The sequence below is a fragment of the Thalassophryne amazonica genome, chromosome 14 (assembly GCF_902500255.1).
Source record: "Thalassophryne amazonica chromosome 14, fThaAma1.1, whole genome shotgun sequence".
NCBI lineage: Eukaryota > Metazoa > Chordata > Actinopteri > Batrachoidiformes > Batrachoididae > Thalassophryne > Thalassophryne amazonica.
Genome location: NC_047116.1, coordinates 43,057,720 through 43,201,898, shown reverse-complemented (window position 1 = coordinate 43,201,898; position 144,179 = coordinate 43,057,720). Strand labels below are relative to the sequence as shown.

General features: G+C 39.7%; 3 protein-coding genes and 1 long non-coding RNA gene across 8 annotated transcripts; 1 reads left to right on the top strand and 3 right to left on the bottom strand.

The window, feature by feature from the left end:
- Positions 1-22,559: 22,559 nt before the first annotated feature.
- Positions 22,560-30,145, bottom strand: LOC117525392. Its single transcript, XR_004565033.1, has 3 exons — positions 30,032-30,145; positions 27,047-27,051; positions 22,560-22,570 (listed from the first exon to the last, which is right to left on the bottom strand). It is a non-coding gene; the product is annotated as an uncharacterized LOC117525392 (long non-coding RNA).
- A 31,896-nt stretch (positions 30,146-62,041) lies between these two features.
- Positions 62,042-76,526, bottom strand: c14h3orf38 (chromosome 14 C3orf38 homolog). The gene is made up of 4 exons (XM_034187245.1): positions 76,357-76,526; positions 72,071-72,246; positions 66,342-66,520; positions 62,042-62,792 (listed from the first exon to the last, which is right to left on the bottom strand). Exons 1-4 carry the CDS (start codon positions 76,481-76,483, stop codon positions 62,429-62,431), a joined length of 846 nt encoding a protein of 281 aa, XP_034043136.1. The 5' UTR covers positions 76,484-76,526; the 3' UTR covers positions 62,042-62,428.
- A 3,600-nt stretch (positions 76,527-80,126) lies between these two features.
- Positions 80,127-124,792, top strand: zgc:152951 (uncharacterized protein LOC569013 homolog). Of its 4 annotated transcripts, none has more exons than XR_004565031.1 (13): positions 80,127-80,194; positions 82,969-83,214; positions 86,010-86,124; positions 90,471-90,623; positions 90,751-90,945; positions 95,799-95,872; positions 97,491-97,688; positions 99,317-99,454; positions 99,552-99,641; positions 101,089-101,232; positions 106,056-106,777; positions 111,458-111,462; positions 124,782-124,792. XR_004565031.1 is itself a non-coding variant. In XM_034187241.1 (11 exons), exons 2-11 carry the CDS (start codon positions 82,975-82,977, stop codon positions 106,182-106,184), a joined length of 1,476 nt encoding a protein of 491 aa, XP_034043132.1. In that variant the 5' UTR covers positions 80,309-80,441; positions 82,969-82,974; the 3' UTR covers positions 106,185-107,768. The 4 variants fall into 4 exon arrangements, 1 of the variants encoding a protein (XP_034043132.1); XR_004565029.1 differs by lacking the exon at positions 80,127-80,194 and adding an exon at positions 80,309-80,441; XR_004565032.1 differs by lacking the exons at positions 80,127-80,194; positions 90,471-90,623; positions 90,751-90,945 and adding an exon at positions 80,309-80,441.
- On the bottom strand, positions 101,704-142,724 carry LOC117525384. Of its 2 annotated transcripts, XM_034187240.1 has the most exons (14): positions 142,586-142,724; positions 139,331-139,476; positions 138,003-138,084; positions 136,987-137,122; positions 133,631-133,833; positions 133,384-133,520; positions 132,422-132,563; positions 126,126-126,410; positions 124,804-125,982; positions 122,969-124,056; positions 119,134-120,185; positions 118,276-118,294; positions 113,344-113,345; positions 101,704-101,715 (listed from the first exon to the last, which is right to left on the bottom strand). In XM_034187240.1, the coding sequence occupies exons 1-12, from the start codon at positions 142,709-142,711 to the stop codon at positions 118,287-118,289; spliced, it is 4,584 nt and encodes a 1,527-aa protein (XP_034043131.1). In that variant the 5' UTR covers positions 142,712-142,724; the 3' UTR covers positions 101,704-101,715; positions 113,344-113,345; positions 118,276-118,286. The 2 variants fall into 2 exon arrangements, with proteins under 2 accessions (XP_034043131.1, XP_034043130.1); XM_034187239.1 differs by lacking the exons at positions 101,704-101,715; positions 113,344-113,345 and having other exon boundaries at positions 117,936-118,294.
- Between the last annotated feature and the right edge of the window lie 1,455 nt (positions 142,725-144,179).

Sequence of the window (144,179 nt, the reverse complement as noted above, 5' to 3'; positions counted from 1 at the left end):
TCAATTAATGATCCACCAAGACAAAAAGTTAATTACACTGCTAACATGCCATTCATGAATGAGTGGCTGAGGTTAGACACGCAAGATTGTGACATTTCAGAAAAGTTCCATGTGTTCAGTGTCTTAGGGCTGACATGACCAAGCCCGACCCGAACCAGAGTATCATTCTGAAAGATTTGTCCAAACCCAACCCAACCCCTCAGGTCCTGTCACAGACCGAACGGTCCCCCTAAAAATTGGCCCCCCTGATGACACGGTTCACGGATTAACACCTCAAACTGCACGCCAGTCATCATCTGTCTCAGGGACAGATATCTGAAGCTTTAGTACAACAGTCATTTCCACATAAATTCATCATTATTTCATCATAAAAGGCGACGGAAGCGATCAGAGTGTCACGGCTATACGAGATGCTCGCTGATGTGTTCACTGCGCGTCGCACATTTTAAAGTGGCACGGAATTTCACCTCGTTTCTACTTAAAACTGATTTCAGAATGATTTATGAGGTTTTACCTTTATCATCTGATGCTTAATAATCCCATTAATCCATTTGATTGCTTTGGGTGAAGAGACTCCGTCTCAGACGTGCTGCTGTGGTCCAAAATGACGCATGCACAGATGCAAAAGGTGGACCGATTTTTAGGGGTAGACCGTTCGGTCTGCGACACCGGGTCGGATGTCCACGCACTGGTCAATTATCCACATTTTCAGCAGGCTAGTATAGGTCACCAAGGACCACATGCATTAAACGCTTTGTACATGTGGGTGGAAATACCTCTTCACTAGATTTATAAATATAAGAAATAAATGAACCTGTTTTGATCATCATGATATTGCGTGCAGACACACCCTCAACTAATCATTTTTGCATATAAATATGTGTTTGTCACAGGTTTTTCAACATGGCAATTAAAATTACAAAAAATACTTTGTTAGTTACTTTACACAGTTACATTTTACATTTACTTCATTAGCAGCTGCTGACAACTTGTTGGCAGCTGCTGAATGTAAGTAATAATCTAACTTGGTTATTTTTAAGATAGAGTACTCAGAAAAGTAACTTAGTTACTTTGCTGATTAGTTACTTTGGTTACTCATTCTTAAGAGTAACCAAGTTAGGTTGATGGTTACTTTATTAGTTACATTATTTATCAGTTACAAGTTGTTGGCAGCTGCTAATTAAGTAACTGCATAAAGCTGATAATGAAGTAACTGTATAAAGTAACTAATAAACAAGGTTGGGTAGGATTACTTTGAAATGTAATCCAACAGTAATCCAATTACAAGTAATCCAAATGTACGAGGTCTATTAGATAATAAACCGACCCTTTTATTTTTTTTTAACTATATGGATTTGAATGACGTGCGATTACACCAATCATGCTTGAACCCTCGTGCGCATGCATGAGTTTTTTCACGCGTGTGGGTGACGTCATTTCCCTGTGGGCAGGCCTTGAGTGAGATGTGGTCCCGCCCTCTCATCTGAATTCCTTTGTTTCACACGTTGCTCGAGACGGCGCGCGTTGCTTTATCAAAATTTTTTCTGGACCTGTGAGGAATATCCGAGTGGACACTATTCGAGAAATTTAGCTGGTTTTCGGTGAAAAGTTTAATGGCTGATGAGAGATTATGTTTCTGTCGGTGTAAGGACTTCCCATGCAGCGGGATGTCGTGCAGCGCTTCCAGGCGCCGTCGTCGGCCTGTTTCGACCTGAAAACATCCTAATTTAAGGCTTAATTCACCCAGGACATCGTGAGAGAACAGAGAAGATTCAGAAGAGGCCAGCATGAGGACTTTATGCGGACATTCCACTGTTTAAGGACATTTTGTAATGAAAGACATGCGCGCAAATTCGCCGAGTCGTTTCCGTGACGACTCGGCAAATCTGTGTGCGCCGCGACAGGAAAAACACCTCCGTGTTGAAAACCATTTGTAAAGTTCAGGCGGCTTTTGATGGCTTTCAACAAGTGAGTAACTGACAAATTGTTTAACAGCTTGGGCATGTTCCAACTTGCCCGTTAAGGTTTCCAACGGAGGTGTTTTGCCTGTCGCGACCCCCCGCGGTCGGGTCCGGCCCGACATGCGACTCTGCCCGCACGTTCTTTCATTACAAAATGTCCGTTAACAATGGAATGTCCAAATAAACTCCTCATGCCAACTTCTTCTGAAAGTTCTCTGTTCTCTGACGACTTCCTGGGTCAACAGAGCCTGAAATGTGGAAGTTTTCAACTTGAAATGGCGAGACGCTGCCACCTCGAAGCGCAGATCGCCGTCAGGCGCTGTGGGCCGTCTTTAAAGCGACACTACCAGACCAAAATCTCTCATCAGCCGTTAAAATTTTTACCGAAAACCAGCTGAATTTATCGAATGGTGTCCACTCAGTTGTGACTATCCAGGGTTGGGACCAGGAAGCAGAGTTGTAGTCTTACAAACCTCTCTGCAGCTTCTCTCCCCCTGCCATCCCCTCATTACCCCCATCCCTGTAGAGACGGTGCCTGCTCCCAGACCACCAATAACCAGTAAAAATCTATTTAAGCATAAAAATTCTAAAAGAAAAAATAATATAGCACCTTCAACTGCATCACAGACTAAAACACTTAAATGTGGTCTATTAAACATTAGATCTCTCTCTTCTAAGTCCCTGTTAGTAAATGATATAATAATTGATCAACATATTGATTTATTCTGCCTTACAGAAACCTGGTTACAGCAGGATGAATATGTTAGTTTAAATGAGTCAACATCCCCGAGTAACACTAACTGCCAGAACGCTCGTAGCATGGGCCGAGGCGGAGCATTAGCAGCAATCTTCCATTCCAGCTTATTAATTAATCAAAAACCCAGACAGAGCTTTAATTCATTTGAAAGCTTGACTCTTAGTCTTGTCCATCCAAATTGGAAGTCCCAAAAAACAGTTTTATTTGTTATTATCTATCGTTCACCTGGTCGTTACTGTGAGTTTCTCTGTAAATTTTCAGACCTTTTGTCTGACTTAGTGCTTAGGTCAGATAAAATAATTATAGTGGGCGATTTTAACATCCACACAGATGCTGAGAATGACAGCCTCAACACTGCATTTAATCTATTATTAGACTCAATTGGCTTTGCTCAAAATGTAAATGAGTCCACCCACAACTTTAATCATATCTTAGATCTTGTTCTGACTTATGGTATGGAAATTGAAGACTTAACAGTATTCCCTGAAAATTCCCTTCTGTCTGATCATTTCTTAATAACATTTACATTTACTCTGATGGACTACCCAGCAGTGGGGAATAAGTTTCATTACACTAGAAGTCTTTCAGAAAGCGCTGTAACTAGGTTTAAGGATATGATTCCTTCTTTATGTTCTCTAATGCCATATACCAACACAGGGCAGAGTAGCTACCTAAACTCTGTAAGTGAGATAGAGTATCTCATCAATAGTTTTACATCCTCATTGAAGACAACTTTGGATGCTGTAGCTCCTCTGAAAAAGAGAGCTTTAAATCAGAAGTGCCTGACTCCGTGGTATAACTCACAAACTCGCAGCTTAAAGCAGATAACCCGTAAGTTGGAGAGGAAATGGCATCTCACTAATTTAGAAGATCTTCACTTAGCCTGGAAAAAGAGTCTGTTGCTCTATAAAAAAAAGCCCTCCGTAAAGCTAGGACATCTTACTACTCATCACTAATTGAAGAAAATAAGAACAACCCCAGGTTTCTTTTCAGCACTGTAGCCAGGCTGACAAAGAGTCAGAGCTCTATTGAGCCGAGTATTCCTTTAACTTTAACTAGTAATGACTTCATGACTTTCTTTGCTAATAAAATTTTAACTATTAGAGAAAAAATTACTCATAACCATCCCAAAGACGTATCGTTATCTTTGGCTGCTTTCAGTGATGCCGGTATTTGGTTAGACTCTTTCTCTTCGATTGTTCTGTCTGAGTTATTTTCATTAGTTACTTCCTCCAAACCATCAACATGTCTATTAGACCCCATTCCTACCAGGCTGCTCAAGGAAGCCCTACCATTAATTAATGCTTCGATCTTAAATATGATCAATCTATCTATATTAGTTGGCTATGTACCACAGGCTTTTAAGGTGGCAGTAATTAAACCATTACTTAAAAAGCCATCACTTGACCCAGCTATCTTAGCTAATTATAGGCCAATCTCCAACCTTCCTTTTCTCTCAAAAATTCTTGAAAGGGTAGTTGTAAAACAGCTAACTGATCATCTGCAGAGGAATGGTCTATTTGAAGAGTTTCAGTCAGGTTTTAGAATTCATCATAGCACAGAAACAGCATTAGTGAAGGTTACAAATGATCTTCTTATGGCCTCAGACAGTGGACTCATTTCTGTGCTTGTTCTGTTAGACCTCAGTACTGCTTTTGATACTGTTGACCATAAACTTTTATTACAGAGATTAGAGCATGCCATAGGTATTAAAGGCACTGCGCTGCGGTGGTTTGAATCATATTTATCTAATAGATTACAATTTGTTCATGTAAATGGGGAATCTTCTTCACAGACTAAGGTTAATTATGGAGTTCCACAAGGTTCTGTGCTAGGACCAATTTTATTCACTTTATACATGTTTCCCTTAGGCAGTATTATTAGACGGCATTGCTCAAAATTTTCATTGTTACGCAGATGATACCCAGCTTTATCTATCCATGAAGCCAGAGGACACACACCAATTAGCTAAACTGCAGGATTGTCTTACAGACATAAAGACATGGATGACCTCTAATTTCCTGCTTTTAAACTCAGATAAAACTGAAGTTATTGTACTTGGCCCCACAAATCTTAGAAACATGGTGTCTAACCAGATCCTTACTCTGGATGGCATTACCCTGACCTCTAGTAATACTGTGAGAAATCTTGGAGTCATTTTGGATCAGGATATGTCATTCAATGCGCATATTAAACAAATATGTAGGACTGCTTTTTTGCATTTGCGTAATATCTCTAAAATTAGAAAGGTCTTGTCTCAGAGTGATGCTGAAAAACTAATTCATGCATTTATTTCCTCTAGGCTGGACTATTGTAATTCATTATTATCAGGTTGTCCTAAAAGTTCCCTGAAAAGCCTTCAGTTAATTCAAAATGCTGTAGCTGGAGTACTGACAGGGACTGGAAGGAGAGAGCATATCTCACCCATATTGGCCTCTCTTCATTGGCTTCCTGTTAATTCTAGAATAGAATTTAAAATTCTTCTTCTTACTTATAAGGTTTTGAATAATCAGGTCCCATCTTATCTTAGGGACCTCATAGTACTATATCACCCCAATAGAGCGCTTCTCAGAGTAGAATAGGAGGCAGAACCTTCAGCTTTCAGGCTCCTCTCCTGTGGAACCAGCTCCCAATTCAGATCAGGGAGACAGACACCCTCTCTACTTTTAAGATTAGGCTTAAAACTTTCCTTTTTGCTAAAGCTTATAGTTAGGGCTGGATCAGGTGACCCTGAACCATCCCTTAGTTATGCTGCTATAGACTTAGACTGCTCGGGGGTTCCCATAATGCACTGAGTGTTTCTTTCTCTTTTTGCTCTGTATGCACCACTCTGCATTTAATCATTAGTGATTGATCTCTGCTCCCCTCCACAGCATGTCTTTTTCCTGGTTCTCTCCCTCAGCCCCAACCAGTCCCAGCAGAAGACTGCCCTTCCCTGAGCCTGGTTCTGCTGGAGGTTTCTTCCTGTTAAAAGGGAGTTTTTCCTTCCCACTGTTGCCAAGTGCTTGCTCACAGGGGGTCGTTTTGACCGTTGGGGTTTTTCCGTAATTATTGTATGGCCTTGCCTTACAATATAAAGCGCCTTGGGGCAACTGTTTGTTGTGATTTGGCGCTATATAAATAAAATTGATTTGATTTTTGATTTGACTTACGGTTTTGAAAAAAATTTGATCAAACAAAGCAGCAGTCTCTGAGCCATTCCTAAACAATGAAAAAAATCGACGAGAGGGTGGGCGACTCCTCACTCAAAGACTGCCCACAGGCGAATGACGTAACCGACAGGCGTGAAAAAACTCTCGCATGCCCACGAGGGTTCAAGCATGTCTGATGTAATCACACGTGATTCAAATCCATATGGTTTTTGAAAAAAATAATAAGGTCGGATACTTTTCTAATAGACCTCGTATGTACATACATACATGTAATCCACATGTATTCTTTCAAAGTAATCCTACCCAACCTTGTTTATTAGCAAGGTTGTGTAGGATTACTTTGAAAGAATACATGTGGATTACATGTATGTATGTACATACATTTTGATTACTTGTAATCTGATTACTGTTGGATTACATTTCAAAGTAATCCTACCCAACCCTGCATAAAGTAACTTTTCTAAGTAACTGTGGCAACACTGATAACAACAAAATACAATAAGATGATAAATTACGTAAACATATTTACGATATACTTTGTGAATGGTAAAATTTAAAGTGTGTGTGTGAAAGAGACAGGGAGAGAGAATTTAATGACTATATGAAATCTAAGCTCTGTGACTCTGGCTGTTTTGGCTGTTGTACAATAAAGTCTGTCTCACTATATTTTTATTTCGACTTCACCATATAATGACAGACTTATTGTGAAAAGCGTTTGTACACGCATACGGTCTGAAGGATGCATGAGGTATGTGCACTCTCACTGCACATTGTTCCTTTATAAACACCCCTTCATGTGTAGGGGGAAAGGCAGAATCGTGGTTTTTGAATTGACCCATTGTCGATGCAGGTCTTGAAGGAATAAGCAGTCTATTTGTCCTTTTTGTTTGAAAAGAAAGGAACTGCTGCTTCCCACGCCCCCTTTCTCTCTCTCTCTCTCTCTCTCTCTCTCTCTCTCTATATATATATATACTGTTTTCCAGAGACCAGACCATGTGGCCCAGATTGATGGAGTCCAGATACAGATTTGTGTTATGTATGGCAGTGTGGGATCTGGGAGCATGCAGAGGTGTTGTGCATCACCATATGCACCACACTACAGAACCTGCTTGGGTCTTGGATGGCAACCACCCAGGCAGACAACCGCTCTATTTGCAACTCTCATAGCCGTCTCCTTATCACTTTCCAGCTGTTGGAGTCCTCAATTCTGATGCACTTGCACGCTGTATCACGCCTCAATTGCACCCTCCCTGCCCCAACAATCATCAAAGAAATGCACACGCCACATTGCCAAAATGGTATATCTTGCTTGATGCAAGTAACCATTCATTTCAAATGGTGTCCAACTTACATATGTCACAGAAATGTAAAACGAGCCATTTCAGGTGTTAATTCTGGTTTTAGCAGAAACCATACCTGACAGTAAAACGTAGATGCAGTGGTGGGCATAGCTCCTATAATCCAATAACAGATAATTATCGAAGATAATGTTTTCATTATGGGATTATCTTTTTAGACAACCTTAAAACCACTATCCGACTAATTATCTTAAGATAAATTTTTGTCCAATAACTTTTAGACAGATAACGTAGTAAACAAAGCTGAACAGCGAAAAACATTTTTAAAATCACTGAGCACCTACCTTTTAAGATTTTCCTAACAGATGTATAGTTCTACTCTCTGCAAACAGAAGAGAGCTGCTCCTATGTGAAACTGCTCTGTTCTCTGCAGAAAAAGGAGAAACACACACACACACACACACACACACACACACACACACACACACACACACACACACACACACACACACACACACACACACACACACAAAACCATTTCTTTGAACACCATACTGATATGGTGGCAATATCACCCAAGTCATCCAGAGGCATACATTTTTACCTTATGGTTCAAATTTTAACCAAACTAATTTTGGACAAGTTATTTAAAATTACTGTCACAGCTGAAGTTTTATAAACTGAAAATATCAGATATGTGTTTTAGTTTTAATGTAATGCGCTAATTTTTAAGGTTTTAGTGAGCACATGCTGTGCCCAGCAGTGCATTATGGGTAGGATAGGGTAATCTCATTACGTTCACGACAGGACAAATGCATTTCAGACACTCTGTTCAGGCTCCATGGACAACAGCATTAAACTCTAGTGCCTAAAACTCTTGTGAATATATTCTCTGGGTTTATAGACGTTGTTATTGTATTTGCGTTTGTTAAATTCCACGCATCTTAAATGTAGCAGACATGGATTATCTGGAATTTTGTTTTGGCAAGTTTTCACGGTCTCTACTGCCATCTACTGGCCAGTAGTGTTCATGGCAGTATTCGTCCTGAAGCTGAGCAGACACTGTATGATATTTTTAATCATTGTACTCAGTTTCAGTTCAAACTGTACCACAGAACCGCACAGTGTAAAAGTTCAGAGCACCCGATTTATGTTCTCACAGACATTGTACATTCAAAAATCACACGTCGACTTGTGTTTCCAGAAGCAAAACGTAAGCTTTTTTCAAACTTAATTTACAAAAACTCTCGATGGGAGACATCAAAGTTTTAAAACAAAACAAAAGAACAAAAAAAAAACATTACGACAGGTCTGCGGTGTTTGCACATGTATAGTGCGAGTGGTTGGATGCTTGTAGCTCTTCAGCAGCAGGATACACTCACGACAGCCGACCCGAATAATAAAAAAACAGGTTTGATTTTCATTCGACCATACGATCGGCGATCAGGAGGTGATCGTGAGATGTTAAACGCAGCTTGTTACTCCATGTACACTACATGATGCAGGACGCGTGATTAACCTGAAACTCGGTCCAAACAATTCTCGCATGAATGAAAAATCATCTGGAAAAGGGGCCAAAACTTGCACAGTGTAAAGCCAACATTTATGTGTCAAGACAATATTGAGTGCACGTTTTACAATATAATAAAACATGTGCACAATTATATAATAAAACGTGCGCACAACATCATAAAACGTGCGCACGGCACTAATAAACTGAGCGCACATTCTCTCCACATGCAAAACATTTTGCACTGACACTTCCAGGGCTCCGTAAAAATGCCTGTTTTTACAAATAAAAAAATGGAATATTTTACAAAAGCACATTTGTCTGTAAGCACCAACACACAACACACGTCACATTAACGTGTTGGTTTACATAATGAATGACTGAACCAATCAGTGTTTCGCAGAGGCACATTTTACCCAGAATCCTTTGCGATCTGTCTGTGTTTGTTACAAAACCTCAGAATTAGTGCATTATTCAACATTAAAAGATATATGTTTTAACTTTGTACAAATGACAGAATTGACATTAATGGTTATTCTATCGGTATTAATGTTATTTATAAATCAAAACCATAAGTCAGCACTGCTTTATTTTCCAAGACCTCTGCCTGACCGGAGCGTTGTGATCGGTAGAGCGCCGGGTTTTGGCTGTTTTCACCTTGCTCCTGTGCTGGAAGCTGTGTAGTAAACAAGACCTTCCAGCAGGGGGCAAGATGTTCAAAGACAGAAGTGCGGGCACATTGTTTGGGTCTGTTGTCGCTTCTTGTGGTGTTAAAACTCAGATTTAGTTTATTAGTAGTTGCAAATGTACTAGAGGCAATGCTGGAATTTATCGGTTATCTCTAACTTCCGATACATTTTTGGGTGTTTTATCATTTTATCTTTATCAAAGATAACTTTTCAGTTATCTAATTATCTGTTATCGTAGTTCGTTTTTTGGTTATTGTGCCCACCACTGGGTAGATGCAAAAATGGTTTTCAACAGTGTGACCCCTTTAACCCTAAAGCATAATTATATAAGGGGAGGTGATGGTCTAGTGGCTAAGCATTGGGCTTGATACCAGAGGGCTCAAGGTCCTTAATCTCGTAGTTGCTCCCGGTGTGTAGTGAGTGCCTTGCATGGCAGCACCCTCACATCGGGGTGAATGTGAGGCATCACTGTAAAGCACTTTGAGCATCTGATGCAGATGGAAAAGTGCTTTTATAAATGCAGTCCATTTACCATTTATATAAGGCAGCTGTTATCATCTGCCAATCCACAGATGTTGAAGCATAAAATCCCCAACAGGTCAGTAATCATACAACTGGTTAGAATTCAGTGTTAAAAAATGATGCAATCGCAACCAAATGAAAGTAATGCAATCTGGTATTTTACAAATACCACTATGCAGCACCGCAAGCTGAAGTAAAATGTAATTTTACTTTTCTCTGATCCATTTTGTTGACATTATGAAGAATCCAAAATGCTTATATTTTCATGAAGAGGCACTTGGGGGATTCACAGCCATCGATATTCATGCAGGATCATTCATCATTAACATAATTCAGCTGTGACACTAGGCAGGCTTATAGACGCAAAGTTTTAACTTAAAATTAGGCCTGCGCCAACGTAATACAAAATATGTGCGCACACACACACACACGTGTTGTGTCATCAGCGCTCAGCAGTAATTTAGCTGTGATGAGTTCTGGCAGGGCCAACATGACAGGATAATGACTGGGCTGACAACTGTGAGCGGGACAAGAAACAGAAACGAAAACAAGCATAAAACACACCAAAAAAGAGAATTCTGCTCCCTTCAGTGTGTGTTTGTGCATGTATGGAGTTTGACAGGGAAGGCTGTTAATTACTGTGATGGCAACAGCTAGGAAGGCTTGTCATGTTGGTCTCCAGGTGGTGCTGACAGCACAACATGATTAACATAACTAATATTATTGAAGAAAGTGTTTGAGGAGAATCAAGAAAAGATAGAGGGAGGGGGTATTTATCTCAATAACCAAAACCGGACCTGTTTGAATAAAATGATACACGTGATAAAGTAAAACTAAGCATACTAAATAAACCCTACGTACCGGCCCGGGCCCTGTGTTCTCAGGCTGCAGGACGACTTTGTAAGGCTAAGGGCCCTTAGTGATTTTCCGGTCAGGCTGGGGTTTGAACCGAGGATCCTCTGGTCTCAAGCCCAACACTTAACCACTAGAACATCACCTCCCCACTGGCACTTTGACTGCTGTTTGATCGTTTTTCCACTTCGACTGTGCCACAAATGTTTTGAACATGTGCGAAACATTCATCCTTATGAAAAACCTTTACAAATGGAATGATAAAACAATGAGACAAGATCAAGCAGGGTGATATAGAGACGTGATGATGCAGCACTGGAGTGTGCCGAGTCCTTTCAGATGCCAAATGACACAACAGAGTCCCTACGAAGCCATCAGATTATTATCAGCAAATTACGTCCTGCCCCTTTAATCGCTGCAGATGTGACAACTGAATTATCCATCTCCTCTGATCTTTCTGTCTGATAGGAAAAACTTAACTTCCTTTCTCTCCGGGGCACGATTTAACTCCGGTGAACTGCTACTATTTCCCAGTCTCCCATCTACACCCCTTCTCTGATCATATCTCCACAGTTCAGTAGGAGGGACAAAAGAGATCACACCGAGTCAATTGCCTGTCATGATACATTGGTTAGAAATCAGCCGTGAAGAGCGATGGCCAAAAAGCACATGCCTCATAAACAGAACACATCTGAATCTGGCCCAAATGACTGGGAACAGGCAGAGGAAGAACAAAACAGTAAACATTTTAAATCAGTTAATAGCCAATTACTTGAGATGTGGAGTACAAACTAAAGTGTGTGTACAGATGATATACCTGCACCTTTCTTTGCCCATGACCAAGGTAATGTCTCTACATCTGGAGCTGGGCATTGTCCTGTGGTTGTCCACTGCTCCCAGTGGTTGGTAGGTGTCTAACTCTAATAAAATGTATTAAATGTAGAGGACAAATGTTATATCTACAATGACAATAAAGGCACTTCATAAATAATCAGACATTTATGTTTTCTGAAAGTGAGCAAGATTGAGACGTCTAACCTGTTTTTGAAAGCTGAACTATATAACACAATGCTAAAATACTCTGGTCATATGAGCATTGTCTTCTTTATATTCCTATTCCTTGTATTCTGTGGATACTTGGCAAATGGTCTGTATGGGAACGTCAGACCTCTATGTTTTTCGCACAGACCTCGCTAATGTTTGGTCCGTACTGTCAACACCTTGGTTTGATATTTCCCTGTACAGACCTCTTTCTGGGTCAATCATCCTTTATTCTGATTCTGATTCCCACTACCTGCACTGGCCACACAGCCCCACAGCATGATGGAACCACCTCCAAATTTTACTGTAGGTAGCAAGTGTTATTCTTGGAATGCTGTGTTCTTTTTCCACCATGCATACCACCCGTTGTTACGTCCAAATAACTTCAATTTTAGGTTCATCAGTCCACAGCACCTTATTTCAAAATGAAGCTGGCTTGTCCAAATGTGCTTTAGCATACCTCAAGTGACTCTGTTTGTGGCATGTATGCAGCAAAGGCTTCCTCTGCATTGCTCTCCATATAGCATGTCCTTGTGCAAAGTGCGCTGAATAGTTGAACGATGCACAGAGACACTATCTGCAGCAAGATCATATTTCAGGCCTTTGGAGCAGGTCTTTGGGTTGACTATGACTGTTCTCACCATCCTTCGCTTCAGTTTGAGATTTTTCTTGGCCTGCCACTTCAGGCCTTTCCTCACTATGTTCCTCACAGTGGAAACTAACAGCTGAAATCTCTGAAATAGCTTTTTGTATCCTTCCCCTAAACCATGATGTTGAATGATCTTTGTTTTCAGGTCATTTGAGAGTTGTTTCAAAGCTCCCATGTTGCTACTCATTAAAATGAGGGGAAACAAAGAGGGGAAACATTTGCAAATGGCCACCTTAAATACCCTTTCTCATGATTTGATTGACCTGTGTAAGGCGGTCAAGGGTTAATGAGCGTACCAAACCAATTTTTTGTTCCAATAATTAGTGGTCAATGTATTCAAATCAATAAAATGACAAGGGTGCCCAAATTTATGCACCTGCCTAATTTTGTTTAAGTAATTATTGCACACTTTCTGTAAATACTTGAAACTTAATTTCACATCTCAAATATCAGTGTGTTCATCTGCTATATGATATATTTACAGTAACTGAAATTTCTGATCCAGACAACCAATGATTTATAAAGTAAAATCATGCAAATTATCAGGAGTGCCCAAAGTTTTGCATACAACTGTAGCTCTTGGAGTCATTGCAGGGCAGAGGTGTTTGACTATGCCAATGTTTGCAGGAGAACACATTTTCAGGTCTTTAGGGTCCAAGTGCTTTCTGACTTTCCATATGGTTTTGAGAGTTGGACACTAACCAGTGACCTCAGGTGACAACTGGATATTGTTGATACTCTGCTTCTTTAGAGGATCCTTGGGTACTGCTAGAATGACAAAACAAGTGGTTACTTAGGGGGACTCAGGTGTGGAGAATCACTTGCATTGCAAGGGAGTATCAGCTATAACCTTTTGTTCATATGGTGCTTTTCCCTGGGCATGATCCACCACACAGGTGCCTCAGTGGTGAGAACCATGATGGCTGGAGAGGGCCATGTGAATGCCAACACATTTCACCTTTCAGATACAGAAGATGGTTACTTTTGAGAGATTGGGATGGACTGGTTGCCTGCCTAGGTGGTTAGGATCCAGGCCCTAAGGCGGTTCCACGGTGTGATGGTTGCTGTAATGCATGTAATCAGCTCCCAGATTTGACTTGTCTCGGTACACCACAATAATTGAGTTGAAATGGAACAATATATCCTTGTGCAGATTGTTCCTTTAATTCAAGGGGTTTAACACAATAATCACATTAACAATTCAGGAATTATAGTCATTTGTATGCATCGCCCCTTCATTTTCAGACCCCATAAATTAGTGGATAAATTCCAATATAAGGATTATTTTCATACAGATCATCCATCACCTTTACAGACAGTTTTCTTGAGACTAGTCAGGGGATGATACATTTCCAAGTAACTGGATGTCTTGGACTTCATTTACACAACTCAAATACAAATGGTGTCACAAAATTTTTATATTAATTTTAATGATTAACTGAGCTCAGAAGAACAAATGAAAGAGATTTATACATCACAAACACCCCTTTGAAAGTGTGCAACTGCCTCCTGACTTTACATCTCTCTCCACACATCCTGACTCCTTTCTTTGATCAGGAACCTACAGTTAACAGAGGCTGGATTTACATCAGTGCCGGCAACCTGGTCTCATCACTTTACTGTGCCAAAGCTCCGATCTATTCAATTCTAGGCTCCCAACATGGAAGAGAATTACATCAGCTGTTGGGAGCAGCTTCTCTCTGAGTGTGTCTCTGAGCTGGTAAATAATCCCAAAGTACCCCTGGTCTGACCTCACATTGATCAGGTGGAATTCAGACTTATTGCAGTGTGAATGGAATGTGAAGGTGTCCCTTAATCAAAGTGTAAATAACTTAGTCTTGAAGTAATTTAGATAAGGTTAATGTTAATAGAAGAATGGACTCCAAGCAAATTGTATCATTTTTCATTTCAACAAATGACTGTTGACTGTATTAAGGTAATTATTATTATTTAAAACAGGCCTCAATTGTGAGTATGTTTGCTGAAGTTGGAGCCAGCGCATATAAAATCATTATTCAAAATAAAGAACAATGCTAATGTTTGTATTTTTATTTATCAAGTTATCTTCATTATTGTTTTTAAAAATGCAGAAAAATATGGATGTTACACCATCAACATAATGTTGTAGTTTATTTATTTATTTATTTATTTTAATAAACTATTGATGGTTCCACTGGAGCCCAAACATCCATTGGTGCATTTGTAGAATAAGGCCCTAAATATAGACAGTGCTTCATTAAAATAAATAAATAAATAAATCCTGGAAACATTCAGCCACAAATTAAGAAACTAGCACAAAAATAACATTACTAATTACTAAATTACAAATTAATTATTAGGCACTACAATTTGGGTAAAAATTGTAGCACTTGTTTGTTTTTTAATCAACATGTCACATTTTTTCTAGTTCATGGCATTAAAGAAACAATTAGAAAGTTACAAATCTCAAGTTTACAAGAAGAAGAAAACAAGAGGATTCTTTTGTAGATTCCAGAACATAACAACATGATCACTAATTGATAAAAATGATTATAAAACGTGACTACAGTAAAACTCACATATAATGGATTCAGGTGGACCAGTGAATTTTGTCAATTATAATCAAAATCTGCTATATGTATAAAACAGATAAAATCCATTCTGTAAAGGATTAGTTACAGAACGCACCAAACGATCTACGGGGAATCCCCAGCACCAATTAGCCTTACCTATTTATTTGATTAAATGCCTGACCTTGAATAAGGGCCTGTGTCAATTAATGGCTGGGTCAAAACTTCATCTGAAAAAAATAAATGCCTGCCTTAAATAAGCGCCAGGCATTATGTGCATTACAAAGATTAGATTCGAGAGTCGCTCTTTTTTTCGAAGTCTGCTGCGGAGTGGTACCTTAAAATCCTAAAGCCTCATTTATACCTCTACAACTCTGTAACTCAATTTGTCCTTCAATGAGTTCCTTCTTTATACAATCATCAACCTCCAAACCAGTGTTACAGTACGTGCAATTTTCCTCCATGAATTGCAGGCCATTTGAGCGTCTTTATACTTTTCCAACTGTGTTGCAAAGTTGGTCATATTCGCGGACTTGTGTGTAAACGTGTAGTAAAAGTAAAAGTGTAAACAGCGTATGCACTGCAAAAAACTTAAAATATGATGGGAGAAGAGGGACTGAAAGTGGAAAAGTGACCAATCACAGCTGTTGCAGTCTCGCTCATTTTGACTGGGCTATGGAGAGGGTTCGCAGCCATGCAGAGGGCTGTGATCTAAAGCGGTTGACTTTGGTTTGTCACACCCAGAGATATGTGTGAAACATAGCACCATATTACAGTGCAGGCTGAATTACAGCCTGCCTTGTTTAGGTGCGGGGCTCAGCACAATTTGAAAAAATAATGCCTGGGCTTTTAATCAAGGAAATATGGCACCCACTTTCCTTGAATTAGCGAGAGTCAGTGCTGAACTTCATTTCATACCTCTGTTGCGACTGGGCACCAAGCTTGGTGCACCTATCTTTGGGCAGTTTTGGCAATACCTCTTTGCAGCACTTCTCAAGCTCCATCAGGTTGGATGGGGAGCATTGGTGCATTAGCCATTTTCAGATCTCTACAGAGATGTTCAATCGGATTCAGGTCTTGGCTCTGGCTGGGTCACTCGAGCACATTCAGAGGTGTCCTGAAGCCACTCCTTTGATATCTTGGCTGTGTCATGAATGTCTCTGTACATTGCTGCATTCATCTTTCCCTCAATCCTCCTAACTAGTCTCCCAGTTCCTGCCGCTGAAAAACCACCACAGTATGATGCTGCCACCACCATGCTTCCCTGTAAGGATGGTGCCTGGTTTCCTCCAAACATGATCCCTGTCATTCATTCAATCTTTGTCTCATCGGACCAGAGAAGAGTCCTGGTGGATCGGAACATCATCCATTTATGGAAGATGGTGGCCACTGTGCTCAGTGGGACCTTCAAAGCAATAGAAATGTTTCTGTACCCTTCCCCAGATTTGTGCCTTGAGACAATCCTGTTTCAGAGGTCTACAGACAATTCCTTTAACTTCATGCTTGGGTTGTGCTCTGACATGCACTGTCCACTCTGGGGCCTTATATATAGGCAGCTGTGTGTCTTTCCAAATCATGTCCAATCAACTGAATTTACCCCAGATGGACTCCAATTTAGAGGATGACATTTTTTGGGAATTCCTGTGGGTCACGTGATTCCTGCGGGATTCCCGCGGGATGGGAGTCAAAATTTTATCAATCCCGTGACTGGGATGGGATGGGACGGGAATAAAAATGAACGGGAGCGGGCAGGAGCGGGAATGCCAAAAATAGATGATGATTTTCATCTATTTAAAACAACCAAAACGCGTTCACACCGGGCGCGATCAGACGCTACAAATTCGCGGGGGTCGCATGGCGACGGACGCGCCTCCTTTGCCCGGTGTGTCGCTCTGCTTTTGCTGTGAAAATTTTCCTCGGTGCGTCATCAAAAAGCAGGAGCTTCCATTCCGCTCGCCGGCACCGATTGTCAGTCAAGTTAACATGACGGACCTTGATCACACAGAGCAGTCACAGGCTGCTACCAGATACAGGACATGTTCACATCTTCAGTCAAACTCCAGACATCTCGACGTCACTACATATTCAGTCCCTGATTGATCATCACGGCGCGAGACATACGGGAGTGGGACTGATTTTGAGTGGGAGCGGGATGGGATTGGGAGTCATCTTTACAGGAGTGGGACGGGATGGGATTTATTTTTTTACTCCAGTCCAGGATTGGGACAGGATGGGATATTTTTTCTGGGAGCAGGATGGGACGGGAGTGAAAATCCACTCCCGTGTCATGCTCTACTCCAATTAAGCTGTAGAAACCTCTCAAGGATGATCAGTGGAAAGAGGATGCACCTAAGCTCAATTTTGAGCTTTGTGGCAAAGGCTGTGAATACTTCTGTACTTGTGATTTCTTAGCTTTCTTTTTTTTTTAATAAATTTGCAAAAATCTCCTTTGACATTGTCATTATGGGGTATTGTGTGTAGAATTTTGAGGAAAAAATTAATTTAATCCATTTTGGAATAAGGCTGTAACATAACAAAATGTGGAAAAAGAGAAGTGTTGTGAAAACTTTCTGGATGCACTGTATAATATGTATGAATACCGAGCCATGAAACTTTAACATATGTGCCCCATTCATTTGTATAACCAGAGATTTTTCACATAACGGGGGTGGCCTTATACAGAAACTGTACACGCTAACTACGTGAAGAACAATCGGAATGTGTTCTTAACTGAGCAGATGGTTGCAATTCTGCCAGATCTAACTAGTGCCAAGCAATTATGTGCAATGATAAGTTGTTTCTCAGTTGAAAGCCTATCATTAGGGCTTTAATTAAAGCAGTAGCCGGGCGAGTGACACTGTCTGCCTCAAATTCCTCATTCTCGGGAGGAGAGTCACACACTCATTTTCTCTCAGCCACAGCCTTGTGCTTCACACGTGTTCTGTATGAATCTTGTTTTTTTCCTCCTTCCATGTAAGTAGCTTGGTATACACAGATCTGACATCAGACATGCACATGGCATGACCAGAAGCAACCTTTGTCTCCTTGTGTGGTCGAGTGTCTAGACGGACTGCAGGCCGCTGGTGGCATTCAGAAAGCAGTGACTGAGATGAGGGCAGGAAAGTGTTGTATTAATTGAAGTCATTCACTGTCTTGTCACACTGAGAGACGTTAACAATGTACAACCCATTCTTTGCTGTCATTTAAAAAATAAAATAACTGCCCAGAGTGTTCAACGCAAGCCAAAAAATAAAAAGTTATTAAATCCATTCAAAAATCAAATATGTGACTGGCTTCATTATGGGGATTGCAAATGGATTAATAAAACCATAGCCGACATAAAGATGTGGTACCAACCTGATTAGAAAGCCTAAAGACAAACTCTCTTTTAACCCTCTGGGGCCGACGCCGTTGTATACGACGGCTAAGACCAAGCTTTACTAAATTTATAAATAACTTTTTAATGACATGAGATAGAAACTTACTTTTTTGTTGTTGAAAAGTTAACTCCGTGGACTTTCAAGCCAGCCATCAGCCATCTTTGTACTCCTCATAGAAGCTGTGTGATTACGTGCGCAGTATGAATGTACAATCGGAACTGGTTCACCGTCACATGATTTTCCTAAATCCAATCGTAGGGCAGATTCACCTCACGTGAAAAGCCAAAGATTGTTTTCAGGAGTGATATGTTACTAGTTGGCCCGTTTGAATACTCCCCTGGGTGCGCCAATGACTACACAATATTGGGCTCCAAATGCGCCCTGCGCCATTACGCACAGTGATCACTGAAAGCAGACGGAGAGCCTCTGATGACAATCTCACATGCTCAAACAAAGAGTGTGTAACTATCAGGATTGCTCCACTACTTTGCATGTGGATGTTACTGGATAACTCTGTTGCTTTTACCATGAAGACAAAAAAATGCATAGACCATTTTGTATATACTGTTCAAAATGTGCATTTGTGTTTATTGTTTGAACCTTTTTGTTGTATAGTCTTTCACACAAGACCTCAAATTACCTTTATAAAGTGTCAAAACAGTTGTTTATTATAGTTTGCTGTGTGTTTTGAATAAATGTGTGTGGAAAATTATTTTTCGCTTTACTTTTTCCTTCCGTATTTTTGATTGTAAACCTTTATTACACTTATAAAACACAACAAAAGCATATATATTATGAAAGCACAGGTTGTCCTGAAAAAAAAGACATAAAACTTGATTGTGGGATGCAGGGAGAGCTGTTAACAGCAATAATAAAACATTTATGCCAGGCAAGTGAACTGTCCAAAAAAATGCCCTCGGACTCCAGAGGGTTAAACAAGTATTCAGAGAATTCATAGTCTCGGCCCAAACCATCTCCAATATATGTGGTGCCAATATTACAAACATAATAGCAGTGATGGAAAGTTAGAAAATGAGTTGATCACAACCACAAGAAGTAAGTAAATACGCATTTTTGGTATGTCACGATCATACAGACAGGGGTTACTGGTAACTGAGAACCAGAAATGTACAAGTATCACAAACATGAATGTGGAATGATAAGAAAAATGAGGTGCAAGTTTGATTAAGAATAACTGGAATTTGCTGTTCCATACCAGCAAATTACATCATGTGACATTCAGTGATCTTGGAGTCCACCAAGTTGATGTGCTCTGTAAAGGCCTCCACTTCCTGTTCCACCCCCCTGGTAGAGTTTTAACTTGCACTTGTAGATGTAGCGACGAACTGTGTTAACTGACAGTGGTTTTCTGAAGTGTTCGTGAGCCCATGTGGTAAGATCATTTACACAATGATGTCTGTTTTTAATGCAGTGCTGTCTGGTATGGTGGTGTGTTAGTGCCCATGGCATGGGCAAGTTACACATCTGTGATAGCACCATCAATGCTGAAAGGTACATCTAGGTTTTGACGCAACATATGCTGCCATCCAAGCAATGTCTTTTTTCAGGGATGTCCCTGCTTATTTCAGCAAGACAATGCCAAGCCACATTCTGCACATGTTACAACAGCGTGGCTTCATAGTAATAGAGTGCGGGTATTAGACTGGCCTGCCTGCAGTCCAGACCTGTCGCCCATTGAAAATATGTGGCACATTATTAAGCACAAAATATGGCAACGGAGACCCCGGACTGTTGAACAACTGAAGTCGTACATCAAGCAAGAATGGGAAAGAATTCCACCTACAAAGTTTCAATAATTAGTGTCTTCAGTTCCCAAACGCTTATTGAGTGTTGTTAGAAGGAAAGGTGATGTAACACAGTGGTAAACATACCACTGTCCCAGCTTTTTTGAAACATGTTGCAGGCATCCATTTCAAAATGACCAAATATTTACACAAAAACAAAAAGGTTTATCAGTTTGAACCTTAAATATCTTGTCTTTGTGGTGTATTCAATTGAATATAGGTTGAAAAGATTTGTAAATCATTGTATTCTGTTTTAATTTACATTTACACAACGTCCCAACTTCATTGGAACTGGAGTAGTTGTTGTTGTTGTTGTGTTGTGTGTTTTAAGTGTCGTATAATATCAACATTCTGTTTTCGTGTCTCCAGATTTATCGAGGCAGGACAAAGAAGACATACAAATTATCAGCTTGTCTCATTACGTGTAAATGTCGCCAGTCTGTCAGGGACACTGATCAGTATTTCATATGGTGACAGCGGTTTAGTATCATTCAAGTTAACATGAGAATATTTTAATGGGATCAGTGCCAAATGACTGGTTCTTTAAGAGTCATTTAAGTGACACTGGCTACATGTACATGGAACCTAATAATCCATTAATAATGACACTGATTGAAATTCTGAACACAAATGTCAAACTGCTCTTCAGTGGAAATTGCAAGACTAAAAATTATTTAATTTGCTCATACTTTGCAATAAGAGTACCTTAAATAACATTACATTCATGTAGTAATACAGATTAACGAATATTTAATTAAGAATTATATAGAGTTTTGGAGCTCCCTGAGGGTAAGGCAAGTGGAGGAGTTTAAGTATCTCTGGGTCTTTTTCACAAGTGGGGGTAAGGTGGAGTGTGAGATTGATAAATCTTCATCTGATGTTACAGGGATGGACCATCCTGTTGAAGAAAGAGCTGAGCCAGAAGACATTATCATTTATCAGTTGATTTATGCTCCTATTCTCACCTATGGCCATGAGCTTTGGGTAATGACTCAAAGAATAAGGTCGCGGATACAAGAGGCAGAAATGAGATTCTTCTGTCGGGAATCTGTGTTTTCCATGCTGAGACAGGGTGAGAAGCTGTAACATCTGGAAGGGAGTTGAGCCACTGCTTCTTTACATCAAAAGGAACCAGTTGAGGCAGTTCGGGCATCTGGTGAGGATGCCCCTTGGTCATCTTGGAAGGTCTTCTATGCAGTTCCTACTGGGAAGAGACTCCGAGGAAGACCCAGGACAAGCTGAAAGGATTATATTTCCCAGCTGGCTTGGGAATGTCCTGTTCCAAACAGGCCCTTCAGAGCAGTGCCAACATAGCGGTACACTCGAGCAGTGTTGGACTCACCATGTGGACAGCATGACCCCAGAACACGTTTAATGTATTGGAGGTCTGAGTGCATGCTTGGAAGCAGCGCCCTGCTGCAGACAAACCACGGCAGTGGAGACCGGTGGGAGCTGGTCATTCTGATCTTTGTCAATGTGAAAGTCCAGAAGACTTATTTCCACATTATTTAGTTTTTTGATAAATGGTCACAGCCTCAGTCAGAGGTGTGTGTGTTCATGTGTCTCCTGTGTGTCCGAATTAATCTCATTGTTTTTTTCTCTCTCTCTCTCTCTCTCTCTCTCATAACAGAACACACATACTAAGAAAAAAAATAAAATAAACTGGCAATATAAATGACTTACTGTGTTTCATATTCATATTTCACAAGAACACACTGAGCTTTCCATGAAGCGATCCTCAGAAATACATGAAAGCTCCAAATGTAAATCTAGTTTCTTGCGCTCCTACATTCAGTGCAGCGCTCACATTCTGCCTGTCGTCTCGCTCATTTGAACACACCTATGAAACATTTTTCAACACGGAACAACATCTTTTCTTATCAGTCTCAGGGGTCCAGTGTCCATGATTTAAAGCTGAGCGCAGCGAAGACTTCCTGAAGTGACATCACATGTGCATCTTGACTTTCTTCCAAATAATGCCCATCTCATTAATAATATTATAAATACAGGCCTATAATTCCTGCACATTTTTCTGAACTGTGTGAAATGACTAGTAAAAATACAAGTAGGTGATACAAAATGATGATGTGTTCACCCAGGTGAATTGGTTTAGTCTTAGTTTAGTGAGTGGGGGGGATCTGTTGATTGTCGGGTGCCAAATAAACAGAGATGGACAGAAAATGGTCAAAGTCATCAGGTGCCCAATTTAGGATAAAAGAAGACAAATCAGCAAAAGATAAAGGTATGCAACTGCGATCTCTCTGTATGATTATGGTATCCATGTCATGAATGAAGGGCTAATGTTAATTGGTGGTTGTACATTCGTTAGCCTTCTTGCTATGATGTTTGCTAAGTTGGTATGCTTATACAGCAATAATACAGTCTTAAATCAACAAACACGAGATCTAATTTCACAATTAAATTGTACTCAAAATGATCAGAGAAATTGTCAGGGTTTTTTAAAAAAACATTATTTTAGACACTGATAAATGTCATAAACTGGACTTTGTCAGAGAGATGCAGTAGTAGTAATAATAATAGTAATAATTGTAAATTATTTATGAGACATTGTGAGGTAAATTGGCTGAAGCTGAGTTCCAGGTAAATAAATTCTTTAACTAGTACAAACATAAATTTCTATTATTTTGGGGTGGATATTTTAGGGGAGAAATCTTAAATATTAAAGTAGTAATGTGTGTAAAATTAACACATGGTTCAACAGAAGAATGACTCATCCTTGCAACAAAACCTTTATAAGTTCAGTTATTATTTGTATCCATCATTTGGGTTAACTTTAGGCCCTGTAATTAGCCGACGGAATTTTCATATGTGTAGGTAGTTTCAAAGCTGAACATTTGCTGCAACTCTATTTTGTGACAAAGCATAGTTTAACCAGTCATAACTGAAAAGACTACATTTTTTTTTAATCTTGCAGACATTCATTCAAATACTGTCTCTACATTTTAAGAATGTGATCCATGTAAGCGCTACTGAGTGATAATACTAAGTTGGGTGATTCTTAGACTACGGGCACTTATTATGTCCTTTGATCATATTGTATGAAAAACAGAAAAAAGGGGAAATTTCACACTTTTATAGTTATCTTTACAATGAAAGTGTGTTAAGAAATTTGTTCTAGTAGTCTATGATGACTTTTTCACCTTTTTTCGGCATCATTATATGCAAATATTGCCATTTTGTGCTTGTCCCACACCCAGACTTTTGATCTTCAATGATGAAAATGAATGGTAAAGAAACATTTTTTCTAATGTTTTAAAATATCTCTGAATAAAATATCAGTAAAATAATCAAAACATAATTGGGGTATTCAATGTCATACAACTGTTGTGATTTTTTTAAACGAAATGTAGTTGTCCCACACTATTGCCGTAATTTCCACCACAACACTGTAATGTCCCTTTAAACAGTTTGTATGAAAGATTGTTTGGGTAGTTTCTATGAAGATAAACAGTGACATCAGAGCACATGTATATAGCGCCAAATCACAACAAACAGTTGCCCCAAGGCGCTTTATATTGTAAGGCAATGGTGTGGTGGAAATTACATTTACAAGGCCAATAGTGCCCGTAGTTAAAGAATCACCCAGTTACTGGTTTCCTTATTGAAACAGTCTGTGCCTGATGGGTGTCACTGCAGACAGCTTGGGTGTATTTAGTCCAATAGTGTGAGCTAACAAAACACCTGGAGCTGTTTGGATTAAGGCGGTACAGCACAGTAAGCGCTCGGGGAAAATCACGATGGATACTCTGGCTTTGAAAAACATTTGATGGTCAAAGGTCTCACATCACCACCCGTGTGCAGCCTTCGACTCTCAATTCTTGTCTCAACTCATAATCCAATGCAGAAATCCTACCATTAACCTGAGAACATTAAGTAATATACAATTTTTTCTTCCAAAATAAGTTATTGTAACATCTCCCAGAAAGTCAAGCAAATGTCTATTTTAAATCTAGTGCGTAATACAGTCCTGCTGATAAAGTCTGTCTGAACCCTCTGCAGTTCCTGAAATGAAATCCCAAAGTTACCTATTAGCAGAGTATTACGTGAAGGTGAGGCAACATGTGCCGAGTTGCTCTGCAAGGCCAAACGTAGAATTAATTTGTGGTTAAAGCTGCAAAGTTGTAATTTCCTGGAATTTACTATAGAGGGACTTTCTACTTGGAACCCCTCCTCCCGTTTTTCTTTAGTTGCCCCTTTTTTCCATTCTCACGCTATGATCTCCTTTGTGCAGAAAAACAATATATAGTCTTAAACCTACTGGTGTGACACTCAGAACTGTCCACATTTACCGTATAATGAAAAACAGCTGACATTATTTTAAGGTGAAAAAAAATTAAAAATATACAGTGAGGGAAATAAGTATTTGAACACCCTGTGGTTTTGCAAGTTCTCCCACTTAGAAATCATGGAGGGGTCTGAAATTTTCATCTTACGGTGAGAGACATAATCTAAAAAAAAAGAAAATCTGGTAATCACAATGTATGATTTTTTTAATAATTTATTTGTATGTTACTGCTGCAAATAAGTATTTGATCCCCTACCAACCAGCAAGAATTCTGGCTCACATAGACCTGTTAATTTTTCTTTAAGAAGCCCTCTTAATCTGCACTCTTTGGTAAGTCCCTTCGGCTGCTCCCTTGTTTGCACTTGGGGTCGCCACAGCAAATCCAAGGTGGATCTGCATGTTGAATTGGCACAAGTTTTACGCCGGATGCCCTTCCTGACGCAACTCCACATTACATGGAGAAATGTGGCAGGGGTGGGATTTGAACCCGGAACCTTCTGAACTGAAACCAAGCGCATTAACCACTTGGCCACCACCCCTCCTTTATTCTGCACTCTTTACATGTATTAATTCCTCTCTCTCTCTCTCTCTCTCTCTCTCTCTCTCTCTCTCTCTATATATATATATATATACATTATGATTATTATCTGTCGCACCATTTCCCCTTGTAGCATGACACTAATACACTAATACCCCCATCACACATACACCAAATGAGGCCGAATGGCATCAGAATGACACATCCGGCCACAGTCGGGAAGTATTGGGTGGTTCTACTGGTGGTTGGCTCTCACTGCGGTATTGTATCACTTCCTGTTCCGGAGCACAGCGGTGTTTTGCTGTATCTGTTAGCTGTTTAATCTGCGCAGTTAGATTGATCTAGTTATCTAGATTACGATTTGTTTCCCAGTGTAATCTTTACGTGCCTTAACTAAAGCACTCCTTCTGCTGAATCACCTCTAAATTATTTACACATTATTCACTTTGCATGTTTTTAGGAATCCGCTAGCTTAGCGCAGCTACTAGCTCTTAGCCGGTTTAGCATGGCGGCTTCTCCTGTCTCTCCCGCACTTTTCTGCTCTGGGTGTGAAATGTTTAGTTATTCCTCGGCCTCCTTTAGCAGTAATGGTACTTGTAATAAGTGTAGCTTATTCGTAGCTTTGGAGGCCAGGCTGGGCGAATTGGAGACTCGGCTCCGCACCGTGGAAAATTCTACAGCTAGCCAGGCCCCTGTAGTCGGTGCGGACCAAGGTAGCTTAGCTTAGCCGCCGTTAGTTCCCCCCTGGCAGATCCCGAGCAGCCGGGAAAGCAGGCCGACTGGGTGACTGTGAGGAGGAAGCGTAGTTCTAAACAGAAGCCCCGTGTACACCGCCAACCCGTTCACATTTCTAACCATTTTTCCCCACTCGGCGACACACCCGCCGAGGATCAAACTCTGGTTATTGGCGACTCTGTTTTGAGAAATGTGAAGTTAGCGACACCAGCAACCATAGTCAATTGTCTTCCGGGGGCCAGAGCAGGCGACATTGAAGGAAATTTGAAACTGCTGGCTAAGGCTAAGCGTAAATTTGGTAAGATTGTAATTCACGTCGGCAGTAATGACACCCGGTTACGCCAATCGGAGGTCACTAAAATTAACATTAAATCGGTGTGTAACTTTGCAAAAACAATGTCGGACTCTGTAGTTTTCTCTGGGCCCCTCCCCAACCGGACCGGGAGTGACATGTTTAACCGCATGTTCTCCCTGAATTGCTGTCTGTCTGAGTGGTGTCCAAAAAATGAGGTGGGCTTCATAGATAATTGGCAAAGCTTCTGGGGAAAACCTGGTCTTGTTAGGAGAGACGGCACCCATCCCACTTTGGATGGAGCAGCTCTCATTTCTAGAAATCTGGCCAATTTTCTTAAATCCTCCAAACCGTGACTATCCAGGGTTGGGACCAGGAAGCAGAGTTGTAGTCTTACACTCCTCTCTGCAGCTTCTCTCCCCCTGCCATCCCCTCACTACCCCATCCCCGTAGAGACGGTGTCTGCTCCCAGACCACCAATAACCAGCAAAAATCTATTTAAGCATAAAAATTCAAAAAGAAAAAATAATATAGCACCTTCAACTGCACCACAGACTAAAACAGTTAAATGTGGTCTATTAAACATTAGGTCTCTCTCTTCTAAGTCCCTGTTGGTAAATGATAATAATTGATCAACATATTGATTTATTCTGCCTTACAGAAACCTGGTTACAGCAGGATGAATATGTTAGTTTAAATGAGTCAACACCCCCGAGTCACACTAACTGTCAGAACGCTCGTAGCACGGGCCGGGGCGGAGGATTAGCAGCAATCTTCCATTCCAGCTTATTAATTAATCAAAAACCCAGACAGAGCTTTAATTCATTTGAAAGCTTGTCTCTTAGTCTTGTCCATCCAAATTGGAAGTCCCAAAAACCAGTTTTATTTGTTATTATCTATCGTCCACCTGGTCGTTACTGTGAGTTTCTCTGTGAATTTTCAGACCTTTTGTCTGACTTAGTGCTTAGCTCAGATAAGATAATTATAGTGGGCGATTTTAACATCCACACAGATGCTGAGAATGACAGCCTCAACACTGCATTTAATCTATTATTAGACTCTATTGGCTTTGCTCAAAAAGTAAATGAGTCCACCCACCACTTTAATCATATCTTAGATCTTGTTCTGACTTATGGTATGGAAATAGAAGACTTAACAGTATTCCCTGAAAACTCCCTGCTGTCTGATCATTTCTTAATAACATTTACATTTACTCTGATGGACTACCCAGCAGTGGGGAATAAGTTTCATTACACTAGAAGTCTTTCAGAAAGCGCTGTAACTAGGTTTAAGGATATGATTCCTTCTTTATGTTCTCTAATGCCATATACCAACACAGTGCAGAGTAGCTACCTAAACTCTGTAAGTGAGATAGAGTATCTCGTCAATAGTTTTACATCCTCATTGAAGACAACTTTGGATGCTGTAGCTCCTCTGAAAAAGAGAGCTTTAAATCAGAAGTGCCTGACTCCGTGGTATAACTCACAAACTCGTAGCTTAAAGCAGATAACCCGTAAGTTGGAGAGGAAATGGCATCTCACTAATTTAGAAGATCTTCACTTAGCCTGGAAAAAGAGTCTGTTGCTCTATAAAAAAGCCCTCCGTAAAGCTAGGACATCTTTCTACTCATCACTAATTGAAGAAAATAAGAACAACCCCAGGTTTCTTTTCAGCACTGTAGCCAGGCTGACAAAGAGTCAGAGCTCTATTGAGCTGAGTATTCCATTAACTTTAACTAGTAATGACTTCATGACTTTCTTTGCTAACAAAATTTTAACTATTAGAGAAAAAATTACTCATAACCATCCCAAAGACGTATCGTTATCTTTGGCTGCTTTCAGTGATGCCGGTATTTGGTTAGACTCATTCTCTCCGATTGTTCTGTCTGAGTTATTTTCATTAGTTACTTCATCCAAACCATCAACATGTTTATTAGACCCCATTCCTACCAGGCTGCTCAAGGAAGCCCTACCATTATTTAATGCTTCGATCTTAAATATGATCAATCTATCTTTGTTAGTTGGCTATGTACCACAGGCTTTTAAGGTGGCAGTAATTAAACCATTACTTAAAAAGCCATCACTTGACCCAGCTATCTTAGCTAATTATAGGCCAATCTCCAACCTTCCTTTTCTCTCAAAAATTCTTGAAAGGGTAGTTGTAAAACAGCTAACTGATCATCTGCAGAGGAATGGTCTATTTGAAGAGTTTCAGTCAGGTTTTAGAATTCATCATAGTACAGAAACAGCATTAGTGAAGGTTACAAATGATCTTCTTATGGCCTCGGACAGTGGACTCATCTGTGCTTGTTCTGTTAGACCTCATTGCTGCTTTTGATACTGTTGACCATAAAATTTTATTACAGAGATTAGAGCATGCCATCGGTATTAAAGGCACTGCGCTGCGGTGGTTTGAATCATATTTGTCTAATAGATTACAATTTGTTCATGTACATGGGGAATCTTCTTCACAGACTAGGGTTAATTATGGAGTTCCACAAGGTTCTGTGCTAGCACCAATTTTATTCACTTTATACATGCTTCCCTTAGGTAGTATTATTAGACGGTATTGCTTAAATTTTCATTGTTACGCAGATGATACCCAGCTTTATCTATCCATGAAGCCAGAGGACACACACCAATTAGCTAAACTGCAGGATTGTCTTACAGACATAAAGACATGGATGACCTCTAATTTCCTGCTTTTAAACTCAGATAAAACTGAAGTTATTGTACTTGGCCCCACAAATCTTAGAAACATGGTGTCTAACCAGATCCTTACTCTGGATGGCATTGCCCTGGCCTCTAGTAATACTGTGAGAAATCTTGGAGTCATTTTTGATCAGGATATGTCATTCAAAGCGCATATTAAACAAATATGTAGGACTGCTTTTTTGCATTTACGCAATATCTCTAAAATCAGAAAGGTCTTGTCTCAGAGTGATGCTGAAAAACTAATTCATGCATTTATTTCCTCTAGGCTGGACTATTGTAATTCATTATTATCAGGTTGTCCTAAAAGTTCCCTAAAAAGCCTTCAGTTAATTCAAAATGCTGCAGCTAGAGTACTGACGGGGACTAGAAGGAGAGAGCATATCTCACCCATATTGGCCTCTCTTCATTGGCTTCCTGTTAATTCTAGAATAGAATTTAAAATTCTTCTTCTTACTTATAAGGTTTTGAATAATCAGGTCCCATCTTATCTTAGGGACCTCGTAGTACCATATCACCCCAATAGAGCGCTTCGCTCTCAGACTGCAGGCTTACTTGTAGTTCCTAGGGTTTGTAAGAGTAGAATGGGAGGCAGAGCCTTCAGCTTTCAGGCTCCTCTCCTGTGGAACCAGCTCCCAATTCAGATCAGGGAGACAGACACCCTCTCTACTTTTAAGATTAGGCTTAAAACTTTCCTTTTTGCTAAAGCTTATAGTTAGGGCTGGATCGGGTGACCCTGAACCATCCCTTAGTTATGCTGCTATAGACGTAGACTGCTGGGGGGTTCCCATGATGCACTGTTTCTTTCTCTTTTTGCTCTGTATGCACCACTCTGCATTTAATCATTAGTGATCGATCTCTGCTCCCCTCCACAGCATGTCTTTTTCCTGGTTCTCTCCCTCAGCCCCAACCAGTCCCAGCAGAAGACTGCCCCTCCCTGAGCCTGGTTCTGCTGGAGGTTTCTTCCTGTTAAAAGGGAGTTTTTCCTTCCCACTGTAGCCAAGTGCTTGCTCACAGGGGGTCGTTTTGACCGTTGGGGTTTTACATAATTATTGTATGGCCTTGCCTTACAATATAAAGCGCCTTGGGGCAACTGTTTGTTGTGATTTGGCGCTATATAAAAAAAAAAGTGATTGAAAATTGATTGAAATTGATTATTGAGTTGCGGTCTGAATACCGACAGACGGCAGTCTCTGAGCAGTTTACATATTTGGTCCCATTCACTTGGCTCTCCAGAGTTTGTTGCACATGTTCAAAACACTCTTGGCGCTGTTGAGATGGGACGCACATCTGATGGCAGTCGATGTGCAGTTTGTGCACCATCTGATCGCAATCTACATACTCTGACGGCATCATAACAGCATTTGAAATGATCTGATCGCAGATGATTGAGCTCTGAGATGGATCGGTCACAGCAAAACCTCCTGACATGTTGTGCCACGGATGCTCACCTCCACTGGACTCTGGCCAGAGAGGGCAAAGAAAAATGTTGATATGTAATAACATGTATGTGGCACACATTCATCATGTGCAGTGGGTGTGAACAGTGTGCAATCAAAGTACCATGTGCTGCAGTGCCTCTCCGTGGTCTCATGCACAATAATGTGTCATAGTGCATGTCAGGATCTGAATGGATCTCACCGCTGTAATATACATATTATTACTTGATTACCATCGAAAGTCTGTAGGAGGTTTGATGTGGAACTGTATCGCCAGGCCATAACATTATTAAACATAAAACTCCCTCCAGCACGGAACCAGAAACATTTCACAGCACAAGGCAGACAGGATCCAGGAACCACAGCCTGTGGTGAAAAGCCTCTTATCCGGCTGCCGTGTGCTACAAAGAACCACGGCAAAAATAAATCCCATGTGATAATCCAACCGACATCATGGTGTCCAGAGTTGGGTTGTGCTGCTGAAGTGAGTAAAAAAAAAAAAGAAATTAAAGTTCACTGGAAAGGCTGCATCTGATGCATGGTGTGACTGCTTGGCCCACTGCCAGCAAACTTTCAGCAAAGGTGTCCAGTGGCTGACAGCGACACGCATATGCGTGCCGTGTGCACGCTTAGTGGCTCATTCAACCATTATGAACACACACACACAGCTGAGTGGTCATTCTACGCACGCCCATACACGTGAGGTCAGTAGTGCTGGGAAGGGGAAGACGAGCGCAGAAGTGATTGCATGAGTGAGTGAGTGCTCACACCAATACCAGCTTCGACACATATCGCGTGAGTCCAGTCCATAAGTTGGTTGTACTCTGATGTCCAGTACCGTGAGGTCCTGTGCAAAGGAAGGATGCAGCGCTGCCTGCCACTCTGTCGCATGTTTGCCATCCAGACGTTTGGACATTGTGCAGGCTTCAGCGCCTTTTATGGCCATATGACAGCAGTCTGTGTCACCTAAACTCTTGTCTAAATACACTTTGGATGTAGTCGGGTTCTTGGTCACCTCCCTGACTAAGGCGTTTCTCATCTGATTACTCACTTTAGATGGGCGTCCAGATCTCAGAAGATTCCTGGTGGATCTGAATTTCTTTCATTTATGGATTATGGAGGCCACTTGCTCATTGGAACCTTAAAGCAGCAGAAATGTTTCTGTAACCTTACCCAGATTTGTGCCTTGAGACAATCCTGTCTTGGAGGTTTACAGACACTTCCTTTGACTCCATGTTTGGTTTGTGCTCTGACATGTACAACCCCAATTTCCAATGAAGCTGGGACATTGTGTGAAATGTAAATAAAAACAGAATACAGTGATTTGCAAATCCCCTTCAACCTATATTGAATTGAATACACTGCAAAGACAAGATATTTAGTGTTCAAACTGATAGACTTTTTTGTTTTTGTACAAATATTTGCTCATTTTGAAATGGATGAGTGCAACACATTTCAAAAAAGCTAGAACAGGGGCAACAAAAAAACTGGGAAAGTTGATGAATGCTCAAAGAACACCTGTTTGGAACATTCCACAGGTGAACATGTTAATTGGAAATGGGTGAGTGCCATGATTGGGTATAAAAGGAGCATCCCCAAAAGGCTCAGTTGTTCACAAGCAAAGATGGGGCGAGGATCACCACTTTGTGAACAACTGCGTGAAAAATATAATCCAACAGTTTTTGAACAATGTTTCTCAATGTTCAACTGCAAGGAATTTAGGGATTCCATCATCTACAGTCCATAATATATTCAGACGTTTCAGCGAATCTTGAGAACTTTCTACATGTAAGCAGCAAGGCTGAAAACCAACATTGAATGCCCATGACCTTCAATCCCTCAGGCGGCACTACATTAAAAACTGACATTATGTAAAAGAGCTTACCACGTGGGCTCAGGAAACTTCAGAAAACCATTGTCAGTTAGCACAGTTCATTGCCACATCTACAAGTGCAAGTTAAAACTCTACCAGGGGGGTGGAACAGGAAGTGGAGACCTTCACAGAGCACATCAACTCGGTGGACTCCAATATCAAGTTCACATGTGAGGATGACAGAAACAACAATTTAGCCTTCTTGGACTGTAATGTTATGACTGGAGAGAACAGGCAGCTCCAGACAGGGGTTTACAGAAAACCCACTCACACAGACCAATATCTGCTCTTTGGCTCAAACCACCCCCTTGAACACAAGCTTGGGGTAATCAGGACTCTTCAACACAGAGCCCTACAAGTGCCCACAACTACAGAGTGAAGGACTAAAGAACAACAACATGTCCGGAAAGCCCTCACAGTATGTGGGTACCCACGATGGTCCCTGGAAAAAGTGCAGAAGTCCCAAAGAACAAAGAGATCAGACAGACAGGAGACAGAGCCAAGAAAAAGATGAGTGTCTCTCCCTTATTTAGCAGCAGTAGGGGAAAAACTACAGAGGATCTTCAGACAGCACAAAATCCCAGTTTACTTTAAACCTGTTAACACCTTGAGACAGAAATTAGTTCACTCTAAGGACAGGATCTCTAGTTACAAACAGAGCAATGTAGTGTATTCTATCAGATGTCAGGAAAACTGTAACACTACATAGGTGAGACTAAGCAGCCGTTGTACAAAAGGCTATACCAGCACTACAGAGAGGGCACCAGCGGACCTCAGTCTGCAGTTCATCTCCACCTTAAAGACACTAACTACATGTTTGAGGACAAGGAAGTTAAAATCTTAGCCAGAGAAAAGAAATGGTTTTAGAGGGGAGTGAAGGAGGCATTGTATGTGAAACAGTTGAAACCCAGCCTTAACCGGGGAGGGGGTCTGAGACACGCTTTGAAACTACTTTGACCTGAGTACCCCATTGTAAACAGGGGACAGTCTTTTGTTCATGGTAATGAGTCATTCACATCATCAGGAGAGTCGTCAGTCCCATCGTTAGGAGGGACAGCTGCCCTGTCATTAGGAGGGTGCTAACTAGAGCACAATAGGTGCTAATTAGAGCAATTGTTTAGTCACTAGCCAATAGCAGTCTGCCTCTCGGTAGGAGGCGTCTGGTTAGGCTTAAAACTCCAGCTTTTGTGGCTTCTGTTATTCTTCTCTACAAGAGTCAAGACAGAAGTCAGACTACCAGAGCAAGAATTTTAGCTGAGGAAGCTTCTGCGATTAAAAGCGAAACATCCTGGCATCAAGCAACCCAGTCCAGTTGAAGATTCAAGCTTCTCTACTACACTAGTAGAGTTCCACCTTAGACTTGGAATGTATAATAGAAGATATACCTTACTGAATTTTCATACAAAGCGAAAGCCATACATCAATAACATCCAAAAATGCTGCTGCATTCTCTGGGCCTGAGCTCAAGAAGCAAAGTGGAAAAGTGTGCTGTGGTCTGAGTCCACATTTCAAATAGTTTTTGAAAATCATGGGCATCGTGTCCTCTGGACAAAAGAGTAAAAAGACCACCCAGATTGTTATCAGCGCAAAGTTCAAAAGCCAGCATCTGTGATGGTATGGGGTGTGTTAGTGCCAATAGCATGGGCAACTTATATATCTGTGGTGGCACGATTAATGCTGAAAGGTACATCCAGGTTTTGGAGCAACACATGCTGCCATCCAAGCAACGTCTTTTTCAGGGACGTCCCTTCTTATTTCAGCAAGACGATGCCAAGCCACATTCTGCATGTGTTACAACAGCATGGCTTCATAGTAAACGAGTGCAAGACTGGCCTGCTTGCAGTCCAGACCTGTCACCCATTGAAAAAGTGTGGCGCATTATGAAGCGCAAAATAGGACAACGGAGACCCCGGACTATTGAACAACTGAAGTCGTACATCAAACAAGAATGGGAAAGAATTCCACCTACAAAGCTTCAACAATTAGTGTCCTCAATTCCCAAATGCTTATTGAGTGTTGTTAGAAGGAAAGGCAATGGAACACAGTGGTAAACATACCACTGTCCCAGCTTTTTTTGAAACATGTTGTAGGCATCCATTTCAAAATGAGCAAATATTTGCACAAAAACAATAAAATTTATCAATTTGAACATTAAATATCTTGTCTTTGTGGTGCATTCAGTTGAATATAGGTTGAACAGTATTTGCAAATCATTGCATTCTGTATTTATTTACATTTTACACAACATCCCAACTTCATTGGAATTGGGGATGTACTGTCAGCTGTGGGACCTTATATGTAGACAGGTGTGTGCCTTTCTAAATCATGTTCAATCAACTGAGTTAGTGATCAGTGGAAACAGGATGCACCTGAGATCATTTTGAGCTTCATGGCAAGGGCTGTGAATACTTATGTACAGGTGATTTCTTAGTTTTGTATTATTATTATTAAATTTGCACAAATCTAAAACTTTTTTCACATTGTCATTATGGGGTATTGTGTGTACAATTTTGTGGGGAAAAAATATATTTCATCCATTTTGTAATGAGCCTGTAACATAAAATAATGTGGAAAAAGTTAAATGCCGTGAATGCTTTCCGGATGCACTGTATCGACAGAGGCTCCACGGGGATACACCAAGCTCCACTGCTTCGACCGGCTTAGGGGAACCACTTGACTGCTTCTGGGTTTTGACACAGGAATTGTAAATGGGGTTGATGGCAGCTGCCTGGATAAGTATGGATGAGGCCATTTTGGCTGTCAGAATATCTGGATGAGTCCACAAGGGAGGGAAGAGACACAAGGGCCATAGGCAAAAGCAGTCTTTCTTTTAAAGAATTTGTAGGACTTCTGCTCTCAGATAGTAGAGGAGGTATCTCTGTGGAAAAATTAGTTGGGCTAACAATATGTAGACCTACGTTCAGTTGCCGATCACTTTGTCTATGTCCTTGGGAAAGACACCTAAATTGCTGCGTCCCAGTTCAACCAATTGCAAATGGCTTAGCAACTTTGTCTTGGGAAGTAACCTGTGACACTGAATCCAAGAAAAACACCAGCACTGGTGGGCCTCGGGGCCTACATTGAACTTAAGTTATTCTAATGTCAGGAGAAATGAAACCAAAACGTGTTTGCTAACCATTCCTAACTGCATTTTAACCCCCCCCCCCCCCCATTCCCCAGTTCAGTAAGGTGTACAGTACTTCGTGCAGGTGCCAAGGGAGCAAATTTAGATGATTAGGGAGAACCTGCAAGGATAGTCAGTGAGACAGTCATTGATTTTGCTGGCTTGTCTGTGATGTTCAGGGCCTTTGGGCAGCAGCTCGCACAACAAATGCACAGGGGAAGACGGCAATCCATGAGGTGATTTAAAAATCAATATGACCCCTCCACTACTGTCTCCATCTACATCCTTCAGCATCTTCAGCTCTACAGCCAGCATGGCCCACTGAGTAAGATTTTAGTGCCCACAAATCTGATGTGGCCAGGGTTCATTATCAGGGTGTCCTAAATGAGATAGTGCTGGGTAACAGAACATGAGCAACTCAGGCATCTCCACAACCAGGACTACAGTGTATGTGCAACCCAGTAGCATGGCAGTAAGTTGTTGAGTCACTCCTCGGTGAACCATTAAACTGAGCCATCGAAGATCTCAGGAAGAGGCTGAAACAAGAAATGGATTTAATAAACGAATACAGCTGCCTTGGGAATTTGAGTATGGAATGTTTTCATTTTCTTCGACTGCAGGGCTGGTCCGCTAATTGGGTTACGTGGGCTCCGAAAGGAAGTTGTCAAGCTTCAAGGGTTTTTATTTGAGACTGGCCATCAACTCACAGCTCAGGACAGTGGCCCTGTGGGCCATGCCCCCAAAAGACCCATTAAAGAACAGCTGTCTGATTAGTCAGCCCAGAAGCCGCAGTCTCCCAGAACACTTTCTCAGGTGATCGGCTGAGAAAAGACAAGGAGCTACACAGCTGAGTATTAGGAAAGAGGGTAGCTGAAGTCTGATTTTTACTTCTGTACTGTAGCACATGTGTATGGCTTATAGCTGACTCAGAGACTTATGGGTAATCAAATGACAGAGACTTTCTGACCCAACAATGTCATCCTCATTAGTGAAGAGAATGTTCACTCTGCTGCACACTTTTTAAAAATCTCATTATTTTGTAGAATCAGGTAATAGGTTTATGAAGGAGATTGAGGAGCTTCATTTACATCAACTATCAAAACAGATGGCTTGACTTGTGTTTCACTTGGGGTCACTCAGTGAAGTTTCAGACCAACTCCGTGTATACTCTGGGCTCAATTCAAGATAGCTCAGGATAACCCTTTTCATGCTTGGCAGGACAGTTGGACACCGAGTTGTGCCAGGCTTGCCCTGGGTTGTTGTAAGTTGACTGTGAGTTGGACCAGAATAGTTAGGAGTATGTCCACGATACAGAGAAAAAAACATTTTGTGACTTACACCAAAAAGTATTCCTGCTTGAGAGTACTTGGCACCAAACATAAGGTTAGAGCTACATGGGGAAACAAGAACAATCAGAGTTTTCTTGATATCCACCAATCTGGTATCTGGATCACCTCCAAAATTCAGTGGAGTCTTCATACTGCCCTAGTATCTATAATATCTATCTGTGGTGCAAATTTGGTCAGAATCCATGAAGTAGTTTTGCAGAAATCCTTCAAAACCTATAAAGGGAAATCTTGATCCAAAATCCAGATCACTTTCAAAATTCAGTGGAGTCTTCCATGCCCTAATATCTATCTGTGGTGCAAATTTGGTGAGAATCCGTGAAGTAGTTTTGACATAATCCTTCAAAGAATATATAAAGTGAAATCTTGATCGAGTATCCAGATTTGGATCCGGATCACCTCCAAAATTTAATGGAGTCTTCCATGGCCTAATATGTATCTGTGTTGAAACTTTTGTCAAAATCTGTGCAGTAGTTTAGACATACATAAAGCCTCCTAAAAGTCAAACAAATAAATGCAAACTTGATCCAGAATCTGGATCACCTCCAAAAGTTAATGGGTTCTTCCATGGCCTACTATCTATCTGTGGTGAAAGTTTCGTCAAAATCTGTGCAGTTTGACGTAATCTTGATGATGATTCACACCCCACTGATGATTTAATTACGTCCTTGGCAGATGTAATCAAAGAAGGTGTGTCAAGTTGTAAAGCATGTTCAGGTACGAAACGACATCAAACTTTGGCAGGTGTGACGGTAGCTTAATGCTGGCTAGCTGCTAGCAGGAGCAGTGCAACTTGGGACGTCTGTTTTAACTTAACCTTTTAAAACACAAACTAAAGTCTAGTGACACTAGTGTGGGTCGTAGTTTGTCTTATATGTACTCATGAAGCATCAGCTTTAAAGTGGATATGACACTTAAAGACAACATAGTGTTATTACATGTACAAAGGTTATATAATTTGGTCAACCTAAGTGTTTTGGGAAAATGGATGTGGTTCTCCCGTTATATACAACATTTGAACGTCCCGCCACTGAAAAATCTGCACGCCCCATGACCAGCTTCCCGCTAAGCACCGAACCACTGAAATACATCACTGCCTGTAGACCATATCAGCTTGCGCGCTTGTCGGCCGTTATTTACACTTTTTTAAGCGGCTGAAACTTTGATTAAACGCAGCTCTCAGGGACTTGTTTGTCGATATGCCTGACCATTGTGTCGCAGCATATTGCACAAACACAAGTGCGAAAGGTTTTAGCCTTTTCAAGTCCAGGCAGATTGATCGAAAGCCGCGGTGTTGTGTGATGCACGAAAGGTCAGGCTGCCGCTCCCTCCGCTCGCACACCCGCATTTGCTCCCGACAGCAGACACTTTCTTCTACCGTCTCCATGTTATCCCACTGCTCACAGGAACACCTAAAATGTCAACCCCAAATAATATGTTCACAATAATCTTGAAATGGTCAAGGAACTTGTAAAAATATCAGTGCAATATGGAGTAAACACGGCAGCGGCATGTTCACTGTTGTTTTCAGCAATCTTTTTTGAAACTTTCGCCGTTTATTTCCTATTCTTTTGTGAAAATAACGTAACTAAACATGGATGAATGCAATGCCTGGCACTCGAAAATGGCAAAAACCCAAAGGTAATGACGGTGGTCCGCAAGTAGCAGCTACACTATCGCGGCTCCGGAAAAATAACAAAGGCAGTAAACAAACACTAGAATCGAAAATGCTATAATTATAGTGTTATAAGCAGCAGCAACAAAAATCAAAGCCTCCCTTACCATTCCGTATTCTGCAGCCTTTCAAAATCCATCGGAATTGGCACGTCTCTTGCCTCTGCTTCGGCTCTGCCATAAGCACCGTCTGCATTATTTTTGCTGTCAGAATGCTCCTGGTTTGAATGTTCGTCCGAAAGATGCGGCTTGAATCTGTAGGGTCTAATCACTGCCCGTTTCTCCATATAATGTGGAGTTGCATCAGGAAGGGCATCCACTGGAAAACTTGTGCCAAATCAACATGCAGATCCATTTCAGATCCAAGAGAATCAAGTGAGAAGCCAAAGGGACTTAGTTCTTACAGCTGAGCTGCTGCACTTTCTGTAATTTTAGGCTTTTATGGGAAGTGTTTGCTTGTAGCCTATAAAATGAATTCAAGTCAAAGGTAATAATGTGGTTTGACACTGAATCCCCCCCTCATCCCCCAAAACAATTTATAGCACTGCTGTAATTGTGAGGCCAATCTGCCAACCCAGAGGTTTTAACTAGATGTGTTCCACCTGCTGGAATGAGGACGATGACTTCTAACAAAGGCTCTGATTTTCCAGTGTATTCTACCAGAGAGGGTAATGGGGAAGGGAGAGAAAGAGATGGTACATGGCACAAATAGTGACAGTTATGGAAGAAGTGCTTGGATGAGTAAGCATCACTTCATCTGAGTGTATGATGCAAATGGCCAGATGAAACTTAGATGAATGATTTTCAACATAAGCCTATGTTGACAGATATATGATAACATGCAGACATACAAAATCCACTTTATTTGCATCAGTCATTCAACAACATTTCCTGCTTGGTAACAGCATGCTGCAGCAAGTCGTGCACTCTGGATTCCATTTATTGTTGCTCTGTTGCTGTGTATTCCAAGCTTACATTTTTATATATGCATCAGTGTGCTGGGGCAGATCACATTCTACCAAACAAATTGCTTTAGAAATTGATTTCCCTTTCATATGGTTAGCATAGTGGCATAGTATGCTTTTTACTATTTTAAATTCATTTTATTAGGAAATGGAGCGAGCCGCGGCCTCAACTTTAAAGTCTGGATCTTTTAGTGAAGCTTTGGGCTAGTGGCCGGCGATCACCTTAGTATTTATTCTGTTTTTCTTGTTGCTTAATGCTGACAAATTATGCTGTATTTGTTGTCTTTCTGATGCCTGATTCTGTTTTTTCTCTCTGCTGAAGGTGCAGCTCCATCCAGAGATGGTAGTGGTGTCTGATTTTGTAACCCTCCTGTTCTGTGCACTGGCAACATTTCCTGTATATTTGTTTTTGTGATTTTTTATTTTTTTTTTGGTCCATAGCATGGCCCAGGCAGAGGGTTACCCCTTTAAGTCTGGTCTGCTGAGGTTTCTTCCTCAAATCATCAGAGGGAGTTTTTCCTTACCACTGTCACCTGTGTGCTTACTTGAGTGGTTGGTAAGGTTAGACCTTACTTGTGTGAAGTGCCTTGAGGCAACTTTGTTGTGATTTGGTGCTATATAAATGAAAATAAATTGAAATTGAAACATTGATTTCAATGTTTTTTTGAAATGTTAAAAAAGGCTAAAATAAATGTTTGCTCCAGAAAATGAGTCATTGTTCATAAAAGCAAAATAATCTAAATGAAACAATTGCTTTGTTTAAAAAAAATGCTTCAGTCGTACTACTTGTAGATCAAGATAATGTATGAGGAGCTGATGAGGATTTTCAATTTCCATTTGTTAGTTTTTGTCCACCAAAAGTCCTTTTTCCATTCACAAAATGAGTTCCTTGTCAGGTGATGGCCGCTAAGTTTGCCAAAAAGTTTTGTGCATGCTCAACTTTAATCAGAGATCAAATGGAGAGCTTTCCAGCTGCCTGCAACACTTATTTACCATTTTGCCCTGTACTTGTTATTTACTTTTACGATACTCATGAGTTTATGTTCTGCGACTGACCAGTCCTTTAGATTCCGACTGGCCAAAGCTCTGGCGTGGGGTGTGAATTCTGCACAATTGGACAGAGGACAGATCCTGATGCAGCAACACAGCACAGGTCTTGAAGAAAAAGATAGCTAGCTATCTAGAGAGGAGGCGCCGCAGAGTTGTTTGACCTCCTCACTGGGAGGACAGTGAGGAAATATGATGTCATGCTTTCAGGCCATAGCAAACTCCACTCAAATCCAGCTTCCCACAGCATACATATATGTCTAGAAACTGGGCATGTCTTTCTGCTAAAGGCAGATCTTTGTGTTACCTGTAGAAATGTGATGTCATATGTCCATCAGATGCCCAACATCTGATGATGAATGATGAGAGTGATGAATTTGACAATGGACAAAATATTTAAATAAGAAGCTAATCAATTTGCTTTGGTGTGACAGCACCCTTACCTCAATTCATAGTCATGGATGGCTGGAGCCTGTCCCAGCTGTCATAGGGTGAGAGGCAAGGTACAACCTTGACAGGCTGCCAGTCTATCACAGGACACTGCAACAAGTGATTTCTAAACTAAATAAGACTTTTAACTGTTCAAAACATTAAATCAAATGTCTACTAATGATTCACCATTTAAAAACTTCATGTTAAATGAACTGATGGCTTTTAAAAACATTCAGTATTTTTAAATGCATGAAAATATAACCAAAATAATTTCTACAGGAAATGAGTTACTGTTTCAAAATGCTATGAACGCTTTCTAAAATGTTTGTTTCAGAAAGTGATTCAGTTTTGGCCTGATGAAAACAGTAACGTAAATAATTCAGAAAGTGAGTCACAGCTTAAAAAGACTTGAAATGTTAACTAAAGTAATTGATCGGGAAAATGAGTCACTGTATTGAAATACTCAAGACACTAAATGAAATGGTTCATAAAATGATTTGCGATACTGAAATATAAATAACACTGATATGGAGAGTAGATGTACTGTTGGGATTCCTTGGTTCAGAAAATGACTGTTTCAAAATGGTGAATCATTTTCTGAAATGATTACTTAATTTAGCTTTTAAGGCATTTTGAACCAATCAGAACATTAAATGGGAAAAATATTACTTTTTATTGAAACATTGAATGAAAGAACTGCTTGAAAACGTTTTCCAACTACTTTAAAAAAACTATAATAATGACACCTGGTGGAGAGGAGGACCTCCCCCCCCCCCCCCCAAAAAAAAAATGAATTCCTGGCTCCGTCCCTGATGGCAGATATATTTAGAACACTTCTCTCCCACATACACAAACAAATGAAGCTGTACTTCAGCTGCCTCTCCTAATCTAATTTAAAGTCTTATATTTCAAATCATACATTAAATACAGTGTGTGCATCATTAAAATAATGAAAAAAATAATAAATGCTACATCAGCACAAATCCATATTTATGTCCTTTCCATACACACATGTTGGCACGAGTGTGTGCATGTGTGTGTTGTCTTCTAAAGGCAGCTATGGTGTTGGTGGCTTCCTGGGGAATTGAAATTAATGGGTGTAATCAGAAGCAAACAGCGAACCAGGCAAGAGCAATTAATAGGAGCAAGGCGAGCAGCCGCCGGTTTGCTCGGCCGGGCACGGCTGGAGCTGAAGAGACGGCAGATTAAGATGCAGCCACAGACAAACTGCAGTGTTTCCACACACAGCAGATGTCCACGGAGGAAAGGTGCTGGGAGCCTGGCATCGACAGGCATCTGCCAACCCATTATTTGGCCGGTCCAACCCAATACAAGGCGACAGGCTCCTGGCAGCTTCCAGATAACGGCATGTGAAGAGAGGCCCTCAGCAGGCCCAGCACGGAATATGAAAGGGAACCAGTGTGGAGCCACACACTGACGCTACTATACAGAGCGGCACAAAGAGATAAGAGGAACAAGCTCAGCTCAAGTACATCTCAATGTGAGGGACACTTTAGTTTGTATTCCCTCCATCTTTTTCTCTTTGCAGCATGCGTTCCTTTTGCACTTAATAAACCTGTCAAGTGGAGCCGCCTTCAGAAATACATGTGGTTATTGTTTTTTTTATGGGATGTCCTGATCAAGTTCCCTCACCTAACCCTGCCACGTCCCAATTTGAGTTATGCAACACTGAATCTCTGCAGATTCTTGTATTTTCTGAGATAAATACACTTATATTTGTAGTGTGCTCTACCGGCACTCAACAAAAATATAAACGCAACACTTTTGGTTTTGCTCCCATTTTGTATGAGATGAACTCAAAGATCTAAAACTTTTTCCACATACACAATATCACCATTTTCCTCAAATATTGTTCACAAATCAGTCTAAATCTGTGATAGTGAGCACTTCTCCTTTGCTGAGATAATCCATCCCACCTCACAGGTGTGCCATACCAAGATGCTGATTAGACACCATGATTAGTGCACAGGTGTGCCTTAGACTGTCCACAATAAAAGGCCACTCTGAAAGGTGCAGTTTTATCACACAGCACAATGCCACAGATGTCGCAAGATTTGAGGGAGCGTGCAATGGGCATGCTGACAGCAGGAATGTCAACCAGAGCTGCTGCTCGTGTATTGAATGTTCATTTCTCTACCATAAGCCGTCTCCAAAGGCGTTTCAGAGAATTTGGCAGTATATCCAACCAGCCTCACAACCGCAGACCACGTGTAATCACACCAGCCCAGGACCTCCACATCCAGCATGTTCACCTCCAAGATCGTCTGAGACCAGCCACTCGGACAGCTGCTGAAAAAATCGGTTTGCATAACCAAAGAATTTCTGCACAAACTGTCAGAAACCGTCTCAGGGAAGCTCATCTGCATGCTTGTCATCCTCATCGGGGTCTCGACCTGACTCCAGTTCGTCGTCGTAACCGACTTGAGTGGGCAAATGCTCACATTCGCTGGCATTTGGCACATTGGAGAGGTGTTCTCTTCACGGATGAATCCCGGTTCACACTGTCCAGGGCAGATGGCAGGCAGCGTGTGTGACGTCGTGTGGGTGAGCGGTTTTCTGATGTCAATGTTGTGGATCGAGTGGCCCATGGTGGCGGTGAGGTTATGGTATGGGCAGGCGTCTGTTATGGACGAAGAACACAGGTGCATTTTATTGATGGCATTTTGAATGCACAGAGATACCGTGACGAGATCCTGAGGCCCATTGTTGTGCCATACATCCAAGAACATCACCTCATGTTGCAGCAGGATAATGCACGGCCCCATGTTGCAAGGATCTGTACACAATTCTTAGATGGCCGGCATACTCACTGGACATGTCACCCACTAAGCATGTTTGGGATAGTCTGGACCGGCGTATACGACAGCGTGTACCAGTTCCTGCCAATATCCAGCAAATTCGCACAGCCATTGAAGAGGAGTGGACCAACATTCCGCAGGCCACAATTGACAACCTGATTAACTCTATGCAAAGGAGATGTGTTGCACTGCATGAGGCAAATGGTGGTCACACCAGATACTGACTGGTATCCCCCCCCAATAAAACAAAACTGCACCTTTCAGAGTGGCCTTTTATTGTGGGCAGTCTAAGGCACACCTGTGCACTAATCATGGTGTCTAATCAGCATCTTGATATGGCACACCTGTGAGGTGGGATGGATTATCTCAGCAAAGGAGAAGTGCTCACTGTCACAGATTTAGACTGGTTTGTGAACAATATTTGAGGGAAATGGTGATATTGTGTATGTGGAAAAAGTTTTAGATCTTTGAGTTCATCTCATACAAAATGGGAGCAAAACCAAAAGTGTTGCATTTATATTTTTGTTGAGTGTACATGGATATGCTTGACAAATGAAGAATTCTACAATACATGGAAAAAAATAACCTTCAGTCAGAGCTGCTTCTTAATGTTTGTTTAATTCATATAGTAAAACTCGACTAAACCATCACTGCATAAACAGGATATTCACACTCACCAAACAAAATCAAAGTCCCAATGCTTTTGTATGGTTTTCCATGTAATAAACACCGAATATACCAGATTTTGTACAATGGATTTTCACTCACATTGGACAAAACATCCTGTCAGATCTCAATGCATTTTCATTAAAAACTCCTCGCAGGTACCGGACAGAGCAATCTGGTTCAGCGCTGACGCTCTCCAATTTGAGGAAAGTGAGTCCCATATTTCCTTGATTAAAAGCCCATCCGTTTATTTTTTTCAAACCGTGCTCAGACTCGGCACCTGAAGGAAGCAGGGTGTAATTCAAGGCCGGTGATTATTAACAAGATGCTGCTTGCTGCCTGCACTGTAATATTATAAGTTTCACACATATCCCTGGGTGTGGCGAACCAAACCGCTTGAGATCAGAGCCCTCTGCCTGGCTGCGAACCCTCCCCAGAACCTGACCTATACCTGCTAAACAACTCAGACCACAAGAGCTGTGATTTGCCACTTTTACGCTTTCCCTCCTTCCTCTCCCATCATATTTTAAAAGTTTTTGCAGTGCGCCCGCTGATTACATTAGGATTATGGATCAAATACGTTTGGCAGAAAAGTCTGCAAATATGACCAACTTCACAACACAAAGTCAGACAAAGACGCTCAAATGTCCCTCAATTCATGGAGGAAAATTGTACATATCATACTGTTGGTTTGGAGGTTGATGACTGCATAAAGAAGTGGAGCTCGTTGAGGGACAAATTAATCCAGAAAAAAGCCACTGTTCCTGCGGCAAATTGTATAAAGATACTTAAAGGGTCACGCGCACGTCGACGCCATTCCGTGGCCACAGATTTACAGAATTGCAGAAGCATAAATCAGGCTTTAGGATTTTAAAGTACCACTCTGCAGCAGACTTAGAAAAAAACGGATTTTGTCCATTTCATACATATAGTAGATTTTGTCCATTTTATACATATAACAGAGTTCAGTTATAACCAGTGTTGCCACAGTTACTTTGAAAAAGTAACTTAGTTACTTTACTGATTACTCAATTGTAAAAGTAACTTAGTTACTTTACTGATTACTCAATTGTAAAAGTAACTAAGTTAGATTACTAGTTACTTTTTTAGTTACTTTTCCCAGCTGCCGACAACAACCCTCTGCCACCTCAACATGACAATGATACCTGTTTTGCCAAAACTCACTTTATAGTCACCCTTTCTTGACTTCAATGAAAATAAATACTTGTTTTATAAAAAGTAAAATAAAGACGTCTTTCTTGACCTCATATTTAACTGTTGACAGCACTGTAACAGTAAAACTTGCAATTTCGAGCCTACATTGTTTATAAATGTAACTATTAAATTCTAACATTTTTCTAACATTTAAATTCTCTCTAAACATTTTACTTGTCAAAATTATTATTATTTTAAGCAATATTAGTAGTTGTAATAAAAAACGGCTTCAAAACTGGACCTTTAATCTAGGGGTGTTGTGGGGGAGGGGGCACATCCCTGCCCCACGCCCCCATTCCATCTGGATTCGCCCCTGCTTTGGCGTTTGAGCGCAAAGAATAGATAACATTTATTTATGCAGGAAAACAGGACCAGATTTACAGGTAAGAAAGTTTTATTGCGTTTTCACATCATGTGGTCCTCAGAAAGAGAGTTTAGGTGCATTTGAGTGGAAAATAGTGTTAGTTGTTGACGCGTCGCGGAGGATCAGCTGTTTTTAACGACCAGATACAGAGCGGCTCAGCTCAGCTCTAAATAAAGGAGGGAAAAAAGTATAAAAATGTCTTTGTAAAGCTCAGTGCAGGTGTGCTGATCACCGCGCTTTAAGAGGTGAGGACGAGTCGAGCAGCTGCAAAAAACCGCGGATTAAAAGCTCACAGCTCACTTAAAGTGGGCAGTTCAGTCGAACCCCGACCTCCTGCCCACGGACCAAGTTTAATGCTGCTATCGACCCACAATGAAAAATAATAGTAACGCACAGTGACTTGGAGAAATAACTTTAATCTGATTACTGATTTGGAAAGATTAACGCGTTAGATTACTCGTTACTAAAAAAAGCTAAGTAACTAAGTAACGCGTTACCGGCATCACTGGTTATAACGGACAAAATTTGCTGGTCCATCTGAATCCATTATATGTGAGCTTTACTGTATTTACAAAATAAAATGTCAACTGATTTTTTTTAATATGGTTACACAGTGCAGGATTGTAGTAGTAAAACTAGAAGACAGATGAATATTGACTGAAGAACATACATTCATCCTTAATAATAATAGTATTATTAGTATTATTTTTGTTGTCGTAGTCAAATACAAAAAATTTTCAAATGTATCTTCAGAAATGGACCTTTACCCAAACTGGGGATGGGGGATTCCGACCACTTGCCCTTCTGTCTACAGGTTTGTACTGTGCCTATTGGGAGGGGAAAAAAGACATGGCAACAAACTCATTATTCATGCAGAAAGCACTACCTGATTGGCCTGTAAGAAGCGTTATCACATGTGCCATCCATCAGAAACGGGCTTCTTGCATATTTGAAGCAAAGAACATAAATATGGTTTTAAAGCATGCAGGGCAAGCCAGCAGAAAGCACTGATAGTGACAGTGGTGGCTGGTTTAATTATCTGTTAACGATAATAGAGAATAAACAAAAGTGGATCTTGATTCTTCAGGGAAAGTTTACAGCATGAGTACCACCAGTGAATAAATACAACATACATGGTCAATAATATTATTAAATCTGTAAGTATGGTAATCATAAAATGCAACGAGTTCAAAATGCTGAAGCCAGACTTTTGACACGAAGCAGAAAATTCGACCATATTACACCCATTTTTGCATCCCTTCACTGGCTTCCTGTCCCAGTGAGATCAGAGTTTAAGGTTCTACTACTAACCTATAAAATTATTCATGGACTGGCACCTCCCTACCTAGCTGACCTAATTAAACCTTACGTACCGGCCCGGGCTTTACGTTCTCAGGGTGCAGGACTACTTTGTGTGCCTAAGGTGAATAAGAAGTCTGCGGGTCACAATGCTTTCTCTTATCGTGTCCCTGTTCTGTGGAATGATCTCCCTGTGTCAATAAAACAGTCAGATTCTGTGGAGATTTTCAAGTCCAGACTTAAGACGCACTTATTTTCCCTTTCATATGACTAGCATACTGGTACAGTTTTGTTTTACCTTTTTTACTCTTTTAATTCATTTATTAGTAATTGGAGCGGGCTGCGGCCTCAACTTTACCTAAATTCTGGGTCTTTTAGTGAAGTTTAGGACTATTGGCCGGCGATCACCTAGTATTTCTCTGTTTTTATTTTTTATTTCTCTGTATTTTTTGTCTTTCTGATGCCAGATTCTGTTTTTTCTCTCTGTTTAAGGTGCAGCTCCATCCAGAGATGGGAGTTGTATTCGTGTTGGTGATCCTCCTGTCCTGTGCGCCAATAGCATTTCTTGTATATTCATCCGTGAATTGTTCTGTAATTTATGTTTGTAGCATGGCCCAAGCAGAGGGCCACCCCTTTGAGTCTGGTCTGCTTGAGGTTTCTTCCTCAGAGGGAGTTTTTCCTTACCACTGTTGCTCTGGGGGTTAGCAAGGTTAGACCTTACCTGTGTGAAGCGCTTTGAGGCAACTCTGTTGTGATTTGGCCCTATATAAATGAAAATAAATTGAAACTGAAATGAATTAATAACTACCCTATGTGCTTTTAAAGCTTGCAAAAACTTAGTATGAATTTATCTGGAGCGCTACTGCAGGTGCCCCTTTGACACCTATGCATATCATTTTCAGCAATTTGTCCAAAAAAGGTCTTCCTCTCATATGATGCAGTTGTCAAAGGTGAGTCAAGCTCTCAGAAGCATTGTGGCCGTGGCTGTCCACAGTTCCTAGTAGTTGGATTGTGTCTAACTGTAAGTAAGATGGGTTAAATGCAGAGGACAATTTCATTGTATGTATGTATGTAAATGACAATCATTCATTCTATTCATTCATCCTGCACTCTTTCTTTTTTGAAGGCAATCCAGGGCAGTCTTGGGTATTTGTGTCAAGTTAGTGTTCTGGACCAATTGGCATCTACGAGGTCTGTTAGAAAAGTATCTGACCTTTTTATTTTTTCAAAAACCTGATGGATTTGAATCACGTGTGCTTGCATGAGCCAACCTTGAACCTTCATGCTTGTCAATTGCATCATTTCCTGGTAAGCAGCCTTTGTGTGAGGTGTGTGTCGTGCACTCAGCGTTTTTTCATTCCAAGGAAAAAGACGGAATGACTGGAGCAGCGCCGCATCAAATTTTGCCAGAAACTGGGCGACAGCCAGGTGGAAACCATTCGGATGATTCAGACGGCTTTCGGTGACTTTTCAGTCGTATGACTATCCGAGAAATTGTGGAAGAAGTGGGCATGTTACAGCATGTCCTGTGAGACTTCAACACAGAGGCACTTTTGTGCCGCCATCAGCAGCAGCATGAATTTCACAGCCACTCTTTTCATGGCTAAATCTTCTGTCACAGTGGAATGTGCCGAAAAAGTGCTGATGTCCACCTTTTTCGCAATTTCTCGGATAGTCACACGACGATCCCGCATCACCACAGCGTTCACTTTGGAAATGATCTAGTCATTTCAGCATGTTGATGGCCGACCGGAGTGCGGCTCGCTCTCCACCGTTGTGCGGATGTCTTTAAACCGGTTGTACTGCTCCTTAATCTGTGTGATGCCCATAGGATCGTCACCAAAAGCCGTCTGAATCATCCGAATGGTTTCCACCTGGCTGTCGCCCAGTTTCTGGCAAAATTTGATGCGCCGCTGCTCCAGTCGTTCCGTCTTTTTCCTTGGAATGGAAAAACGGCGAGCGCACGACACACACCTCACACAAAGGCTGCTTACCAGGAAATGATGCAATCGACAGGCGTGAAAAAGTTTACGCATGCGCACGAAGGTTCAAGGTTTGCTCATACAAGCACACGTGATTCAAATCCATCAGGTTTTTGAAAAAATAAAAAGGTCCGATACTTTTCTAACAGACCTCGTACATTTATACCAAACTACGTGGCATCATGGGCATTTTTGTTTCCTTATAGTAACACCTTAATCCTTGAATCATGATGAATCGTATTCTGTATAGTAATACGGTCATGGTGCTCTCATAGAGAAGAGTTGATTCACCACAATCACTTTGACATGGTGTGTTTGTGGAGAGTCATGGTCAAAATCAGGTATGTGGGAATGGGGCTTTCAGGAAAGTCAAGGAACATGTGCTAAAGCTGGCCATTACTGCATCCACCACAATACAGAACTGCCTTGGGTCCTGAATAGCAACCACCCAGGCAGATAGCTACTTTGGAGATGTATTGGTTGTCTATCTCCTGCAGCCAGGTGAAAAGTGGGCATCCCCTTGGCATTCTCCATCAGATTGACTTCTCAACATTGAGGCACCTGCGTGCTGGATTGTCCCAACAAAAATATGCCACATGATCAAAATGTCATAGTTGACATTCACTCAAAGATATCCACTCATTGCCTTGGGTCATTAGCTGGCAACCAAGTCTCACAACAATACAGTAAGACAGGAAACACCGGGACTTTCAAGACATGAACCTTTGCTTTCCTGCAAAGATACTGACCTCACCAAAGCTCTCTATCCAATGATCTCATAACTCTATAAACTCTTCCCAGACATATTCCAATCTCAAAGGCTGAGGACACAGACAGATGAATGAAAATGCTGAGATAAGTGAATGTATCCACAAGCTCAACCCATTCCCTGAATACAGATACTGTATACTCATGATGGCTGAGTCCAGAAAGTTATTTAAAGCATGGATCTTAATCTGGTTCCAAGATGAACACAAACCCAGACACTCAGATTTCTTACTCAGCTCTCAAGTGTTATACTTAGGGTATCCATTCATTCACCCCAACATCCATGAAGTCAAGGTCAGTAAGCCTTCCTCACCCACAAAGGAACCTAAGCCAATGGTTTCTACAACCCTACCTAACACCCGGTCTATGCAAGCACAGCATAATCAACCATATGGCCCAGAATAAAATAACTGTATTATCATTATTATGACTTATACCCCTGGATCCAACCTGAGGTCCAAGCCCCTCTTAGGTGTGTGTGGGGTGCCAAAAATCCCAGCGGGTGCTTGACTTTTTGTCTGTTCTGAGGTTATCAAAATTAAAAGTTTGCCTGTTTAAATGAAGTTATAATAAGACACTTACTTGACAATCAAAACTACACTCAACAAAAATATAAACGCAACACTTTTGGTTTTGCTCCCATTTTGTATGAGATGAACTCAAAGATCTAAAACTTTTTCCACATACACAATATCACCATTTCCCTCAAATATTGTTCACAAACCAGTCTAAATCTGTAATCTGTATCAGTCTAATCTGTTCCACAGGCCACAATTGACAACCTGATCAACTCTATGCGAAGGAGATGTGTTGCACTGCATGAGGCAAATGGTGGTCACACCAGATACTGAATGGTATCCGCCCGCAATAAAACAAAACTGCACCTTTCAGAGTGGCCTTTTATTGTGGGCAGTCTAAGGCACACCTGTGCACTAATCATGGTGTCTAATCAGCATCTTGATATGGCACACCTGTGAGGTGGGATGGATTATCTCAGCAAAGGAGAAGTGCTCACTATCACAGATTTAGACTGGTTTGTGAACAATATTTGAGGGAAATGGTGATATTGTGTATGTGGAGAAAGTTTTAGATCTTTGAGTTCATCTCATACAAAATGGGAGCAAAACCAAAACTGTTGCATTTATATTTTTGTTGAGTGTAATTATAAAGATAATTTTCTTTGGAAGAACCAAAGCCAAAGGGGAGGAAACCTATCTTTTTTTAATGAATGAATAAATCACTTTGTTTTTTGGGGGGTGGGGGGATGAGCCTATCTTAGGTACAAGTACGGGGCTCCAAAGAAAGAGTTTTACAGAGACAGAAGCAGGGCCAAAATAAATGCTGACCAGTGCAACAAAGCAACTGCCAACCCCATTGATGGCAGTGTGACATACCTTGGCTGGTTGCTCAAAAAAATAATCCAAGATGGCAAAAAAAGTATTTAGTCAGTCCCTGATTGTGCAATTTGTCCTACTTAGAAAGATGAGAGAGGTCTGTAATTTTCAACATACAATCACAGAAATATTTAACCCTAACTTTTAAGATTTATGTAATTGTATTACATGACAAATTCCCATTTATTTTTTAGATAATTTTAATACAAACCTACCAAATAAACCTTACATGATGCATATTCATTACTGTAATAAATCCTATTTATTTGAAATGCATAATCCTCAGCTTTATGTATTTAGTAGTAATAAATATAATTACTCTAAATCATTAATAATGACAGTATTTATTTAAAATACATAAAGTATATTGTTTGAATTGCATAATAATTGTTACCTATACAAGATAAATGGCATAGGTAATGTAATAATTATGCAATACAATACAAGATAAATGGCATAGGTAACATAATTATTATGCAATACAAGATAATAGCATAGAGTTACTTTAGATAGATAACAATACACATTACATCATAGCTTCTGTTTCTATAATAAAATACCATGACCATGACCAAATCTTCTCCTGTTTTAATACCTACTCCTGTATATTATATAGTACCATATTTATTGTATATGTTGTTTATTACACTTAATATTTAAATATAGTTATATATGATGTCTTATCTTTCTTATGTCTTATTATTTATTATTATATATATATACTTTTTTATTGAGCCGCTTGGGTGGGTAGGGAGTTCCCATGGGATAAAAAAGCTTTTCACCCTATCATCCCTGGTTCTCAAGACCAGGCACCTAAGTGTCTCTACTCTACTCTTTTCTACTCTTCTATTTTACTCCTACTTTTTAGATATTTAGATATACCTTAGTATACTAGCATAGTTCCACCTTAGAATTGGAATATAATATATAAGATATACCTTACTGAATTTTCATGAAGTGATGATGCATGATCTGAACTCTGGGGTGCAAACGTATTTCCAAAATAAGGATGGAGAGTTGTGAATTGAGACTTTAATATGACTGCTGACCTCATTACTTGCATCTCTTTACGTCCTTGTTCTGTGGCAATTGCATGGTACCTTTTATGACACCCAAATTGACAAAAAAAAAGCTCTGCCACTTTGAGTTCTCCTCAAAATGATTGTGTTAGCAGGAGAAATATCACCGCCTACCGCCTGATCCTCCTCCTCCTTCGTAAATCCTGTTCTTGATCCTGAGTACTGACTTTGACACCTTCATGGCCGCCAGTAAATAACCGACACTTCTATAACGCTTGAAATACATGCTCTTGTGGCTACGAAAAGGAACCCTTTTGCTCTTTTAGAAGCCCATTACTTTTAATATAAGACAATTGAAACTCTAAAAATGTACCACGGTCTTCGTGACTGTGGTCAACATAAAACTGCCTGCTGACTTCAACTCATTCAAAGTGCTGTCAGAAATTGAGGAGCTTCCTCACGTGACCGTGTTGAAAGGCCGCCACTGGACAAAGAGGAGCATTTGTTCTCACTGCTAAAGCTTTGCTGCCCTCTTCTGGTCTTATGTTGCTATGACAGCAACTCAAGTAGAATTTAAACTGCTCTTGATAGATTTTCTTAAGATCAACTTGTTCATATTCATGTCATTTCCTATTTACATAAACATTTATCAAGAACCAAAGGAACAGAAGGAAGATAAATCTTGTATTCTCTGTTCCTTGTAATGAAAAATTAAAATAATAAAATAAAAAAGAAATCCATTTGTTACCTTGATTCCAAACCCAACGCCGTTTCCTGGTCAAGTCACCAAACATCAAATAAACATCAACATGATTGTCTTAGATTTCAGCAGTTACATTCACCTTTCTTCTAACATACTATATCCTCTCATAATTGTCCCCTTATACATCCTTTTGGATCCATATACATTTGTACAACTCTTAATTTCGTCATTCAGTGCATTCCAAAGTTTAACTCCATAAACACAGGGATACCTCTGTTTCACAGTTGTCCATGCCACCATAGTCCAAAAAATGAGATTATCTTTTATGGCAAACGGTCTGTGTGACAAGACTAAATAAATTTTGGACATCTGGCAACATTCCTTGCGTGAAATTTTCAAATCAACAAGATCCTTAAATTTTAGTTGATGAGTTGCAATAAGCAACTTATTGGTATGCTCTCTGTAACCTTTTTGTTGATAATTCTAACAGCTGTTTTTGTAACTGTTTTGTAGCTGTTTTTTCTAATAATTTATCTGGGCTTTCCAATTTAATTTTTCATCTAAAACAACACCGAGAAACTTAACTTCATTAACTCTTTCAATAATAACTCTATCAATGGTCATTCTCATGCTGTCACTCTTTCTCTGATTACCAAAAATCATATACCCAATTTAAAGACAACTTATTTTCATGAAACCAATTTCTCACTTGTCATTTCTTGTCCTATTCTTCGTGTTATTTCCACCAAATTATTTCCTGGGTGATATAAACTGGTATCATCTGCAAACAACAACAAGAAAAACATTTTCGATTTCTCAGTCCCAGGCCCCAGCTACCACCAGGACTAGCTATTAAGCTAACTTTACAACTATGTCTCAATTACTTGGTCTCCTCTTTTAATGGTGAGTTGTTTACAAGATGCCACCTAAAAGAAATGTTGTCAGAGATAAGGAGATTGAAGAGATAACAAAGTCTGTTGTTGTTCAGAAACCATCATTTAGATGTTATCATCATGCTGTTTTCAGCATATTAAAAATATTACATTAGTTTCTGCAGCAATTGTCATTTATTATTTCAAGCATTTTGAAATGATTATTTTCTGAAAGAACTGAGTGATTAGTAATAAATTACTTTGTAATTCAAAGATTCAAAATTAATTTTGTATTTCTATTAGACCCCATAAAAAACAAACAAAAACATTAATCATCCTTGACATCAGAAAAACAAGTGGTGAGGGTGGGCGGATTTATTTTTTTCCTGGAAACAGGTACATACGTCATTTCAAACCTGAAAAATGACACATACAGCACCTGCATACCAAGTGAGGAACTGAAAATATCAGATATTTTTTAAATAAATCTTCTTTCCATGTTACAATGCAGTCAGAGTACTGCACACTAGTAGGGTGATAAACATATACTGTGTGTGAGTGACACGGAGCAACTGACTGTGTTTGGCCAGAGCACCTAGCGGATGTACCAGTTCTTGTCCCAGCTGTACCGCCAGCCACCAAATTCACCAAAATAATAAAAATAAATAAATAAATAAAAATTGATGCGGGCTGATTGGGTATGTGGGCGGGGATGATAAAGTAATGTTCTTTGTTTTTTAATGAGGCCTTATTACATGAAATACTAAATTAATTCTGTTTGGAAACAGTAACCTATTTGCTGATGCAATTGAATCATTTAGCATTTCAAACTTTTTTTTTTTTTGAAACAGTTAATCATTTTTTGATGCAATTGTTTTTTCAAAACTTTTTTTAAATTTTCTGAAGCAAATTATTGCATTTGGCAACACTGTGGATTAGTGATTAGCACTGTTGCCTCACAGCAAAAAGGTCATGGGATTGGTTCCCACGTGTGGCCTTTCTGTGTGGAGTTTGCATGTTCTTCCCGTGTTTGCGTGGGTTCCTTCCAGGTGCTCCGGCTTCCTCCCACATCCAAAGACATGCAGGTAAGGTAGAATGGAAACTTGAAATTGCCTGTAGGTGAGTGTGAATGTTTTTGTTTTTTTTATATGTGACTGGCGTCCTGTCCAGGGTGTACCCCACCTCATTCCCTATGTCTGCTGGGATAGGCTCCAGCCCCGGTGACCCTTAACTGGAGTAAGCACTTGAAGATGAGTGAGTGAAAATTTTTGTATTTAGTGTTTTATGGATTTTAAAACATTGCATTATTTGATCATGCAAATAATTTTTTTCCTATTTTGAAATATTTAAAAGGTACAAATTTCTCGAGAAATTGTATCATTTTATTTTGAATAATGTGCTGAAATAATTAATTTGTTTAAATACTAAATTACTTTCAGGTCAAAACTGAAAATCATTTCCTGAAGTGATATTCATTCAAATACTTTGAAACATTGAACCTTTTTCTGATGCAACTGTTTTTTTCTCTTTTTTTTAAGTTATGAGCATTTCCAAACTATATCATTTCCTGAAGCAATTGTTTCATGATTTAGTAGTGTTTGAAGTGTTTTGACTGATTGTATCACTTGCTTAAGCAACTGCTTTTTGAAATGCTTTAAACTATGCGAACTGAAGCAACTGCGAATTTGTACAGATACAGATTCTTTATTGTCATTGTAAACAGTACAACAAGTTCAGTGCAGATGTAAACCACATGCAGACTTAAAGGTCTGGGGAAAAAAAAAGAAAATAAACATAAAACTCAACCGAAACTTAACCAGAGCACAAATTAAACAAGAGCAACCTGAAATTTCTGATGGATTACCTCCAAAATTCAGTGGAGTCTTCCATGCCCTTATAGCTATCTGTGGTGCAAATTTGGTGAGAATCCGTGAAGTAGTTTTGACTTAATCCTTCAAAGCCCATATGAAGTGAAACTTGTTCCAGAATCCGCATCGAGATCACCTCCAAAATTTAATGGAGTCTTCCATGGCCTAATATGTATCAGTGGTAAAAAATTTGTCAAAATCTGGGTAGTAGTTTTCATGTAATCCTGCTAATAGTAATCCTTCAAACTTATATAAGGTGAAACTTGATCCAGAATCTGACCCGGATCACCTTCAAAATTTAATGGATTCTTCCATGGCTGAATATGGATCTGTGGTGAAAATTTCATCAAAATCCATGCAGTAGTTTAGACATAATCCCAATAAAAGACAGACAAATAAATAAACGCTGATGATTTTATTACGTCCTTGGTGGACGTAATAAATATATATAAGAATGTAGTAGCAAAAAAGAGATTGCATATAAAAAAATAAGCATGTAAAAAACTGTGGAGATTTCACTGGCAGTGGATATTGCACATAAACAATTATATAACATTTTTTGGAAGTCCACAAAGTCGGTGCACAGCATCACAGACTACATCATCAGAATTATTTTTGGACTCCTAAATTAAAGTTCATGTTGGACTGTTCAGCACCAATGAGGAACAACAAAATGTAAGTCCCTTTTCTGTTTTTTATAAATTAATATAATATCAAATGATGAGAACCTATTTTAGCCGTTATATAAAACAACTAATTAATGTTTTTACATTATTTCAGTGGAAAAAATATTTAATTAGGTGAACGCTGGAATGTTCCATTCAGCTCGGCTTCCTCTGGAATGAGTATTCCAGTTTTCAACTCATGAAATATTCATACCATTGAACTCATAAACATTCATTATTTGTATAATATTGCACTCATTTCAAGTGTGGCATGTGACCTGGCTGTTTGGATCCAGTGGCATTCAAAGCTCTAACAGCAGTTTGAATAGAAGCTGTTTTTCAATCTATTTGTACTTGTTTTAATGGTCATGTACTGTCTGCCTCTGGAGCCCTTTTGTGTATGACACACCATGTAGCTCCGTGGTAGAGCTGTAAAAAGACATGAACAGTCTCTGGTTTGTTATTTTTCCTGAGGATTCTCAGAAAGTGGAGTCTTTGCTGTGCCTTTTTACCAGGTGTGTGGTCTTGCTGTCCCAGGTCAGTTTCTCCTCTACGTGGACTCCCAGGAAACAGAAGTTCCTGACCCTGATGGGCTGTATACTGTATGTGTTGTGTATCTCCTGAAGTCTATTATTCTTGGTTTTGGATGTCTTCAGGAGCAGGTTATTTTCTCTACACCACACTGTAATTTGTACTTTGAAAAATAAAATTAAGCAATTGCTTTAGAAAATGATTCAAAATGCAAACATTCAGAATCAGTAAATTTATGAAGCAACAGTGTCATTTAATGTTTAGAGCACTTTTAAAATTGTGTGACAACTGTTTCATTTACTGGTGACTGACTTTCTGAAGGTAATGGTCTATTTTGAAACAATATAACTTCCTGAAGCAATTGTGTAATTTAGTGTTTTGAGAATTTTGCAGGCATGAATTGTTTTGTAAAGGAATAACTTAATTTAATAATTTAAACATTCTGAAACAGTGAATTTATGAAGCAACACTTTCCTTTTACTGTTTTGAGGATTTTTGTAGCAACTGTTTCATTTACTTGTGCGAGCATATGGAATCAGTGACTAATTTTCTGAAGCAAATGGTTCCTTTTGTTTTGACCATTTTGGCACAGTGAAATTTTCTAAAGTAATTGTGCCTTGTGTTTTGAGCATTTTAAAGCAATCCATCTAATTTCTGCCATATGTGTGGCATATTTCAGAAGAGGCTTCAAACTTGAAATCCAACCCCCTAGCCACGCCTTATAATGCAATGATGTCATGGAGTCTAAAACAGGGGCTTGTCCACTTTAGAATCCCATTTGATTGGATTTATTGCCACAGACCTACATTAGACAGTTTATATTTCCCCACTTACAGCTCAACTGCTATAGACATTTTAAAAAACACACATTGGCATTAATGGTTCTCAAAAGCCATCGGACTGTCAAATGACAAATTGCTGTAGCAAAGCCTTTAATAAAGTAATCTTTGGTAACTAATGAGGCTGCTCGTTCGATCGAGTTGAAACTGACATTAACATCCAATCTGTCACATTCACAGTAGAAGTTGTCCGTTTCCACGGTTCGCCAACCATAAGCTTTTTTCACATACCTACAGATCCAAGTTTGAGCATGTTTCTTTATGAGAAACACACATCCCTATTAGAGGCAGAGAGAATAAAAGCTCTTCATAGTCAAAACCATCACCAGATGCTACTACTGCGGTATTTTTGAGCCTATGCGTCAGAGCTGCGGCAGTCGCCAAACCGCTTATTAAAGTGCAGCGAAGCCAAGTTCCATAAAGACAGGAGGCGAGCAGCTTGTTATTATTCTTTCTGAGAGGTGAACAGGCTGAGATCAATGGCTGAAGTGGTTTCCCCTCGCCGCAGCTATAGACCAGTAAAACACGAAGGGCCAAGCAACGCCGATCCACAAAGTCACAGATATTAACTATTCCAGGGGGCTTTGAAAGGGCCGCCAAGAATAATTTCCCACATGCAACATTCCTGCCAAAGCCACAGAGTCATACTGGTTCATTTTGGGCTCTGAGAGAGACGACCGCGTGTGCCCTGGCTGGATGACTGCGTCCAATCGCTGGAAAACCAGATTTATGTCATTAATAAGGAATTCTTTCTTTGCTTGTCAGACTAGACAGACAGATGTAAAATATTACGAGTCCATAGGGTGGAGGTGAAAACAGAAAAGTAAAGACGGTCAGGGGACAAATGTCACAAACTCTCAATCCTGACATGATCTCTTCAAGCCCCTCGTAAATCGGCCGATATCTTGAAATGAGAAAGAGGCTGAAAACGGTCCTGCTTCTGTACTTGTGAAAGGGCTGAGTCAGCGCATTTTTACGACAAAACAGATGCCTGAAAAAGTTTGGGTAGCCTTGGGCTTTCACATGGTTTAATTCTTTCTTTTAATGAAGAAAGACAGAATTTAGGTTTCAGTGTTAAAATTTTCAAAATTATCCCTCGTAAACTCACTGAACACACATCTCTGCAACATGACTTAACAACTAAAAATCAAAAAAAAAAAAAAAATTGTATACAACCCCAACTCAGAAGAGGATGGGATGGTATGCGAAATGCACACACGCACAGATCGATTTTTACATTTACTTTAACTTCTATTTCTTTGTAGACAGTTTGAACCTGAAATCTATAAACCTGTGAAGGTTTCTGCAGCCACAATTATCTCAGCTGCAGCTCATAATCTGCAGGCGAGTTGCTTATTTGCTCCCATTTGACAGTCCACATGCTAGACTGCAAAATGTCAGACACTTCAAGAGAATTTCACCATTTGGCCCATTCTGAGCAACAATTCCCTCAAATTTGTTGGCAAAAGAAAAAAAATATATACTTACAGGCTCATTCACCAAAGTTGGAGCAAATAATTCCATATACGTTTTGGCAGAATTAACCTTTTTTTCTATCAGATTTAAACCCAAACTTTATTGAATGCTGGGGTCACATGCTTTTGTTTACATTGTTCCCAAAGGGAATTCCCATAAAACCATGTGGATCTGACAGACAACACCAAAGCAGATATTATTTTCACTTTTGGGGGTGCTTCAAAGAAAGAAAAAACAGAAACACAGGAAATTGACTACAAGGGGGAGGGGAGGGAGTCAAGAATCAATATATCTGATAGATTATACTGAAGTACGTTTTTCCTGTTGCATGCCAGTGAATTGACTTTTCTTTTGGAATATGCATAGACTATTTCTTCAGAAAAACAGACTAATTCGATCATATTGCACTTCAGCAATAAACAAACAAATAAACAAAACTTATTGAAAACATAGGCTAATGGCATGGTATATTGTTAATAATCCAGTCACTGACCATTTTTAAATCATGCAGTATTTTAAGTTAAACACTATACTCTCCACTCACAGTCCATCCATAAAGTATTCACAGCGCTTCACCTCTTCCACATTTTATGTTACAACCCTATTCCAAAATGGAGAAAATTAAGTTTTTTCCCCTCAATTCAACTCCCAACACCCCATAATGAAGATTATATATATATATATATATATATACACCTTTTGCAAATGTATTAAAAAATAAGACTAATAAACCACATGTACATAAGTATTCACACCATTTGCTCAATGCTTTGTTGATACACCTTTGGCAGTAATTACAGCCTCAGGTCTTCTTGAATATGATCCCATGCTTGGTCCACCTATCTTTGGGCAGTTTTGCTTATTCCTCTTTGCAGTACTTCAAGGTCCATCAGGTTGGCTGGGGAGCATCGGTGCACAGACATTTTCAGATCTTTCCAGATATGCTCAATCGGATTCAGACCTGTGCTCTGGCTGGGCCACTCAAAGACATTCACAAAGTTGTCCTGAATCCACTCCTTTGGTGCCTTGGCTGTGTGCTTTGTGTCACTGTCCTGCTGAAAGAGGAACAGTCCCCCAGTCTGAGATCAACTGTGCTTGATACACATTTTCATCCAGGATGTCTCTGTACATTACTGCATTCATCTTTCCCTCAATCCTGACTAGTCTCCCAGTCCCTGCTGCTGAAAAACATCCCCACAGCATGATGCTGCCACCACCATGCTTCACTGTAAGGATGGTGGTGGCAGGATGGTGCCTGGTTTCCTCCAAACATGAGACCTGGCATTCACGCTGAGTTCAATCATTGTCCCATCAGACTACAGACTTTTGATTTTCATAGTCTGAAAGTCCTTCAGGTGCCTTTTTTGCAAACTCCAGGTGGGCTGCCATGTGCCTTTTACTAAAAAGTGGCTTCCGTCTGGCCACTCTACCATGCAGGCCTGATTGGTGAATTGCTGCAGAGATGATTGTCCTTCTGGAAGGTTGTCCTCTCTCCACAGAGGAATGCTGGAGCTCTGACAGAGTGACCATCAGGTTCTTGATCACCTTCAAACAGCATAGATTCCAGAAATTGATGGAATGGCTTATAAAAGGTTATGGATAACTAATTTGTAACATTTGGGTTCTTTGGTGGACCATTGGCTATATTTCAGAACCTGCCCCTAGAACCAGTAACACCTTTGAGGGTAGAAAAAAAAACAAAAAAAAAACACTAAAGAATGAAACCAACCCATCCACAACACAATCTTGAATCTGTACCTGTACAAGTCAGATACCTCCTCAAGGGCAATTTACAAAAGACTGAGGGTACAAGAAGCTACTGTACAATTTGCTGTACAAAACTACAACATTGGGGCCATTCAGACTTCAAATCATTGAAAGCGACCCATTAAATGAAAATTTGTTCCAAAGGTCTACCAGAACCTCAGGAGCACAATAAAGGAACTGATGCATTTGGTGGAAGTGGGAGCACCAAGATGGAATTCATGCAAACAGAACATGCTGCACAGAAAGGACCAGGTCAGAAGCAAACCTGGGACATTCTCACTGAGGCAACAGTGCTAACCACTAATCCACCTTGCTGCCTAGCATTTTTAATTATTGAATCATTTTCAGGTGTCCTTTTATTGTTTTGAAGATTTTGAATAACTTGGATCAATTTCTGAAGTAGTTGGTAACCATTTCCAGCATTTTGAAACTACATAATTAGTTTTAGTTTGTATTTCAAATGTTTTCTCTCTCTCACACACACACACACACACACTTTCTGAAGGAACTTTTTTTTTTTGTTGCTGGTTCAAACATTTTTTGATTCAACTGACTCTCAAACATTTTGAATAATTTTATGAAGCAGTTGTTTAACAGTTCAAAAAGCATCATTCCTGAATTAAAGTGTTGCCAATATTTTGCAATTCCGTATTTCATATTTCACAACAACAGCTCATTAATGGGTTTTTCCATAATAGTTTGCACAAAATAAAGTAAAAAATAAATAAAAGTAAAAAAACCTGCAGGTGTATATGTACCTTTTCTATCACTTATGCTCATACATTGCAATCCTATGTGCATAGATTTGTTTGCTTTGTACATTTTTCCCAACTTATATGTATACAGTAGTAACATTGCACATGGTTTGTAATATTTTTTTAAAAAACATTAAACCACCCCCCACCATTAAGTGTGATGCTTACGTGTACTAGGAGCTGCTGTCAGGGCTTTTCTGGTCCACTTGTGCTTATCCACCACAACCCAGACCCACTCAGCCAACAGAAATTCCTTCTATGCAACAACATACATAGCCAAGAAATTCTTATTTAGAATAACACAACCTTGGCAGTGAAACAACTCAGCACCCAGTTGTCCAGCTATTTTTCATCATTAAAAAAGGGAGAATTCATGCAAAATGTAATGTTATTCTAATTTGCAATTTTAATGATAAAACCATCTTTCATATTAATAAAGCAGACACACTGCAACATAAAACATCTGTGTATTCGCTATTTTAAATACCTATGTACAATAAGTCTATACTAAAGTATCAAAAAATTATATTTGGTCTAAGGCACATATCATCAAAAAGTATTTTAACCAAATTTCAATAAAACAGTGTCCACCTATATATGCACAATGTCACTCAATGCATATTTAGGATTCCTGACGTGAAAATTTGAAATCCTGAACTCAGCTGGCAAACAAAATTTGTGCAGGCACATTACATATTGTAAGGAGGGAGTAAAGGGATGCATTCCAAGTCTTAATCTAACGATGCCAACTAATGTCCGTATCAGTGTGACAAACACAGTCATCTACAAAGAAGCTGCAGTTCACTGGAGTCGCAAGTCAACATTGGAGCTGCTGTCTCCGTTCCGACTAAAGTATCCTGCCCTCTGATCTTCAGGTTGATGAACTTAATCTTCCAGCTGTCATTGTCCAAGGGAGAGCGGATCAGACCAAATATTTGTTCGTAGACGCCCAGACAGACTGTGTCTCTGTGGATGGTCCCAGCCACAGCCACCAGCACCAGGCCGTGGGGTGATGCCAGGGCCCGTAGACCATGGGAGTCCAGGTTGGGTCTGAGGAGCAGGCGTTCCTCCTTGGTTAAAGACAGGAGGCGGAGGTTGACCATTTCAGCGCCAGCAAACTCCTCTGTATGTTCTCCATTTACACTGAGAAAGAGCAATCCAAAATTATGTCAATGGACTGCCCCCAGCTGGTAAATTGTGTGATTTAATTCAAATGCCTTATTGTTGCCTTTATCATGTTGGATGATAAATTAGGAGAGATTCTCCAACACTGTAGTTATAAATTAAAAACAACGACCTAACCACTGTACCACCAGGGGTGTGTGATTATAACAAAAAACAGAAACGGAATTCGGATAAACAATCCTATTATCTCATTTATAATATTTATGTAATTGTTTGGAGTTCAAAATTTGATTACGTAATCGCCCAGCCCTAGCAACCACACTGGGATATGGGGAGACAGAATATTGTCAGTACTGTTTTAAAAATGCAAAGAGGAAAGGGGTATGAAAAAGAGCCAGTCCAAAATTTATATATAGGTGCTGGTCATATAATTAGGACTTCATGAAAAAGTTGATTTATTCAGGAATTCCATTCAAAAAGTGAAACTTGTATATTATATTAATTCATTTAAATATAACATTGAAAACCCCATTTAATGTATATTTTACTCACTCATCACTAACTCATCTTCAACCGCTTTTCCGGGTTTGGGTGACGGGGGCAACAGCTCTAGCAGGGAACCCCAGACTTCTTTTTCCCATGCCACACTGACCACCTCTGACTGGGGGATCCTGAGGCATTCCCAGACCAGTGTGGAGATATAATCTCTCCACCTAGTCCTGGGTCTTTCCCGGGGTCTCCTCCCAGATGGACATGCCTGGAACACCTCCCTAGGGAGGTGCCCAGGAAGTATCGTTACCAGATGTCTGAACCACCTCAGCGGGCTCCTTTCAACATGAAGGAGCGGCGACTCTACTCCGAGCTGCCCACGGATGACCAAACATCTCACCCTATCTCTAAGGGAGACACCAGCCACGCTCCTGAGGAAGCCCATTTCGGCCGCTTGTACCCGTGATCTAGTTCTTTCGGTCATGACCCAACCCTCATGACCATAGGTGAGAGTAGGAATGAAGTTGACCAGGAGATCAACAGCTTCGCCTTTTGGCTCAGCTCCCTTTTCGTCACAACAGGACGGTAGAGCGAATGCAATACCGCCCCTGCTGCACCGATTCTCCGGCCAATCTCACGCTCCATCGTCCCCTCACTCGTGAACAAGACCCCGAGGTACTTGAACTCCTTCACTTGAGGGATGGCCGTATTCCCTACCCAGAGTAGGCAATCCATCGGTTTCCTCCTGAGAACCATGGCCTCAGATTTAGAAGTGCCAATCCTCAACCCAGCCACTTCACACTCGGCTGCGAACTGAGTGAGTATTGGAGGCTACAGGCTGATGAAGCAAACAGGACCACATCATCTGCAAAAAGCAGTGATGATACCCTGAGCCCACCAAACCGGAAATCCTCCTCCCCCAACTACACCTCGATATCCTGTCCATGAATATCACAAACAGGATTGGTGACAATGCACAGTCCTGGTGGAGGCCAACTTCCACTGGAAATGAGTCCGACTTACTACCAAGCACCCGGACACAGCTCTTGCTTTGCCAGTACAGAGACTGGGTGGCCCTGAGAAGGGACCCCCTCACTCCATACTCCCGCAGCACCTCCCACAGTATCTCCCAGGGTACCCGATCATACGCCTTTTCCAATCCACAAAACACATGTAGACTGGGTGGGCATACTCCCAGGCACCCTCCAGGATCCCTGTGAGAGTAAAGAGCTGGTCGGCTGTTCCATGACCAGGACTGAACCCGCATTGTTCCTCTTCAATCAGAGGTTTGACTATCGGCTGAACCCTCCTTTCCAGCACCCTGGAGAATACTTTACCAGGGAGGGTGAGTAGTGTGATGCCCCTGTAGTTGGCACACACTCTCTGGTCTTTCTTTTTAAATAATCAAACATGTCTTAATCACTCTCATTTTTGAAAGTAAGGTGCAGACTGGCAATCACTATCGCCTGACAAAGTTTGATCCGGTGTCGCCGACCGAATGCTACCCCCCTAAAAAATGGTCCCTCCGCCTTCACTGTGCATGCGTCATTTCGGCGCGTTAGCATCGTCATACCTAAGCATCAGCTGCGATCCACCAATTATCACCTCGTTTCTGCTTAAAACTGCACAAGGCAGGGCGGACCAATTTTTAGGGGTGACCGTTCTGTCGGCGACACCGGATCTGATCTGGATTGTGGATTTTGTGGACCTTTTGAATGTAATATTGAAAAGCCCATTTGGTGTACATTTTGAATTATATCTCAATCAAAAGTGCCTCAATCACTCATCATTCTGTTATGGATTTACCGACACCACCAAAGTCGGATGAAGGTTCCAATTTTATGCCTGTTTGTCTATTTTCCAGTTATCAGTCAGAAACCAAGTGCCAAAAAGCAATGAGAAATTGTGTATAGCAAAAAATAACCAATGTTCTATGAAAATATGTGAAAAAGAATTCAGAAACCATCAACTTGAGAAAAAAACCTGACAACACCACAAAAAAAACAAACAAACTTTGATTTAAGTACATGAACTAAATACATACTCCTGACATTTGATCACATCTATTTTAACTTATGAAAAGCCACGTCTAACAGGACTTTGACCTTGAAATTTTTTTTCCAAGGTTACATTTTGTGGAATTGGAAACTCGTTTTAGCGGAGGTTTACGCTCTATGAGTGCGGTGCTCCAGTTTTTACTTGTTTTTAAAATGAAAACTGTATAAATTTCTATAGAGTTGGAAAAATGAAATTCTAAGTGGAGAAAAAATGCTGCACATTCACGTGAAAAGCAGATAATCTGCTGTGGGCGTGTTGCACTGCTGTTGCTGTTAGTCAGCCTGTGAAGCCAGATGCATGTTTTTATTCATAGGAAACAATAATTACAGAGAACTATCAGGAAGATGAGGGCAAAATGTGTGTGCTGCTGCCTCTGATTCTGATCAGTGTGTACTGTGCATCTTCAGTCAGGAGCCGCCTGAGCTCCAGAGAGAGAGAGAGAAAAAAACAAAACAAAAACAAACAAAACAAAAAACTGCTTGCCAACATTTGCCGAATGCTGTTTATTCTAAAAGTGCCATACACAGTTATTTTCATTTATTTACATCTAAAGATTTTTTTTAATTGTCATTTTTGTCCTTGTTTTTTTTTTTTTTTGTTACTTCTGAGTTTATGTAGTCTTGAGTCTTGGCTCCTTGTGGCCCAATGCACAAATTCTATGTTAGCCATCTACAAATAACAGATAAAACTTAATATTCATTTTAATTTAAATTATTCAGGGGTTTTTTTTGTTTTGTTTTTTGCTGTACCCCAAACTTTCATGACAGTGGGTACATGTATCCACATTTTTCACAAGGAGTTGGAATGCTGCCCTCTAAGGGTCAATCAGAGAAATTGAGACATTGTTATGCATAGATACTGAGAAAATAGCAGGGAAAAAAAACTCAAAAGAGATTCATTCATTACAAATTCTCACTATGTTCATCTGCATATTTCTGAACATCATTTAAACTCTGTTTATAAAAATCTACCAAAATCAAGAAGGGGAGGGACACCATAATTCTGACCACAAATAATTACCTTGACAGGAGGCGTAACTTTGCATCTGGCCAGAAGTGCTGTGGCCCCCAATCCAGATGCTGCTGGCCAAGTGAGGGATTTTGGCTGTTCAGCAGCTGGAAAAACCACTGGCAGAACTGCCGCCCAAGCACCAGCGGATCGAAACCTGGGTCAGCCTTCACATCTGTGTGATGCAATTCCTTCATGAAAGGAGACATTATTACGACACTCACTTATGATGCTGTGCCTGAAACATTTTAACTAGCACATTCTATTTGACAAATTCCAACAACAAAGCCCTGATTCATGCCACAGCATGACCAAAGCTTAAATCTAAAAATGCTGTTGTAGCTTGTCCTTACTCACTAACACAGCTGTAACTCTTAATCGACTCATCAATTCTAAAATTCACCGACAACTATTCTGGTACATTTTTACTTGTTTTGAGATTTTTGGGGGGGTGGGGTGGGGGTGTTGTGTTAATGTAAGAATTATCAGATTTAATTATTTATTCTTAGATGTTAATATTTTCTGGTTTCTTTATCCCTTTTCTCACTCACTCACTCACTCACGTTCAACCGCTTACTCAAGTTAATGGTCACGGGGGGGTGCAGTGATGGGACGAACAACACTGGTGCGTCAACACTGTGCCAGGCACACAAGAGTGAACCCCCATATTGGTGCGTGTATTGCTTTAAGAAAAAAAAAAATCATGTGACCGATACAGGAAGTGTGTCGTTCGGATGCGCCGCGCCAAATTGTGTTTATAAGGAAACAAACTATATCGACATGTTGCGGATTTGCTGGATGGAGTTTTGCTGTTGGAGTTGGATTTTTGCTTGCTCTCACCTTGTTCCACTGACTTCATGGATCGAATAAGTTTGATTTTTTTGACACCACATCACAGCGGTCACAGGGTGTGAGGCAGTGTACACCCTGGACAGGAATGCCAGTCTGTCACAGGGTTACTCCTCTTGTCATTAAATAAGTTCAAAACAGCAGCGAGCTCTTTGAGTTGTGTACAAAGCAACACATTTGAGGGTATCATATTGGGCTTTGAGAAACACTGACCGATATTGTTAATCATAACTAGGGATGGGTATCGAGAACCGGCTCCTTTCGGGTATCGTTAAGAAATGATTCGATCCACCGACATCAATAAACTTTGTGCTTAACGATTCTGTTATCGGTCCTTCAGAGTGGCCGTTGTTTTGGGGGGTGTTTGTCAGGAAAATGATCATTTCTCTACATTGATTACAGACCCTGCAGCGGGTCCTTAATCAACTTTTCTGCAGCGCAGCTTTGCTTTGAACCTTGAACCAATCGAAGCAGTGGTTCGCAGATTGAAGCAATGCTTTGGTCGAATGCTTCGTTTATTTCTTTCTTTTGCTTAATTTTCCCCCGCTAAAACCCTAAAGAGCATACGTCTGTGAGTATTATTTACCTTTTCTATGTTAAACCGACCTGTTGATAGATGTATTTTATAACTTAAAAACGGGAGCGATGCTAACGCGTTAGCATGTCTATGGCATTTTCAATGTTAAAAGTTAGCATTTAGCAACTGCAGCCGTCATCACGTTCGGGTGCATTTGTTTTCAAATTGTAATATTCCTTAAATTTATTTTTGCTTATATATTAATAATCTAATGATTATTATATACAGTTTTAGAGAGAGAGAAAAAGAACCTGAATAGAAACACAACAGAAAATATATAATAGCAACTAATAATGACAACGGCAAACGGCAAAAACAAGCCTTAGAAACCTTGGCGTTATTTTCGATGAAGGAATGTCTCTTGCTCAGCACACAAGCAAGCTTGTGAAGAATTGCTTCTTTCAACTGCGAAATATCGCCAAACTTAAACAATTGGTGTCACAGAAAGAATTAGAGGAAATCATCCATGCCTTTGTCTCCACGCGGTTGGACTATTGCAACAGCCTGTTCACTTGCCTGGGTAAGAAGGAGATAAATCGGTTTCAGTATGTCCAGAACTCTGCTGCGAGGCTTCTGACCCGCACCAACAGGAGAGCCCACATCACGCCTATCTTGGAATCCCTCCACTGGCTCCCTGTTGCTTCCAGAATTCATTTTAAAATCTTGGTTTTGACTTTCAGAGCACTACATGGTCAGGCTCCTGATTACACTGCTAACTTGATTCAGCCCTACACCTCAGCCCGCAGCCTCAGATCTTTAGGTCAGAACCTGTTGATGGCTCCTCGAACCTGCTTTAAAACTCGAGGAGACCGATCTTTTAAAGCCGTAGCGCCTCGTCTCTGGCACGAACTCCCTCTGTCCCTGCGATCCCTGGACTCTGTTGAGATGTTCAAAAAGCAACTAAAGACTCTACCTTTTAAACAGGCTTTTCATGGCCAATAATTTTTTAGTACTGAGTGTGTATTTTTACTGTATATTTTTATTGTTTTACCTTGTAAAGCGCTTTGTGACCCCTGTCTGTGAAAAGCGTTATATAAATAAAGTTTACTTACTTACTAATGAACAGAAATAAATACATACAGAAATAAATGTTTCCTGTGAACACCTAGTGACTCTCACACCTCCATTTCATCCCTGTCTTATTTCAGTTTAATGACAGTTTGTGTCAGTCAAACCATATTTTCAGTTTGTTCATTTCTTCAGTGATTTCCTCCAGAACTGTCTGCCAAACTAGAAAACTGCTGCATCCTAGTAAGAGCAGAATACTACTGGAATGAATCTGAATACGGAAAGTTGTTTTTTTTTTCCTCACCTAAATGGATGCTGCACTCACTCCAGTTTATCGTCTGGAATAGTCCCAGATTGCATTTCAAAGCTTCTAGAATTGAAACATTTTCGTGCAGGTGGTGTTGGGGGGTAATTTTGGGTTTCAGCATTTTTTGTTTTTCACCACTTTCATCCCTGAATATGAGTTTTGATTCACTTTTGTGCGGATTCAAGTTACTAACTGGGACTCCTGTCTCGTTGCGAGAAAGAAACGAGAATCGTCCTCCGTTCTGTTCACACAGCTCCAAACGTTGCGCGGCAAGTCAAGATAGAATGATAGAATCCAGTCTGAATTAATAACTTCAAAGCGAAACAGTTTTGTTTATTTTTATTTATGTCCAGAGATCAAGGATACAGTGACTAATTTCATATTAAATTTACTTTAAGACTCAAGGAAATACATAGAAAACCTGTAAAGCCTACTTTTAGTACAAAATTCACGAGGTATCGATAAAGGAATCGATAAGGAATCGGATCGATAAGCAGAATCGATAATGGTATCGATATCGATAAAATCTTATCAATACCCTTCCCTAATCATAACCTGACATTTTATGGACCAATGAACGAATGGATTAATCCATAAAATTATCAACAGATTCGTCTATAATGAAAATAACTGTTAGTTGCAACCGCTGGAATAGGCTCCAGCATCTCCACGACCCTTAACTGAAATAATCTGGTACGTATACAAAAATAAATGAGGGAATGTTGCAGCCCTATGTAACATGTTTGGATTTTATTTTGTTTTTGTGTCTCAGGAAGAGACAAAGCTGTGAGATAGGACTTCTTCCATTGTATTTTTTTTTAAAACCATGACTACATTCATTACTGCTTTTTGCAGATGATGTGGTCCCGTTGGCTTCATTGTCCTGTGACCTTCATCATTGACTGGTCCGTTCACAGCCGAGTGTGGAGCAACTGGGATGTGGATCAGCACCTTTTAAATCTGAGGCCATGGTGCTCAGCAGGAAACCAATGGATTTCCTACTCCAGGTAGGGAATGAGGTCTTGCCTAGGGATGGGTATTGATAAGATTTTATCGATATCGATTCCCTTATCAATACCTCCTGTGAATTTTCTGTGTACTGAAAGTAGGCTTTACAGGTTTTCTTTGTCAACAACATTTTATTGAGTCTTAAAGTAAATAAATATGAAATTCGTCACTGGATCCTTGATCTCTGGACATAAATAGAAATAAAAAACTCTGGAGTTTTTGTCAAAAGCATTTCCTTTCAGTCTCTCTATACATCTGAGCTGAGTTCAGACGGCTGCTGGAGTCTGCAGGTCTGTAGCCATACAGTCTTGGGCTGCCGCATGTCAGCACAAGACGTCTCATTTTTGGAGGGAAAAAAAAAAACATTTTGATCAATTGCAGTTTGTGTGTATTACAACATTTGAAAACAGGCGTCATTTGATTTCAATGGCGATTCGCTTTGGAGTTCGACTCAGCAGAGAGCGGCACAGTGTTTGGAGCAACGGAACGGAGGACGATTCTCATTTCTTTCTTGCAACAAGACAGGAGTCCCAGTAAGTCACTTTAATCTGCACAACAGTGACTCACGATTGACATACTTTAATGGCTTTGAGAGGGATTAAGAAGCGGAATTGTCGCTTCTGAAGAGGACCAAAACAATGAACCAACAAAACAGCAGATTGAAGCACTGCTTCATTGGTTCAAGGTTCAAAACAAAGCCACGCTACAGAAATGGTTGAATGCAGACCCACTGCAGGGTCTTTATAAAGTGGGATTTTTTAAATATTATTATTTGCAAAATAATACTTTTTTTTTTATGACAAAATACTTTAATGCAAAGTTGAAAGGTATTGATCAAATTTATGGCTGTGATTTAGTTGGAAAGTAAACAATTGACAATTAACTAATCGGAAAATAATTAACAGACTAAGACTTGATAGGCTATTCGGTTATAAAAATAACTTAGTCGCAGCCCTACTACATAATACACTGTTCAATTTGTCACTAGAATCCCAAGTACTCTTCATTCATTCAAACCATCTCAAACTGTTGGACACCACTGAACCACAGTGACAATGCTTGCAATAAAAACTAAATAAAACTAGAAGCACTCGGAGAGCGCAAACCTCCGCCAAGGCCATAGGGTCACTGACGTCACATGGAATACCCTTTGGCAAAGAGACTTATTCCACATCGTTTCACGCATCTACAGTCATGTTTCAGATTCAGTGGTTAAAGCCTTAGATCTTCAGCAAATGTATTTATAAAGAGAAACTGCATTAACTACACAATTTTTTTTATTTTCTAATAAGTTTATTGAATGAGGAGAAACAAATGCTAAATTATTGTTGTGTCGTAACTTAATTTTTGTTCAGCCTTTGTGACCCGTCTTCATGAAGTTAGATGCAAAAATGTTGAAATTGGCCCTATCCTGCAATGATAAAGAATCCTTAAAAAAATTACTGGATCCGGATCGTGTTCCGGATCATTACCAAAATTTAATGACTTCTAAGTTAGGCCAAGATACACCCCTGGTAAAAAATTTCAGTGAAATCCGTTGAGGATTTTTTGAGTAATCCTGCTAATAAACCAACCAACAAACAAATGGACGCAACCGAAAACATAACCTCCTTGGTGGAGGTTTTTTGGCTTAATTCATGTAATGAGGCATATTCATAGTGTACCAGATCAGCAATTTCTAATATTTTACTCCAGTCAGTACTCATGCTTTAAATAATATCAAATGTAAAATACATCTTGTCGATTAGCAATGAGTCACTAATCACATTCAAGTATCTTTAACCAGAAGAACACACAGAGTTTTGAGATGCTGCTGTGAATGATCCACACGTATGAGTTAATCATCTACTGTCTTCTTATTTCCTTTATATTTGACCATTTTGTAGCTCAGACAGTGGTTCCACAAGCTCTGTAGGTGAAGTCAGATGAAATCTCTGAAATACACTGTGTCATAACAGGAATCAGAAAGTGACCTGGTGGTTTGGTCCCTACCGTCCCAGATGACCACAGCTCCAGTGTCCTTTTAACCAACTGGTGTTTCTCACTGTTTGTTGACATCACAACCCCCTCCTTGACCAGGTAACTGAATAAAAGCTCACGATGAACCTTTTTCCTTCTCAGGAGCTCCTCAGCACTGGTTGAGTAAGTCAGAATTGCTTCCACAGCCTCTGCATTTAGAAATGAATACACAGTAAACTGGAACGCCTACTTCAGTAACTGAAGAGTACATTTACACATACACGTGTGCACACTAATCTCCACATGAAACATTGCTATTCTGTGTGGTGTTTGCATGTTTCCCCCATGTTTGCGTGGGGGTGCTCTGGCTTCCTCCCACATCCAAAGACATGTACTAAGTCAGGGGAATTCAATAATTTAAACTGTCCATAGGTGTGTGTGTATGTTTGTTTGTCTGTATGTGGCCCTGCGATAGACTGGCGTCCTGTCCAGGGTGTACCCCGCCTCATGCACTATGACTGCTGGGATAGGCTCCAGCCCTGCTGTGACCCTTAATTGGAGTAAGCGGGTATAGAAGATGGATGGATGGATGGATAAGTCGTATTTTCTTTCCTACTGAGGCCAAACTGAATTGTCTTCCAAGTTAAAGGAGGCGTTTCAAACCTTTGGGACTGATGTCAGCTCTATAATTTATTCCAAAAAGACTGAATTACACGCAAAAAACAACAAACGTTCAAAATTTTGTACATCACTTTCACAGAATACTTTGAACTGGACCCGTTTCATGGCAGATAGATCTAACTTATTATTTTAACCTCCTCCATCTCAAATTCCTTCAGAATGGAGTTCCTTTTGACAGCATTATGAACAAAAAACAAAAAAAAACAAAACCTTTCTAACAAAATATTTCTGTTTTCTTTGTACATTTGTCATCAAAAAGGTTGTAAACATGACAAATAATTACTTTAGAGAGCTCCAAATGCTTTCTCCACCTGGAGTGCTTCTCTGTGATTCCAGAAGTGATTAGAAGTGTTTTCAACAGCCAACTCGGACAGAAAATTAATTTGCTACAAAATAATTACTTTATATATGTGGCATCCAACGCATAACGCATGACAGCCAGTGGAACAAAGCACAGCATCCAGCTGGGAATACAGTGGGTGGGATCGTCACGACGTGCGTGCATCAAAGTAGTGCAATTCTCAGTTGGCTTAATAATATTATTCATGGTGCTGCCCCTAACTATCTATTATCCTCCTTTTGTCTAAATTCCTCCCGTCACAATACTCGCTCCAGGTCTTATGTGAAATGTTCAAAAAAAGCATTTGGAGCCATCTAAAAAGGTAATTAATTATTTGTCATATTTACATTGTCATGGCTTGGTAAAACAGCTGCATTTTCTTTCCTTCTTGTCTGCAACTGTTAAAGTATGTTTACGATCGATTTAACATCTCGTTATAATCGTTCAGATGAGCTGCACTCTGATGCGATCAGCTGACGCAACCACTCGCTCTGTTCACTTCTTCTTTACTCCACTTGATGAGATGCACATCGTGTTGGCGAGCAGATCGTGCCACGTAGCAAAGACATTTATGCATGGAGGATTTTTTTGAACATTTCAAAATTATTTCCGCAATTGCACATGCTGGTGCCCCTCTCACGTTCAGTCTGCACCCGTTAAAAATGAGTTTACTTTCCTGCATGACACAGGTCATGCAACTGCCTGAATCAGTCATGCACGTGCCAGTGCACCTTTACTCTCTCATTATTTATCCTGTAAAATCCTTTGGACATACTTCCTTCAAACATACTGGTGTCACAGTCTGGAATGGTATCTCTACTTGGTTGCAGTCCATTAGCAAGAAGTTAAGTTTTAAAAGGCAGTTTTATTCGGTCAGCTATGGGAAGAACTCAACCCTTTTAGCTGTTTTAAATGTGATTTCTAGTCCAAAAGACAAGCTTATCTTCTAGTCCATTATTTTCTTGTCCAAACCTTGGTGCTAAAGTTGTTGTCCTCTATACAACCCCTGGCAGAAATTATGGAATCCATGGCCTCGGAGGATGTTCATTCAGTCGTTTCATTTTGTAGAAAAAAAAGCAGATCGCAGACATGACACAAAACTAAAGTCATTTCAAATGGCAACTTTCTGGCTTTAAGAAACACTATAAGAAATCAGGAAAAAAAAATTGTGGCAGTCAGTAACGGTTACTTTTTTAGACCAAGCAGAGGGAAAAAAATATGGAATCACTCAATTCTGAGGAAAAAATTATGGAATCATGAAAAACAAAAGAACGCTCCAACACATCACTAGTATTTTGTTGCACCACCTCTGGCTTTTATAACAGCTTGCAGTCTCTGAGGCATGGACTTAATGAGTGACAAACAGTACTCTTCATCAATCTGGCTCCACCTTTCTCTGATTGCTGTTGCCAGATCAGCTTTGCAGGATGGAGCCTTGTCATGGACCATTTTCTTCAACTTCCACCAAAGATTTTCAATTGGATTAAGATCCGGACTATTTGCAGGCCATGACATTGACCCTATGTGTCTTTTTGCAAGGAATGTTTTCACAGTTTTATCATCTTGAAAAATGATTTCATCATCCCCAAACATCCTTTCAATTGATGGGATAAGAAAAGTGTCCAAAATATCAACGTAAACTTGTGCATTTATTGATGATGTAATGACAGCCATCTCCCCAGTGCCTTTACCTGACATGCAGCCCCATATCATCAATGACTGTGGAAATTTACATGTTCTCTCCAGGCAGTCATCTTTATAAATCTCACTGGAACGGCACCAAACAAAAGTTCCAGCATCATCACCTTGCCCAATGCAGATTCGAGATTCATCACTGAATATGACTTTCATCCAGTCATCCACAGTCCACGACTGCTTTTCCTTAGCCCATTGTAACCTTGTTTTTTTCTGTTTAGGTGTTGATGGCTTTCGTTTAGTTTTTCTGTATGTAAATCCCATTTCCTTTAGGCGGTTTCTTACAGTTCGGTCACAGACGTTGACTCTAGTTTCCTCCCATTCGTTCCTCATTTGTTTTGTTGTGCATTTTCGATTTTTGAGACATATTGCTTTAAGTTTTCTGTCTTGACGCTTTGATGTCTTCCTTGGTCTACCAGTATGTTTGCCTTTAACAACCTTCCCATGTTGTTTGTATTTGGTCCAGAGTTTAGACACAGCTGACTGTGAACAACCAACATTATTTTGCAATATTGCGTGATGATTTACCCTCTTTTAAGAGTTTGATAATCCTCTCCTTCGTTCAATTGACATCCCTCGTGTTGGAGCCATGATTCATGTCAGTCCACTTGGTGCAACAGCTCTCCAAGGTGTGATCACTCCTTTTTAGATGCAGACTAACGAGCAGATCTGATTTGATGCAGGTGTTAGTTTGGGGGATGAAAATTTACAGGGTGATTCCATAATTTATTCCTCAGAATTGAGTGATTCCATATTTTTTTCCCTCTGCTTGGTCTAAAAAAGTAACCATTACTGACTGCCACAATTTTTTTTCCTGATTTCTTATAGTGTTTCTTAAAGCCAGAAAGTTGCCATTTGAAATTACTTTAGTTTTGTGTCATGTCTGCGATCTGCTTTTTTTTTTCTACAAAATTAAACGACTGAATGAACATCCTCAGGTGATTCCATAATTTTTGCCAGGGGTTGTACTTATACAGGGACAATTGTTATTTATGTAAATTTATTAAGATCTTATTGCTCTCTGTTCAATGTCTACTCATTTTATTTTATTGGTATCCCAGTAAACGATTATATATAGTATGAACTGTTAGTAATTTGTTGCTTGTTCATAATGGCGGGTAGAGTATAGAAATACTGTTAATTGTTACTAATTGGTTGCTTATTTATTATTAGAGGTCCTGTAATAAATATTTCTACATTGTACATAGCATAAGTATCTATTTTCATTTAATTAAAATGTTGTTTAATGATAGTCATTAAATATCTCTCAGTATATTTATAATTGCAATTCAATACATGTTATACATGTCAGTGCCACATACGTCAGCAGAATAAATATCTTGTTGTGTAAACATCACTTTTTAATGAAATCAACCCCTGAAGAAAATTGCCCAACTGAATCTTTAATTTTGACAGTATTTCAAACAACTTCAGTATTTTTCCACACAAAAAAAACGCTGCTCGGTCAAAGGCTTTGCCTTCGTTATATTACTGATTTTACAAAATAAACTTAATCAATCCATCCCTCTTCATAGTTATTAACCATAGCTTCTTTTGCTAGCTACTGGCGACTGTAAAAGAGAGACAACAAAGTGGAACTAACCTGTAGAACTTTCCACTGCGATCATTTTTTTCGTGACCGTGTCGCAAAGCGAAAGCAAGTCGCTTTGTGTCAACATATTTATGATTTTTGTACAACCAGCACGCTCCTGTTTTGATAAACCCGACATCCTCGCTACAGCGCTTCTGATCCACCGTCCCCAGGACGTAGTACACGTCATTACGTCACTTCCTGGCTGAAATCTGCCCGGGAGTGATATCATACACACTGAAAAAAGAAAACACTTAACACTTGGTCTAAAAAAAATATTTAGGAATAGAATAGTACGTGGAAGAAAATCTTCCTTATCACTGGCTGACAGCGCTTTGCATTGAGCTCTGTCCAAAGGAGGAGGCGGGGCCCAGCCGCGCAACAGGAAAAATGTCCGTGCTGAAACAACATTCATTCCACTAACGTTCCACAGAACAAACCAACCAAGTGTCTGCTGACTGAGTTTCGAAGCGTGCATTTAATGTTGTTTATTTTTCTTCAAGCAAACTTTATTGACAATTCACCAACAGCAAAACATCATCGATAACACAATCCAAACACAAAAACTCAGCAAACCACAGACACACTGGGGGGCAGACAAAAACAACAATAATAATAATAAAAAAAACAAATTAGAAAAAGAACAAGAGGTTACGTGTACTCTAGGGGTTTTCATTCATTAACAAAAGTCTCAGGTGTGTGTGTGTGTGTGTGTGTGTGTGTGTGTGTGTGTGTGTGTGTGTGTGTGTGTGTGTGTGTGTGTGTGTGTGTGTGTGTGTGTGTGTGTGTGTGTGTGTGTGTCACAGGTTAGTTATTTCAGTTTAATAAATTGGTTGATTAATAGAAACTTTTAGATGCATTTTATTCTCAGACTGAACCTCATACCTTAACCAACTCCCTCTTCCAGAGTTGCCAAGTTCATATATCAAGCAATCTTTACCTTATTATATGTGTGTGTGTGTGTGTGTGTGTGCGTGTGTTTTAATATAATGTATTCTATTAATCCAGGTTGGCAAAGCAGTAGTCCATGGTTTGTACCCCTGCCCACAAATGAGGTCTCTGATTTGAAACCATCTGTTCCCATATGCCTTGTGTCTGAAATCCATCCATCCATCCATCCATCCATCCATCCATCCATCCATCCATCCATCCATCCATCCATCCATCCATCCATCCATCCATCCATCCATCCATCCATCCATCCATCCATTTTCTTCCGCTTCATCCAGGGTCGGGCTGCAGCAGCTCAAGCAAAGCCGCCCAGACCTCCCGATCCACACACACCTCCCCCAGCTCCTCCGGGGGACCCCGAGGCGTTCCCAAGCCAGCCGAGAGATGTAGTCTGTGTCTGAAATGTAATATCTTATTTGGCTTCAGCACCTCGGCCTCAGTGAAACATAGAGGGCAACGAGCAGATGTGCTACAGCAATTCAAGCTGTCAGAAATTGAAGACAAGAATATAGACACCACTTCACACTCAATAAGTCAAAACAGAGGTCATATGAAGAAGTTATTTAACTTCCTCTCTGCTGGACAGGAAGTTCAGTGACACCTGGCTTCAGACAGAGAATCAGAAATGCTTGGTGATCTGTGATCTTCACAAAAAGGTGGTCTAATGCTACAATGCCATAACAAATTCACTACAAAGGACTCATTTGAGTTCCATCAATTCTGGCACTGAACTCTGCGGTTTTACAACATACATAACCCTATGAACCTTGTTAATTGTTTAGATTTCAGTAGATAGTTAGAAGAAGGGACTCACAGATGTTAGCTTACTTATGACCCACATACCAAAGTTCAACCTCAGGTCAACCTACTGCTAATCTAAAGAAAACCAAAGTCAAACCTAAGTTAAATGTAAACCTAATGCAAAAGCAAGGTAAATAAAATACAAAGCTAATGCAAACCCAAGGTAAACCTAAAATAAACCTACTGCAAACCTAGAGTAATCCGAATGCATACCAATGGCAAACCTGATATAAACCCAGCGCAAACCTAATTCAAAGCTAATGCAAACCCAATGTAAACCTCAGGCTAACTTCAGGAAAACCTAAGTTAAACCTACTGCAAACCAAAGGTAAACCCAAGGCAAGCCGAAGCTAACCCTAAGGTAAACCTAATCCACAACAAAGGCAAACTTCAATTAAACCTGAGATAAACCTAAGACAAACTTCAGGTAAACCTAATATAAACCTGCTGCAAACCTAAGGTAACCCTAATGCATATCAAAAACAAACCCAATGTAAAGCTAATACAAAGTTAATGCAAACCCAAGGTACACCTCGGGCAAATCTCAGGTAAACCTAATGGAATTCTAATATTTTTACTTGGGATTGAGTTTTGCCTAAGACCAACCCGAACGAGAGCCCAAAGTAAAACTCAGGCAAATCCTAGGCAAGCTCAGCGTAAATAAAGTTAATTTGATTTAACTGCACATACCAATTTACTATACAGTGTAAATGAATAGGTGTAAGACAAATCTTGATCGATCTGCATCGTTTCATTCACTTCACAGTGCTAAAAGATTTGTTCATACTTTCCAGGGTATTTACACATTTGCTGCCCATTAAGTTCAATTCAACTTCAGTGTTATTGTTTCCCTTCATCTTTTCTCTACTTCAATAAGTATCTCTATATTATTGAAAGACAAGCAACTTCAATGGTTCATTCTTTATCAAAAGCTTGTGTATCTATCAAAGATACAACACCATAGACTAGTCGACCTTTTGACACTTTGGTCTACTATGTTTGTTTGTGTTCTCTCTCTCTCGCTCTCTTTATTAAAAAAATCGTAATGGGATTTAAACCTGTCGTTCCTGTTCAAGAAATGTAGCTAAAGACAAGCTAAAACTAAACACTGTCATGTAAAGGAGAAAAAAAAAATAGCTCGGATATGTCCCGTCTGGAAAGCTTCAGTGCTTCATAGTTTCAATGTTTCACCAAGGCTTCGGACTACAGTGGGCTGCTGCCTTCGCTAACTGTAGGAAATATCGTTCAAACCTGGAACCCACTCTGCTCACTTCTAACGGCTTGGCTTCAAGGCAGTGATTGTAAAATTTGAGTTATTCTAATTTATTTAATTGAAAAAAAAGAGTAGAAATAATAAGTTGGTTTAAAGTGATAGGAAGAGTTTCTTTGTACAATTATGTTTTCCATGGTAAAATAATTGTGACACAGGAATTAATTGTTAATCACATTTACATTACACAGGAGTCATCTGTGTCTTCTTGTATAGCAAAATAGGATATAATCTAAATATTGTACACATCTCTATTTATTGCACTGCTAACAATGTAAGTCTTGGACACCAAAGCTGTAGATATGTGGAAGCAATAATTCAAAAACAATCAATGCAATCATTTTTAACTCACTAGATTAAAACAGCACATAACAAGTATTAAGTCAGTTGTTGGTGATTAACTTTAATCCGGCAGATCATCTGAAAACGCAACTTTGTTTTGACTGTGTAATATTATATAGACTGCCACCTGCTGGTTGGTTAGTGGATAGTGGATGGATTGAACAACTGGAATTAAAGAAGGGGGCTGACAATAAAACTTTTCATTTGTGCTGCAATTTAGTGATAGTAACCTCGCAGATTTGAAACATTCAAGGCTACTATTAGCAGGGTCTGTGCATGCAGGAGCATGTACATTGCTTGTCTTTATTTTGAGGAGAACATTAAAACGAGTGCTGGATTCTGTTCATTATATTCACATTCAGTTAGGCTTGGATTGGAAGAATGTAAAATGTTAAAACATTCTGGTGTGTGTCACCAATATTTTCAAAATGGCTCGTGTGTGGGTTTATATCAACCCTGATTACTTGCTTCTAATTCCTAAACCTAGTGAGTATTTAACAAAAAAAGGTGTCATAAATTTCTGAAAACAAAATTCTTTCAACAAACCAAGACAATTTTTTTTTTTTACATAAAAACGAAATTTCCCAGGTGTCCCTGAATGCATCATTGGACAAGCTAGCATGCTAAGCCTACGAGCATGTCAGACGATCTTTAAACATCAGTAGAGAAGCTGAAGACCTTCTCTGGAATATTTTTGTCCCCGACCTCAGCAGGATAGTCATTATATCAAACGGTAACGTATAATATTAATAGGATGTGTATTTATCACTAGTTAGCTCGTGAGAATATAGTTTACCCCACCGAAGCAGTAAGAAACCCAGGTTAAAAGTCTTTAACGTCATTACGTCAGTCTGGATTTCTGACGTCACAATGCAAATTAAGTTACATTGTGACATCATGAATTATTCCTTATGACTCATAGATCTCTTCTGTGTTTTATACAGTTATGATTATTGTAATTTGGGCTTGAAGCATCTTTAATTCTTCACAAGTTTCAATTTTTCTAAATGCCTTTTAGATATGTAAAAACATGATATGAATAGTCAAAATACCACTGCATCTGTTTCCAGACAGAATAATATTTCGTACTTTGGACCCAGACAATATCGGAACTGAATCCTTTATCAAGTGTGTTGGCTGTGCTCAATGGTTCAAAAATAAAAGTGTCCAGAAAAGTCAGAGAAAAATCAAAATCCCAAAGCAACAATTTTTATTTGCTGGTTAAGGAAGCAAAATTCACAGTCATCAAAGGCCGTATTATAACTGCAATGTTCTATTTTCCTGGTTTACCACAGTCCAGCATTAGGGCTCTCCAACTGGTTCAAAATGCTGCTGCCAGACGTTTAACAGGAAGCAGAAAGTTCGATCACATTAAACCCATTTTGGCGTCTCTTCACTGGCTTCCTGTCCTTGTGAGATCAGATTTTGAGGTTCTGCTACTAATCTATAAAATTGTTCACGGACTGGCACCTCCCTACCTAGCCGAACTAATTAAACCCTATGTACCGGTCTGGGCTCTGCTTTCTCAAGGTGCAGAACTACGTACTTTGTGTCCCTAGTGTGAATAAAAAGTCTGTGGGTCACTGAGCTTTCTCTTATCGTGCCCCTGTTCTGTGGAATGATCTCCCTGCATCAATAAAACAGTCAGATTCTGCAGAGACTTTGAAGTCCAGACTTAAGATGCACTTATTTTCTCTCTCGTATGGTTAGCATACTGGCATAGTATGTTACTATGCTTTCTACTGTTTTAAATTCATTGAGCGAGCCAGGGCCTCAACTTTATCTGAAGGCTGGGTCTTTTAGTGAAGCTTAGGACTAGTGGCCGGCCATCACCTTAATATTTCTTATGTTTTTCTTGTTGCTTAATGCTGACAAATTATACTGTATTTGTTGTTTTTCCGATGCCTGATTCTGTTTTTCGCTCTGTTTGAGGTGCAGCTCCATCTAGAGATGGGTGTGGTGTCTACTTCTGTAACCCTTCCGTCCTGTGCACCGGCAAAAGTTCCTGTATATTTGTTTTGTAAATTGTTTTGTCAATTGTGTCGCTAGCATGGCCCAGGCAGAGGGCCGCCCCTTTGAGTCTGGTCTGCTTGAGGTTTCTTTCTCAAATCATCAGAGGGAGTTTTTCCTTTACCACTGTCACCTGTGTGCTTACTCTTGGGTTTGGTAAGGTTAGACCTTACTTGTGTGAAGCACCTTTAGTATTTCTTCTGTTTTTCTTGTTGCTTAATGCTGACAAATTGTACTGTATTTGTTGTTTTTCCGATGCCTGATTCTGTTTTTCGCTCTGTTTGAGGTGCAGCTCCATCTAGAGATGGGTGTGGTGTCTACTTCTGCAACTCTCCCATCCTGTGCACCGGCAAAAGTACCTGTATATTTGTTAATATTTGTCAGACCTTACTTGTGTGAAGCACCTTGAGGCAACTTTGTTGTGATTTTGTGCTATGTAAATGAAAATAAATTGAAATTGAATTGCTATATTCACATTTTGTAATGTTACTGTCCAATAATAAGCATGGTGGATTAGTGGTTAGCACTGTTGCCTCACAGCAAGAAGGTCATGGGTTTGATTCCCACCTGTGGCCTTTCTGTGTGGAGTTTGCATGTTCTTCCCGTGTTTGTGTGGGTTTCCTCCGGGTGCTCCGATTTCCTCCCGCATTTAAAGACATGCAGGTTCGGTGAATTGGAAACTTTATAATTGTCCAGGTCTCCCTTGCAAAAGAGATCTCAGTCTCGATGGGACTAACCTGGTTAAATAAAGGTTAAAGTAAAATTAGAAAGAACATTGGAACAGCTTGGATTTGCACTGGTTTGCATTCATTTTAAATACTGTGAAAAGAGCAATTTCTTCACACAAAATGGGTCATTTTTCTAAATATCAATAAAACAGCTTTCGATATAATTTTTCAAGAAGTCTTCAGGCTTTGAGAGTTCAACTCTGGGTCATGGAAATTCACCCTATTAAAAAAATTGTCATAATTTTTCACTGATAATTGATTTAAATCAATCTTCTTTTTTTTTTTTAATAAGTTTTTACTTAAATTTACACCCTTAGTTTCTATTCCCTGTGTCATGGCTTAAAAAAGGCATGCATTTTCACACAGCATATGTTTAATCGCTAATAATCGCTAATGTTTTCATAGTTTGTTTGTTTCATAGTAGTTTGTACAGGGTGTATCACACATAATCCGGTCCACATGTAAATAAATTGAATGCACAACATTAGAGTTAAAATTTCCTTTGCTTTTCTGCCTTTCCAGGTGTAGATGGAGGAACATGAGAGCAGCGCCCAAGGTCAGGTAACTGTGTACTCCATCCAGGGCTGCTCTCACTGTGTGCAGGCTAATGCCACCTTGGGGCACTTTGGACTACCGATACATAATGTGGACTTGGGGAAGCATCCAGAGCTGAAGACTCGAGTGAAGGAGCTGACTGGCCGCATCACAGTTCCTCAGATCTTCTTTAACAGCGTTCATGTCGGGGGCAATGAAGACCTGAAGAAACTGGTGAGAAGAGTCAGCTCTACTCCCCACAGAGCTGACATCATTAGATCATGTGATTTGCCATCCTGGTTGGCGAGAATAGATAATCTTTCATGTTAGTCTTCAGTATTCTTTCATTTTGAATCTTCTGGATCATAGTACACATGTTGGTGTTCATTGTTGCCGTAATGTACGGCTGCACCATTTGGCATGGACTAAAGAAAAGTGTTTAGTTCTCCAGATTTCTGTCAGACTCAGAAAGATGAGCAAAATGATGAGCAACAGAAGTGGAATAGCTGAGAGCTGTTTTCAAGAAGTAGGATATTTATAATAATAATACCACTAATTATTTATATAGTGCTTTCAGATACCAATTCAAAATGTTTAACAATGATCAAATCACAAAGGCAGTCAACACTCACAGACATCTGAGCAAATCAGCATCGGGATAACACCAGTGCTAGGAAATATTTTTTCTTATTATTGCTGGAATAGCACTAGATAATTTAGGAGGAGGAAGAAGAAGGAGGAAATAAATGTGATCTTCACACCACAGATCTTTTCATATGTGATCATTTGTTCTTTTTCTACAATCTCAGATAAAGTTGCTGAGATTGTAGAAAAAGAACAAATGATCACATACACATCCTGTTCAGAGTGGACCCCGCCTAGGGATGGGTTTTGATAAGATTTTATCGATATCGATGCCATTATCGATCTGATTCCTTATCGATTCCCTTATCGATATGTCTTGTGAATTTTCTGTGTACTAACAGTAGGCTTTACAGGTTTTCTGTGTCAGCAACATTTTAAATTGGTCACTGGATCCTTGATCTCTGGACATAAATAAAAATAAATAAAATCTGTTCTTTTTATCAAAAGCATTTCTTTTCAGACATTTTGGTGTGAATGTCACTCCATACCTCTGAGCTGAGCTCAGCCGGCTGCTGCACGTCGGCGCAGGACGTCTCATTTTGGGAGGAAAAAAAAAACGTTTTGATCGATTGCAGTTTGTTTGCATTATCTGTAGTTGTTGTTGTCCATTCGGCTGTTCCCGTTTTGTGTTCGGGGTCACCACAGCGGATACAACCAGATCCGCATTGATATTTGGCACAAGTTTTACGCCAGATGCCCTTCCTGACGCAACTCCAGTGTTACCTGGAGAAACACACACAGCCGCTGGTTTTCCAAAGAGGTCTCCTATCCAAGTACTAACCAGGTCCCGCACTGCTTAGCTTCTGAGATCAGGCTTACACAGAGCAGATCGGCTGCTTGCATTATTTGTAGTAGTGTAGTGGTATTATCTAAAGTTTTTTTTTGTTTGTTTTTTTGTTTTTTAATCTTAGTACACTGCAAGTTATTTGGTTCTTACAACATAAAAAAAACAGATTTAGAAGTGCTATATCATTTCTTATTTTAAGTCTTTGAATGCTTCTTTCTAGATTTAACAAACTTAATTCAAGGTATCTTGTCAAGTGAAATTATCTGTCCATCTTGTTTTTAGATACCCCCTTTTTTACAGTGCTTGGTTTCAGTGCAGAAGGTTCTCAGTTCAAGCCCCACCCCTACCATGTCTCTCCATGTATTGGGGAGTTGCATCAGGAAAGGCATCCGACGTAAAACTTGTGCCAGTTCAACATGTAGATCCACCTCGGATTTGCTGTGGCGACCTAGAGTGAAAACAAGGGAGCAGTCGAAGGCCCATTTTACTAAGAAATCACATGTACATAAGTATTCACAGTCTTTGCCATGAAGCTCAAAATTGAACTCAGATACATCATGTTTCCACTGATCATCCTTGAGATGTTCCTCCATCTTAATTGGAGTCCACCTGGGGTAAATTCAGGTGATTGGACAGGATTTGGAAAAGCATACACCTGTCTACATATAAGGTCCCACAGTTGACAGTGCATGTCAGAACACAAACCAAGCATGAAGTCAAAGGAATTGTCTGTAGACCTCTGAGACAGGATTGTCTCGAGGCACGAATCTGGGGAAAGGTACAGAAACATTTCTGCTGCTTGAAGGTCCCACTGAGCACAGTGGACTCCATCTGTAAAAGTCATGATTTTTTTTTTTTTTTTTTTTAATAAACTTTTATTGATTTAAATGGACTTTTTTCATCTTTATTTATTTTACTCTTCTAAATGAGTCTATACAAATAATATAATTAGTTATCTTAACCTTAATCTTAAAACATAGAGGTGCACATACCACATGTACAAATATTAATTAATGGTACTGATTTCAGATTTTGGTGATGTTTTAAGTACTGATTTCTAAAAAAGAACAAAAAAACATAATTTTTCATTTTTTTTTTTTTTATAGAGATTTAAATCAGCTGATTTAAATCATACCAGCTCTGGTTAGTTGTGTTGGGCCTCTGAGTTTTAGGTAGTTGCTAATGTTGCCTCACGCTCTTGCCGTTGTCTCTGTGCTGTCTGACAATTTAAGGTACAATCAGAATCTGAAAATCTTCAAGGTGGTATTGGAAGTTAATTATTTAAAAAGTGCAGGACATTGTGCATTGATCTGTTTCAGGGGAGGTGACGGTCTAGTGCTTAAAGCGTTGGGCTTGAGACCAAAGGATCCTCAGTTCAAATCCCAGCCTGACCAGAAAATCTCTAAGGGCCCTTGGGCAAGGTCCTTAATCCCCTAGTTGCTCCCGGTGTGTAATGGGTGCCTTGCTTGGGAGCAGCCTCGTATCGGGGTGAATGTGAGGCATTGATGTGTGAAGCGATTTGAGCGTCTGATGCAGATGGAAAAGCGCAATATAAATGCAGTCCATTTACTATTTATTTACCATTTTACCTCCTCAGTCTCCTGAAGATCTACAGAGGTTGGTGATTATGGTCAAGGAAGAGCCTCTACCCGCTAATGCTCTACCTCTACCGGAGAAGAAGCCAACCAGGGACACTGTGGCATCCGATGGAGGTGAGCGACTTCTTATAAAAAATGCAAACCTCTGTTGTTTCTTTCTAATTCAGGTCTGAGGGTTTACCTTGTTGCCTTCATTTGCTTGAGAAGCACTTTGATCTGCAGTGAAGTGTATTTTTAGCACATGCCCACTGGCACCATGGGGTGTTAATGGGCAGCACGATGGTGCAGTCGGTTAGTACACATGCCTCCAAACAAGAAGTTCAGAAGTTCAACGCCACCCATTCTCTATGGATCAGGAAGAATATCCGGTGAAAAAAGTTATGCCAAATCAACGTGCAATGTCAGTGATTAGAATGGGACTGGCACCCTGTCGAGAACCAAACCAGAGTGATACATTCTAATGACTCAAACATCTGTGGTTCACATGTTTCTACATGTTTCTTCGTATAAGCATATAAGGTGTATACACCAAAATACCGGGTTTAATTTTGTGTAGTCCTGCTGGAAAATGAACCCAGAAAAATAAATGGTTAAGAAATAATGCTAGCATTTGTGAGAAATTGATCTAACAGGCCAGTTGTTTCATTGCCAACCACTGTGCAAACAAATGTGCTCTCATTTTGAGTGTCTAAAGCCGATGCAGGCAGTTGATGAAGGAAATGTGGTACTCTGTGGATGAGCCCGGCAGCACCAGGCCCACAGGATGTCATTAGTTCTGATTTGATGTGCAGTGAAAAATGGACTCCTGTGGTTTGGTACTGTGGAAAAATAAGAGCATGGTTGTTTTGTCAAAATATAATTATCATGCTTGTAAGAGGGATTTTTGTAATATTTGCTAAACATTAAAAACAAGATAAGCTTGTAGTTTTCCTATAAAAATATATGCCCATTGCAAAATTGCGCAACTTTAAAAATAAGTATGCATTTTTGTATTTATTTTATTTTATATTTTTCAAAATAAACAGATAACTTGTTTTTCAGTCAGTTTTGCTACTTTATTTCATGATGATGATAGTGAGCCATTTTTACTTTGGTCATTTCTAATTTTTACATTTAATGTACTGTGTTAATTTTTTGACTTTGTAGAATTTTACTAAAGAGGAGGTTTTTCTTTCCCCACTGGTCAACAGAAAATCTAATTTAAAATGTGCAAATATGCGTATTCTTGTCAAACACTTTTTGACTTAATTAAAATAAACATAATTTTCTATTTCATGAAGAAAAGTGCTGTGCTCGTAGAGCGCAAACCTCCACCAACACTAGTTTCCTAATCAAATCTTTACAAATTTTTACCTTGGAAAAAATTTTCAAGGTGAAAGTCCTGTTAGAAGTGGCTTTTCATAAGCTAAAATATAATGCAAATTATAGATCAAAACGGCCTGCCAGTTTGCGCCTCATTGTCACAAATGAGAGTGATTGAGGCACTTTTGATTGAGATTATGCAAAATATGCACCAAATGCAGTTTTCAATATTAAAGTCAAATGTCCATCAACTTTTGTCAGCTAATAAAGGATACCATCCTACATAACGCTTTCAAATATAAAAGAAATTTGATCTTGTTTGACAAGAGTTATGAATATTTGAAATTTCGCTCAGTGTTAAAGGATAAACATTTTTTCAATTTTCCAAGATTTTTCCTGAGCACTGAATCAATTCTTGCCTGTCAGGATATGAATCTTCAGTAAAAAATTCATAATGATATTTGAAAAATTGTCAGCTCCAAGCTGTTCACAAACAAACAAACAAAAGCATAACCTCCAACCAACCTCACTGGCGGAAGTAATTAGAAGTCTTAATTTAAAAAAAGAAAGCATAAACAAAAAAGAACTTAATTTCTTTATAGAGGTTTGGTACACCTGTGCACAACAACATAAGTAATTGACAATTAATATGCAATAATGATGTTATTATAAAAACCTGAGAAAATTCATCCAAATTTGCCATAGCGACGACTCTCCGGGCTTCATGTTTGCTGATGCTTTTTAACAATATCTGCTGTCTTTATTAGTGAAAACCAAAGCTAAAGCCAATAATAGATATCAATAGGGCACACCTGGGTCCCAAGACAAATCTTGTCAGCCACATGTTAAAGTATTTGTCCTCACCCCAAAATTGGGTGGTCTGATAGAAAATGTGCTAAGTCCTGTGTTGTTTAAAACATCTAGATAGAAATACCACAAAATAAAATCTCATTTTTTCCTGTCTTCTCATTCATCCTTTGTTATCAAACCTAAATGTCTAAAGTAGAGCTGGGATGATTTGATTACCTCCTGATACGATACATATTGTGATAATAGGATGCTGATTCATTACACGTTGTGATTCTTAAAAATTGCGACTTCAAGAATTGCACTTTGATATCTACTAATATACATAAGCAACAGGTTGGTTGTCATTGAAAGTGTCCCATAGCAGCTTATACACAAGGTTCTTGAGCTGGAGTAATATCTCCACCTGGTGGACATTTACCATTAATGCAGGTAAACTGGAGTTTCGCCACCAGCTCTAGTTATAATTACAAAATACGAGGTCTATTAGTAAAGTATCCGACCTTATTATTTTTTTAAAAAACCATATGGATTTGAATCATGCGTGATTACATCAGCCAAGCTTGAACCCTCGTGGGCATGCGAGAGTTTTTTCACGCCTGTCGGTGATGTCATTCGCCTGTGAGCACGCCTTGTGGGAGGAGTGGTCCAGCCCCCTCGTCGGAATTCCTTTGTCTGAGAAGTTGCTGAGAGACTGGCGCTGTGCTTCATCAAAATTTTTTCCAAAACTGTGAGGCACATCCGAGTGGACACCATTCGACAAATTAAGCTGGTTTTCGGTGAAAATTTTAACGGCTGATGAGAGATTTTGGATTGTTTCTATCGCTGTAAGGACTTCCCACGGAGCGGGACGTCGCGCAGCGCTCCGAGGCGACGTCGTCATCCTGTTTCAAGCTGAAAACCTCCAAATTTAAGCCTCTGTTGACCCAGGACGTTGTGAGAGAACAGAGAACTTTCAGAAGTTGGAACATGCCCTGCTGTTAAACAATTTCTCAGGTACTCACTCAACTGAAAGCCACCAAAAGCCTCCTGGATTTTACAAATGGTTATCAACACGGAGGTGTTTTTCCTCTGGTGGGCACGCCGCGCCGGCTGTGAGCCGACGCGCCAATCCGTCCGCACGTCTTTCATTAAAAAAATTTCCTTTAACAGTGGAATGTCCGGATAAACTGCTGATTCTGACTTCTTCTGAAAGTTCTCTGTTCTCTCACGACATCCTAGGTCAACAGAGGCTTAAATTTGGAGGTTTTCAGCTTGAAACAGGATGACGACGTCACCTCGGAGCACTGCGCGACGTCCCACTCCGTGGGAAGTCCTTACAGCGATAGAAACAATCCAAAATCTCTCATCAGCGGTTAAAATTTTCACCGAAAACCAGCTTAATTTGTCGAATGGTATCCACTCGGATGTGCCTCACAGTTTTTGAAAAAATTTTGATGAAGCACAGCGCCAGTCTCTCAGCAACTTCTCAGACAATGAAAATCCGACGAGGGGGCTGGACTACTCCTCTCACAAGGCGTGCTCACAGGCGAATGACGTCACCGACAGGCGTGGAAAAACTCACGCATGCGCACGAAGGTTCAAGCTTGGCTGACGTAAAAACATATGAATCAAATCCATATCGTTTTTTTAAAAAATAAAACGGTCGGTTTCTTTTCTAATAGACCTCGTATAATGTGATTTTCTTTGCTTTTATCACTAACACTTGGGGAAAAACTAAATAATACACTTGTAGAGAATTAATCATTGACAAAAGCAATGCCCATCACATCTTTGATTTTTATTTTATGATTTAAAACAAATTGAATAATTTTAAAATGTTTTAAAATAATTTGAAATAATTACAATACTTTTTGAAGTAAATTGTTGCCCGTCAATGTATCTTTCACAACCACAAACTTGTCTCTACAAAATGTGGTAAATGTAGTTTGAATTAGGGTTGGGTAATGTCTACTTAATTGATAGAGCAGTGTTTGCCACAGAGCATCTGGAAGGTGAATCTTCTTGTTATCTAAGATGAATTCTTTAATGTGAAAATTGGACAATATGCTGTGCACCACTGCTGGGTCTGCAGTGGGTGCTGAGCCCAAGAGCTGTGTGTCTTCCTTGGACTCTCGATTTGGACTCTAAATGTTTGAATTTGAATTGTATCAGAATATTGTGGGTATTGATTTTTTTTTTTTTTCCCCAACGCTCATTTTCAGTATGTATATGAAACAAATGAGTTGGTCTGGTTGTTCCAGTATTTTCAGAGAGGATGTATACATGTGTTGTTTCTTGTGGGTGGATGTGTACATGCCTGTTTCATTGTGTTTGTACATGAATGGTTTGGTGTGTTCCTGCTGTCACAGAGTTTATGTGTGAGAGAGATGCGTTGGCGAACCTGGTAGAGGACCTCAAACATGGCAGGGTGATTGGCTCTCATTGGAGAGGGCTGAATTTATACAAAAAAAGCTTTTCAGGTAAACAACTGGTTCACTGGCTGCAGAAAGAGAAGGGCATGGGTAAGTAAGGCTGTAGAGTTTCAGTTTAATCAAATTTAAGACAACAGCACAACGTGCCCTATTCTTGTCAAGTGTGCACAACTTAAAACCAAATCTCAGTTCTTGTCTGTGAAATTGTGTGTACTAGCCACAGCTGAGGCCTCTAAAACTGGCCAGGAATTGTTGCAGAAGAAGTACATGGTGTGTGTGCACGGCTGCACACAGAAGGATGGCCATTTTGGAGAGGGGAAGGATCCTGAGCACTCATTGTACAGGTTGCTGGAGCATGACCCTCATTCAGCCCTCAATGCAGGACAAACGGCAACCTGCAGCCCCATTCAGGGTAGGTCACAACTGGACGTAGCTTATGTAGAAGACAGTACATCACGCTTTGTGTCGCCATTCTGTGGTGTCCTTCCAAGCTTCCCAATGCTTGTTCTACTTTCCTGCTGGCTGGTATGTGGTCATAGTGGGAGAATGCTCTTGCTTGCGTTCCATGAGCTTTGCTTTGTGGTTTGTAGAAAAGTACAGGTCAACTGATGTGTGTAATAATAGTCAGTAATGCCATTCCAACTGTGGCTTATGTCATCTGTGTGGCAAAAGTGATATGTTCTCATCAGTGCTGTTGTGTGTAAGAGACCTTTAGGGATTCCAGGCAAACGTGTGATGGCGGTTACAGAAATCCAGTTGTCACTATGGGAAACTGTGCAGTGATTTAATTTGGATCTGATTTTTCAAACAGTTTCACAAGTAAAGTAAGTCAGATTTTTCACAATTCCTTTCATTTATGTCTAAGACTACTCTGTTTGTATCTGCATCGCCAAACGCATTGACCACATGGGCATGCGTGCACATGCTCTTATGATAGATGCGTACCCAATATCTTGACAAAGACTTTGTCTATCAAAGTGAAACTTGTTACACAAAGTCTACTCGCTGAGATTTCTGATGAGTTTGACGTTGGGAGTGATTTGATTCAATTTGTGGCCCCTAGGGGGCAGAGTGTGTGAAACCTTGTGCATGTGATACTGTGACAAAGACTAAATGTCACAAGGTGAAACTTGGGACACAAGGTCACACATGAGGGCAGACAAATTTGCCACGGGGTGTATTTCACTTCCAATTGCAGCCACAAGGGGTAGAAACCTCTAAAGTCTCTGAAACCTTGTTTATGTGATTATATCTTGACAAAAACTTTCTATATCAAGCTGAAACTTGGTACACAGAGTTGCCTCACGAATACCTTGAACACGTTTTACTTTTGATTCAGTGACACAGGTTAGGATAAGTACTGTCCTTGATTTGTCAACCCCCTCCCCCCATAAAATCCTAAATTTGATCATAAAATTGGCACATCAAGGCAAAGCAAGTTTATTTGTATAGCACAATTCAAAACAAGGTAATTCAAAGTGTATTACAGCAACATTAAAAGCAACAAGACATAATCCTAACACAGTAAAAAGAGTTGATTAAAAAGGAAAATAGAAATTGAGAAATCCAGTAACATAAAATAAAATCAGGCTCAGTACATTGAACAGTCAGAACATCAGCTGTTGGCAGCCTCACCGTAGAACTATTTAATGGTATTGGCCTGGAAAAGTATGTCATTCAAGTCCTATGTGTTATTCTTTGGAGGAATTAACTGCAGGGTTTGATGGTTTGATCTTTGGCTGATCCTGTTTGGGTAGAGTTCTCTTGAACAAGACACTGAGACCCAGGCCCCTGGCATTTGGGTTTGCGTTTGTGTGTTTGCGTGCAATTTATCCATGGGTAAATATGAGGCAGGGTTTTAATAATAAAGGATTATTAAACAACCGCAAGGTCTGTACAGGGAAATATCAGACCGACGTGTTGTCAGTATGGACTGAGCGGTAGCGACGTCGATGCAAAAATACAGAGGTCTGATATCCCTGTATAGGCCGAGCAAGCAAGGTTAATAATTTGTTTATTATATGGCTATATATATATATATATATATATATATATATAGCTGCTAATGGCTTGTTAGCAGCTTTAACACACCTGTTTGCTTCACCTTTGTGAAGAACTTGCTAACAGATGGGCTGGTTGTTAGCTAGTAAACTTTCAGTCTGTGAATTTTTTTTAGATGCTGTTTAGATATTTATGGAGTACGTTCATGTCCGACTTCGTTTTTCTAATCGTGTTTTTAGCTTCCTGGTGTGTGATGAAAATACGTGTTGTGCACCAATTGTCATGGTAATCGGTCCAGATATGGGAAAATATCTGACCGGTAATCGGCCAATCAGAGAGTGCGTAGCGTCGCAGCCATATAATAAAGTTGTTTATTTACCCTATTTTCTGGACTAGAAGTTACACCAGAGTGTAAGTCACAACTGTTAAAAAATGCATCATGAAGAGGAAAAAAAAAAGAGGCAAAGGCTATACGTCCAACCGTTGGGTAAATAAATATAATGTCCTACCTTATTCGCCCAACCGTTGGGCAGATAAGTCATACATTGAACGTTACATGCACAACCGTTGGGCAGATAAATATAATGTCTTATTCGCACAATTGTGATCGTGTATTTGACATGTTTTGTGCATCTAAACTAGGTTTTTTACACCACTTTTTAAGGCTCTATTGTGGCGTATGTTTGACACATTTAATGGCGTTGTCTTTAATTACTGCGAAAACACCGCAATGGGTGAAAACAGACAAACTTCATAAGCATTTTGAATGGAAGCCTATTAACGACGACAAAACAGTTTTTGAACAAAATGCTGCTTGTTGGCTGTAAGATGGTGTTAGTTTGACACTGTTCCCTGGGTGTGATGAGCCAAACAGAACCGCTTTAGATCACAGCTCCTTCACTGGCCGGCGAGAAAATATCTTCCTTTTTTCCCTCCCGTGTTGAAACCGTCAGTGAGCTTACAAGCACGCTCATTGGTCGGTTGTGGTTGGGCGTATATGCTCGCATATTTACTTTATTGAACCAACGGTTGGGCCTATAGCCACTCTCAAAAAAAAAATCCCCAAACCTAAGTTGCATAATGTAAATTACTTATATAATTGACCTGCTTCATGCAGTAAGAAGCAAAATGAATGTAGTTGCTACATTATTTATGTATTTATTTATAACTCAAACACCATGTTAGTGATCAGAAGCTAACAAGCTAATTAATGTGTGCATAAAATGCGAGTACACTGCTTCTTTTGGCTACTGAGCAGACCATCAAGCATGAGGTAAGCGTCTAATGTAATTATTAAATGTTTGAAAACTCTGAGCATTATTTTTTTTTAATAACGTAGTCATTCATTCATCTTCTACCGCTTAGTCCAGTTGAGGGTCGCGGGGGGCTGGAGCCTATCCCAGCAGTCATGGGGCGCGAGGCGGGGTACACCCAGGACAGGACGCCAGTCTGTCGCAGGGTCTTATAACGTAGTCAACATTTGTAAAAGATAATGAACTTACTTTGGCATAGCTGACTTGCCATTGCTTTTCTTGTTGTCTCACACAGTCCAAACTAGTGTGGGGTCCAGCAGTATAAATTTTCTCTCTATTTTTATTACAGAGTGCTGTCTTCTCGTTTAAGAACAGTATTTCTTACAGTAAATGTATTCATTCTCTAGGACAAATAATACTTTTTTCTCATTCAGAGCTGCTGCTTCTGTAGCAGGGGTGGTGGATAAGCGGTTAGTGCGCTTGTTTCCTGTGCAGAAGGTTCCCAGTTCAAACCTCAGCCCTGCCCATTCTCCCTGTAATGTGGAGTTGCATCAGGAAGGGCATCCATCATAAAATCTGTTCCATTTCAACGTGCAAATCCATCTCTGATTTGCAGTGGCGACCCAAGTGGAAAAACAAGAGAGAAGCCGATGGAACTTACTAGAGCTGCTGTTTCTTCTTCTTCTTCATGCGAATCACAGAGCCTCATTCACTATACAGGAGCAGCTTGTCACAGGTGTTGACTGCGCCATGCTGTGGCCATAGATGATATTGCAGTATTGTTTTTTCTTACCAGTGACTTCAGAATATCAGTCCTAGCAATTCAGTTTAATTCAATTTGTTACATTTATATAGCGCCAAATCACAAAAATGCTGCTTCAAGGTGCTTCACATGCACAAGGTCTAACTTGCAACCCCTTAGAGCAAGCACACAGGTGACAGTGATAAGGAAAAACTCCCTGTGACAATATTGAGGAAGAAACCTCAAGCAGACCAGACTCAGAGGGGTGACTCACTGCTTACGCCATTCCAACAGTTACAAGGTTTTTACAAAGTTTTACAGCGCTTTAAGAAACAGAAAACAGACATTCAAAACAACCAGGAATTCCAGCACTTCATTAACTAGTAAAAAAAAAATAACTAAAATTGACACATACTCTGGAAAATATGGTATGTACAGAAGTGCTATATAAGTGCAGTATTTTGAGGATTCCTTTGCACTTGTTGAAAAGGTTTAATTTCATTTTCATGTATATTTTGGGGGCGATGAGACATTGCTTGTGTCAGTATTCATTACTGAATGTTTGAACTCCCTGTAAACACTAACTACCAAACTAACTAGTGCTGTGCTTTGGCACTATGATTGTACTTTCCATGTTCTGTGTTTTTTCCAAGTGCTGTAGGTTCTATCAAATTTGTGCAACTTCAAGATCAGCTTGTTCATTTTGTGGATTTTTTTTTTTTCTGTAATTGTTCACTTGTGTTTTATTCCTATGATTTGATCCTGTGATCAATCCAAAGAGCACTATGTGTTGTATTGCTTATGTCATATCCCACAGATCTGTCTGCCACCTGCTGGATGGTTAGTGAATGCTGGACTGATAATAGATTGGGAGCAGGTGTGATTGTCAGTGAGCCATAACTAAATCAGAGAAGTAAACCCTTACTCTCTGATTTTTAACAGAGGTTACATTTTAAACGCAAACAACACTGTTACAAAAGCTCAGTCTGTCAATACATGTAGTCTTGAAGTTATTTTGAAATGATCGTGTCAGTTTTTCATTTCCAAAGCGCAGCTCTGGCCAGCACTGGTGATCACCCAGTAATGTTCCCACAAAATTGTGCCAACTTATTGTTTATGTTGTTGACACTGGAACAGTATCAGAGGTTATATCTTTCCTGCACGTGAACTAACAGTCACTCTTAATGCATCATTCAGATTTAGTTTTGCGTGTGTAGCTTTTGCACATATCAAACAATAACCCCTCTTCTCCCTCTCTTTTCCTCTCAGCTACTGAGCTGTCTTTACTTTTACGGGAGATGATTCTGAGATTGTTCTCTGAGCATCTCTCTGCTGATGGCAAGGTGATGACCTTATCTCATAACTCAAGATTTATTTGTGCATGTGCAGCAAGGATAGAGTTTTTGTCTTAATTTGCATGCCTGAGGTCTGTCCGAGCCTGACCAATATGGATTCTTAGGGGGTCAGTACTGTTATCGGGGAGTAAAAAGTTTACAATACCGATATATCTGCTGATATGTACATAAATAATGGCTATTATTCCTAACATTTCATTATTTCACCTTTATGGCAAAGGAATGCAGTTGAGGCTTAGTGTTTTAAACCTGAACTTTTATTATAAATTATTATAAGTATAACCAACACCTAACCACCATACATCACGCTGCCTTCACTCAGACTGGCAGTTAAATCTTACTGCATTTGCATAATTTATTTTATTACACTTTCTCACCAGCTTACGACATACAATACACATACAACTGAATAGAAAAATTCATTATATTATCTGCCACGCTTCACGCGCTCCGATTGGCTGATTACTGGTCAGATATTTTCCCATATCCGGACCGGTTACCAGCGCGAGTTTTCGTTACAAACCAGGAAGCTAAAAACACGATTAGAAAAACCAAGTCGGACATGAACATACTCCATAAATATTTAAACAGCATCGTAAAAAAACACACAGATTGAAAGCTTACCAGCTAACAACTGGACCACCTGTTAACAAGTTCTTCATGGAGGTGAAGAAAGTGAACGAGCTTAACACCACCACCAGCACCATATTTGGGTGATACTGTAAGTTTGTGTGTTTATATGTATAACAGCCATATAATAAAGGAAATATTAACCTCGCTTGCTTGGTTAATAATCCTTTACTATTAAAACCCACAGAACAAAATAATCACAAAGTTAAATTACAGGGAGTTTAAAATAATCACAAAAAGCTAAAAATGTAGTATAATTGACACTAATGAACCTTAAATATTTATCAATAATTTGAACAACCTAGTGAATGGATAGAATAAAACAGGTGCACAGCACATCTGCATGTCATCCTACCAAATGCCAAAAGAGTAGAAAGCATAAAAAGAAGAAATCAATTGCGTATAGTATAACTATATTATTTAATCAGAAAAAAGTAAAACCTAAACATATACATAAAATCTTACCTTATAACTGTCTACAACACAAACAGCGACAAAATGGTACTCTTGTACAGCAGTTTGATGCATCATATTCAGAGTTTGATTTTAATATGGATTTCTACATAATGACACCATTTCCAGTAGCCAGTGTTTTTTTTTTTTTTTTTGGCATTGTTTATTTCATAAAATAAAAGTTTTCAAATCAGCAAAAATAATGCAGATACCAATGTTTTTTTAAGGCTCATATCAGCTGATATTATTGACCAACCGATACATTGGTCGGGCTTTAGTTGTGTGTGTGTGTGGTTTTTTTTGTACATACCTAAAGTAAGTATTCCATTCCCTTCTGACTTCCATTGATATAGTAAATTGTTTGACATACAGAATTAGATCTGTTCATTCTCCTGCTGTTCTGGCCGTGAGGCCTTCACTAAAATCGAATAAAAGAAGTGATGTTCATGTATGTTTATGTGCACACAGCAATGAGCTCTGGTCTTGTTGATTAAAGGTCTATGTGTTGTCTTTGCTTCCACAGTCTGTGGACTACAAAGGCATGTTGGTAAACCCTGCATTTGAGCGGTATTGTGAGCTTGCCATCCAGCTGCAGAGAGTGGAGCTGCTTTCACTGAGCCGTGAAGAGAAGCTGGCCTTTTTCATCAACATCTATAACGCCTTGGTCATCCACGGAAATCTTCGCTTTGGCATTCCCACCAATATGTGGCAAAGATACAGAGTAGGACCACACAGCAAGAGTGGAAGTTCCCAAAGATCTCTTTGTGTAGCTTTAAAAAAATCAATTTAGTTTCCCCTCCCAGAGTGTTTCCTTACAGTGGTTCTGATAGTATTTTATGTCCCACATAACAACTAAAAGTGTGTGTGTGTGTGTGAGACTTTAAGTACCTTTTTTTTTCTCGAGTTTGATCTCACCAACAAACAGAAACTGGCCTTGTGTTTTAAAGTGGTTGTGCCTGAACACTTTACTGTAGCGCAATGGTCGTATTTTTCCTTCTGGTAGCTTTATATGACACTGTTGACTATAACATAAATGGATAGAGATAAATACAAGACTGGGTTTACTGGCACAGTCCCTTATTAGCTCCATCTGCAACAGTGCAGAACCTATAGAAATGGTTTCCACCAGTATACATGTGCGTTCGTCATTTGCTGCATTTCTCAACACTAAGTCATTGCAGACCGATGATATTTCAGATACAAGTCCATCTCCCAACACTCTTGAGAGTTCAAAGGGCACCAATGTTGACCAACTAGGAATTGGCAGGGGTTATTCAAATGTTACTAAGCCTGCTCTGTAGTATGAATTTGGTAGGACCTACTGGCCCTCAGGACAGATCTCTTGTTACTTTTCAATAATTAAAATCAAATGAATGTTTTGTCTGTTTGCAGTTATATATTTTAGTGATGTGAGACTCTCCAAGGATCAGTTCTTGGTCCTTCCGTGTTCAATCTCTACATTTTAGGGGTCCTCATAGCATTAAGGACTTGATCATAGAGCCCCAACAAGACAGCATCCCAATGTCACCTCAAAACATATCTAAAAAATATGAGAGGGAGCTTCAGGAAATGCTTAAAGACACTTACATTTTTATTGTTTTAGGCTGTTGTAGTGGTGTATTCATAGACGGCCACAAATAAGGTATCGAACACCTTCATGTAATCGATAATGCTGCCAGATCCAACAGACATACTGCTATCAGAACTAGATGCACAGAAGCAAAATAGTGTTGCTGCCTAATTTTGGCCAAACATCCAGAACGTCCATATTATTGCCATTCAGATAGTGTTGAAATTATTTTCATATTAACATGTCCTACCTTTACACTGTTTCTCCTTGAGCATATGTATTCTTTAATATATATTTTCTAATGTCTAGTGGGGTGCTGTCAGGGATTTTGGGCCCCATGAAAAGAAATATTACTAGGCCACCCCCCATACTACCTTGTCAGTATTATAATTGTATTACGGGCCTCTCTGGGCCCCTGTCTATCATGGGCCCCTAGAATCTTTGTCCTTATTCTCCACTTTTCGGCACCCCTAGTGTTTCTATATTTGAAACTGTGAAACTGTGATTCTTTTTTGTTTCTTAAAAAGAAATAAACCGTTCTTCAGAACTGAGTCCAGTAACTTGTATTGTAATTAAACTGGAATTCTGTGTGGAAGAATCAAAGACTGAAGCAAACAAAGGGAGATGTATGTAAATTTTTAGTTTGCAATGACTGCTGCCCATGTTCTATATTTTTATATGCACACTAGGCAAATGACTAAAGGTATTTTCATCATATTGATTGATTCAGCACATTGATTTTTTTTTTTTTTTTCTGGGATTTCAATTCTGTTTTGCAGTTTTTCAACTATGTGAGCTACCTGATTGGAGGTGAGGTTTTCACATTACAAGACATTGAGAATGGCATCCTGAGGGGGAACAGAAAAGGTGTTGCACAGATTCAACGGCCTTTCTCCAAAACGGACCCACGGCTACAAGTATTCAGCTATAATGCATTCTGTTAAATCACAGCATTTCACTAGTATTTGCTCCTGAATTAGTCAATTTAATTTCACTTCTTATATTGTCCACTAGGTGGCTCTTCCTGATGCTGAACCTCTCATTCACTTTGCCTTGAACTGTGGTGCAAAGGGCTGCCCACCAATTAAAACATACACACCACAGGTAAGTGGATTCCAAACACATGGGTTCTTAAGTTGTAATTTTTTTTTTCCAGTTATACAGTTATGAGGAAAACCATGAGGACTGTACCAGTAATTAGGAACTAAATACTGTTTTTAAGAGAGAGATGCAAAAAAACAAACAAAAAAAAAAAAACAATAAAATATCAAGATGCACAGCAGCTTTGGAATTTGAGTAGTGCATGTAGGTACAACAACAATTTTTTGTTCCTCTGGTATGAAACACAGGGGATATAGTGATCAGTATGTCTGTCCGTCCATCCGGTTTCGCTTGTTTGTGTGATATTTCAAGAACCAGTTGACCAGTTTCATTCATATTTAGCATAAGGGTGTACTTGGGTGATCCCCCGACACCTTGTGTTACTAATTTGTGAGCGGGGGGATATGTCATCTCCTGATGACTTGTTTTTTTTTAAGTCAACAATTATGTCATGGAAGTTGAGTTAAGGTTGACTAATTGCTGATGTCACTAATAAAACCATGAATTATTGCACATGATTATTGCTTACAACTCATTGTTTACACAAACAAGTACAATGACAATATTTGTAATCTTACAAATTCCATTTTAGTGTTTGCAATAGGAAGCAAAAACTTGCAATGTCTTTTTATAAAAGTAAATTAACTTGTGGAAGACTTGGTCAGACAGCAAATATTTTGTGCTAAACTCCACATATTCAGGATATGTGGTTACACTTCATGACGTTTTTGAAGTGGGTAATTTTTTTCCTTTTCCAACCCGGCCATTACTCATTAGTTGTGTGCTGGTTGGGACTGCATCTGATGTCCTGTGGACGCTGTCCTGGGCCATCATGGTGACGAAAGAGATGAGCCAAAAGGAGAGAGTCTTGCTTTAGCTGTCCTCAGCTGTGGTTATCATGAGCTGTGGGTAATGACCTAAAGAACAAGGTCATGGATACAAGCAGCAAAAATGATGTTCTTGCATCAGGTGTCTGGACTTGCACTTAGGGACTATCTGGGAGGAACTCTGAGTAGCGCTGCTGCTTCTTTACGTTGAAAGGAGCCAGGTGAGGTGGTTTGGGTATCTGGTGAGGTTGCCCCTGGTCATCTCCTTCAGGATGTCTTCCAGGCACGTACAACTGGGAGGAGGCCCTGGGGAAGACCCAGGATACATTGGAGGGATTGTATTTTCCAGGTGGCTTGGGAATGCCTCAGGATCCCCGATAAAGAGTTCCAGGGCTTGGCTGAGGATAGGAAAGTGACTCTGACTGAGGATAGGGAAATGACATTATCAATGACTCATCAATGTCAAGGAGAGCAGTGAACAAGTCTTTGTATACCCCTAGTCAATAGTGAAGACAAAATTGATTTGGTCTTAATTGCACTGCAGTAGACAAAATCATGTTGTATTTAGTAACATGAAAGAGTTTAAATTGTCTGAAATGATGTGTTCTGTTGAATTCTCTCAGGACATCGATAGTCAGTTGCGTACAGCAGCTGAGGCCTTCCTGGAGAATGACGATGGCTGTGTGGTGGATACTGGAAAAAGAGAAGTGCGACTCAGTCAGATATTCAGGTGGTACAAAGCTGACTTTGGAGGCACTGATGAAAAGGTAGTTTGGACTCTAACTGCCATACATGTTTCTACTTATCGCTCTGTAGTTATGCTTAGTACATTTGTGCATGAGTAGCAGGGGTATCATTTTTGGTCCTACCTGTCCATCTGTCAATGGCCGATTAAAATATCTAGAGTTTTTATCGAATTTGGACCAATCATGGTGGAATGTTTGAGGGACAGCCAAAAACAAAGTGATATAATTTTGAGAAAATTGTTAAAATTCAAGCCAAGTTCAAACTTAAGCTCAGTGTTAAGGGAAATATAAACTTATTTTGAGAAATGGGTTAGAAATACATCCGTTGCTACTATGAACCATGAATATGAAGTCTGACATTACTTTTTTTTATTGGTCATATGACTTCCTATGACACAGAAATGATTAATTATTAAACTCAAGGTCAGACCTGTTGAACTCAAATGTAGGTACCCTGTAAAATGCAGTGAGTAGCTAGTTAGGTGGAGATAGATGAGTCCATCCCTTCCAGTTTAATGATAACTCCAAAACAATAAATGCTATTCTCTTATAACTGGCCATGTTAAATAGAAATATAACTGGGACAAACGTTTTAAAAGTGGGTGAACTTTGATACACCACATCAATCAAAACAACTTTTGTTTTGCCTGTAATATACTAAAGACATGTCTACCACATGTTGGATAGTAATTGGATGCCGGCTTGATGATGGATTAGGAGCAGGTGTGGTTGTTGGTAAGAGACAGTTTCTGCATAGAAATGTCCTTTTTTTGGATTGTTTGACAGCAATTAATTTGTAAAACTCAAGTAACCTGGACATAAGTCCACTCAACCGTGCAGAAAGGATTTTGTGTGAATGTAGCCCAAAGACACTTCTTTCTTCTTTGTCTGTCAACAACATATGTGTCATTTTGAACCCATGCGGGGCTTGAAAAGTGCCTGCCTTGTTTCTTCCCATTTTCAAAGGTCACTGCTACTTGAACTAGTTGTACAAAAAAAATCAGTGTCTGTTACAATAGCCAAGTGGCCTCCCTGTGCATGTGTGCATGTGTGTGTGTGTGGCTTTGATCACGCATAAACCATGTAGAGCTGACATTTGCCGTTTGGTATGCTTATGTATTTTGGGTCAAGGATGAATGCTGTGAAAACGAAAGTTCATAGGACAAATATTTTTGGAGAAATAAGCAATTTTAAGTAAGAAGTAAACATTGAACATTGTGCTGCAATGCGCCATTCACTGTTGTTAGCTAATATTGCTGATTTCTCCAAAAATATTAATTCTATCAACTTTTTGTTTTCAGTGTTCATCCTTGACCCAAAATACATAAGCATACCAAACGGCAAATGTCAGCTCTCCCCGGTTTCTCCGTGATTGAAGCCATACGCATGCACACAGACACCACTTGGCTATTATAATATAGATAATAAAATAAACCACCTACAGATCTGACCAGGTTTAGAGGAGAAAATTATTCCTCCTTCAAGAATGCTGAGCCTTTGTTCTTTCTAAAATACTTTTACAAGCCAATCTATTGCAATTTTATTATCTAGCATGATTGAACCCTGTCTTGCAACATGTCACATAAAATATTGCAGTTTTGGAAGTGACAACTTTAAAATGTTTAGTTGTGAAATATTACAAGAGCTTCATAGATATAAATGTTTCAAGCTGTGCATACATAAAAGCTTAAGGTTCTGATTTAGTCAGAGATGGACTTTTTATCACAGAGGCATAACAAAATTTAAAAAGACACTGTACATTGTATTATATTTTCTGTTCTAACTATATATTCGGAGGTTTACTCATGATTCTTTTTGTTGAAAACATTTTTTGTGTTTGCATCTAAGATGCTAAAACCATGACGTCAGGTTAACTTTTGGCAAACTTTTTTCCAATACTGTCTTGTAGTCAGTCTCAAATATTCTGGGTAGATAAGTGTAGGGTCCCTTTATTCAGAGAGGAACGTGAACTGAGAACATGGTGTAATTTTGGGGCCAATTGTGCTGAACTACTGAATGAACCTTTTATGTTTTCAATTTTTTTTTCTTCAGTTAACCACATACAGCAACACATCCAGGCACAGGTACTGAATATAAAAATAGTTAAGCTATCAAATTTACATCAATTTACAATATAGGACGATTTATTTACAACCCCAGTTCCAATGAAGTTGGGACATTGTGTGAAATGTAAATAAAAACAATACAATTTGCAAATCCTCTTCAACCTATATTCAAATGAATACACGACAAAGACAAGATATTTAATGTTCAAACTGATAAACGTTTTTGTTTTTGTGCAAATTTTTGCTCATTTTGAAATGGATGCCTGTAACATGTTTCAAAAAAGCTTGGACAGGGGCAACAAAAGACTGGAAAAGTTGATGAATGCTCAAAGAACACCTGTTTGGAACATTCCACAGGTAAAAGTAAGTCCCTTCGGCTGCTCCCTTGTTTGCACTCGGGGTCGCCACAGCAAATCCAAGGTGGATCTGCATGTTGAATTGGCGCTTTTTACGCCAGATGCCCTTCCTGACGCAACTCCACATTACTTGGAGAAATGTGGCAGGGGTGGGATTTGAACCCAGAACCTTTTGAACTGAAACCAAGCGCATTAACCAAACATTCCACAGGTGAACAGGTTAATTGGAAACAGGCGAGTGTTATGATTGGTTATAAAAGGAGCATTCCCAAAAGGTTCAGCCGTTCACAAGCAAAGATGGGGTGAGGAACAACTGCGTGAAAAAATAGTCGAACAGTTTAAGTACAGTGTTTCTCAGTGTTCAATTGCAAGGACTTTAGGGATTCCATCATCTACAGTCCATAATATAATCAGAAGATTCAGAGAATCTGGAGAACTTTCTACACGTAAAGGCTGAAAACCAACATTGAATGCCTGTGACCTTCGATCCATCAGGCAGCACTGCATCAAAAACCGACATCTTTGTGTAAAGGATCTTACCGTGTGGGATCAGGAACACTTCAGAAAACCATTGTCAGTTAACACAATTTGTCGCTACATCTACAAGTGCAAGTTAAAACTCTACCATGCAAAGCGAAAGCCATACATCAACAACATCCAGAAACACAGCCGCCTTCTCTGGGCCCGAGCTCATTTGAAATGGACAGACACAAAGTAGAAATGTGTGCTGTGGCCTGATGAGTCCACATTTCAAATTGTTTTTGGAAATCATGGATGTTGTGTCCCCCGGACAAAAGAAGAAAAACACCATCCAGATTGTTAACAGCGCAAAGGTCAAAAGCCAGCAACTGTGATGGTATGGGTTGTGTTAGTGCCCATGGCATGGGCAACTTAAACATCTATGATGGCACCATCAGTGCTGAAAGGTACATCCAGGTTTTGGAGCAACACATGCTGCCATCCAAGCAACGTCTTTTTCAGGGACGATCCTGCTTATTTCAGAAAGACAATGCCAAGACACATTCTGCACGTGTTACAACAGCATGGCTTTGAAGTAATAAAGTGCGGGTACTAGACTGGCCTGCCTGCAGTCCAGTCTAGTACATTTTATCCGATGTGAGCAAAAAACCAGTTATATAAAATCCATTATATACGGTGTTTATAACATGGAAAACAATACAAAAATATTGGGATTTTTTTTTGTCCGGTGACTGCGAATATCCAGTTTATATGATGACGGTTTAGGTGAGTTTTACAGTACATGGGACTGAACAATAATTTTACCTTGCAAATCTTTGAAGATTATGTCGGCTTCCATCCCACACTGCTGACTTTATTTTCCCAAATTTTTATTCTGTTCAGATCTGAAGGGAATCTGTACATCTTGATGCCCTTGTTGTGTCTCTTTGTGCATCCAAATGCACAGCAACCCAGCATTTTCAGCAAATAATAAATAAAATAGCTGGATTTACATGCAGACAGATTAACAGTGAACACTATTTTGGCCCTAAAATGGCACCATGAGTCACGTGACTTTTTTTTTCCCAACTCATATCACTACTCTCGTAAGGGACTCTAGACAAGTGGAGTGTGCTGGTATCACAGACTGAACGGTCCACCCCTAAAAAATTGGCCCGCCCTGCCTCCACTGCACATGCGTCATTTCGGAGCTCAGCCGCTTTTCTAAAACACACTCTCTTCACCCAAAGTGATCAGATGGATTAATGAGATTATTAACCATCAGATGACAAGGTAAAGCCTCCTAAATCATTCTAAAGTCTGTTATATGTAGAAATGAGGCGATAATCTGTGACGCTTTGAAATGACCATCAGCTTGCAGCTCGTGTAGCCGTGGCGCTCTGATCACTTCCCCTGTCTTCTATGATGAAACAATGCTGAATTTATGTGGAAATGATTGTTGCACAAAGGCTTCAGACATCTGTCGCTGAGATAGATGATGACTGGAGTGCATTTTTAAGCAGAAACGAGGTGATAATCTGTGAACCGCGGCTGATGACGCATGTGTAGTGAAGGCAGGGCGGACCCATTTTTAGGAGGGACTGTTTGGTCGGCGAGATCCAGTGCTCCACCTGTGTGCATGCTTCTTAAAGGTGTAATTTTAGTATTGGCAGCAAAGCTCAAATTTGTATCCAAGTAAGTTCCCAAATCAAGTTGGAAAGCTAAAACAAAAATACGTAACTTTAAAGCCCAAAACGACTACTATGACAACTCGCAGGTGTGCTGAGTTGCACCTCAGTGGCCTGCTACTGTTGGCAAATTCTGACTTGCTGCCTAAAGGAGCTCAAATGTAAATGATGACAAAACCATGAATAAAATAGATGTGTATTGGTGGAATGATACGTATTGAACATTTGTGTGTGTGTGTGTGTTCTTGTTTCTGACTGTACCATTTGTACTGCAGCTGTTGAATTGGGTGCTGGAGCACATGGGCGACTCTCCGAAGAAGACCAGCCTGCAGAGTGTCCTTTCTGCTGGGAAGACCAAAGTCACCTACCTCCCTTATGACTGGAGCACCAACAGCACTCACTGACGCACATACATATCTACATGCACACAATGTCTTCCTGCATCTTTGTACTTACTGCTGAGCTGGATTCGCATTGAAAATCAGGAGGTTTTACAAGGCAAATAATCTTATGCAAAACAAACTCTGGTTCCTTGTCAGAGGAGCGTCTGTTGTACGTCCTGTGTTTGGAAGTCATGACACTGAACAATATAGAGTTCGCTTCCTGAACACTTTTGGGTGTATTTTATGCACTTTTGCCTGGTGAACACAAAAATCACTTTAAAGTTTTCTGTATGCAGTTGTATTCAAAATGATAGCAGTGTGTTTAAAAAAAAAAAGTGAAAGCTTAAAATCTTTAAAAAGCTTTTATTTCCATACACGCAAAAATACATTGAGAGCACTGCACATTCTTTTCCAAATTAAAACATGACAAAATGTTTTTAGGAATATTAGGCTGTTCAAAAATGGCAGTGTCTGCATTTTTCTTTACAATCTCAAACATTTACTGTATAAACTGAAAAATGCCTGAAGATTAAGCTTTTCTGTGAATCACTGAATTAATATTTTGTTGTATAACCATTGTTTCTGAGAACTGCTTCACATCTGTGTTGCATGGAGTCAACCAAATTCTGGCAGTGTGAGCAGGTATTCCAGCCCAGGACAATTGGACTACATTCCACAGTTCCTCTGCATTTCTTGGTTTTGCATCAGGGACAGCATTTTTTGATGTCACCCTACATGCTTTCTCTTGGATTAAAGTCCCAGGATTGGGCTGGCCACTCCATAACATTAAACTTGTTGGTCTGGACCCAAGATGTTGCTCACTTGCTGGTGTGTTTTGGGTCATTGTCTTGTTGAAATACCCATTTCAAGGGCATTTCTTCTTAAGCATCAGGCAGCATGACCTCTTCAAGTATGTTGATGTTTTCCAACTTATCCATGATCCCTGGTATGTGATAAACAGGCTTGACACCATAGTATGAGAAACATGTGGCTTGAATTTAGTTTTTGGAGTCATCTGACAAACTGTTTGTGGCCCCATGACGCAAAAAGAACAACCTTGATTTCATCAGTCCACAAAATGTTGCGCCATTTCTCTTTAGGCCAGTCAGTGTGTTCTTTGACAAATTGTAACCTCTTCAGCATGTTATTTTGTTCAAAAATGGGACTTGGGGGGGGGGTTGTAGCCCATAGCTTGTCTTCACATACGTAGGCGTCTTCTAATTGTTACAATACTCACAGGTAACCTTCTTTGATCACCCTAGAGTCTTTGCCATTCTTGCTATTCTTCAATCCTTTCGAATGGTGGTTTTCCATTTTCTTCCACGTCTTTCTGTTTTTTCTTTCCTTTTTAAACCATTTGAGATCATTTTAGCTGAGTACCATATAATTTTCTGTACTTCTTTCTTTTTCCCTCTCCAGTCAACTTTTTAATCAAAGTACACTGTTCTGCTGAACAATGTCTGGAACGACCCATTTTACTCAGATTTTCAGAGAGACATGTACGACAATCATGTAAGAGTGTAACAAGGATAACAGAAAGAAAAATTCAGACACTGCTATTTTTATGAACAGCCTGATATTACGTTTTCTTCACTTTCTGCAAAGTAGTAACAAATTTTATTAAAAACAATTCTTCTTGTTTTGATTTGGAACAGAATGAGCATCATTCCCAATGCATTGGATGGAAATAAAAGCTATAAAAAGGATTGTGAGCTTTACTCAGTTTTTTAAACACACAGTTATTTTGAATAGAACTGTATATCCTAGTTTTGTGATCCCCCTCCCCCCCAACAAAAATCATAAATCCACTTGTCATAGGTATTAAAGGCATTGCGCTGCGGTGGTTTGAATCATATTTGTCTAATAGATTACAGTTTGTTCATGTAAATGGGGAATCTTCTTCACAGACTAAAGTTAATTATGGAGTTCCACAAGGTTCTGTGCTAGGACCAATTTTATTCACTTTATACATGCTTCCCTTGGGCAGTATTATTAGACGGTATTGCTTAAATTTTCATTGTTACGCAGATGATACCCAGCTTTATCTATCCATGAAGCCAGAGGATACGCACCAATTAGCTAAACTGCAGGATTGTCTTACAGACATAAAGACATGGATGACCTCTAATTTCCTGCTTTTAAACTCAGATAAAACTGAAGTTATTGTACTTGGCCCCACAAATCTTAGAAGCATGGTGTCTAACCAGATCGTTACTCTGGATGGCATTTCCCTGATCTCTAGTAATACTGTGAGAAATCTTGGAGTTATTTTTGATCAGGATATGTCATTCAAAGCGCATATTAAACAAATATGTAGGACTGCCTTTTTGCATTTACGCAATATCTCTAAAATCAGAAAGGTCTTGTCTCAGAGTGATGCTGAAAAACTAATTCATGCATTTATTTCCTCTAGGCTGGACTATTGTAATTCATTATTATCAGGTTGTCCTAAAAGTTCCCTAAAAAGCCTTCAGTTGGTTCAGAATGCTGCAGCTAGAGTACTGACGGGGACTAGCAGGAGAGAGCATATCTCACCCGTGTTGGCCTCCCTTCATTGGCTTCCTGTTAATGCTAGAATAGAATTTAAAATTCTTCTTCTTACTTATAAGGTTTTGAATAATCAGGTCCCATCTTATCTTAGGGACCTCGTAGTACCATATTACCCCATTAGAGCGCTTCGCTCTCAGACTGCGGGCTTACTTGTAGTTCCTAGGGTTTGTAAGAGTAGAATGGGAGGCAGAGCCTTCAGCTTTCAGGCTCCTCTCCTGTGGAACCAGCTCGCAATTCAGATCAGGGAGACAGATACCCTCTCTACTTTTAAGATTAGGCTTAAAACTTTCCTTTTCGCTAAGGCTTATAGTTAGGGCTGGATCGGTGACCCTGGACCATCCCTTGGTTATGTTGCTTTAGACGTAGACTGTGTTTCATAATTATTGTATGGCCTTGCCTTGCAATGTGGAGCGCCTTGGGGCAACTGTTTGTTGTGATTTGGCGCTATACAAGAAAAAAGTTGATTGATTGATTGATTGACTTGTGTGTTGTTCACAAAGCAAGCTGGTGTCAGTCCAAGCATGTCCAGGTGTACACACGGTGTATGTGCTATGCAAACCTGATCTCCGGCATGCTTGGTCAGCTTAGATACGCTCAGACAGGCTGTAAAAGCTGCACACATTTACAGATGCTGTTTGGACGCATGTTGGTGCACATGTTCTTCAGGCAATAACATAGCAAGCGTACTGAACCATAGGATTTAGTGGAGTCATGAATCAGCTTTACGATTTAAATGTAATGATTATATTTTATGTTTCTTTGACCGTTTCTCCTATTTCAGATGTCACACAGCAAATTATTTTTGATTTCTGGTTGACATTAATTTGTGGTTGGTTTTTGATTTCTGGTTGGCAGTGCCCTGCTCCCACGCAAAAAAAAAATCTAAATTTTTGTTATGAAAATATGCAGTAGGTAATTGATGAATTCAAGTTATTCGTGCAAAATAATAGCTGTCCCCTCGTGAAAGTAACATATGGAGTGTTTTTGTACACAGTGAGGAGATCCCTGGTCCTTTCTGTCTGGAGTTTGCATGATCTATCTCCCTGTGTTTGTGTGCATTGTGTCCGGGTTCTCTGGCTTCCTTCCTAAATTGCCTGCAGCTGTGAGAGAGCATGTGAATGTGTTTCTGTCTATATGTGTCGGGCCTGCAATAGATTAACGGGCTATCCAAGGTGTACCCCACCTTTTGTCAAATGGCCACTAGGATAGACCTTTAACTGGACTAAGGGGTTCTGAAAATGAGTGAATGAATGAGTATTAAAAGCTGATAAAGCAAATGCATATAAATTATTTAAAGAGTAGGATTATTTAAAAACAAAAAACATAACTAGTAACTACAACCCCAATTCCAGTGAAGTTGGGACATTGTGTAAAATGTAAACAAAAACAATACAATAATTTGAAAATCCTCTTCAACCTATATTCAGTTGGATATACCACAAGGACAAGATTTTTAATGTTCAAACTGATAGACTTTGTTGTTTTTGTGTAAATATTTGCTCATTTTGAAATGGATGCCTGCAACACATTTCAAAAAAGTTGGGACGGGGCAACAAAAGACTGGGAAAGTTGATGAATGTTCAAAGAACACCTAATTAGAAACAGGTGAGTGTCATGATTTGGTATAAAAGGAGCATCCCCAAAAGGCTCAGCCTTTTGCAAGCAAAGATGGTGTGAGGATCACCACTTTGTGAACAACTGTGTGAAAAAATACAACCCCTGGCAAAAATTATGGAATCACCGGCCTCGGAGGATGTTCATTCAGTTGTTTAATTTTGTAGAAAAAAAGCAGATCACAGACATGACACAAAACTAAAGTCATTTCAAATGGCAACTTTCTGGCTTTAAGAAACACTATAAGAAATCAAGAAAAAAAGATTGTGGCAGTCAGTAACGGTTACTTTTTTACACCAAGCAGAGGAAAAAAATATGGAATCACTCAATTCTGAGGAAAAAATTATGGAATCACCCTGTAAATTTTCATCCCCAAAACTAACACCTGCATCATATCAGATCTGCTCGTTAGTCTGCATCTAAAAAGGAGTGAACACACCTTGGAGAGCTGTTGCACCAAGTGGACTGACATGAATTATGGCTCCAACACGAGAGATGTCAATTGAAACAGGAGAGGTGTTATGTGTCGGACGCAGCTCGGAGAACCGACCAGCGTTTGAAGGACCCAGTATGAAATAAGCAGAGCACGGTACAAAGGCTAACTGAATTTAATACATAACAGTGATAATACAGAAAGGTGCGGTCTGGCGTGGTGCGCTCCCAGCAGCGCTAACGGTCCGGAGCCAGAAGCTGTTTCGGACCCAAGGACCCCGCCGACACCCCCCAGGTGGCCGCAACAACCGAGTCTGTGAAAGAAGGAACCATTATGTGAGTCCACACTCTACACACAGAACACTTAAAGGTGTACAAACAGCAAACACTTCCTGGCTTGATTGCTGATCAGCTTCCAACCTGCAGGCATGGAACATCCAGTTCACAAAACTCCACCGCAGTGGAAGCTGATACATGACTAACAAACAGCTCAATACAATAAGGTGTGAGGGACACCACATTTACTGACTGTATAACTGTTAGTCACAAAATCTAACGTACCTCAGGAAGTGTGCTGACGAGCGTGAGACCTCACCCCCTCCTCTTTCACAGACTGTGCATCAAACCTGGACGTTTCTCAGCATCCGCTGCTGATGAGATGGCTCCCGAGACGACGATCTCACCCGTCTGGTCACAAGGTCGAGTCTCTGGCAAATACACACTGTGCACTCCAGTCTTAAATGCCAACATGCTCCAATCCATCCAGATGCACCTCAGCTGTGAGTCCTGACGAGTCGCAGGTGATCAGGGTGAGGTCCTGACAGCCTCAGCAACACAGCCACTCAGTCCCAAATGCACGCCACCTGGGAGGAAAACAAAAAGACAAACAAACCGGCAGCCAGGCCCCCCCAGCCATATAACAAGAGGATTATCAAACTCTTAAAAGAGAGTAAATCATCACGCAATGTTGCAAAAGATGTTGGTTGTTCACAGTCAGCTGTGTCTAAACTCTGGACCAAATACAAACAACATGGGAAGGTTGTTAAAGGCAAACATACTGGTAGAACAAGGAAGAAATCAAAGCGTCAAGACAGAAAACTTAAAGCAGTATGTCTCAAAAGTCGAAAAATGTACAACAAAACAAATGAGGAACGAATGGGAGGAAACTGGAGTCAACGTCTGTGACTGAACTGTAAGAAACCGCCTAAAGGAAATGGGATTTACATACAGAAAAGCTAAACGAAAGGCATCATTAACAGCTAAACAGAAAAAAAACAAGGTTACAATGGGCTAGGGAAAAGCAATTGTGGACTGTGGATGACTGGATGAAAGTCATATTCAGTGATGAATCTCGAATCTGCATTGGGCAAGGTGATGATGCTGGAACTTTTGTTTGGTGCCTTTCCAATGAGATTTATAAAGATGACTGCCTGAAGAGAACATGTAAATTTCCACAGTCATTGATGATATGGGGCTGCATGTCAGGTAAAGGCACTGGGGAGATGGCTGTCATTACATCATCAATAAATGCACAAGTTTATGTTGATATTTTGGACAATTGAAAGGATGTTTGGGGATGATGAAATCATTTTCCAAGATGATAATGCATCTTGCCATAGAGCAAAAACTGCAAAAACATTCCTTGCAAAAAGACACATAGGGTCAATGTCAATGAGCAGATCTGATTTGATGCAGGTGTTAATTTGGGGGATGAAAATTTACAGGGTGATTCCATAATTTTTTCCTCAGAATTGAGTGATTCCATATTTTTTTTCCTCTGCCTGGTCTAAAAAAGTAACTGTTACTGACTGCCACAATCTGTTTTTTCTTGATTTCTTATAGTGTTTCTTAAAGCCAGAAAGTTGCCATTTGAAATGACTTTAGTTTTGTGTCATGTCTGTGATCTGCTTTTTTTCTACAAAATTAAACAACTGAATGAACATCCTCTGAGGCCGGTGATTCCATAATTTCTGCCAGGGGTTGTAGTCCAACAGTTCAACAATGTTTCTCAAGGTTACGTTGCAAGGAATTTAGGGATTCCATCATCTACAGTCCATAATATAATCAGAAGATTCAGAAAATCTGGAGAACTTTCTACAAGTAATTGGCATGGCCGTAAACCAACACTGAATGCATGTGACCTTTGATCGCTCAGGCGGCACTGCAATTAAAAACCGACATCATTGTGTAAAGGAAACCATTGGCAGTTAACACCGTTTGTCGCTACAAGTGCAAGTTAAAACTCTACCATCCAAGCGAAAGCCATACATCTACACCCACCGCCTTCTCTGGGCCCAAACTCATTTGAAATGGACACACGCAAAGTGGAAAAGTGTGCTGTGGTCCGATGAGTCCACGTTTCAAATTGTTTTTGGAAATCATGGACGTCGTGTCCTCCAGACAAAAGAGGAAAAACACCATCTACATAGATTGTTACCAGCACAAAGTTCAAAAGCCAGCATCTGTGATGGTATGGGGTGTGTTAATGCCCATGGCATGCGCAACTTACACATCTGTGATGGCACCATCAATGCTGAAAGGTACATCCAGGTTTTGGAGCAACACATGCTGCCATCCAAGCAACGTCTTTTTCAGGGACGATCCTGCTTACTTCAGCAAGACAATGCCAAATCACATTCTGCACGTGTTACAACAGTTTGGCTTCGTAGTAAAAGAGTGCGGGTACTAGACTGGCCTGCCTGCAGTCCAGACCTGTCGCCCACTGAAAATGTGTGGTGCATTATGAAGCGCAAAATACAACAGCGGCAACCCCAGACTGTTGAACTGAAGTCGTACATCAAGCAAGAATGGGAAAGAATTCCACCTACAAAGCTTCAACAATTAGTGTCCTCAGTTCCCAAACGCTTGTTGTGTTGTTAGAAGGAAAGGTGATGTAACACAGTGGTAAACATACCACTGTCCCAGCTTTTTCGAAATATGTTGTAGGCATCCATTTCAAAATAAGCAAATATTTGCACAAAAACAATAAAGTTTATCAGTTTGAACATTAAATATCTTGTCTTTGTGGTGTGTTCAATTGAATATAGGTTGAAGAGGATTTGCAAATCATTGTATTGTTTTTATTTACATTTTACACAACGTCCCAACTTCATTGGAATTGGGGTTGTACAACGACTCTCCCACAATGAATGGTTTTGGGGAAATTTTTGGATGTGCGCAGAATTGGAAGCAATATGTCTTTAATACAGTGGTTCACATAGGCCACCGTTAAGCGCAGAATAGCATCAACCGTATTTAGCATGACAATGTGCTAATGTCAGTAGTTGCACACAATCCTAAAAATCCTGAAAATTAAGGTATTCCTGCAAAACAGTAATTACTGATGTGATCATTCAATCTGGTGCAGCTAGTTTTAAACACCAGCAACTCGATAAAGTCACAGGAACTGTCAACCATCTCAGTTTAATTCACTACTTTGTTGGATCATTTATGGACAGGCCCACATATATACCCCACAATATTTACATAACCACAAACTTTACTCAGAGTACTCCAGCCAAGCCACAGCCAAGCAGATACTGATACACACCTGTTATCTGTGTGCATCTCTATGTATGTCCATCCACCATAAGATGGTGCTATAGCTACTGAAACTCTTTCACAATGCATGAATCAACTTTTATAACTTTTACAAGCTACATGGTAAAATAGAAAAGTACAAGAATAGGAGCGTGGTTGACTGCAGGTTTGTGGTCAATATTTCAGGGTGTCAGCCGTGACTATTTGCCACTGGATTGTCTGTGATTATGTGGTGTCTCCACATTGATCAAGAATGGAGACACCACGGTGTTATATGGGCATATTAAACAGTTTAATGTTTGCTACGTCAACATTTTGCAGTGACACATCAGAACTTGCATGTTATGAAATTTGCACAGGCTAGTTACTTCTATGCTTTTTGAGGTCATCTCTTTGGTGATAAATTTTCAGAACTGTGTGAATGCAGAATTCAGTTTTCATTCTGCGATGGAAGTACGGTGCACTTTATACTTGAATGCTGTCTTTGTTCCCTCCCGTTTGATTTATCTAGTGCACTGCTTGTCCTTGTCTTCCACTACAAATGAGAAAACTGCTGCTAACTTTTTTTAAAGCAAAATTTATGTGAGGTTTAATGAAGTTTTATTAAAACTGTTCCCATTTGGGTTATCATCTTTGCATGCAATTTTGAAGCTCTTGAGAGGTATTTATACCACAATTCAGTTTTGCGTGAATCACTGAAAATTTGTACTGTCCTTGTCGAGTACAAGATTTACAATAAATTATTCAAAAACAGTGCTGAAAGTATGAAGTTTGTATGAGTATTTTTAGCTAAATCAGTTTGGATAGTTTGCAGGTTTTCTGCTTATCTGCCTGCATAAACTTAAAAACAAGCAACAGGACACTGATGAGCAACAAGGCTTCCCAACTTTGATGGGCCTGTCTATGTTCAGGTCATCGTGCATGTTAATCCTGCTCGCCGTGTTAATTGCATGCAAAATGCTTTCTGTACTTGTGTATGCTCAGAGATGCTCCACTGTACCAACATTCTGATTTAAACTAACTGAACAACTACACATCATGTTAAAAGCTCCCAATGTGGGATGTCACTGGTCTTCACCTGTATCAACCAGAATCCAAAATATCAGAACTGAATATGCAGTAGTTCTTACAGCATTATACATTTTTGCTGACCAGCTGTTTACATTAATTCTATGCATGCATGGTTAATCACAGGTAGTTTTTTTTATCTGATCTTGAAATGTGAATATAGAAACATGTGAGAATGCAACAACTGAGTTTGGTTATGCAAGCCTCAAGACTGTTATCCAGAGAAGGTAACATTGTCTTCAGTGTACAGTTAACAACTTACTAGTTTACCTGAATGATCAAATATAGAAAATAATAATGGTGTGTTCATTAGATGACTCTTTGAGAGTCTTCCCCGTGTTAAGGACTTGCATTCCAACTGTTAAAAAAATGTTTTAAGCACCATATGTCTATTCTTGTCTATAAATTAGTTATGTACACTGATGTTCTCTGCTCTTTAGAGGACTTTGGATCAGGAATGTGTAATGCAGAACCTTTGAAATGAGCACCTCAAAATGTAATTCTATTTTCTCTCTTTGAATTAATGTAGTATGACTGAATAGCATGTGCAATGCTGAATGAAAGAGTATGAAATGGTGTTTGTCTTATTATGTTGTCCTCTTTCAGGATGTCAGAAATGGCCTCAAAGTAACATTGGAATTTTCAGAGTGACAACTATCATCCAATCAACTTAATTGAAATGCAGTGAAAATAAGTTTGATAAATGGTGTTATGCACACTGATAAGAATCTTTAAGTGCAATAGGTTTGTAAATATAAAATGTGAGGCATTGTCCTGTTTATGCTAACAGAATATCCATGAAACAAGTCCAAATTCAGTCAAGTTTTGTCTTAAATAAAAATGGTGAGACAGTGATGATGCATGTACTACTAAAATTACATTTATCGTTGTGAAATGAACTTTTATGTGTGTTAAATTTGAGACGTAAATGCATTACCACACTGAACATATGCACTGCTAAAAAATAAATATAATAAAAGAACACTTTGAAAACACATTAGATCTCATGGGGGGGTGTCATGTCAGCTTTCCTGATATAAACTGAGTAATGTGTGATTTTCCACTGGTGTTAAAAACAAAAAACAAGCTTGGCATACATACTGTAACTTAGATTGATCAATTTTTTATTCAAACAAATGTAATCACCTTTTCTTTAGAAAAAATAGAGTGGAAATCATCGTTATTACAAATCCAATCTATTCACATTTATACATATAAATAAGCATGTTTAAGTGCACAGATCCATAAAACCATGACATTACAAAGGTTATAAACAAATGCAACCAGCTGGAACGCATGTACAAACTAAATGACCAATGTCATCATACGTATTCCCCGTCATCAAATAACAGTACAAAGAAACTTTAACTCAAAGCTACCTGTATTTCCAATGATAATGTTTGACTTATTCTGCATTGAAAAGCCTTAAAGTGTTAACACTGATTCAGCCTTGGCACTAAGAAAAGTGTTTCTGTTGATATGCTGTACAAGGGGACTGTGTGAGAAAACACATTCACACACGTTTATGATCCTGTCTGAGAGTTTGATGAGTTGCAGAAGATGACTGTGATAACAAAGACAGTCAGAATTCTGACTTGGGAATATGCTGAAAAACTCACTTTATATACAATAAGTACTAAAACCAGCACGCACAATATGCTGGGGTAGAAAAAAAATATCTCCAAAAATCTTAACTGTATATGTCAGTTTGGAGGAAGCGATGCACATATGAACACTAGATGCGCAGATGGACACAACAACCACCACTGCCTTTTTAATTATGGAAGACTGCAAAAACAAACATGAACTCAGCGGACTGAGTGTGCTCGTCCTATCGTTACTGCTACGTGTAGATAACGGGGTGTGACCCTGACATCAACAGTGCCCACGTCCCCTTTTACAACAGCCTAAACACTGAAGCGCAGACTCCCCAACCTCAGACATTCATTAACTTGTTTAAGTGCTACAACAGAAAATGTAGAGCAGCAAAGCAAGCATCACCACATGTGTGTATCATAATTATTTGTAACACACAATTCCAAAAACACAGGAAGTATTTGGTAAAGCCAAAAGACATCAACAATGAATTTATTAAAAAAAGCAGAGGTTTCTTTCTAAATATCAAAATTATACTTATAACTGGAAAAAAACTGAAATAAAAGCCTGTCTCTAATATATGATGCAAAAATCAATTATACTTAGTTACTCCTCCTGCACAAATAGTCTTGTCAAGTGTGCTTTTTGAGAAAACAGTCATTTTATTTCATTTTACTGACAAGTCTTTGCAATCTGTGTATTTTTTTTTATTTCCTTTTCTACCAAATTAAGTATTGTTTGAGTCTGAATAAATCAAGTTTTGTCTTGCAGAACCAGAGAAATCCTGTTTGATTGTGATGGACAGATACAGTGGTGTGTGTGTGTGTGTGTGTATATATATATATATATATATATATATATATATATATATATATATATAGAAATGGAAAATATTAACCCTGATTATTTTTGTAATTGGATGGAACTTGTGAGCCAAAAATTCATTCCTGTCCATGATCAGTGCTGCTTTTAGGCTGAATAGAATATAATCTCAACAGAATTTGTTTAAAAAGAAAAATAAATATGTATAAATTTATATTAAATACCTCTATCACTGTTTGATTACTACTGTTTTCAACAGAAATCTCTCATACAGAGCATTATTCAACAGTACAAAAAAAAAAAAAACATTGTGACAATGTTTCCAAAAATAAAAGGGGGGCAGGGGGTCCTCTGTTTTCTATGTGATACAATCCATATTACATATGGGAGCGAAGGAAGGATTCTAGTGTTGTACCAGAACAATGTCCTCACTGGATAACATGCTCTTATTGTGAAGGCCGTGAGTCTGTCCGTAGACTGTATCAGTCACAGATCCACTTCCTACTGATCTACAAATAGAAACAGGAACACAGTTAGAGCTTTGTTCAGATGAATTAGAAACACAAGCACTTCATCTGTCTAACATCCTGCCGTGTTTTAGGCACCTTAGACTTTTTATGTAAATGTGATTGTGAAAATCAGCACAATGATGAGCAGATCCAGTTACCTTGATAATGTATTTTACTGGTACTCACACAATGTCCCAATTCCAATGAATTTGGGACATTGTGTGAAATGTAAATAAAAACACAATACAATGATTTACAAATCCTCTTCAACCTATATTCAATTGAATACACCACAAAGACAAGCTATTTAATGTTCAAACTGACAGACTTTTTTGTTTTTGTGCAAATATTTACTCATTTTGAAATGGATGCCTGCAACACATTTCAAAAAAGTGGTGGTGTGGTGTACTCAACTGAATATAGCTTGAAGAGGATTTGCACATCATTGTATTCTGTTTTTACATTTTACACGTCGTCCCAATTTCAATTTCTTATTGTTACATGGGAAAAAAGGTACCAGTAGATTCAGTAGATTCTCACAAATCCAACAAGACCAAGCATTCATGATATGCACACTCTTAAGGCTATGAATTTGGGCTATTAGTAAAAAAAAGTAGAAAAGTTCACAATAATAGTAGTGTGGCATTCAATCAGTGAGTTTGTCAATTTTGTGGAAGAAACAGGTGAGTAATCTTTTTAGTCACATAGCACTACTATTATTCTGAACACTACTGTATTCTTTCACAGACTGTGTTCAAAATTATAAGTACTAGCAAAAACAGACTTAATTGCTTTGATGCACATTTTATAGTGAACCAACTGAAGTTCAGCGTACTCACTTTCATCATCTGAATCAAAGCCAAAGAGTGACGAGCAGGTGTTGAGGGCTTGGTGTTCCTGTAATTCTTCTGAAGTGCTGAAGGACGACAGACATTTGATGCAGCGATATCTAATCTTCGGTGCAGGAGCCACATCATCAATCTGCTTCTCCTGTTCTTTGGCAGTCTCCTTTTTCTTCCAATGCCATAAACTTTTCTTTGGAGGACTCTCTTCAACTTTACTCCTCTTACGCATTGCCAACACAGACTCATTAAGGTAGGTGGAAGGTGGTGGCCGTGAGAAGGGGGCTTTTTCATAAGACCTATGGGAGGGATCATCAGGTATGAAACTTTTGTGCTCAGTAATGTGTGGTTGTACCATTTTCTCTTGGACTCCGTCACATAAACAGGCTACATCTTTTCGATCTTTGACATCCAAGGGATCCAACGGAACTCTCTTTCGATGCGTTTTCCTTGGACTTTTTGAATCTGAAATCTCTCGTGACACCTGGCCTTTCATTTCATATTCGTATCCGTTGAGAAAGGTTCTGTTGCTGTCTAAAGGCCTATAACCAACTGTTCTTTCTGCAAGATTTTCTGATTTGTACTGATAGCGACTACTGTCCAGATCACGTATTTCACATGGAGAAGCGTCATGTTTGCCCATTTGCCCGGTATCTCCAAGATTGTATACCTCAACCTGATTAGCTAAGGGATGCTCTTTGTGTGCCCTTTGATTCTGCTGCCAGATTTCCTCAATCTTCACTGTCTGTTTCCAAGAAGCTTCTTTATTTTGCTTTGTTTTGCTGGGTCCCACTTCCAGGTCATCTTTTTGAGGTGCTGGGACATAATGCCTCCATTCATGTTCATAAAGACCCTGAAGGTTTGAGAAGATCTTCTCACAATCTGCAAAGGGGCAAATAGGTCTGAAGGGCTGATGGGTATTAACATGCTCTTTCAATTCCTGTTGGGTTTGGAAGCGCTGGTTGCAATCCACGTGGTAGCAGAAGTGCCGGAGAGCAGCATCATGTAGTTTCATGTGGGCCTTATAATGCTGGAAACACTGTATCTGCCTGTTGGAGAAAAATATCATCAGTACAAGACAAAAACCTTCAAAAACAGAGTTTGCAGTTTTGAATACATTAACATGATGATGTCGTTTCAACTATCCCATCATTTAGCCACAACATTTTTGTCAATCCAAAGGCTTACAAGCTTTTGTTGTGCCTTTTGCTTTGTTAAAACCTGATTTAGATTAGATCAGACAGAACCTTATTAATCCCTTGGGAAGACTCTCTCAGGGAAACTGAGGTTCCAGCAGCATTGTATAGCAGCACACAGGGAAGAAACACACAAAGCATCAAAAGTGACAATTAAAAAAAAAAAATTGTAAATATAAACACACAAATATAAATACCACACATACTGATTGCTACTTGTTGACTGGCTACTACTGTTCCTCTCCTTCCGTCCTCTGTCTTCCTGTTACTCCTCCTCCCCCTGAGTGAGGAGTTGTACAGTCTGATGGCCTGAGGGACAAAGGTGTTTTTCAGTTTGTTGGTCCTGCACTTGGGAAGAAGCAGTCTGTGGCTGAAGAAGCTCCTCTGGTTGCTGATGATGGTGTGCAGAGGGTGACTGGCATCGTCCATAATGTCCAGCAGTTTGTCCAGTGTTCTCTTCTCTGCCACCGTCAGAGTCCAGCTTCATGCCAATCACAGAGCCCACCCGCCTGATCAGTTTGTCCAGCCTGGATGTGTCCTCCTTGAAAGTGCTGCCGCCCCAGCACACCACGGTGTAAAAGAGGACGCTAGATACTACAGGGTGGTAGAACATCCATGAGGGTTTCCTGCAGATGTTAAACGGCCGCAGCCTCCTCAGAAAGCACAGCCTGCTCTGTCCCTTCCTGTACATGTGGTTGGTGTGGGTTGTGCAGTTCAGTTTGCTGTTCAGTCACAGCCCGAAGTACTTATAGGAATCCAAAGCCTCCACCCCAGCTCTCTAGTCTGGATTTATGCTTCTATAACTCTACAACTCTGTGGCCACACAATGACATTGACATGGATGTGACCCTTTTAAGGTTCTCCATCGGATTGGTGGGTGTCATAATGCAATTTACCACCTGAATAATCAGGGGCGTGACGTGACAAACAAGGCAGGGACTTTCCTTCCGCATGCACCGCCACTGTTCCTGATCATTTTTTGTTTTTGTGCAATGCTTGCTACCTGGCCTGAGGACTATGTGAACTGTGAAAATAAGGGCTCCAGTGAGCAGGTTGTGACTGTAATTAAAGTGCACGTGCGCCAGTATGCACACGCGCTGTAACTCACACGGGGCACATGGTGGCCTGTTCGGACTGTAATTAAAGTGCACCCTAGCTAGCCACTACTATGTAGTAAGTAAAGTGTAATGTTTGCTACCTGACCTGAGTACCATGTGAACTACAAAAATAAGGGCTCCAGTGAGCGAGACATGATTCTAATATATAAGGCTGACCATGCGCGTGTGTGTGTGTTTGTGTTCGCGCACCTGCGTTTTCAACCTAAGGGCCCCAACCACCATAGCAAGTTTGGTGTGGATTGCTTAATTACTGTGGTTGTGCACAGGGAACACACAAGCAAGCACACACGGTCAGCTTTATATATTACATATTCTGGAAATGGTCGCATTTCACAAACTGAGCCTAAAAAGTGTAACTTTTTTTCTAAATTCATTATGTAAAATATACACATGTATACCTTTCAAATGCAACCGTCTGGATTTAATTATTCCATTTAGTTTTAGAGAAAAAGCCAATTGAGGTGACATAAATAAATGGAAAAGGTATTGGAATTCAAAACATTTTTGTCAATTTTCTCGAAACTGACCTTTACTGCAAAAAATACCATTGTTCAGTCACTTTTCATACAAAATCTATGGAACTGTTGTCAAACATGTTCTGAAGAACCTGTTCTTTCATAATATACCATATTTAAAGACATCTGAGCAAAAAAATGGCTGTACTGAATCACCACTGCCACCAGCCGAATCTACCCCTGACAAAGTTATTTATGTCCAAAGGTTATGAAATACATATCACTGGAAAAAGGACATCCTAAGATTTAAAATAACAAGATTGCCTTGCTAGGTTTTCTCTTCTCCAAGAAATTACATCTGATTTTCATAAAAATTAACCCGAGTGTTACAAGTCCACCCTTTTTGATACACTAGTATGTGAAATGCGACCCAATACGGTATATGTAAATTAAGGTTTATATACAACTATTTACAGGTATAGATGTCCAGATAAAATCCACTTCAGGCAATAACTCTACCCTGACCCAGAGGAGATAATCTATCCTTTTTCCAACAGAGGACTATGGTCTCAGATTTGGAGGGGCTGATTCTCATTCCAGTCACTTCACGCTCAGCCTCAAACCTGCCCAGTGCACATCGAAGGTCACAGTCTGAAAAAGCCAACAGAACCACTTCATCTGCAAAAAGCAGAGATGTAATTCTGAGATAATCAAGCTGAGCACCTCCAGTCCCTGACTATGGCTTGAAATCCAGTCCATGAACATCACAGAAGTATAAATGAGAAATTCCTGCACAGCAATCTAGTAGGGTAACAGCCCCTTTTTTGGATTTAATTCGCTATGACATCAAGCAAGATAGGCCTGCGAAGTGGTTTTTGCTATAATGCTTAAGTGCAAAAATCTAAGCAAATGGGAGCAGTAATGATGTAGCAGCGTTATTTAAGATGGGGTAAACACCACTTCTAAGTTCAAAAACATCATTCATGTGACAGTGCGAAAGGAGTGCTAACAGTTATTTGGGAAGTAGTCTCTATTTTATGACACAGTACATGAGCTAACTTACCTGAGGCAGAGGACGCACTTGTGTTTGCCCCAAATGAAAGTCTTCTCCAACACCTTTTCTTCATTGATATGATGGGTGATAGCATGCTTGGTGAGTGCACAGTTGACCTTCGCAAAGACTTTATCACATGTCTCTGATGGACACAAATGATATGTAACGTTCACACCATGTCCATTATCTCTTGCTGGTTTCTCCTCTGGCTGTGCAACCACTCTTTCCTCCACATCTCCTGCTAAATTCTCTTCCACTCCTCCTGCTGGATACTCTTCTGCTGGATTCTCCTCTGCCTGGTCAGCCAATTTTTCCTCCGCCTCTCCTGGTGACGTCTCCTTGGTCTCCATTTCCTTGACCTCCCCTGGTGGTATCTCCTTGGCCTCCACTGGTGGCGCCTCCCCTGGTGGCGCCTCAGTTGCCTCACTTGGTGGCACCTCTCCTCGTGGCATTTCCTTCACCTCCTCAGGTGGTGTCTCCGTTGCCTCCCCTGGTGGCGCCTCCCCTTGTGGCATCTCCTTCACCTGTCTTTCTCCATCCTCCTCCAGCACAAATGGATCTCTTACCATTACCACACCATCTTTAATAACAACCTGCTCTTCTTTAAAGTCTATATTGAGTATACTACCCTCGGGTTTCTTTTTGTGCAGGGCAGATGTCTTCTTCATGAGGATACGGAGGTTTCTGATAATTCGACTTTCCCTCCCAAGCTCGGACACCTTATTTTTGTCTCTGGGCTTCTGTTTCAATTTTATATCATCAGAGATGAAGGACTGATTTTCATTCTGATGCTGGCTCTCATCTTGCACATTGTGTTCTATTCCATTAGCAGCTCCAGTGGCATTAGGAGATGGTTGTTGGTCACCTGGTTTATGCTTGCACATTTCCTCAATGTGGTCCAGCACATGTTTTTTAGCACAAGGGAAATATTTAAAGTACTTTCCACAGAGTATACATCTGAGTTCTTTAGCGTTCTTTAGGTGACAGAGAGCATGCCTCATCACATTCAAGCCTTTGTAGTCTTTGTCACAGAAGTCGCAATGGTGTTTTATGTGTTGAGTACGAAGTCGTTCCTTCCATGTTCTCTTGACTTTCACCTTTAAAATAAAAAGGTAAAAAAAGCACAATGAACCAAAATTAACAAGCTGATAATACAGAAAACAAAGGTGTGAGTTATACTCTGCTGCAACGAGAAACTCAGTATGACATTTGGACAACTGACCAAGGAGACTTGGTAATGGAATGTGCAAACAGGAAGTATAAGAAGGGAGAGGCTAGCCAAAAATAATTGGGATAATCAGAGTGATTAAGAAATTCAACAGGAGTAAAAGGAGATGTAGCATAAGGTGAAGAGAGAAGTGAGGAGATCTAAGGAAAAGCTGTATGGTGGCCTGTATGTGAAGCTGAGCATTAAGAAAGGAGTAAATGCCTTGTTCCGACTGGTCACAGTAACCAAGCAGGAAAGGATGTGCAGCAGATTTCAGTGCCAAGAAATATAATGATGCCAATTACAAAAAACGTACATGTGGGCAAAGTCACATGTATGGAAGCCGATAAAAATCTGTGCCCTGAAAATGTGTATTAAGCAATTGGAACCAAGATCCAAGGCCATCTAGTGGCAGACATATTGGGAAAACTCCTATATGAATCCTCCATTTATTTCAAATCCAAGATGGCCACCCTGGTGGCTTCCAGAAAATAGAATCATCAGTTTTCTGATTGCCTATAGCGTGCACTTAATAAAAAGAAAGTATAGTTTTACTCAGCTCCATAAAATTCCAATGAAATGACATCATTACCCTGACTACAATAAATTACTGAGCTGTGATGACCGAAGTACTGACCTGAGATTTTGGCTGTTCTAACGGTTCCTCTGTGTGTTGGAGGTCCTGCTCCGTGTCCCCATTCAGTACATTTGATGGCAGGGATTCTGGAGGCTGAAGCTGCCCAACATCAGGCATTCTTGAGTTTAGCGAGTAGCTGTGTAACCATTCGACTGGACAACCCGAAAACTCAAAAACTGGACCATCCAACTGAGGATCACCTTCAACAGCAGGAATGACAGCCTGAGGCTCACTAAGACAAGCTAAATGTGCCTGAAACTCTTCTTTGGCATGTTGACCGATACTGACATCACAGATCATGTCAGTATGTTCCTCAAATCCTCTCTCCTTCTCAAGATCATCCATCTCTTCATGATGCATATTTGGCTGTTCAAAGTTCTGTTCTAGTTCATTCTCAAGATGAGGCATATCTCGCTGTTCTACATCAGCTGTCTGTTCATAATTCCACTCCTCCTCACAAAGGGATATTTCATTATCAGGGTAAGAGAGCTCTCCTTTTGCAAAATTCTTCCTCCCTGGTGGCCGGCCCCGTCTCTTCCCACTGACCTTTTTCTCTTTTACTGGCTGTACCGGCTCCAGTCCAGGAAGGCCCTCTAAACACCTTTTCTTCCAACCCTGCCTTTTCAAAATTTGGCTCTTCACCAACCTAGAAAGGTATTCCCTCTTACGGTTTAGCGGGACCTTTAGAGGAGCAGAATTAACAGGCGCTGAATTTTCCACTTTAATGTGGTTGCGTCTTAGTGAGTACACGGGGTTATCATTTGACAAAATACATTTGAGTTGATATTTAAACTCCGGATCACTGCCGAGGTCTGCTTCATCATCTGAACCATGCTGCCTTCTTGGTTGTTGCCGTCTCCATTTTCTCCTCGTCAGTATGGTGTTTTTTGATGAGGCAACACCCCTTTCTGTCTCTCCATCTATAGTCTGCTGTCTTGGAGGCCCTTGGCTGACAAATCTAGGATCAGCACACAGGCATGAATTTAAGCTATGAGGACCAGAGTCATTTTCACAAACACTTGTTAACATCTCTTCTTGGTATTCCTTCTCTTCTTCTTCATTCAGCTCACTCAGCACAGCAGCTTTCATGACTTTGTCACTCATCAACTCCAAGCAATGAGTCTTCAGGGTCAAGAGGTTCCAAAACTCAGGGTCAAAACACAAGCGTTCCTTGAGCATCTGTAATACAACAAAAGAAAAATTGTTTAGAACATGTAACTTATTTTTATTTCATTTGGAAAATTCCTGACTTCAGGCAAATTGGATGTAATATTGTATTCTGAAATTGTTGTGTTAAAGGAACTGTATGGTTCAAATCTAACCTGTAGAATATGGAACCGAACATTAGTTTGGAGAGGGCTGCTGTGGAGCTGTGGCTCCTGATCGGGGTGCATGTAAAGCAGGTGGACAGTCCTGTAGGCTTCCAGGCTTCTTTCCTGGCAGAAAACCAGCAGAGCACACGCCCGACAGATCTCCAAGTCATGGGGCAGCAGGAAGGCGATGGTCTTGCAGACAAGTGACGATGTCAGTGTGTCAGCACGCATGTCACTAATCTGCAAGGCCCAGGCGCAAAGTTCTACACACACCTTCATGCCTTCACCACCCAGCTGAATAAAAAGAAAACATACAGTGTAACATCTATAAGTAATGAAAGCAAACAAAATGCTGGATTGGAGACACATTATGTTATACAAAATCTGAATTACTTTTGTTATTTTTGTTGCTATGATGTGAAAGAGGGATCTTTCAGAGCAGCACTACCATGACCCCCAAATAATTTGTCTAAGCACAAAAATGGCCCACAATTTTGTGCTCAAAGAAATTATGTGTCATTGGCCTGGTTGGCACTTTAATTATCTTACATGAATAAAGCCTCTCCAATTTTTAAAAGACCCTGATCAAATTTAAAAATGAGTGTCTGTTATTGCTCCTGTACTCATTCATCATCTATTCATGAAGGATGTTAACTTTTATTAAATAGAACCATAGCTGTGTTAAAGCACTGCTTGCAAGCAGACCCCTGAGTGCTCTGATCACCTTTAATGATTGATTTGTTTTTAAAATAGGATGTCCCTCATACAAAACAATTGTCAAAGTTGAGCAGAGCACTAAGAGGCACGATTACTTAAAATGTTTTAATATAAGGAAGGCTGCAAAAAAGTGAACTTGTGTTTTAAATTAAGGCAACTACTTAGTCTTAAATACAAGCAGAGTCTGGACTGTGGTTGCTACATAGATCAAAAATGCAAGGGATATGTTAACGCGCCACTTGAACACTAATTGACTGTACAGTCATGATTGTGATGTTTCCTCAAATTAGTTTACTTATTCATCACTAAAAAGTTTAAGGATCATGACAGGACTAACAAAAACTTAAACTACTTGCCATAGATCTTTTGTACAACCTGATCATTTAATAAAAGGTCACACATTATGCAAAATGCACTTAGTTTTCTAACAGTAATAGTACTTAGCATGTCTATATTCCCCAAAACAAGAAAAGTCCATCCTCTCTATCTTTTGCCTGCTCTAACTTTCAGAAAATGTGTGCTCAAACAGGCTTATGAGAGATTTTCCTCTAGATGACATCATCTAGGGAAATAACACCTGATCCAGGTAGGTGACATTCCCCCAGCTACAGTGGCTTGCAAAAGTATTCAGCCCCTTGGTATGTCACGCATTTTAATTTGTTTATGAAGTTTCAAATGCAAAAAGTAAATCAGGCTTCTCAATATAAAAATTTCTAAAATTATATTCCTTAGACTCAAACTGAAAACAAACCTCTACAACTTGATATAAATTAAGACTAATTTAATTAATTTAGACAGTTCTCAAAACTGAGTGACTGTGCAAGAAGGAGAACAGTGAGGAAAGCCACCAAGACACCCAGACAACCCAGAAAAGTTTTAGGCTTCTGTGACTGTGATTGAAGAAATTGTGCACAGTGCAAATTCTGCGTTTTGTATCTCCAGTTATACAGCTTCATGATGAAGTGGTATAGAGGAGGGTTTTCTTTCACTAAAACATCAAATCTAGGCTTGCATCTCAGATGTACCTTCTGGCAAATTGTAGGTGAACTTTCAGGTCTTCTTTTTAAGAAAATCCTCCTCTGCTCCACTTCATCATGAAGCTGTATAACTGGGGATATAAAACTTGCACTGTGCACAATTTCTCCAATCACACCCACAGAAGCCTATAACTTCTTCTGTGTTGGTGGCTTTTCTCACTCTTCTCCTTCTTGCACAGTCACTCAGTTGTTGAGAACTGTCTACTCCAAGCTTGGGACTCCGACGAGGGCAGTCGCATCTCCTCCACTCTCCCTTATCTCTCTGCCTTTAACCTTCAAGTCCCTACTCCACCAGACTTGTGAATTCCTCAAAACTATATTGGATTCTGGATCTACTGGACTACTATTGGATTAACCATGGAATTGATCAGCTGGTCTCTAAACGCTATTGACACCATTTTTTCTACAAGAAGGTCAGGACCGGGGGATCCTGCCTGCCCAGATGGAACGTATCCTGCGGGCTATGTCCTCGACTCCTGGAGGTCCTGGCATGTGGCATGCTTGGTGCCTTTCTCTGTGGAGGATGTCGAGGACCCATTCATTTTTTGGCTTATGTGCTGCCCCGATCTACCGGAAAATTGGCAAGATGGCGGCATCAAGAACCACGGGCCCTCGTTTGTCCGTCATGATTAACAAGGTCGGCAAGGCAGTGCATTCTCAGACTGCATTGACTCTTGAACTCAGACGCAAATTGGATGACACCTTGGAGCTGATGCGTGCCTTGCAGTTGAAGCTGAAGGTTTCGGAGGCCGGTGAATATTCTTAAATCAAAATTAGGAATATTCTTAATTCATAATTGGGATTTGGCTGAGTGAGTGGAACTGTAAAAAGTGTTTTTCACTGCTCGGCTGCAACACTACAGGCATCAAGGTCAATTGCCCACTGTTTTTGCCCACAGGCTCTGGTTCGATTATTTGGCTCCATTCTTATCGCAACCCACAAGGACAATAAACTGACAGACTTACACATGGACCGAAGCATGCTCCAGCCTCTCCTCTTATCACTCTTCCTGCCCCTCCCTCCCTGCGGCAGGCCTCGTCCTCTCAAGCTGGCCTGGCGGCGCGACTTGACAGTTGCAGCGGCTACAAACACACTCACATTGCCTCAATTGGGAAACGGACTGTTTCAAGTTTAGTGCACATAAACAATGTCAAATGTATATGTGTTGTCCTAATTCTGATGTGTGCCATTATTACGGTAAACAAGTAATAATTGTAGATCAATTGCTGTTGTATGTGGAATGTGTGTGCGGACATCTTGTTGTTGTAATGACAATGATAATAAAAGCTATCTATCTATCTATAACTGATGTAAATAAAGTTCAAGACATATTCAGTGACTTGGAAATGTTCATGTATCCATCCCCTGACTTGTCTGAAGAAAACCGGCAATAAAACCAATTATTTACAGGTATTATACCAAAGGGGCCCATGACTTATGCAACCCATCACCTTGGCTTTTATATTTTTAATTAATTTATGTCAGGTTGTGTTTAAGGAAAATAATTTTAGAATTTTTTATATTGAGAAGCCTGGTTTACTTTTTGTATTTGAAATGTCATCAACAAATTAAAATGTGTGAAATACCAAGGGGCTGAATACTTTTGCAAGCCACTGTATCTGTCCTCCGTTTACACTGCGTCCACTCACAAACACTGTTGTCACCATGTGCTCTGCCTGCCTGAGGGATCTGAATGATCAGTAGCTTGACTCAGCAGACCAAAAAGCCCATCCACATCCCCAGGGAGTGGAGTGGCCAGATAAAGGCACGGCATTTAAAACTACAGATACAGAAACAGCCTGTTCTGAGCAGGGCTGAAACAGAGAACCCCTGGTCAGAAGAGGTATGTCAAAATAGCAAGACATGTCGAAGTATTTACAGTCCCTGTAATGATCAATTTAAACTTGTTTAAAAGGAGTATAATATGTTAGCTAAAGAGAATTAGCTTTGATATGTTTAATATCATTATACAAATAATGAATGTTTATGAGTTCAATGGTATGGATATTTCATGAGGTGAAAGCTTCATCGTCTGAACCATGCTGCCATGCATCGTCTCAACCACTCAGCATGCACAAAAACAAGGTTTATCAGTTTGAACATTAAATTTCTTGTCTTTGTGGTGTATTCAATTGAATATAGGTTGAAGAGGATTTGCAAATCATTGTAATCTGTTTTTAGTTACATTTTACACAACGACCCAACTTCATTGGAATTGTGGTTGTAAATATTTGTTCTATTGAAAGAATGTAAAAACATTCCTTATTTGTTTTATATAACGGCTAAAATGGATCCTTGTCATTATACATTATATTAATTTACAAACAAGAGAAAAGGGACTTACATTTTGGCACCTCCTCAGTGCAGCAGTGCAGTCAGAAATTAATCCAGCTTTGGTGCGTCACTGCTGCTTTGACATCCACAATCCAACACAAACTTTAAATGGGAGTACAAAAATAATTCTGACGATGACGTCCGCCATACCGTGCATCAAATTGTTGTCCGTCAGCAAAACAAACTCCATTATGTTTGTTTTAAAGCTAAGTGCCGTCAGGCTTGTGTGAGCATGTGCGCGGTGTGAGCTCACGCAAACGGGATGGCGCTTGTGCGCACGTGTACTACCAAAAAAAAAAAAGGCTGTGTACTTCCTTAGTGCAGCGACAAAAATCATGTCAGAATGGTTTACAGCACAGTGGATTTGTTTTGTGTGTGTGTGCACGCGCGTTGTGTAGGTGTGGTTGCGTGTGTGTTTTTGTGCAGAGTGCAATGGTATCAAACCTATGGAACCAAATTGCACTCTAAAACCAATGCAACACAAACGGGATGAACAATCTATGTCATGTGACATACAAAGCGCCAATCAAATAACAAGGATCCACTCAGCTGTTACAGTAGTGTTCAGAATAATAGTAGTGCTATGTTACTAAAAAGATTAATCCAGGTTCTGAGTATATTTCTTATTGTTACATGGGAAACAAGGTACCAGTGGATTCAGTAGATTCTCATTAATCCAACAAGACCAAGCATTCATAATATGCACACTCTTAAGGCTATGAAACTGGGCTATTAGTAAAAAAAAAAAAAAGTAGAAAAGGGGGTGTTCACAATAATAGTAGCATCTGCTGTTGACACTACAAACTCAAAACTATTATGTTCAAACTGCATTTTTAGCAATCCTGTGAATCACTAAACTAGTATTTAGTTGTATAACGACAGTTTTTCATGATTTCTTCACATCTGCGAGGCATTACTTTTGTTGGTTTGGAACCAAGATTTTGCTGGTTTACTACTGTGCTTGGGGTCATTGTCTTGTTGAAACACCCATTTCAAGGGCATGTCCTCTTCAGCATAAGGCAACATGACCTCTTCAAGTATTTTGACATATCCAAACTGATCCATCATACCTGGTATGCGATATATAGGTCCAACACCATAGTAGGAGAAACATGCCCATATCATGATGCTTGCACCACCTTGCTTCACTGTCTTCACTGTGAACTGTGGCTTGAATTCAGAGTTTGGGGGTTGTCTCACAAACTGTCTGTGGCCCTTGAACCCAAAAAGAACAGTTTTACTCTCATCAGTCCACAAAATATTCCTCCATTTCTCTTCAGGCCAGTTGATGTGTTCTTTGGCAAATTGTAACCTCTTCTGCACATCTTTTATTTAACAGAGGGACTTTACGGGGGATTATTGCAAATAAATTAGCTTCACACAGGCGTCTTCTAACTGTCACAGCACTTACAGGTAACTCCATACTGTCTTTGATCATCCTGGAGCTGATCAATGGGTGAGCCTTTGCCATTCTGGTTATTCTTCTATCCATGGTTGTTTTCCATTTTCGTCCACGTGTCTCTGGTTTTTTTTGTCCATTTTAAAGCATTGGAGATCATTGTAGATGAACAGCCTATATTTTTTGCACCTGCATATAAGTTTTCCCCTCTCCAATCAACTTTTTAATCAAACTACGCTGTTCTTCTGAACAATGTCTTGAACGTTCCATTTTCCTCAGGCTTTCAAAGAGAAAAGCATGTTCAACAGGTGCTGGCTTCATCCTTAAATAGGGGACACCTGATTCACACCTGTTTGTTCCACAAAATTGACGAACTCACTGACTGAATGCCACACTACTATTATTGTGAACACCCCCTTTTCTACTTTTTTTTTACTAATAGCCCAATTCCATAGCCTTAAGAGTGTGCATATCATGAATGCTTGGTCTTGTTGGATTTGTGGGAATCTACTGAATCTACTGATACCTTGTTTCCCATGTAACAATAAGAAATATACTCAAAACCTGGATTAATCTTTTTAGTCACATAGCACTACTATTATTCTGAACACTACTGTATATAAACTGAAATATGAGGCATGGATTCTTTGTTTGGTAATGAATTTCTTTACAGGAGCTCTGGTATGAAAAAACATCTTGGATTTTAACTTTGACATGGAATGAATATATAAATAAATAACACTAACACTAGCACTGAACAGAATTGTCCTCATCTTTTGACAAATGGAATCACACAGGAAAATAAGAATCAGTCTCACCTCGGTGGTGATCACTTTAATGAAGGGAAAGACGGCTCTGACGTTGGTAGCAGAGGAAGCCAAATGCCAGCATTCAGCCAAGAATCCATGTTTGGAGGGATGAGCCCGAAGATGCAACCTGCTCCAGATGAACACCAGGTCCCTGTACGAAGGCAGTGCAAGGAAGACAGAGGTCTGTGAACAAGACAAGCTCACAAAATGACACCACAATGTTGTAGCTTACAGGTATTACATATCAGGTGGAGCAAATCTTTTTGTGATAAAATACCTGAATTAAACTGGTCAACCCTGTACTGAAGAGCTCAGCAGGTATATGTGTACATATAATTGACATATATGTATTATTAGAAAGTGCCTTTATTGCCCCTTGAAGACATTACAGCAGAATCATTCTCCCGCATGCCGTGTGCTACAACTGTAGATTCACTGAAATCCCCAAATTGATTTAAGAGGAAGGACAGACAGACTGTTTCATTCTGTATACAGATGAGGACAAAATTATTAGAAATTTAATGTTTTTCTCAAAATTTTCCCAAGTGCTCTTAATGGTGCACAGAAATTTCAATACAGCATTTCTAAACATCATAGTTTTATTTTGAATGTTTACATTATTTTACTTTGCAAAGAGAAACAAAATTATTTCACAAAAACTGTATTAGGGGATACAACAAAAATTAAAGCAGTCCTCAAGACTACCCCTCCATGCACTGAGTGACTTTTATGCACAGTCTCCCTGTGCTCTTACAGGAGGGAAAAAGAACACAAAAAAGTAAAGTTAACTAGAGATCTGTCATGTCCCAGCTGCATCCACAGAATGGTGTCTTCCAGTGTGTGGAGCAGTGATCCTGAGTTAATGAATCATCTGACCTGCGCTGATCCTTTCAGATACACCACAGACATGGGTTTAACCTACATCCAAAAGTAAATATGATCTATAAAATGAAGGTACAGCTCATACTAACCACATGTAGTACATGTCCCCATTCTGAAGCTGCTGGGTCAGAAAAGCTTTGCACAGCGACAGCAGCACCTCATCTTTTTCAATGCTCTCCGTGTTGCAGATGATCTCCACTGCATCACGCCCATCTAGCTCTGCCATCTAAGAAAAATGACATGGAAAAGTCACACAAGCATTTAGGACACATTTATGAGGATATTGTAATACTCGCACATCTGTGATCTTTGGCTTGCTGTTACTTCTTTTCTTACCTCCTTGTAAAGATGTTCATGCAGTGAGGCCTTGTAGAGGCAGGTGAGGTAAGCCTGATGGAAGTACAAATGTTTTCCAGCCTCTGGATTTTCAAGACAGCTTTTAGCTAGGGCCATGGCCTCCTGCATTCGCTCACAGGCCTGCAAATAACGAACACGCAGCTCCAAGAAAATTGGTGCCTCTGAACTCAAATAATCCTCAACTGCAAGAAAAGATATGAAATAGGTTAATGAAATGGCCTGCATTTATATAGCACTTTTCCATCTGCATCAGACGCTCAAATCACTTTACAATAATGTCTCAGAGGAAGTTTTCTTCCTCTGAGGAAGAAACCTCAAGCAGACCAGACTCAAAGGGGTGACCCTCTGCTTGGGCTAGGGGATTAAGGACCTTGCCCAAGGGCCCTTAGTAATTTTCCGGTCAGGCTGACATTTGAACCGAGGAGCCGCTGGTCTCAAGCCCAATGATTAACCACTAGACCATCACCTCCCTTAATTCAGCACAACTGGATGTTATGTTGCGGCGTTCTCCAAACTCTGACCTATTGGGCATAATATAATTGTTATTCTGAGCTAGCCCAAAAGAAGAAAAAACAACAAATACAGTAATGCTGCAAGTACGCATTTCAGTGGTGCTTTCTACAAGTGTATGTGATGGAGTTCCAATGATCATTCAGTCAAAACTTGTTTTGTGAATCTGCATTAATCCAAAGTATGGCAAAACAGGCCTAAACACATGATATCTACCCGATGGAGCAAATGCACACTGATACATTTAGAGTTCTGGAAAATCCTGCCTAATGGATTGCAAAGTCATGATTTAGTATGATTAATAAGGATGATAACCGTTTTAGAGAACAAGTATGTCAAAAGCGCTCTCACCTTCTGTTCATCATGCAAAATCCTGCAATTCTCTCAACATGAGGAAAAAAAATGTGTTTATTGACATCATTATTGTCAAAAGAAATCTTTAAAAAAACCTTTAGAAATTGGAAAATGAAAAAGATCAACATGTTAGCAATTTTTAGTTTTTGAGTTGAGGCTATCACTGATATTGTGTAGGGCTGTTATATAATTCAACAATTACATTACTGTTGCCATACTGCATAAAAAGAAAATAAAAATCAGAAGTTTAGGTGACTGGGTGGATGGGTAGGGAAGAAGGGCAGAATACCATGTTATAGGTTAGAGTTGTGAAAGAAAGAAAGCATTTTTTGGTAGGCTAATTAAAAATAAATAAATAAAATAAATATATAAATCAACACAGAGCAAAAACAACACAGATGGGTGCACTACAATATACTTGACAGATTGGTGGTGCAGTCAGCTTGAGCATCTAATACATTGTCTGATATTGCAATACAAAATCAAAAAGTTCAGCTTTGTATTCAGAAAAAAATGACAAAATGGCAGCTGAACAGACTCCTCCATCTGATAGTGGATTACAAGCTGTCTGATAGACAGTAAACTGACGTGAAGCATCTCACAAAATGTGAGATCCATATATAATAAAATAATATAATAATATATAATAATCCATATATCAGCTCTATATCAGCTCTAATATACTGTTACTGTACATTATTACTGCACACTGTACATTACTGTTGCACACTTTGCTGTACATATTTATTTATTTTTCTTTATTTTGAATTTTAATTTTATATATTTCATTTCTATTTTATTCCTTTTATTCTACTATTAATAGTGGGAACAAGGTTGCACTGTTTAAGTGTAAATGCTGCTACTGCAAAGAAATTTCCCAGCCTGGGATGAATAAAGTAGTTCTATTCTATTCTATTCTGTCACACTTCACTCCAATCAGCACTAGTCCTCCATATAGCATTTAGAGGTACAGCCAATGAGATGAAATCTCATTGAAACAGATGACATTAACTTGAGTGGGTTTCATCAGCACAAAAAAAAGAAAAAAATAATAATCTGGATACAGACTTGAAGTAAGACGCCTGGCGAACATTACAGAATCACAACACTTAGATGAAGATCACCTCGCCTCGTTACTTTATAGCAAATTAACAAACCGCAGATACAACACAAAACCACTTTTGTTCAACAGCTTAACATTCTGGCTTCCTGCAAACTAAATGATTTTAATTAAAGGCATATTGTTTTCAAGATCAAGTAAAAAATAAAATATGGAATCATCAACAAAAAGGATCACAATAACTTTGTTGTTCCTCCTCAGGTGTTTATGACTGCTTGATGTTATGGACTTAAGTTGTTATGGACAATATTCTTCATCAAGCTGCTTCTAACTTCCTTGAATAGCAGGTGACAGATCAGTTTTGCCGGTCAGAGCCTTGTCATGGACCAATTTTCAAAAATACCATGACATGGACTATTTGGTGGTCATGTCATTGAGTTGCTCCTATCCTGTCCCAAGAAAAAGCTTTAACATGATTTACTCTGTGACAAAATGTATTATCATCCAGGCACGTGACACCACCACCAAACCCATTTTGTATTGCTGGAATGTGGAGTGTTCAAAATATCACTATCCACTGTGCAGTGACCACAGTCTCTTTGGTCATTTACCTGGCACGCAACCCCGTATCACTAGTGAGTAGAGGAATTTGCTTGTTTAATTCAGGCAGCCATCATATACAAGGTTAAAAGTGCTACATCATGTTGCAATACCATCAATTAGTTTTATACTTTAACTGGGTTGTCAAAAAAATGTTAACATTCCTTACGCTTTAATAAGTATGGAAATTAAATTATAAGACCATGCATTTACAAAACTGCAGTCATAAAATGCCTTCATCAAACTGTGCAGTCCTAATCCTCTTGTTTCAACTGACACCACTCCTGTTGAAGACATGTTTCCTTTCAATTAGCCAAGTGCAAAAGCTCACTGAAATATGTACACCCTGTTAACTGCAGACAAATTTCCATTTTTCAATTTGTTTTACCAACAAAGTACAACAGACTTGTTTCCCCTCAACACTGATTTCTGTTTTTCCTCCTCTCATTGAAGTGGAAAACAATATGCCATTTATGAAACTAATCATTTTAATTTGTCTGAGGTAAGTTTAAGAAAGACAGAATGTTCATTTACACGTAACAAAAATCATTATCAGACATAATCTGTGATTTGTTTGCTATGAAGTAAGAAAGCTGGATGAACATTTTATATATATATATATATATATATATATATATATATATATATATATATATATATATATATATATATATATATATATATATATATATATATATATATATATATATAGATATATAGAGAGAGAGAGAGAGAGAGAGAGAGAGAGAGAGAGGAGAGAGAGAGAGAGAGAGAGAGAGAGAGAGAGAGAGAGAGAGAATAGTAGATTTACCATCTTTTGGTGGGAAATTTGCTTCTCTCATAATTCCTTGTAGCACAGGATTTTCCCACGGCCCTCCAGCTTTAATTATCTGCTTCAACTGTTGAAGGTAGATGTTCCTGTGCCTCAGGAGCTGACAGTGACATGCCTGCATAAAGGTGATAACAACCATTTATATCAAGATGATTCACAAAATGAATGCGAAATTATAGGCAAAGCACTGGTAGAACATCTTGCACACATGGATGCAACAGTAAACTGGCTGTGTTGTAGAAGCAGATGACCTATGAGAGTCTTGAAATTTTGCTGTATGCTGCAGGCTTTGAAGAAAAAAAGACGAGTGGAACGTTACTACAGCAATAAAGAAAATGCCTTTCTAACCAGCGACCTTTCATAAATGGATGCTACGGTGACCGTTAAATGAACAGTTACTTTGGGAGACTCCGATGATGTCTATCACACACACTGTGAGGGAAAGTCAGCCCCAGCATTACAACCATGTTCTCTGGGCATGATTCAGCATGCAGGTGCCTCAGTGTTGATGGTCGCAGCAACAGAAAAGGCCAAAGGGCACGACCACATTTCACCTGGCTCCAGCAGATCTGGCTCCAATAAATGCTACTTTCAAGAAGTGGAGAGTGAACGGTTGTTTGTCTGGGTGGTGGCCATCCAGGACAAAAGGCTGTTCATATTATGATGGATGTGACAAAAAGCAGCACTAGTGCATGCCCCCGTGCATGATTTGACATTTAATACCATGAGATGACCATATTGTTTAACTGCCTTGAGAAATTATTCCTGAGATGCCACAGTCAGGAAACGCAGACAGACTGATAGGTACGCTTGTTTTGAACTCTGCTTTCTCTAAATTCAGTTGCAGCCAGCAGACAAAATACCAAAACAGTAGCATCATATGAACGCAGTCTGATCTTGTATGTATGCTTGCTTTATTTATTTATGCATTTAATATTCTCCTTAACTTATCAGTAACAAAGCTGAGGCTGGACAGTGGCTCATTTTTTACTCACCTGAAAAGAATCAAGCATGTCTTTTAAAGGCTCCTCCTCAAACTCCTCTTTGCTGAAGAAGAGCATCAGCTCAAAGAAGCTCCTGCAACATGAGAGAAACATCAATTACCAACTCAATCATGAAAGGCACATTTAACAGTACCAAAAAACAGTGTAACATAATGAGACCAGCTCATCACACCCAGAAAAAAACTCTAGTACTTACAAGCATTAATCAAAGCATTGTGTCAGAATTAGAGTATGTGTAGTGTATCCCCTACAGTATTACAGGCCTGGTGAGCCAGTGACAACCCCTGCCAAGCTAGAAATAGTTGGTTAACAATAACTCCAGCAAAAAAATACTTGCAAATATCCTTTCATATGGATGTCAATAAACATTTTAGTGCACCCACAGCACTTTGATTCCAGTATTCTCTCACACACAATCTTTGGTGGCGTAACGTATTTTTAATGTTGACAGCTCGATAATCACATCATTATTATTCATTTTTATCTTACTGGTGGCCAACAATGTTAAAAACTCCCATGCATTGCTGTTTGCTTCACTTAAAGTTAGCAGTCAGAGCTTTCAACAAAACGCATCAGATGTCAGAATCTGATATGAAGTCCACAGATTTTGATTCCTACCAACGTCACAAAAGTTGGACATTACTCTCTGCCGCCTTTTCGCACCTGGAATAAATTTTTTGCACTACAGATATCTTTTTTCATGAACTGCTGTCTAGCCATTCACACGATCCCTTGGTGCTGTTAAAACTCATTCTCAGTAAAACTGTGATTCTTAATGTGAACTGTGCAATGGTTAGTCAGATAGCAACTTCTTCAATCAACCTCTGTGCAGCCGACATAATATGGCAACATTCCTGAATTTGACTGGCTAATTTTTGGCCATGCAGATCCAAGGTGGATCTGCATGTTGATTTGGCAAACGTTTTACGGCGGATGCCCTTCCAGACCCAACTCCACATTACATGGAGAAATGTGGCAGGGGTGGGGTCTGAACCAGGAACGTTCCACACTGAAACCAAGCACACTAACCACTTGGCAATCACTGCTGCCTATGTCAACCATGTAGGTAGTTACAATTGTTTCTAACTAACTCTTAAACGCAATTAAAATAACCTAAATTCAATGAAATGGGGGTGGGGGGTGGGTGCTTTTTTTGTTTGTTTTTCAACAAGCCAGCCTTTTAAAAGCCAATAAATATTTGGGATCATCATTACCCGGTATGACCTTGCGACCATAAAAACCTGCAGAACTCATCTTGAATGCATTTAATGTCCTGGTCAAAAACAATTTAGCTTCCAATTAAAAAAATAAAAACTTACAAGGCCAGACTGCTGAGAACATATTGGATGTGCTGACAGTCATCAGGGAAGGCAGCAGTTGAATTGGTGAAACTGCACAGTGCTGTTCGCAGTACCTTCAGCTGAGGGAGAGGAACGTGCCATTGTCCTGTGTACTCCTCAACCAACTGTGGAAAACAAAAACATGATCAAATTTTAAAACTAGCTCTTACTATTAATAAACAACCTGGTATTCAATAAGACAATTTTGCCAGATGCCCGTGTTTGACAGCTTCCTCTATTATGCTACAACAATTCATTGACAGTTTATTTGTTTGCAGCAGCACATATGAACAGTGGAAACCTCAAATCAGGTGTCGTAAACTAATCACTATTAAACATTATTCATACTGGTGGCCGATATATGAACTGCATTATCTTGGTGCTTCTCTTACTCTCTCAATGACTACAGCACTTGATTTTTTTTGTCTGACATTATCCTTCAAAGTCGTACTGCTGTTATTCAGAATTCCTGACAACAGTCAACAAACTATGATGCAAGTCAGATGATAAGCTAGGAAAAGAGCAGTTCTATATCTAATGCACGAGGCATTATTTGCATTGAATGTTTCTGCATTCACAACAGTGGCATTATTACATTCCTGCTCATCTGTTTTGTAGTGATTGTGTAGTGACAAAGCTGTATGCAAGGTTACACATGCCAATGGCTATATATTCTATTATCTGAGGAGAACAAAGTTTGACTTTCTCAAGACGAGAACTGATGATCACTTTCAGCTTCTGAAGCATGCCCATGTACAGTAATACAGTACATTGTAATATTCATCATCTGCAACATGATATTAACAGTCATCCCATCGCAACCAATGTTAGAAATTTGTGTCATTCTGTGCAGTGCTTTCTTGCAGAACCAAGAGAATTGAGACCATTTTATAAAGCTACATTGCATCCGGATAGTATTCACAGCACTTCACTTTTTCCACATTTTGTTATGTTACAGCTTCATTCCAAAATGGATGAAATTCTATTTTTCCCCCTCAAAATTCTACACAATACCCCATAATGACAATGTGAAAAAAGTTTTTTTCCCCCAAATTTATTGAAAATTTAAAAAAAAACAAAAACAACTAAGAAATCACATGTGCACAAGTATTCACAACCTTTGCTGTGAATCTGAGGTGTATCCTGTTTCCACTGATCATACTTGTGTTTCTCCAGCTTAATTGGAGTCCGCCTGGGGTAAATTCAGTTGATTGCACATGATTTGGAAAGGCACACACACCTGTCTACATATAAGGTCCCACAGTTGACAGTGCATGTCAGAGCACAAACCAAACATGAAGTCAAAGGAATTGTCGGTTGACCTCCAAAACAGGATCGTCTAGACACATAAATCTGGGACAGGGTACAGAAACATTTCTGTTGCTTTGAAGGTCCGATGAACACAGTGGCCTCCATAATCCATAAATGGAAGACGTTCGGATTCACCAGGACTCTTCCTAGGACTGGTTGCCCAGCTAAACTGAGCGATCGGGGGAGAAGGGCCTTAGACAGGGAGGCGACCAAGAACCCGATAGTCACTCTGTCAGAGTTCCAGCATTCCTCTGTGAAGAGAGGAGAACCTTCCAGAAGGACGACCATCTATGCAGCAATCCACCAATCAGGGCTGTATGGCAGAGATACCTAGACAGAAGGCACTCCTTAGTAAAAGGCACATGGCAGCCCACCTGGAGTTTGCCAAAAGGCACCTGAAGGACTCTCAGACCATGAGAAACAAAAGTCTGTGGTCTGATAAGACAAATATTGAACTCTTTGGTGTGAATGTCAGACATCATGTTTGGAAGAATCCAGGCACCATCCTGACAGTGAAGCATGGTGGTGGCAACATCATGCTGTGGGGATGTTTTTCAGAGGAAAGAACTGGGAGACTAGTCAGGATTGAGGGAAAAAATGAATGCAGCAATGTAGACACATCCTGGATGAAACCCTGGTCCAGAGCACTCTTGACCTCACACTGGGGTGACAGTTCATCAAGTGCACAGGCGAGATATCAAAGGAATGGTTTCAGGACAACTTTGTGAATGTCCTTGAGTGGCACAGCCAGAGCCCAGCCCATCCGATTGAACATCTCTGGAGAGACCTACAAATGGCTGTGCACCAATGCTTCACATCCAACCTGACTGAGCTTGAGAGGTGCTGCAAAGAGGAATCAGCAAAACTGCCAAAAAGCAGATGTGCCAAGTTTGTGGCATCATATTTAAGAAGACTTGAGGCTGTAATTGCTGCCAAAGGTGCATCAAAAAAGTATAGAGCAAAGGCTATGAATACTTATTTATACTTACAATACTCGTTTATTTTTTTAATATCTGCAAAAAAAAAACATGTTGTCATTATGGGGTGTTGTGGGTAGAATTCTGAGAGGCAAAAATGAATTTACTCCATTTTGGAATAAGGCTGTAACATAATAAATTGTGGAAAAAATTAAGTGCTGTGAATACTTCCCAGATACACCGTAGCAGGTGGCTAAACTAAATATCAATCTGATATGTTTTCCCTGTTAGCATTCTGTTGTTCACCAGTTTATTTATACATACACGCACTCACAGACATGCCCAAAGCACCCAAAGATTTGCTCTTGGTGTGCGCAGATTGACATTTCTGTGCCAACCCTTGACAACTAAAAAGTGGAGCCCTTTGTAGGATTGTGGATGCTGGAGAAGTTCACCATAAATTTGGGAATGAATCACGAATTGTTCTTAAAAATAAAGTTTTGGTGTCATGGCAACGCAAAACAATCATTCATAACCTCGCAGCTAATGGAAAGCCGACTTTTACTGCCAATTCAAAGCAAGGCTAATGGCTAGTCTTTTGTTTACAGGACGACCACTCATCTTGATTACTGACATTTTGGACCATTGTGTTCGTCATTTTGACAAAGTTAAAATTATTTTAAAAGGACTTGCCTAAAAACAGCAGGCTTTGGAGGCATCTCATCACATATTATTAGTTAGCTTAGCTGGAGTAGCTATCAGGCTAAGGGGGTCCCTAATAACGGGTTTTTACATAAAGATACCTCATTAAGACCTCAGCTGACAACTAACTAGATTTAGTTACTTTTCACCGACGTGTCCCAAAAAAGGAAATGCCAAAGCTTCAGCTACACAACACTCCAAATAACGTTACAGCTAACTAGTCTGGTGGTAGTGGTTAGCTGGGAGGCTAGCAACAATAAACACAGATTCCGCAGACGAGCAAACGAACTCGTGTCAAACATACCTGACAGAACTCAGCACAATAGTCTTTGCTATTCAGAGAAGACTCGTCGCTACAGTGTCGACTACACAGAGTGTCCAGAGCTGATTCCAGCCCGTCTATTTCCAAATCACTTTCTGTATCCGCCATACTGGATACTGTAACCAGCGCATAGTCACAGTTGCCAGGCTTGGATGGCGAAATCCTCCCATACGCCACGTTCAAACATCACCGACCTGGCAACGCAATGACATTAATTGCAAAACCAGCAGCAAAGCAATCAGGCCTGATGAAATCATGTCTCAAAAACATGGAAAAACTCATACGGAGATGATGAAGTCAGATCTCTTGCCTGTCATTAACAAATGATCGTCCTGTCAGTGTTTAGCTTGAATATTTCAAGTTCTTTCTAACAAAGTTATAACTTTGTAATATCGCAGAATATCAGTTTTTCTCACAAATTTATAATTTTGGGATCTAAGAGAATGTAATTTTTTTTTTTATAAATGCATGACGTCTTTCTGAAACAAACAGAACTATGTGATCTTAATGTATCAGTTTTCTCACAAATTTGTCATTTTGTGATCACAGAGAAGATCCTATTTTTTCACAAATGTATAACTTTGTAATATCTCGGAATATCACATTTTCCCCTCACAAATTTAGAATGTTGTGATCTCAGAGAATGTGATTTCTTCTCCTAAATTTATGACTTCTTTATATATATATATATATATAATATATATATATATTATATATATATATTATATATATATATATATATATTATATATATATATATATATATATATATATATATAAACCTATATATAAAACCTTTGGTCTCGTATAATATCTGTTTGTTTCCAAGTTATTTTTTCCACAAATGTATAACTTTGTAATATTACAGAATATTATTTTTCCTAACAAATTTATAACTTTGTGTTCTCGAAGAATTTTCCTCACAAATTTAAAACGTTGTGATCTCACAGAATGTCTATTTTTTCTGATAAATTTATGATGTCTTTCTAAAAATTATATCTTTGTGATCTCACAGAATATCAGTTTGTCTCAGAAATTTTTAATTTTCGTGATCACAGAGAAGATCCAAGTTCTTTCTCACAAATATATAATTTTGGAATATCACAGAATAACAGTTTTTTTCCTCACAAATTTATAATTTTGTGGTCTCAGAGAATCTCCTACTTGTTTCAAAAATTATGACTTAATTCTGACAAAATGAAAACTCTGTAGTCTCACAGAATTAGTCTATGCGCCAGTCATCAATTTTTATCTAATCAGTACCACATAAGGTGATGAAATGACACTTAGAATCCAGCCTCGGTGTACCATGGCCTGCACAAAAATGTATAATAACCATCGCAGGGTGGTAGCTGGAGCCAGCTAGGGGTCAATGAAGAATTACACATAGGTCAAAATGTAAAAATGCTCCAATCATTTTAAAAACTATGCTACATTTTTTTTTTTGGGGGGGGGGGGGGGAGTAGTAATATCGAGTAATGAGGGTTCTGCATTTAGGATGTACCAGTGTCTGTTGATTATGTCCCAAAGTTTCTGATGACACTGATTGAATTTAGTTTTTAAAAAAGTTATCCTTT

What these genes read in the sequence shown, in the direction of transcription:
- c14h3orf38 (XM_034187245.1), bottom strand. Translation starts at nt 76,483, where the DNA reads ATGTCGGGTTTATCAAAACAGGAGCGTGCTGGTTGTACAAAAATCATA. An exon ending in CGCAGTGGAAAGTTCTACAG is followed by an intron (nt 72,247 to 76,356) that starts GTTAGTTCCACT and finishes TTCTAAATGCAG; the next exon opens with AGGCTGTGGAAGCAATTCTG. An exon ending in AAGTTACGCCTCCTGTCAAG is followed by an intron (nt 62,793 to 66,341) that starts GTAATTATTTGT and finishes GCTCTTTCTCAG; the next exon opens with TGTAAATGGAGAACATACAG.
- zgc:152951 (XM_034187241.1), top strand. Translation starts at nt 82,975, where the DNA reads ATGGAGGAACATGAGAGCAGCGCCCAAGGTCAGGTAACTGTGTACTCC. An exon ending in GCAGAAAGAGAAGGGCATGG is followed by an intron (nt 90,624 to 90,750) that starts GTAAGTAAGGCT and finishes TGTGTGTACTAG; the next exon opens with CCACAGCTGAGGCCTCTAAA. An exon ending in AAACGGACCCACGGCTACAA is followed by an intron (nt 99,455 to 99,551) that starts GTATTCAGCTAT and finishes ATTGTCCACTAG; the next exon opens with GTGGCTCTTCCTGATGCTGA.
- LOC117525384 (XM_034187240.1), bottom strand. Translation starts at nt 142,711, where the DNA reads ATGGCGGATACAGAAAGTGATTTGGAAATAGACGGGCTGGAATCAGCT. An exon ending in GTTCTCAGCAGTCTGGCCTT is followed by an intron (nt 138,085 to 139,330) that starts GTAAGTTTTTAT and finishes CTCATGTTGCAG; the next exon opens with GAGCTTCTTTGAGCTGATGC. An exon ending in ATGAACATCTTTACAAGGAG is followed by an intron (nt 133,521 to 133,630) that starts GTAAGAAAAGAA and finishes CATTTTTCTTAG; the next exon opens with ATGGCAGAGCTAGATGGGCG.